We start from the raw sequence: 121896 nt of genomic DNA, 5'->3' as shown, positions 1-121896 counted from the left end.
CTTGGAAGCACTCTAAACTCAGAATAACTATATGAAGAACTAAAGTCTGGACTAAAGTGGTTAATGCATCCCAGGAAAATTAAAATAATAAGCACTGAAGAGTGCTTAGAGAGGATAAGCAAAGCTCAAAATAGGTTAAATAAGCAACAGAGCAGAGCTACCCTCTATATAGGAATTCGGATAATACTGAGTATCTTATAATACACTAAGTATTCTTGTGGTTTTCTTTTGTAGTTTGTTAGTACTTCTGCGTTTTGAGGCCCTCTTGAGTGATGTGGCATTTTGGTTCCCCTGAAGTCAGAATAACTCTGGTTGTGATTTATTATTGCAACAAGTTTTTAGTCTGTTTCCAATTGTCAAATGGAGAGAAAAATTGTTTCCAGTAAATCGTAAGAACTAATGAGGCAGTTTGTTGGATTGTGGCTGGCTTCGGTCTGTACTGGATTCAACCGGTTGTTTTGTTAGGGTTTTGTTTCGTATGTTTATTATTGGGTGATGGGATTCTTTGGAGCCAGCAGCTTTCACATGGGTTAAATAAGTAATCAGAAAGATGATTGCATCCTGAGCAATTAGCAGATTTGCACTGTGAGCAGGGGATGACATTTTCCGCCCACCATACCTAGATAGAGGGCTTTTTGCTTGCATTCGCTTGCCTACTGGAGGATGCCATCATTGTTCCCATTTTGCTGACTGTGACCAACAGCAATCTTCTGCCTCTCCAGCAGCTCCAGATAACTGTTTTGATGTATTGCTGGATGGACAGGATTTACACTGCCCTGCAGTCCTGCTGATACAAAAGTGCCTTTAAGATCCTGCCTTTCCCATCCTAATCTACATAGGAAACAGGAAAAGGAACTTAAACTCCCTGTACTCAGACAGCAATGAGACTGTTCCAGCTTGCTCCCATGCTGCAATTTCTTGCCTGTGACTTGTAAACAAGATTCAGTGTACTATGCAAGAGAAGAGTAACTGGTAAACCTCCTACCCCAGTCAAAGGATACTCCATGAGCAGCTGCAAGAACTGCATGGATGTATTTTGGAGAGCATGGACCCTTTAGCACATCTAGTTCTCTGTGGATTCAGCCTGATGATTTTAGGTAAGCCTTTGCTTTAACTTCTGCAGTCGACACGTCCTGCCTTTCTTGCTTCTCATGTGCAGACAAAATGTGTGATTCCCTGCTCCTTACTCTGTGACTTATCTTTGCGAAGTTAAATACTTGTGTTGGCTTCTATAAGACCACTTATTTTTCTGAAGCTCTCTTACAGTGAGCGAGGGGAGCAAGACTGTGACTAAATTATCAGGGAGAATTTATTTACATTTAGGACCTGCTGCTAACTCTTTGCAATTGTAGAAGCTGTTTATTAACAATAGGCACTTTGTAACAAGGTTTCTTTGCTGTCTTATTGGTATTAACTTTTCCATAAAGCTGATTACTTCAAAACCATCAGTCCCCCCCCACCCTGGCACCCCCCGACCCCTCACAATCTTTTCTGAATACAGATTAAATGTTGACTTTTTCTGTGCACTTCCTTCGTGAAATGGCCCGTGCAGTAGGAAACGCTAGCATTTCTAGTGTTGGTACTTCATACCTGATTTTAGACAAGCCCTTTACTGTGGAATCTAGATATAAGTCAGTGGACATAAAGATAGAATAATGCACATTGTATGCAGTCTATTCATAGCACTTCAAATACAACTGAAGAAAGTTTCAGTATTATCAGCAAATGTCATTAGTCTAGCAAGTCAGAAGCTAGTGTCAGTCACAACAGACAGAACTGCAGAAAGGTATATGATTAAGATTTTAATAATGCAGATATAGTTTACAGCATTCAGAGCATTAATGCTAGGGATGTTTTACTGAAGCTATCATAAGCTGAAGCATGTTCTCTTCCCACAGCATTCTCAGTTGCTCAGCCTTTAAGTATCGCTAGTATCACCCATATTGTGATTTTCTAGACTCTTTCTTCAGGGCAACATACAAAGCAAAGTCTGCAAAGGAGAACTACAACTCACACAATAACCTTAGACACTTACACAGTCCTAAACATTTCACTGAGAAATACTTAATTTGTTTCAGTCCACCAAAGACAAAATGTAACATGCCGTAAAACTGCGGATTGTGCTACAATGAAAAACTGAACCTAGCAAGAAAAGAAAGAGGTCTTCATTGTAGTGTAATATTTTCTTTATAATTTCCAGATCTTCAAGATTCACAAAATTAAAAGCTAAGTGCAATTACGAACAAATGAGTCAGATGTTTCTAATTTTTTTGATTACTTTTAGCATCTAGAAAAGGCTAGAGATTAATACAGAAAAATAATAAAAATAAAAATAAAATCTTATGAGTGTGTGTTTTTAAGTGTTCTTATCTAGTCATTGCTGTAGCAGGCTGCATATTGTTTACCAGTTCCTCTTTTGTGGCTTAAGCATCTTGGTTGTCTAGCTGCATTCATCCTATCTACAGCCTTTAGATCGTGTCCAGCTTTTCACTTTAGGGAACTATCTGGTGCTCTAAGCATAATGGACAGAGAGGAGAAGAAAGTGCAGATACTCCAACATTTTTTCCATGTGTTCCCTGTCTCTGTACATGATGAGATATCCAGAATTCCTACAGAAATCAAGTAATATTCACTAAGTCACGCGCACGGGAGAAACAAAAGCCAGCTATGCACAGGCAGCTCCGAACAGGGACAGTGCAGCAGCCCAGCCCTGAAGAGCTGCCGGCCACAGCCTCTTCCACAGTGGCCGACCAGTTAGGTGTGTATTGCAGTCACACCCATCTCAACAGATCTGTCCGCTTTCCCGCTTTTGTTTGAGCGTGATATCACGTTTCCTGGGCCAGCAGGGGAAGACAATGCGAGCCGGCTTTCGCCGAGGTTCAACAGGCGGCGTTCAGGAAAGCGGCGCTGACATCGCCTGAGCGGGAGCGGCGTTGAAGTCAACGCAGTCGGCAGACAGTGAACTGGATTAACCTCGTCCCCAGCGACAGCGGGCTTTTGAGGGTGTGTTGCTGGGTAGGCACAAAATCTGCTCCACCCTGTTCCAAAGTAAGACCTTGGGCTGGTCTCCTATTACAACAAATGTCCTTTAGTTTAGTTTATTTTTTTAATAACAGAACTCCATTGTTATCCAGAGATAAAGATTTGACTTTGAAAGGGATAGTGTTCAGTACATAACACAGTCCATACTCACTGTCACACTATATGTACAATCACTGCTTGCCACAGCCCATGTTCAGTTAAAGTGACAAAAAAAAATGAATTTAATGTCAGTGGAAGGCTTGGACAAAACAGAGCATCATCCCTTTTTTCTGTTGGTTCATTCTGCTCCAGTCAACATTTTGTAGAATGAAAATGATCCTGGTATTCATAAAAGCATAGATTCAAACTAAGGTTGCAGCTTGGTACAGCCTCTGTTAAGTCCTGAGAAAAGAAGTCTTCCATATTCACCTATTGCCTTAAAGGCTGGGGCCACAACAAGGGGTGACTGTCAATAACTTGCCTTTTGACTTTTAACAATATCCTCATATGGTCTGGAATTTCGTCTGCAGGCTCTCACAGTGGGCTGACACTCAGAAATGTTCATGTGCGAGCTTTATTTTAGCAAGATAGCCACCATCAGTTAGAGTTCTGTGGAAACCAGCAACAATTGAAACCAGTTTCAAGCACTTTTCATAGACTTTTTCTGGCAGGAAACATACATTATCACATGTCCCCATTCTCAAAGACAGACAGAATCTTCTGTGTTATAGCTTTGCACTGCACCATTGATGTTAGATCCAGTGGGTTTCTAAAAATACTGAAATTATATTTTTGGTGATTCTGCTGTTGCATCCATATATGGTTACATTAGCCTTTTAAGAAAGTATGACAGTAAAACAGTGCAGTAGAAATCAGTGATAACTATATATAATACCTGTAGATGGCTGAACTTTCTTTCGGATAAGGTGTTATCATGAGAAAAAGTTATAATCATATTATTATTATTATGTGATTCATTTACATATTTATAAAGCTAAAAACTTAAATCAAAATACATTGCCAGATGCACACAAATGCCACTACTATGTTATAGGCTCTTCAAAATTACAAAGAAGTGGTACTTTTTAGCTACATGCTGGAAAGTCCTAACAATTATGTTTCAAGACCTGTTTTTTTTTTCTCTTGCGGAGCTTGGTGTTCACGTAAAGAAAACCTACTTTCTGTGGTTAACACATGCCTATGACAGTGAATACGAATGCCATTCTTCCCATAATTCCAGGGAGTAGGACTGTGTGATTATCTTTAAATATGCTGTTGCCAGACTGAAATTGCACCTGAACTTCAGACTTGGTCTATCCAAGCTCTGGGTTTTTGAACCTTTGACAGCTAAAACAGCTAACAAAAACTGCGCTTGATCTTATGATAGCTATTTCAGAACTATTTTGATTAAACCTTATACTGGCACTGTACCCTTTGGACACCTACATTTTCATATAATTGCTAATTTGAATTGAAAGAGAAATTAAAAAGGGGGCTACAATTCTTATTCCTGAAGTGTATCATCTGATTTGTGAGATTCAGCAATTGCATCTGCCTGCCACACTTGGACCCAAGGAGCACTGTCCTGGTGTTTTCTTCATAAGCGTTAAGTTTACATGGAACTTAGACTCTTCTTTAGAAACAGCCTTCATCTAATCCAGAAATTACAGGCCTGCCACAGAAATCTCTGGTTGAATGTCTGTGACCTGCAGAATGCTAGTAATTTTGCTTAGTTCATTTGGATGATCATCGCTACAAAGCCAATGGATTTGGGGACAAAAGAGAGCTATTTTGTTTTAATTGCATTTCTGGCTATATGTTTGCAAAGAAAACAGTTCCAGCTGTGATCTGATTAATTGCTTTCTGACTCTACAGCTAGCAGTCAAAAACAACAGCTTCAGCTTCTGCAGGCAGCTCTGCGCACCTACCCTAAGTGGAGCTACAAAAGTGGCCTGATTCCCCCTCATTCCCTTTTTAGCCTTAGATTTTGCTTTTGATTTGCGCCTGGTTCAGCCCTTATGAAAGGTAGAGTAGCTCTGGGGAAGCCTGTATTCCCAAAGGCCACTCCAGCAGCTGGAAATAGTCAGAATGAAAAGGCATTACATCAGATCCAAAGAAATCAAATCTAAAAGGGCAAGATGAAATCACACTACATTCACAAGTGTTGACATATGCTATTGTTTTAGATACATATTATATATATTATATATATATAATTTTATATATATATATGCACGCACACATATATTAAATTGTTTGGCTGCTGCCTCATAATTAAATTGGTTGGATGGATTTATTTTTTGTTGAAATTTATTTCAGGGGAAAAAAATGAAGCTGAAACATTTTGCAGAGATGGTCTGACCACACAAAAGTATCATCTGGAAGTCTTTAGGTGGAGAGGAGGGAGCAGAAAAGTCAGAGAGACTGACTGCAGCTGAGCTTTAGTATATGGACTGACTGCAGCTTAAGTATGTGGGAGATGCAGAGTGGGTCCTTCATATGCCCACATGAAAATTACCTGTGGTGGAAGTCTGCTCTCAGTCAGTCACACAGACTTGAACCTGTTTGGCCCAGACTGGCTCCTAAACACGCACAAACCCTGTTCAGATTTCCAGGAAAGACTAAGAAGTCTTAAGGGGTGTGTAGTGGGAGGGAGGAAGGTGTAGGCACAGAGCAATATCAAAACATCTGCTGCTTCTGTGAGATATTTACCTTGTTCCACAGTCAGCCTGTCTAATGAAGCGGCTCGGTTAATTTCATCTTTGGAGTCTAACAAACAAATTTGTCTAGTCAATGCAGTTCCATCTGCATTTCTGACAATGCTGACAATTTTCTCTCGTGTTATTTTCTGGCTATTTATCCCAGCCCTGCCACTGGCCTGGGGACTCTTAGCCTCCTTAGTCGCAAAGTGTGTTTGGCACCAGCATCATCTGCTGGGTTCCTTTAGTCAGACCAAACAGTAAGCAGAAAAGTGAGGGTACATTGCTGTACAGGCACGAACGCAGCAGAGCATGTCAGTGCAGCAGCCAAAGCTCTCAGACACTTCCAGCCACTGCTTACCTTATACACATACGCTCAGATATATTCTATGGAGGCTAATTGTTTTCATAGGTTATTTTGTACACTTTAGTGCATACACACAAACAAGATATACACCAGTAGTTTCACAATGTAAATGGCAAGGAGCATCCATATTACAGACGTATTCTAGCTTGCAAGAAGTTTTTGACAGTAGGAGCCATATTTGGCTACCTGCAAATTCAGCTAGATTTAGCTGAACTGCAGCCCTCTTCTACTCAAGCCACATTCTTCATCCTTTCTCAGTATTACCTGGCACACTGGCTGCTTGTTACCCAGCAAGCAATTTCTGCAGATACTTCATTTTCCACTTTACTTGCTTGTGGTCAACCAAGCCCAAGGAGAAGACATGTGAAAGCATTTTTCTTCTTTCTATATTTTGATTACTCCTCACAAACACACATTTAGACAAGCTCACTGGGAAACCCCAAACCAAGTTCCCTTAATATTTCTTTTCTAGCTTTTTCAGTTTAAAAGATTGCTCTGAGAGACTGTGAAACAACTGAAATGTAGAGAAAACAATTTTACTCTATTTTCCTAGAAGGTAGTTGTATTTCCTTCACGACAGTTGCTCCTGATGTACTCAAGGGCCCATGAGAAAACATTAGCCCTAGTAGCTTTGACAGACTACTTCATTTTTAAAACTTGTGCTCTGGTCTTTCCACTACTACCAAGCAGCAGAATCATGTTCTGTCACTAATTTTTTTAATCTCTTGATAATTTAACAATGCCCTTCCACCTCATATAGTGTGTTGTTTCTAAGGGAAGAGTCTTCAGTACTCTCAAGTTACAGGCGGTCCCACAGCTGCTCAGGAGCATAATATGAGATCCATGTTTTGTACCGCAATGCAATATCTCCCTGATTCAGGAGAGTGAGTAAATGGCAAATGCAGAGAGAGATGAGACCTGCAGTTTGTTTTAGACTGCAAGCTCTAAAAGCAGTAAGATCCTTCTCGTAAGAGATTCCTGGAAAACCTGACAATTTTTTGTTCATATATCAGCTATTTATCAACAGTAGTTCTGTTTCTCACTTTCTCCCACCTGCTTCTGCTGCTGTGTGACAGAGAATCTGAATCTCTTTGGGCAATAACAATTTCTTGACAGTATTGTCAGGCAACATGGCAGCATTGTCGTCTGAAGACTGAGCTGTCAGAGGAGAGCTTGACTCACGGTGAGAAATTACCTGAACTATCGCTGACTTTACGTAACAGAAGTTAGGCACCAAGACACAGGACATCAAGAGACTATTGAGCCCATAAAATGAATACGTGATTTCAAAGCCCTCCCCCAAAAATTAATTCAACAAAAATTAACCAAGTTTCATACTGAGTGAAAAAAAAAAAGGAAAAAAAAGAAGAAAAAAAAAGAAAAAAAAAGTAAAAAAAAGGAAATAAGGATTGCTAAATTCTGAGGTGGTCAATATTCCACTCTCCCATCAAAAACATCCTGTAACAGCCAAAATACTGGGTCAGTTTTTAACTATCTTTAATACTAATTAAGGAATATTGTATTTTTTTCTTTTCTTCTAACCCCCCCCCCTCTTTTTTTTAAGGGAGAAGAGTTATGGGGATTGGGTCTCTAAATTGTTAAATTTTTTTGTATTTCAGTTGCATTGTTTCAGTGTTGATTACCTTTCAAACTGATTAATTAGTTAATAAATAAATTTCAGAGTAATTTATTCAGTACTTAGCTAAGAATTAATCAAATACTATACTTTCACAACACAATTACTGGAATGATTGCCACTTGTATTCCTAAATAGATTAATTTTATTCTTTTAATTTGATATGTGAATTTATAACAAAAAATATGATCAAGGAGGTAATTTGGTAACCTCTTTGGTAACTTGGTTACTTGGTACTAAACTTCTAAATACCAAAATAAGACACAATGATAAATTCTGAAGCACAGGAGCTTTAGCAAGTTGGTTTTGTTCTAAATCAAAACTTTATTTTTGCAAACAGAGGAAGTGCTTAACATTGTTTATAAGAGACTTGAAAGAGGACGGATGGGTGTCTTTGCAGTTGGGGATATACATTTCCATCAATCTCAAAATAATTATTAAATCTCGCAGTAAGTATCTAAAGGAAGTGTGCAAATGATAGTTTTACTCTTAACAGGCAATATAACAACAAACCTATGCTAAGCACCAATTCTATTATCCCTGCTTGTATAGTATGTATATGATTTATATTCATATTTCCAGGTAGTTACTAGTGGAAATAATTTATGTTCCAAGAAAGAAGCAATAAATATAAAACCCGCCTAATTATTTCAAATTTATATCACCTTTCGTTCCCATTGTTACATGTGATGAAAAAAGAGATGGAGTTTAACGGGTAAAAACTTCTCTCCTACCTCTTCTCTCATCTCCCAAAGCCTTCTCACACTGTTTTTGCCTTTCTGACTACTGCCTCAGCTATGAAGAGTGCCTCCTACAAACAGTTCAGTGCTCTGAAGTTGGGTGCAGTCCACGAACAAGCATTGCTCAGCAGAAAGCACTTCTGCTTTTTGAAGCAGAGCAAAGAATTTCCACTTATCCTGCTCTAAAAATGCACATAGAGGCAATGTCCTGTTTCTAGAAGAGATTTTTTCAAATAATAGTATCTGAACATAGATGTGATAGTGTTTTGCATTTGTTTGTTTGTTTGTTTGTTTGTTTTTAAACAGTTGCTGAAAATGTTTCTTAAGACTAGGAATTTTGCCCCTGACTTCTCTGGAGATGGATGTCAGGCCAAGGTGTCTGTAGACTCTCTGGTACCAGGTATCACCTGAACCTGGACAAATCTTTACATTTATGGTAGTTGTCTGAGCAGCGCAGGCTCTGCGTGTTTCTGCTAGATTATGCTCTGCTCCTATTTCCTTCCTCTGAGTGAAATTCTCTTCTGAGGATAAGAGTTAATTGCTGTTGAAGTCTGAAGAAGTCTTGTCTATTTATTTGCTGTTTACTGAACAAAGTATTCGGATAGCTCTTCCTATGAAAACAACATAGATCTCACTCAAAGGAGGGAAGAAGGGCCAGAAGAAACATGAAGATCCATGAAATACAGGGCACGTCTGGAATGCACCAAGCAAGGCAAATTGTAGGCCCCCAGCTAACTCTGTTAGTGCTCTGCTTTGTGACTATGCGCTTCTCTGCAAGGACAAACAAGTGAAAAAGCAAGGTCGGGGAAGGGGTTGGGGGAGGGAAGGTATGACTCACAGGGTTTAAGCAAAGCATGTGGAAAAGAGTTGTGCCTAGATATGTGAATGAATAAGTGTCAGGAATAACAGTTTACTCAAAACAGCAATGAAATTCCTGGTCCTTGGTTCCTGGCTGGGATGTGCTAAATACTCTTTCCATCTTAAAAGTATTAATCTTTCCACCCACTTTTTACTACAGGTCTTTTTTCTCTGTTATGCTCCAGATGCAAGAAAAAGGACTTCCAGCACACAGTCACATCAGGCAATTAGTAACAAAGCTTAAGAAATGTAAGGGAAACAAATATATCATTAGATTTCTAGCCCCATAAACTATTTCTTCATTAATTAAGAAATAGCTAAAACTCAGCACTTTTCATTCTCAGTACACTTTGAAAACATTGCCTAGTTATTAAATTTGTGTTTGGGGTGCAGTTATACTTTCTTTTGATGGAGCTCACTATTTTGACTGATCTCTATGATAGAGGAGTGTTAGCCATGCCACAACACTGAGCAGAGCTTTCCAGGTAACAGGCAACTTTGCAAAGGCCTCACATGAAGCAGAAATTGAATTGCACATTTCCTGGGACCCAGGCAAGGGTTAAGAGTGCAAATCTGAAAATATTTGGGTAGGGACTTCCAGGGATTAAGGAACAAATAATAACATTTTTCTATTCTTGTTATGCACATGTTGTACCTATTAATCTATGGTGTTGAGCTGTCTCAAATTGAGATTGCCTCATTGTTTTACTCCTGAGCTAGCGTCCAGTGCCAATTCTGATCTAAGGAAGTGATGTTTTACACTTTAAGACAGACCTTCTTGCTCTGCAAACTGACTTGTGTCTGGGATGTTTTCCAGGGAATTTCTCAGAGATGTTTCTTTAAGCTAATCCTGGCTGAGTTTTGCTGGAGCAACACAGCACAGAGAACATGGTAACTCTGTGCCTGTATGAATGTGGCATTTTGGTAGGGATTGAGAACACGCAGGGACTGCAGATGTCGCATGATATATACACACTCTTGTCCTCTGCCTGGCATGATTTTCCCACATGAATATGTACTAGAGAAGCCAGGAAGGAGCAAAGGCAAGATCATTCTGGTGGCGCTCAGGCCAATACTGCCAGGCACCAGCTAACAAGAGAGCATGCAATCCTGTAGGCGAGAACTGGAAAGAGCACCCTGTATTCACGTTGCTATATGGGTTATGGTGGGTGAAGGCAGAAAATGTTATTTAAACTTTAGATGCTTTAGATGATTCCAGTTTTCCTACTAGAAGGGCACAAAGCACTGGGCAACAATGAGTGTGTGTGTCATAAATATTGGGCAATGAATGATGTTTGCATGGCATCTCCCATTTTCAGTATTAGCCTTCTGCAAGCACTCTCTTCTCAAAATTTATTTGCACACACAGCAAACTGCTTTCCTGCTAAGGTCATTTCTTCAAGAACTGGGGCAGGAGTCAAAGGACGTTCTCAAGAAAACACAGAGGATTGTCGCTTTTACAGAGACAGGCTGTTTCCTGTCTATATTTGTTGTGCTTTTCTCAGAGAGCTAAATCCTGTTGTCTTTAATCAGTTCTTGCAAAGTCCTCATTATCATCAAGGACAGGATTTGCCTAAATTTTGCCAGACGAAGTAGTGCAAATTCCTTTTTAGCAAGCAAGTGGATTAGTCTAAGATGCTTTACCAGAAAGAAATGCCATAGGGAATCCCCTAGCATGCAGCAGAAGTACATTTTACACTTTTCTGCCTTTTTGCTTTTCATAATCTCAGGACAGTAACTTCCAGAGGAGACAAAGAAAGCCTTCTCCTCATTTCAGTGAGCATTAGAGTGACTTTAAAAGGCCAGTCCTGCTAGATTTTGAGTTGAAGGAACTGAGTGCCTTCAAGTATATGTGCTGCTAGAGTGATTTTTTTTTTAAAACACACCTTAGTTCAAAACTTTCACCTGGCCTATATTTTCATTTCTTCTTGCAATATATTCCAACTGTGAAACTTCAGCTACCAAATGACCCTTGGGGAATGATTTGGTGCTTATGCATAGATAGTTATTGCCTTTTAGACAGAGAAGGGCCTCCTGGTGTTTCTCCAGAAGGACATAGCATAGGCGGAATCTATGTTGCATCAGTCTCATGCAGATCTTTGTGCTACTCTGCAGCAGCTGATATGAAACAAAACACCTCTGTTTTTAGATAATCAGAAGACCATCCATGCACCAGTGTCTGGATTTTGACTCATCTTGGATAACAACCAGGGTAAATAAGCAATAGGCCTGATTTATAATTTTTTTACACCTTGATTTATGTGATTTATATCACTCCAAAGAAAGAAAAAACTATGTAGCAAATGCCCTGAATCTGATATGATATTGCTTTGCCATGTGTTGCATAGGTATCCAAGGCAACACAAAAGCTAGGCTTCAGAATTCAGACTTCTGCTACTACTTTTCATTGGCATATTAAAATGATGTTGAGATGTGGGGAGGGAGAGATATTATCTTCACTTTTAAATTTACTTTGGAAATCACAGGAACAGACAGTGCTAGGAACAGTGACAGGGAGCTGCAACCTTGAATAAGCATCTGTCTCCTGAAGGACCCCAGCAATTTGAGGCTACAGTTGTGTACTGGAACAACACTGGTAGTATCTCTGTGCCCTGTGGATGCTGGGCAGAAATGTCAAAATATTTTAATTCTGATCTGCAACACTCTGTCAGAATTAACGCCCTGTCAGAACTCACCACAGATAATCACACCAAGTCACAGAGTTTGATTCTGAGCTTCACCAAAGTTTGCAGCAACCAGAATCTTGCAATTTATGATTTTAAGAACATCTCCACTTGGCATGCAAGAGTATGGCTCACATCCTTGCCAATCTGAACTGGCCATTTTCTTTCAGTGTTGACTACTGTTGAATTACATTTGCCTTCAACTGATGTGTCACACCTGTAGTGAGAGCAAAAATGTTCCTCACATAAGTAATGACTTTAAAACTAGCCCCTATAAAATGAATGCACAAATCTTGCCTAATTTGTATCACGTAATTCTTTAACTTTATTCAGAGGATTCATTTTTTTGTAACATGCAGCAGGATGACTTGACTTCTCTGACCTGTACTTTTATGCAATATTTTCTTCAATAGCTATTGCATCCTTTCCAGAAGTTTTCCCTTCTTTATTATGTAACTTCGAATTATCTGGGTTGGCACATTAAAGGGTGGTAACTGCAGCAGACTGGCTGGGTGTGGTAAGCGTCAGTGTGCTGTCAAGATACTTCGGTCCCCAGAGTGGTTGCTGGCACTGAATGCAGAGAAGGACCTCCTCCCTTGGCCCAGGCATTAAATACACTCATGCAAAGTCTGCAGCAAGCACTAAGACCCTTTGACCTCTCTAGGACTATTCCCATTTCTTCCAACCAAAGAAACATTTGCAAGTTGAATGGCACTAAATATTAAGTTACTATATGTACATACAAAATATATTTGTATCCAAAGCAGGAAAATAAATGTGATACATGAAAGAAATCAACTATTCTTCCTGTTTTGGCTGGAAAGAATGTTTCTGTTTCCCTTCTCCTTACCCTGAACATCAGAAGTAAAGGGAAACGTCTGTTATTTGCAAAGAGTTGATTATAGGAGACCTTCTGCTTCCCTTCTGCTATGTGCATTTGAATCACTAAAATGTATAACAGTCTCTAAAAGAGACTGTTTTAAATAGGCTTATATCTATCATTTTCAGAGAAGTTTCACCTCCATGTATTTCTGGTGATTCTATTTATCAAAAGGAATCTTGTTGATTTATTAAAGCCTAACCTCATAAAATAGTGGCTCTACCACTGCCAATGACTTGTTATCTTCCTTTGGAAATGAATTTCTTTGTGCTGTGGTTCTTGCCCTTGTCTATTAGAGCAGTTAGTTGACTGACTTGTGAATGATCTTGAAACCCAAATTAATCAAAATTCATAAAATAGTTGAAAAAATACTTCAAATGTTCAACATATTTATTACTAATTCCTATAGCTAAAAAACATACCTGCTCTGTAATAATACATATATAAATGTACACTTGGTTTATGATCTCTTTTCAGGAAGCCTGTTAAACCCTTATAAAAGACATAATAAACACCACTATTAAACTGACAACCTTGTGATCGACCAACCCTGTTTATGGCAAAGCACCATGCTGTCAGGAATATATAACAACTGTTGAACTATCCAAGGAGCTATCCACTTCTGCAGACAAAGGTTTTCCTTGGGCTCCTGTATCAGCTCTTAGAAGAAGCTTCATAAGTTCAGGAGGCTTATTTTCTTTCTGAGAATAAGAAAGCTACAAAGAACCAACCCCATCTGTTCATGACAAACAGAATATATCCTAAAGACAGTATAACAGAATAGTTTATCTACAGTCTTTTTATTTTGCTCCAAAGCTGTGTAAGACATCAGCCAGGAAATGCTAAGTATTGGGTGAAAGAGCTTCTCTGGTGATTTGGATAACCACGTACTCAAACTCTGCAGAAAATTTTTTCACTTGCTGGTTTTCTTCCTAGGTAAAGTGGAAGCAGCCCTGGACCTGATACTGATCAATTCATTCCCTCTGGTGGGCAACTCAGAAACATCACTTATCTGTATCACTTCCAAATGGCGTTCCCGCGAGTCTATCACAATAGATCGAGACCAGGAGGATGTGACAAACCAGCACCGAGAGCCCCTGGAAGTTAATGAAGATTCAAGGAGAGCAACAGCCAAAACAGTGGTGTGGAAAAGGGAACAGGCCAGTGAAACTATTGGAGCATACTACTGTGAAGGGAAACTCAAGGATGAGGTGACAAGGATACATACTATGAAGATGCCGCTGGGAGGTACTGTGTGGTGGTCAGACCTAGAGACTGTGTGGTGGTCAGACCTGCCTCCCTGAGGTCTGGCAGTTATTCTTGGCTAGAAGGAGTGGGTGCAAAAGTGTCTCCAAAGTGGGCAAGGCAGTTTGGAGTCAATAAAAATAGACTTGACTCAAGTACATGTTTTTTCTAAAGTGCAGAGACAACTGGTTGATACTAGTAGCTAGTCATTTCCTTATGGAAGTTAGTCAGACATCTGTAGGTATTCTGCCTGTATCTGGCTATCACCAGGAACACAAAGGCAGGTGGTAGATAAGGTAAGCACAGCTGTTCTGGCCTCACTCATACCATGAAATAATACATATGGTAATTCCTCCACCGGATCCAAACATGACGGCTTTTCAAATCTTGACAGGTCTGTGAGGTAGGTAGCTAAACAATGAATCTATGTCTCAAAATAAGTGCCTTCTCAAAGGCTCAGTGAGGCTACAGATCAGCAACACTGGACCTGCACAGTATGTGTCAGTATGAGAAAAAAAAAACAGCACAGCACTTGAAAGAAATCCCCCAAAAGATTCTCTGAATCTAAGAAGGTTATCCATATTGATCCACTACAGATTTCACTACTGATTATTTTATTGATTGTTGGTTGTAAGACTATGCACAGTAGGAAAACAAAGCCAGCAGGGAGACAGTAAGATCAGAAGGTGGTATTTCCATATTAGACCTTATTAGACTTCCAGGCTGAGTTCCAAAGCAAAGAGATCACTGAAAACTCCAGAGGAGTGTAAGAAATTTGGGGTAATTTTCTGCAGTAAGTCAAATTTTCCAAACTTCAACTAATCTTTAGCAGAATTTGCTATAGTACTAATGTTTTACACCATGGCAGCTAATCCATGAGGACACTTTTTATCAGTCTCCCTATCTGTCTTTTTAAGCTTTTAGTATGAAAAACTTTTATTGTTGGTATCTCCTAAAATCATGCAGAAAGCTTAGAAAAAGAGGCTTTCTTTTGGTCTGAGCCATGGCTAGCGTGCATTTGTTTTCTTTAATATGGGAATGTTACAAGCAAGGTGGACAGGACAAAAGGATTTTTCTTTGGCTTGTGGTTTCTCCGACCAAATGTGGTCTTTGGAGGGTCGGTCCAGATACCAAGAGGGCTCTGTGTATGCGTTTCATTCTCAAGATTGACAACTCGATTGTTTCAAGAGAGGCTGCAGTGGGGAGGAGGAAGGACACTCACATAACAGGTCATTGAAAGCTGCAGAGGAGGCAGCTTCAATTTTACTCTGCCTCTGGCAGGGTACCAGTGAGCTGACACATCTCCAGGTCTCATGTAAAGCAATCCCCATGGGTGGAAGACGGTCTTCTGAATCAATCATGGCTTTTTTTGCCATCAGTATGTGTGGCCCTAGGAACAGAGAATTTAAAGTAATCAAACTTCCTATATGGCAAAAGTTGTCCTAAACAGAAACAACACAATATTCATGCCAGCAGTACGTAGATTTCTATGAATCATTTCTGGGTCCTGAATTTGTTTCTCAGCTTTTCTTTGAAAAAGCTTTGGATGATACAATTCGAGCTAGAAACTCATCAGTGAATGTGCATAAACTAATTGTGCTGGATGAGTGAGAAAGAGGCATGACAGAAATTCTCAAAGTTATTAAAGTCCACAGAAAGAGGAAGAAGAGGTCAGTGAAGGACTGTGAGGTTTGGCAAACCAACACAGTTGGAAAACAGGCCTTTTTCACCTTTACTGTTGTAGTCTGAACAATTTTTAAAGGCAGAGTGTGTTTTTCAAAACAAAAAATTGAGCAAGAGTTGAAATGTGCAGTTTCCCATTCAAGACACAAGAGACATAGGAAGGAGCAGCACTTCTGAAATTCTAGCCACAATTTTACGGCCTCAGGTTACTGAAGGTGACTACTACTAAGCTACTGAATTACTCAGAAGCATTAAGCATTTGGGTAGCCTCACTGGCTTTAGTGGGATTTGTCATCTGTCTAATTCTGTATTGATTATCAGATATGCAGATACAAGGAAGATTTTTTTCCATATAACATGGAAAGATAAGTGGTGCATTTTCCTGTTTGATTCTACACATGCACCATTCTGAAAGTAAGGTGCCCATTATCCCACATCTGTTATATTTTAGCATTGTGATTAGGCATATAATATTCATACATGCAATGAGAGAGAACAGACTATGCTTTAAATGTATATATTGGGAGTAACGACTATACTGTATAAAGCAAGCATATCTAGAATAGAATACTACATAGCCTGTTCTGCATCTAATCAAATCTAGTTTATTCAATTTTTCTATAAAATAGATGTATATTTTCATATATATATATGTATGAGTTTCCCTTACAGAAACTCTCTACAGCAGGCAAAAGGACAATAATGGAAACACTAATGAAACAGTTTTGGCACTTGGCCTGCAACTCAGTTCATTATGTCTCTATAAGGAATTGTCACACTCAAGATGTGAAAACATGAAATATAAGTTGCAATCTAAAAATACTTTGGAACCAAGCACACCAGGCAGTGTGGGTTCCTTTCCATTGCAACAATACTGTGAAGAAAGTCTTGTGGGTAAGCTAAACAAGATACAAAGAAAACAGAATGGGAAGACAAAAGTTATTATCTCGTCAAAAAGATTTAATAGTACCTCACTAAATCTGGACCAAAAACCACTGCAAGTAAAACTCTTAGGATCATTTGTAATTAACAATTGATTTTTGGGAAAGCTGTTCAATATTCATTTCCTTAAACAGACCATGATTTTTGCCATGAATTTATTATTCATAAATAACTATCAACTCAGGTATTGATGGTAAGCTGGGACTGCTTTCAGTTTTTGTTTGACTGCTTCCAATAAGAGCTTATTTCATTATTTCGTACTAGAACTCTCTATTTGTCTAGGATGCAAGGACAGATTTTGGCGCCTAGGTAAAGTGGCAGGTGGTCAGTAGACCCCCAGTGTTTAGCATCATGCAGGAAGAGTCTTGCTGAAACCAACTGGATAGCACTTACAAACAAAAGCATGAAACCACATACCAGAGGCTCAGAATACAAACACTAGAACTGCACAGAGGATGGAAATTCCAGTTTGCAAAGAATTTTGAGTTTTCAGTAGTTGTCTTATTTCCAGTTAGAAATGAAACCTTAAAATGTCAAAATTCTCCAAGAAAGAAAATATTGGTAGAAAGGTGGGTTTGGATTGATTGAAATATCTTGATTTTTTTCTCAAATTTTCCTTATTTAACATTACATCACAAAAAAATTTTGATATTTAACTGAAATGGTATTCAAAATAGAAATATTAAAATGTTCTTCCCTCCCATATTGTAATAATACTATACTTTTTCCCTCAGATTTTACAAAATAGTATTGTAGAAACACTAACACAGTTTCAGCTCCATATGTAGATGTTTCAACTTTCATGTAACATCTACCCACTTGTTTTTATAGCTTCACCAAATACCTAAAATAATGGAAATTTAGTTCATATTTTTTCCCTGCTTTCTGATCCTATTTCTATGAATTTCTTCAAAACCAAATTGCAGCCACAGACCCCCAAATTTGTTTTCTGAAAGCACTGGTATGAACCAAAGTACACATCCTTGCCGGTTTTCTGAAAATGAACCAAAAAATGAGGCATGACTATAGATCAGTTTAAAAAAATATGATTAAATTACACCACAATTCATACCAGTTTGTATATGTGTTCCTTAAACAAAATATACCCTGTAAAATAAATGTGACTTCTGTAAAAATGGAGCCTGAGCAAATGCAGAACCAGCTAGGAGCATGGACTTTTGAAAGATTTGTTCCAGCTGAGGTTCAGGTGGGACTTTCTATCTGAAAGTTCCCACTCATCTTGCTGGGGAGGAAGGTGGCAGCAGTGCTGGGGGGCTCCTGGGATCTGAACAAAAACAAGATGCAGGAGGGGCTCACCCAAGAGGAACTTGTGCAGGAGGAACGCTGAGGCTCAACACCCTCAAAAATGGAAAGGGGAAAGGATCTGGTAGAAATCAATGCTCCGCTTCTCTGGGTGATCTAAAAGAAAAAGTACAAAGATGTAAGAAGGGTGTTCTCTCTCAGATAAAGAGCTGAACAGTTCGGAGAATAAACATTACTTATTTTTGGAAGAGTTTTTTTTTTTTTTTTTTTTTTTTTTTTGCCACACTGCTTATCAGTTATAGTATGGCATAAAAACTCAGAGCTAAAACTGGTCAGAACGCCCTGAAATTTGTTCTCTCTCCCTAAAAAACAAACAAACAAACCCACCCTCACAACTTTCCCTTGCAATTTTCCAGTTAAATGAAAGGAATTGTCCTTAACTTCTTTTAACTTATTTTAAAGTGATGTGTTGCAATTAAAATTACCATTTCATTGACTCCAAAACAATACTGTTTTCTGAGATTTTTCTTCCCCTTCCCTGGTTGTTTTCTGATTCTTTTTTTCACTGGTAGTGATAGGGAAAATGCAAAAATTCTGTGAAAATCCCTCCATCTACTTCTTTCTCTTTTTTAAAAAATAAGAACTATAAATAAATGCATAAAAGTACTTTTCAATTTGAGCAGTAAAATTAATTTGAATTTTCCAGTTGGAAAATTGAAAAATATCTCTGATATAGACAGTTCTTCCCAGAATATTTTTATTTTAATTAAGCCACATTTTTAGACAAGAGTATTTTGGGGTAAAAATAACACTGGCTGTGAATATAGTTTGCTCTTTTCTTCTCAGTGCAGACTAACGCTCTCAGTATTTATAGAAGGTGTGGTGAACTAACACAAGCACAGGCCTACTCTATCTTAACTGCAACCCCCGCTGACCCTACACGACTGTGGTCTCCTGAATCGTCTTGACTGTTCTACATCGTAAAGCTTACGCTTTTTGCCAGTACTTTATCCAGCCTGCTTTTAAAAAGGTCTCAAGGGATGAAGGAATTTGGGAGGGTATTTCACAGCCAATTGGAGCTCCCAGTTAGGAAATGTTTCCAACTACTCAGCCAAATTTCTCCTAATTTTATGCCCCAAGTTCTAATTGCACTCTGTTGTTCCAGGGCATAGGTGACTCCTCCATTCCTGCCAAAACATAAGGTTGAAGTTGCTGGTGCTAAAAGGGTCAATGCATGCTATAAGGAAATTTAAACATCAGAAGCTATGAAGGAGGGTGTGCTGTAATCTCTCAGCTTTTGGGACAGGGATCACACAGAGATAAGAACTGTTGTTATTGATTCCATACTTCTCTTTCCTGTTTTGATTTCAGCTTCATTCCACCCAGTAGCCTTAACTGTTACAGCAAATAAGGGAGAGCATGTGAATATTTCCTTCATCAGAATGGCAGCAAAAGAGGAAGATGCAGTGATCTACAAAAACGGTAATTAATCTCTCCTGTCTTGTCTCTTCTCCTTTACCAGCTGTCATTCTCTTAGCCAACTGGCCGCATAACTGCATTAAAATCATTGCTGATGATGCCCATACTGTGAAAATGGAGGCGGCATAATTTCTTGTGCATTTAATGCTCCTTAGTGGAACCATTTGTCATACCCAAGTGTTGAAATGATCTATTTATTGGTTCTTCCTTCAGAATGCCAAATCCTCTTTTTGTGCCTTGATTTTGTTTCTCATTCTTCCTTTTCATTTCCTTCTCTATCCTCTCATATCTTTTGCTAGCACCTCTTATTGCTGTGCTGCTTGGAAGAAAACTTACTGCATCTTTCTTTGTGTTTCTACTGCTTTTCAGGTGCATACCTCTTGTGCCTCATATGGCTTTTAGAAGCCATTTAAATTTTATGATGCACTTCAGGGTAAGGAATTAGGCATTAGTAATCTGCTATTAAAAAGGCAAAACTGTCAAGAAAATTTAAACCTTATTTCATTCAACTATAAAAATTAGACTTAGGCTGCAAAAATTCAAGACATCAACTTTTCTATTTAACATAACACCTAAATCCCATGCAAATTACGGTCAATTGTCTGTTGCTACTGCTCAACACTTGGAAATAAGTACAGCTTACTATCTATCTCCTATAGAAATGTAGCAAAATATTGGTTAGTTAAATTCACAGTGCATTCATATTTAATCAGGATGTTAAACTTCAACACATTACAGCTGTGGGAAGTATGTGCAACATACCAGTTCACCTTTGTGTCCTAATAGCCTGGCTTAGAGTGAGCTACCAGGAAATAGGCTGGGACTGAACAGAGCAGGATGAGGTAAATAGGTGTCAGCACACTGCAAAAGAATGTAAGCTGTGGGCCAGTCCTAGCCCCAGTTTCTGAATAACTGGAGCACTTCTCTACAGGCTGGAGGAGAAAAATAACCACAAGGTGTCTTTTAAAAAGGTAATACGCAAAGCAGAGTTTCTTAAGGATCTGTATCTTCACTCTACAGAGATTCTGCTAGGACAGTGCACAGTGGAGAAGGTTTGCCGTTACTTGTCCTTTCAGGGCCCCAGAGGAAATTTTGTGACCTCCTGTCAGTATTTTCCCATACAAGAACCAGCTGATGCATTGGAGCAGTAGTGTTCACATCCTGGTCCTGCTTTAATTGGGCTTCCAGCTGGCAAAGAGCCCCAAACTAACCATGATTCTGGACAGCAGGTCAAATCCTCCACCTGAGACTACAGCTGAAATATCTTCTCTGAGAATTCCTGATACAGTACCTGGCAGGGATAAGAAAAAAAATATATCCTGAAATATTTAACTGCTGCTCTCTTTTACTTCAGCGTCTTATTCTTAAAATGTCAGTTCCTCCTTGCAGACCCTCAAAAAGTCTGTCTAGTAAACAAAACTGTTCTGCTAAACACGGTTGCTTTAAGCCACAGGCAAAACATGCTATCTTAGACAATGCGCCACAAAAACTGAACCTGAACCTCATTAGCAGACTTTGAGTGTAAGGTGATAGGCTTTCTAATACTTTGCTGCCAACTTTGCTGATTGTAACTCAAAGATTGGGCAAAAGCCCCACAATTCCAAACAAATCCTTTCTCATTCTTGGCTCTTTTCCTTTGGTTCCATTTTCTTGAAGAACTTTTATGTTACCCAAGACCTGTTTGCTGTTTTTACTGTGATCCTCAAGAAAGTTTTGAGTTTCTAGGCTGCCTGAAATACAGCCATTTGACTACCAGATGGTATGATCGCAGATAGTATAGATCCTGCCTGACGCTAGTTTCCTTAATTCCTATATGGTTTCAGCAAAGTGAAAAAAGTGACTCCTTACCTTGTTTCATTATTGTTGTAACTGTAAGGATATGTGGAAGGTAAGGGTACCTGGTTTGTGAACATATCATCTGGTTAATAGCCACTCAGCATTAAAGACTAAGACAGGATTCATGAGAAGGAATATAAACACTCAGACACATAAATGCTAAGGAGGAGAACGTAACAGAGATACCGCCAAAGGTGAGAGTTCTCTAATCTCTGATTGAAGGGCCATTGAGGGTACTATTCAAAGCCCTGAGGAGTTTCAGCCAGAGCTTTGTGACTGATAAAAAGGGCGAAACAGGATTATCATGTGGTTCCTGGGGAAAGAGCAAACCTATTATGCAATAATTGAAGGGGGGGGGCAGCTGTGAGAATATGTGAAATTATGGGATATTTAGAGATAGAGACAAGGGGGAAAAAGAGAGGGACCAAACTGAACCAGGGAGGAGCAGGCATGGGAAAATGAAGAGGAAGGGGGATTGAAGGTGCCACTTGTATATGTACAAGCTGCAGTTTGGTACACTTGTCTGGTCAAGACCTGCCCTGCAGGTTGTCCTATCTTGTTAAACTCCATTCCTAAATATTTTCCTTGGTGAGTATATTATCTCTCCTGTGTGCATGTGCATGATTCACTAGTGACCTTCATGCCAGACTAGCAGGAAGGTAGGACAACAGGTCTGAATCCCAGCAACTGGAGATACATGCTAGTGGTCAAGGGAGCCCCACCAGTGAAATTCAAGCCAGGCTAGCCAGCGAGTAGGGTGAGAGGTCCGAAAGCCGGCTATTGGAGAGACCACAGGTCCAGGCCAGCTACTGGAGAAACCCATTATCGGAGGTGTGAGTGTGTGAGATCTGCTAGCAGGCCTAGAGCCTGACTAGCTGGCAAGCGAGAACAGAATTAGGCAACCTGTGCTGCTCATGTGTATGTGAGTACTCTGTGTGTTTGTAACGCCTGAAAAGGAACAGTTCTCTTGTATGTGTTGCTCTGTTGGTGGCTGACTTTGCCTGTACAGTGAGTGTGTGTATGTACGCGCACATGTGTGTTTTGGTGATACCTGCTCAGCCTCACCGCTGGACCTGGCACCAGCCTTGCCCTAGCAGGCTGAGATGGGAAGACTCCCCTGGGTCCTGAAGTCCACTGGATTCAGTTTATCTTTGACAGCAAACAATGCTCAAATCTTGTTACTCAGTGATCTGGTGGGGTGGAGGACGACTGAATACTATTGCCTTACTTAGCAAGTACATATGACTGACTTCAGCAAAGCTAGAATAACACTGATAAGCTCCCTCGGTGAAAAAGTTTTAGAGACAGAAACATGTTAACGCTGGGAAGAAAAAATAAAGTCATACTGTGCTCTTCCTGCTTTGGTCTGCTTAGTAAATCCCTGTGCTACTGAGATTAAATAGGATATGGTTAGCATTTGTCATTTGATTCCATCCAGCCACACTAGAGTTCTTATAGAGTCAACCCTCACTTCCAGAAAGGCCAAGAAACAAAATTAATGCTTTTTGTCACTAGACTCTTAACAACACTCTTGCAAAGCAATGCTTAAATCAAAGTTATTTGCCCCTTTCATACACACAATCTCCTCAAGATCTAGCTTTGCTTTTACTTGCACCTCTCCAAACATCAAAAGCTCTAGTACGGCTAAGGAGCTGCCAGCAAATTCATAATCAATAAACATATTTTGCTACTCAGTTCATCCCCGCTGCCTTTCCTCAGTAACTGATTCACCTCCTCTGACCATAAGGGGTGAATGACCTGTCTGTTGTGCCCGTGTGATCTTTCCCCAGGTTCCTTCATTCACTCTGTGCCCAGGCATGAAGTGCCAGGTGAGCTGGAAGTGTCCTGTTCTCATGTTCAGCCACAGGATGCAGGGGTTTACTCTGCCAGATATATAGGAGGAAACCTCTTTACTTCTGCTTACACAAGGCTTATTGTAAGACGTAAGTTTCATTAATGCATGCTGATGGTTAATTATTTGAAGTTGTAACAAATCTAAGATGAAACGTCTACTGTTCTCAAATAAGGGCCAAATTCTTTCTTGGCATAAGCTGCCATCATATTATGTCAGAAGAAATTTTTGTGTGAGGGTCGTTGGTACAAGTTGATACTGATTTAAGCAGCTGGGAGGAAAAAAAATAACATCACATTTAGTAAAATCATCTTAGCTAGGACCAGGAGAAATAGCTATTTTCCCGGCATCTCAACTTTTCAAACATCAAATAAGTATGAACAAAGAAGGGATAGAAGCTTCCATAAATATCAGATGTGGATCTAAGCATAAAATAGGATTTTTTAATGTCTCCTTTCTCTATAATGGGCTGAATCCAAACCACACTTATCCTTAGACGATCATCTTCAGCTTGCATTGCTTTTCATTTCACAAAGCATCACAGTTCATGCTCTTATGCCTATTTTCATCAGACGTAAGCAAAATTGTATTCTCTTAACTTGAATAGATTTGTGAAACAAATAATATGAAAATAAATATCTCTTAAACTCTTATATTATGCAAATGTTTTTGACAGTAAAACATATTTTATTTGCTAACATCCACAGGATGTTTCCAGGAGTTGCAAATGAACCAGCGTAAGCCCAAAGTTTGGATTTTGAAGCTATTGGCATATTACTAGATAAAATGGTCTGAGTTCTGTTCTCTGCCCTAAGGCCAAGCTGTACAGCAGACGACATATCCATAAACTCTCCTCACCACACTCTGGAGCACAAAGGCCTTGTCCATCTCACCTACTGGGAACACTTCTCAGGCATAGTTTGGGAGAGTGCTACAGAGCATGCTAACAATAAACAGAATGGATGATTGCATGCTACTGCTCAAACACATGTCCTGGCTTTCTTTGATTTACTATTACAGATGTAGCCTGAGGTTTTTAGCACGGCTTTTTTCCTGAGTATCCACATTTAAGAGTTTCATTTGGGAGAAGGAGGAAAAGGAGCTCTAAATGCCATGTTGACTCATGGAATACACACCGAAATCTGAAAATGCTGTTCTAAGTCTGGATTACTCCAGTTTAAGTGATGCTGCCTCAGGACTTTCCAGTTTTTCACCTTCCCAGTCCTGGCTTTACATTAGAGGTATTAATGAGGATCACTTTTTATGATGTAAGAAAGACTGTTAGAAATCAAATACTGAAAATTACTGAGTCCTCTCAGCTCCCACTGACTTCAAAAGCAGATGAGAGAATTTTGCATTCTGCAGGGATAGATCAAGCATTTGCATGATGGGATAATATGTTCCTGTAATGAAGTTTAGAGCCTGAGCTTAGCTTCTATTAAAACAGTGTCAAAACTTGTACTGACAGGATTAATGCTAATAGTATAATTTTAAATTATAAAATGAGAAAGAAAATCATAACAGGCATTAGAACTGACATTTATACTGATTGTTCTGAGTCCCTTCTTCCAGAAACAGGTCACTAGTTGATTGACCCCTGGTATAAAGATCCAGTGAAGATTGGAAAGATACACCAGAGATGAAACTGACCTAGTGTACTTCAAAGAAAAATCTTGTTACAGAAAGTCATGGCTGGCCAGATGCTAGCACAATGCCTACAATGCCAAGCTCAGACCCGCTGGTGTAGTATTAGCACAGTCAGTTCTAGGTGAATGAGAGTGCAGTGCCCTGGAACACCTACAGGTGTCGGATCCGTGTTACAAGAACAAAAATACTAAACTTAACATCTTTGCCAACTTCCAAACTAATTTTTCCAAATTAAAAAAAAAATCTACTTCGAGTTTCAAAAAGGGAAGACTATTTCAGTTCCTTCCTTGAAGATGATGTATAAAGACTATTGAAGTTAGGTAATGTTACTGTGTACTATGAAACTGTTCTACTCCAGAAATGGGAGCACTTCCACAATGGAAAAAGTGACTCCTTACACCAGGTCATCTGGACAGGGCTTTGGGGATCCATACGGATCTTATTGTTTTTATTTTATTATTTGCCTTAATCAGAAAGAACTGTACTGGTTGACTAGTTATTGAACAAAACCCCAACAAATATGCCCTTATACTTTTGCATAAAAGGGTGTGAAGCTCAGAAGTGGGGCCCTTCCTGTAACTCCCACTGCCCTGATTGCATGAATAATGGTATATGTCATGAAGATACTGGAGAATGCATCTGTCCCCCTGGTTTTATGGGAAAAACATGTGAGAAAGGTAAGCAAACATTTTTTTACAAATTTCTTATTAATTTGTACACAGTAATGAAGGTTGGTAGAATACTGGGGGAAGTATCATATATGCTTGCCCTGTTTTATTCTTTGTAGATATGTATTTAGAGCCTTTGTTGGAGACAGGATAACGCTGGGTGAGATGAACCCTTGATCTGAACTAGTGTAGCTGTTCTTATGGCTCTGAATTAATTTCTCTCTCTCCTCTCCCAAAAGATATTATGTTGCCAGAGTGGATAAATGTTTCCAGTTCCCCCAAAATCAGTTTGCTTGAAGATACTGACTGATTCTTGAAAGCATGATAGGATACATCAGCACTGGGAAATGCAGTGTGTCTCTGTGTCAGAGATCCCCAGGCTACCTCTGAACAAGCTGGCACCTCCTTACAGGGTGATGTGTGTCCACAAGGGGACATTAATCATATATTTCTGTTAGTGCATATTTATGTCTGTGACAATTAGTTTTGATTCTGAAATAACTGGAACAGACACTACACTGCACTGATCTCTCCAAGCAGATTCTGAGTCTCGATGCTAAATACGTATCTTAATGCTTTGACTGAAGTGAAGTACTGCAAATACTAGAGCTAAGCTATTGGAATAGCTGACATTTGAACCACACTAATGTAGTACTGATCATACCAGAAAAGCAAAACCTTGAGCTGAGCAGTTTCACATGTGCTGACCTCTGAGAAGGCAAGTTGGTTTTCATGGCACTGTTCATTCACTCTATATTAAAATAGGTATAGAAAGAGGGCTTACTGCTGAAGCTCTGTCTCAAAATATCCAAAGCAATAGGTGCTTTGCTGATGGATCCTCCTATGAGAGAAAGCTATGTTTGTTTCTGCTGCCTGACTTACCCTTAGTGCAGCAGTGGCTTAACATTTTATGGATGTTAATAGACCTAATACTTGTATGTTAAAAATGCTATTTTTCATTTTTCTTCGTCTTTAGTATTGTCTACAGCTGAATCACTGGAAGCAATAGCTCTTTTCCAGACTTAATGCTGTTGGGACATTCTTCCTCTCTCTCCCTTCAACAGCTTGTGGAGCCAATACATTTGGCAGAACATGTGAAGAGAGCTGTAAAGAAAACTCTGGCTGCAGAAATTATATGTTCTGTCTACCAGATCCATATGGTTGTTCTTGTGCTGCAGGATGGATGGGACTGGAATGTGACAAAGGTATAGTCAAGAATATGGGGAAGGCTGAAGAGACCATAATGTGTTGGACTTAGAAAATACAGAAGGGAAGTAACAGGGGAGGGTCAGAGACAGGATTTCTCCCATTCTGTAAAAAAGGGATAATATTTACTTATCACACAGGAGCATTTCAGATGCTTATAGGAGGGATACAGTAAAGTTGCAAATTATTCAATTTATTCTGCAAAATGCATTGATGTTCTGCTGAGATATTAAATTTTTTTTAACAGCTACAGTCCTGATGTATTTCTACAAGTCATACTGAGTGATTTAGTGCCTATCATAGGTCCACTGCTGCACAATACTGAGCATAATCAGACTCATTCATTCTAATCAGATGGCAATCACTTTGGCACATGAATTAAATCCTTGTTTATGAGGATGTACCATCTTGCTCAATGGTGCTATAACTCAGATGAAGCCTTTGGACACTACCCCAGTGTGAATGAAACAACAAGTTTTGGGATTGAAGATGCTTCCACAGTGGCATCTATCCTAAAAAAGACAGGCACGGATACAAATATGTTCCATTTTTTTGATGCTAGTAGGTTCTCAGGATTTCCTGTAGATGATTTAGTGTTAATATGTGTAGTGTCAGCACAGCTGGGGGAAGTAAGCCCTGTTAGAGATTTGACACATGAGATGATAGACTGAAAACTAATGGAGGACATTTTTTAGTATCTTTATACTAACTGGGAATATACATACTTGCAGAGTGCAAAGCTGGCTTTTATGGGTCTGATTGCAAACTCAAATGTAATTGTCACAATCGAGGGACGTGCGACAGATTTAAGGGCTGCATCTGCTCCCTCGGCTGGCATGGTCTGCAATGTGAAAAAGAAGGTAAAGCAAGGTAACACGGTAGTAAATGGCTTTTCCCAGTGTGACTGAAACTGCTCTTCGTGCTGCTATAACATTTCCACTCCAGGCTGGTATCTGTGAACTGCCCATTACATTCCCAGGGCCCAGACACATCAAGATACCCTCATTGCAATGCAGTGTTTTTAAACCTTTGCACCATAAGGTGAATTTAGTAGGCTAGTATGCAACAGCTGCATCTGACATTGCTTTTGTTAGAGGTAGATTTGCAAACCCTAGGCTTTTACACTGACCTTAGCATCAATTACTGACACAAGTTGCACATCATGGTGGCAGTGATAACTTTTACATAGGCTCATGGTGCCTTACCATTGCCTACCTCTTGTTCAGCTGCATACACTCCTGGCATCTGTCTCATGGTGGTCTAAAACTGATGTCTGAAACAGCAGGTCAACGCCAGAGTTTAAAGCAGCTCTGTCTCTCTGAGACATAAGTTAGGCTTGCGGAGCTGAATGGGAGGCAATGCAATCAAGCGGTTGTTATCTCATATCATCCTTGGAATTCAGGCAAGGCTGAGTATTTTATAAAATACACTCATCATCTGTTATTTCTGCTTGATAAAGAAACTGACAAACCTACTGTTAATTTGTAAAAGCTTTAAGCACAAAAACAAGTAGAGAAATAAGACCATAATCCAACCAGACAATTCTATACTGTTGTGATTTCGCTGTGCTCTTATAAACCGAGGTAATGAAAAGCAGATCAATATTGCACATTCAGTACAAAATATGTGCATGATTTTACCGTAGCTAGACTGTATGTGCTTAGAATGACAGAAAGAACAAAAAAGAGGGGAGGGGAAGGGAAGGGAAAGCACACAGACCTTATGTTTCTTCTCACACCAGTTTTACACTGATGTAACGGTGCTGACTTTGGCAAACTTCATGCTTGTGTATGCCTATGTAAGTGAAGGGAGAGCCAAACACCTAAGGCGTCTATGCTGTCCAGAGTCCGTGTTCATTTTATGCCTACCTCTGTTTTGGTGCTGCCTTTGTCAAGTTCTGTCTGAAGGATGATACTATAATTACTATATACCTTCTGTAGGTTCAGCAGATCTTTCACCTCAGATAGAAAACTTACTAGATCCTGTGGAACTCAATTCTGGCGTAGAGTTCAAGCCTTTTTGTATAGCTACAGGCATGCCACTTCCTAAATCTGAAGAATTTAAACTGTTGAAACAAGATGGAACTGTCCTTAAGGTAGGTTCCTGATCAATTACTTCTTATTATTTCTGATATTTACTGACTCTGTTTGTAGTTAGTGTACACTATGCCTTTCAAGAAGAAAATGTGAAATTTCAGTATTCTGAGATGATCATATTGCTCATTATTTGCTGTTCTTTGTTTGTTGTATTCCTGCTAAAGAAGCTTAAAACATAGCAGGAAACCACATGACTTGAAGGGCCACCCACAAACCAAGCAAAATAATAATCAGTGGTTCATGAGCAACACATATGCTAAGTACTGTTCAGCCAGTAAGTCAGAGTATTGCAATATTCTCAAAAGTGAGAAGAGAAAGAAGTCTTGATTTTTGGATTTAATGGCAAAATGTCCATTGAAATATCTAGTGCTAGCTTCATTGTACAATATAGTGAACTAGTTAAAATGTAAGCTTTGCTATTAAATAGAGTGGAAACTAACTACTATCTGAAATACTCGGTGATTATTCAGTCAGCCTTGTGGATCAAAGTTACATCTGTTATACAAAGACTGAAAAAGTAATTGTAAAGCTGTTGATTTAAACAGAAGGAAATGATAAAACCTAGCAGTTGCCAGATGAGGTTCCTCACCTACAGTAGATGGACTTGTGAGTTGGAGCAAATAAAAAGCATATGGAATTGACATGGGTCCTCTCTGCTTACTTCATTAACCTCTGGATGCGTTCCTAATCTGTGAGAAAAGTGACATGAGGACTTTTTTAAATGATTGCATTTTTCAGGTCCTGTATGTTTTGTCATTTCAGCCTTCCCTAATTGTTACTAATAATCGCTCTGAAGCTATGTTTACTATTAATCGAATCCAGCCCCGCGATACAGGAACCTGGGTCTGCAGTGTGCAGACAGTGGCAGGAATGGCAGAAAAACCATTTCAAGTTACAGTTAAAGGTAAGAGTATGAATCTCTTCTCATGTCTTTGCCTCTGTTTTTAAAGGCAGCTTTATAATCTAACATGGCAGGGCTTCTATTCTCTGAACTGCAGAAGAATGTTTGAATAAATATCTACAGTCAGAATACGAACAGAAGCCTGTTATAAGCAGCATCCTAATTATGTGTATTTAAAAATAAGTGTGATGGCAAGAACTGAAAGAAAACATGGGTATTCTTGGAAAGATCTAAATCGTCAGCTTTAGGCTATAAACTCCTATTTTGTAAGGGTTCGGAAGAACCTCTCCCATTTTCCTGTAAATCTAGGAAGGTGCCAGGGTTTTACTGAGATAGGGAATTAAAAGACTGTTTTAATACTTGCATTCTTGCTCAGTTCCTCCTGTGCCGCAGTATGCTCCAAGACTGACAGACAGTGGACATAACTTTCTCATTATTGATATCAATGCTGAATTACATCTTGGAGATGGACCTGTTGTTTCAACAAAACTCCTATACAAGCCAGCAAAACATTATCAGTCCTGGATGTCTGTGGAAGGTAAGAGTCCTGTGCTTAATTCTATCAAAACCAAACTTTAGCTGCATGCTGAAACATATTTATAATGCGGTTCCTGCTCTTAATCTAGACTTAAAGACTCTACAGTCTATAAACATTTAATCTTTTATGACTGGACATGTAACTTTCCGTATATCATTATGGCATAATGTTAACGTGAATGTGGCACACCAATAGCAGTTAAATAAAAGGGTCTATTGAAGTGACAAAAAGGTTCTCCTCTCTGCCAAGTTAAATAGTCCTCAGTGTTGGGCTCAGCTGTTGAAAACTCCCCTGCACATAACAGGTTTTCAAAAACAGCGAGCAGCGTGGGACTGTCCTGGAACATTTACAGTCTTTCTTCTAATCTATCATGTCATCTATTTAGACAAATACCTTTTTATTTAGACTATATATATATATATATATATAAAATTCATCAGGAAAGGTACAAGTAAAATTGAACCTGCTTGTGACATAGATGACCTCTTCCAGCCCTGTTTTACTATGACTCCAGGGAAGACCGAAAATATTATAGAAAACATTACAGGAACTTTAACAAGTAACAAATAATTGTTACATTAACTCAAGATCATACAAAGTGTGCACAAATAAAACACACTACCTCAATCAGTCTTGTTCTGTCCTGAAGGAAGGGCAGATGGAAATATCCCTTCGACTGAGCCCAAGTGGCTATGACTGGCTTATGCCACATTCATTAATAATAAGTGTTCTATACTTTTAAATAGTTTGCCTTAATGCATGAGAGCACTAGAAGGGCATGAGTATCTTACCTTCTATTTTCTGTGATTCTGGAACATTTTCCAAACCTTTTCTTCTTTAGCATTTTTCATCATGGATTATGGCTTTTCTGTTCCTTTCTCCTTTTGTTCTCAGTGAAAGGCACAACCAAAAGACTGGACAATCTGGAACCAAAAACAGAGTATCAGTTCTGTGTTCAGTTGAGTCGGCAAGGCGAAGGTGGGGAAGGCCATCCTGGACCACAGGCCAGCTTCACAACGACTGCGCTTGGTATGTCACGAGCTCGGCTTTTTACGAAGGGGATACTTTGGCTGTTTTCTTCCATGGGTTGTTCCCTGACCTCTGCCAGAATATTTTCATTTGAGCAAAGAAGAGGCTTGACCGGAAGTCTATTTAGAGCCTTTTGAAGCAATCATCTCAGGCAAAGAAAAAAATAAGAGGTGAAGAAAAGCACCTTATATGGGAGACAAAGCTATTATTCTCCCTGATTCACAGGTGGGAAATTAGGGAATGGAAAGTTTGCGTATTTTGTCTGAGCATGCAGCAGAGTTGGCAATAGAAATCACTTCTTTTGTATGCCAGTCCTTCCTCTGGATCACTCCTTCCTATTAGATCAGCTTACTTTTAAAATTAAGATGTTTGAACACACTGAAAAGCTTCCAGACTATTGAGGATACATCCAAAATTGAATGCTGACATACAAAATAAATGAAGATTCCATCAGAAATTGTCTGACAAGATAACAAAAGACCTGGCTTCTTCTCATGTCTAGAAAGTGCATCACTAGCTCAGTGAAGAGAACCATTGGTTAACACGTACGCCGACAGCTGTTGATAAGATACCTTGTGCCTATCAACACCTCTGAGATATAATTACTGCCAAATTTACGGGGAGGGGGAGAGAATTACCCTTTGTCACTCTAGGCTATGGCCTGTGGTTGGGACTAGGGAATAACTGGTACCCCTATTCTAGCTTGCATACCAGACATGAAATGTTATTCCCTGTCTCACTGTGGCTCCTCCAAGGTCTTCCTCCACCAGAAGGCCTCACCCTCCTTCCAAAAAGTATGACATCGCTGAATTTGTCATGGCATCCTTTAACACTGAGGACAGAGGATGACATTCATGTTGAAGTGGAAAGGAAGAGTGTGAATGACAATGGTGACGAGAGCAGTGTTATCACCCAAGTGCCAGGAAATATGTCCACTCTGATCATTAAAGACCTTGAGCCTAGACAGCAATACATGTGCAGGGTACGGGTGAACACCAGGTCACAAGGAGAATGGAGCAACTATCTGTATGCATGGACTTTCAGTGACAGTAAGTAGCTGATTCACTTTCTTCTGTTTAATTCTTCCTCTTTTCCCCCAGTGATCAGAGCTTTATCATCAGCTAATGACTCCACTAAATGTAATCCTTTGTTCTGGTAATACTCAGTTCCTGATGACCACTTGTTGCTATTACTATTATTATGAAGATAAGCTCAGTGTCCAAAGAAATTCTTACTTTGGAAAATTTCACATACTGATAATTTTTCCAAAAATTGAATAAATAAATAAATAAATAAATAAAAACCTTGGGAGGCCATGTTTTCTGTTTCAGTGTGAATGATGCTTCTAACATATTTAGCATTTTTTTATCTGTATAATAATGAACTTACAAAGTTCCACAACCCAAGCTCTTTTGTTATTCCAAAAAATAAAACCACTCAGACTCTGCAATTCAGCTATGTCAATATTGAAAGAGTTAGCCTTTAAAGAAGAGAAGATGCAATGCAAGATAAATACCCTGAAAGCAGAGGGTTGTTAAGCATGTTGTGCTAAAGATCAATGAACGTGCTTGAATTCCTGAAGTGAATAGTATATTCCCTTTTTATAATGCCACAACAGATGCTTTATCTGAAGTATGCCTGGTTGATAAGCACCACTGCCCACACCATTCACTGGAAAGGCAAGCTTCTTAATCCATACAGTGAGGAGTCCTTCACTGAGATCCTATGTGTATTAACAGAAATATCAATGGCTGTCACCAGACACTCCAGTTTCCTGACCTCTGACACCAATATGCACTAAGAAAAACATGAGGGTACTGTGTTCCTGGAATAGGTACTTAGCTTATGAGCCATGGATGTGGACACAAGTCCAGGGTTCAGTCCTGCTCATAGCTTCCTGATGAAATTTGTGGAAGTGTTGGTATCAATTTCTGCTCATTCTAACAGCCTGTAGCCTAACAGGGGATTGCTCTCTGCAGCAGTGGAAAGCATGGGACCTAGCAATCACATAGAGATGACAAATTTGTATAGGAATAAACAAGCCCCTTCTGCATTAACATGAAGGCAATAACTTTGTCTTGCAGTACTGTCTGGAGCATTCACATCTTTTTCCAAGGATAGAGGCATGCTGAATGCCACTCTAAACTCTGCTGGAAGTGCTAAGAAGTACTGCAATATGGATGATAGCACATCAAGTGCAAAAACAATTGGATTCAGTTAGCATAGCTTGTCAACAAAATTCTGCTTGTTTAGCACAACAAGAACACTGAGGAAAGTATTTGCCCCACTCATGGAATGAGAAAGATGTGGATATACACAAGAACGTTTTGTTTGTGCTTGTGTTTGTTTGCAGGAATCCCTCCTGCACCCTACAACATCCGGTTTTCTAACACCACAGACACATCCTCTGTCATCTCTTGGACAACTGCTGAGGGTCATTCCATCTCCTCCATCATCATCAGCTACAAAATTTATGGCAAGGCTGAGTACAACCACATTGATATTATCATAAAGAACACCACCATTACTCAGTACCATCTCAAGGGGCTTGAGCCAAACACTGTATACCAGGTACAGATTAATGCTCAAAATAACATTGGCTTAAGCAACCCAAACACATCGTTTGAATTGAAGACTCTTCCAGAAACTAAAGGTTGGTCAGCATGCTGGATTTGCACAAACTAGGGCTGGTAGTATAGGCCAGTTAACTGTAGTAAAGCCTTAAAAATTAATTTATTACTTTGCTTTTGCTCTGATTTTTGACACTTGACACAGCAGCACCAGAGTTTGATTCTCAGCTCATTGCATGGCCTTAGCAAAATGGCAACATACAACACTGGTGTATATCCACTAGCAACAGCCCAACAGCTCATAAATTAAATGAGCTGAGTATAGGATTTTTACATCACTGAGTTTGACCTCTGACTTGTATTCTCTAGTGAATTCTATAGAGATTAGCCATGCTGCAGTGAAGTTGCATGTCTGCCCAAATTCAAGAGGAGCTGCGGCTTCTCAGACATCTAAAAATCAGAGCATCCAGTGTCTGTGACACTTTTGGAGAACAAAGAAATGTATTTCTATGTCTTTATACTGTTTGTCTACAAGATGAGAATATTTAGCTACGCATTGTCCATAGTTCTTTCAGAGTTAGCTGGAAGTAATGAAGACCTCTTTTTGTGCTTCATCAACAGCTCCATATGAATCAAAGGGAGGGAAAATGCTGCTTATTGCTATTCTTGGCTCAGCAGGGATGACCTGTGTAACAATTCTCCTGGCCTTTCTCATCATGCTACAGTTAAAGCGAGCCAACTTCCAGCGCAGAATGGCTCAGGCTTTCCAAAATGTGGTGGTGAGTTTCCAGTTTTCCTGAGACAGTGCAGTTATTCATTTTGGCCCCATCTTTTCCTATTTTTTCCATTTTCTTTTCTTCAGCCTTTCTAAATATAGTCTTCTTTTCATGTGTGCAATTAGCACTAATGTTGTAAAACTTACTTGCTAGTGATCCAGAGCTGAAGCAATCATATTTGTAGGCTAAGAGGTAGACAGCCTGACTTGAAAAAAGATGCACATGCTTTATACATCTCCCTTCTCTGTTTTGCTGCACTTGTGTATGAAAACTAGTGAGCTAGACAGAATAGAGGTGCACATCCTCCCTTTGTAAAGTTGTGCCCTATGCTGAAAACTGCAGGACTTTTTATTGTTGCTTTTGAGCATCAGCAACTGCTTTGCATGGCTTTTCAACCTGGGAACAGCAAACCAGGGATCAGCCAATGGCAGCATCATAGTCCTTGCTGTGAGGAGGACTGGAAATTGCTGAAGGCTGTAACATTGCGTAGAGACAGAGAAAGAGCTGCTGGGATTATCTGTGCTTCATCTGTGCTATATATGCCCTGCTGGAGTTTCTGCATCCCTCCGCCTTCTCACCTGTGAAGCAGAATGAAGCTGGGCTGAAGAGCTGCTATGACTGGATCTGTACGGGTTGTTTCATATAAAGGGGGCTGCAGGTGTGTTTGTCCAAGATGATGATCAGTCCCCAGGGCACACAGAACAGCTCATGATCTTTGTTCTGAACCTTTTTGCATAAAAGTGTTTTGTGGGCATGTGCAATTGAAGTGTCTCCTCAAGTACAAAGAATTATTTTCTCTTTTCTTTTCTTGTTTCTTCTTTCCTCAAATCTTCTTATTGAGCCTGACTGGTGCAGGATTTAATCAATCCTAATATGAGATAAATCTTACCCCAAGACTTAAAACTGGCTTTGAGAGCAATTTTACCAGACCATTTTTGCCCATCTCCTTCGGTCCTCAAGATGATTATAACAAAATTGTTCAGAAGGCCCAAGTGTACAAAGGTACTTGGGTATAAATAAGGACCCCAAATAATTTTGTGGATCTGGACACTAGTGTGTGGTGCTTGATGCAGTCAGTGTCTAAAGTAGGCATAATTTTTCTACTGTACTTGGTGTAAGCAAGAAATGGACCAGGCTCTGCATATGTACATGAGTGATCACACACTCAGGGAGTATAATCAGAGCATTGGAAGGTGTAAACCACAGTTGATGCCATTTGTTTAATTCTGTTTACAGAGGGAAGAGCCAGCTGTACAGTTTAACTCCAGTACTCTCACCCTGAGCAGGAAAGCCAAAAACAGCCCAGATCCCACTATTTATCCAGTTCTCGAGTGGAACGACATCAAATTTCAAGATGTGATTGGGGAAGGTAACTTTGGGCAAGTCCTGAAAGCACGAATTAAGAAGGATGGCTTACGCATGGATGCTGCAATTAAAAGAATGAAAGGTAGTAATGCTCAGAGACAAAGACTTCTGTCGGTTGGTTGTTCAAGTGTTGCCCACCATAAGACTGCCCACCATAAGACTGAATAGACCTCTCCAAGCCCCAAAATAAATTTAAATACTTAGTATTCAAAGTTACTAACGAAATCACATCAGCTGTCACCTGGCCAAGATTTGTGTCCCAGCAAAGACTGCATTTCTGCTCTGCCAAGTTGCAGCTCCATATTTATTTTTAATAGCTAATATTTACTGCTAATAATAATTGCTAATAGTATCATCTATTTTTCAATTCATAAACATGAGCTTCATGCTACACTATCTGCAAAATGGGAGTTATTTGGAGATGCATTTCATAGAGATAATAGCACAAACCTAACCTTGGGGCACAGCATTTGCTCACCTTGCCTTAACTCAGTAGTTCAGAGAGAACTGTATCTGTGTATCTTATATGTATTGTGAGTATCACTTAACTCTCTTTGTACTTACTGGGCTTGACTGCCACGTTTCAGAGAGACCTGTAATACTTAGAATATTGCAAGAACTTAGATATTTTCCTGTAATTCACTAGATCATCTTCTAGGGAAATTAGGAGACATTAAGTATGAAGATCAGTAAAAAAGAGCCAAGGTCTGTATGCAGGCTGAAATAATCAACAGCACAAAACAGGAAAGATCCCTAGGCAGTTAGATTCATACAATGTTACAACATTTTATATTCTCAAATAAATGACATATCTAGTATATTAAGATACTTTCTTTTTCTGCAAATGGCTGCTACATAACATTACATCTTTCTTTTTTTTTCTTTCAATTGAAAAATCCTACTTTTTTCAGTAAAAATGGGTATGTCTTAGAGTTTTTTCCTCTTTCTTTTGGGCATGAGGTAGTAGTGCCCCATGCAACCCAGAGTCATCCTAATTAACAATGATATGGTCATAAATTCAGTTGAAATGAAAATGTAAACATACATTGATTTGATTTTCAGAGTATGCCTCAAAAGATGATCACAGAGACTTTGCTGGAGAACTTGAAGTTCTTTGTAAGCTTGGTCATCATCCCAACATCATAAATCTTTTGGGAGCATGTGAACATCGGGGTAAGAGACTCTTGAGTACATGTATTTTAAGTTAGTTAAAAAAAAGAAACAGTATAGCCCATATAGTCCATAGAAACATCATTTCATGAGCAGGCCTTTCTGTGCAGCATTTCAATTGAAAAAAAAACAACAAAAAATCTGGTTTTGGAGCTACAAAACCACATAAATCTTCCAAAAATGATGATGCTTATCAGTAGCTCTAAAGCCTTTTCTGCACACAGAAATCACATTGTTCGGTATTTCCCATCTTGTCTGTTTTATTTTTTTGGTTTTTGTTTTTCTTATCCACAGTGGTATAAGTGCCCAAACACTATTATTAGCCATCTCTTACCTTGTGATGTGCTATCTGATTTTACATTAGGGTATCTTTATCTTGCAATTGAATATGCCCCCCATGGAAATTTACTGGACTTCCTTCGGAAAAGCAGAGTGCTAGAGACAGACCCAGCATTTGCTATTGCCAACAGTACTGCATCTACACTTTCCTCTCAGCAACTTCTGCATTTTGCAGCAGATGTCGCTAGAGGGATGGACTACTTAAGCCAGAAACAGGTTAGTCCTAAAACTCTCTACTCACTGAAAGCACAGCAGTTTCCTTTGGTTTTGGTTTTTATTCTGAATGCCCGCAATTTTCAATATAGCATTAAATAGTATGTGCAAAGCTCATAAATACCATGCTGATTTCTATTTTTCAAATTTTAGTTTATTCACCGAGATTTGGCAGCAAGAAACATCTTGGTTGGAGAAAATTATGTTGCAAAAATAGCTGACTTTGGCTTATCAAGAGGTCAAGAAGTTTATGTTAAGAAGACCATGGTAAGGATCAAAACAAATTGCTTCTATAGTCCGTTTCCTCATTTTTTATTTTCTTGTCTCTTTTCATGTGTTTTTATGTAAACAAAATCATACTCATACCTACTATTTAACTGTTTATATATTATGTATTAAAGTGAATAAATACTTATATAAAAAGTTTATAACTATACATACCTACCTTACTCGCAAAGCAATTCTGTACAATATTTATCATATACAATATAATTGAAAATGAATTATATGAATAATTGATAATAAAACTAAAATAACTCTAAAATAACTGATTTTGCAAGCTAGTTATCAGACTCAGTCAAATTTCATTAAATATATATAATATATATTTGATATACAAATAGGATATGTGCATGTGTGTACATCAGTACAGCTATGAAAATTAAATTTCCATATCAGAATTTCTTCAGCTGACAAGCTGGTCTAATTATACTGAATGAGGCCCAAGTTAAGAAGATGATAACCAAAGGCATGTGAGGATCTGGGCAGAAAAAGAAGCAGCTGTCCAGAGCTAATGCTTTGGGGGCTCTGGAAGAGGAAGATGCCTAATGAACCTCATTCACTCACAGACCATGAATAACATCTTATGGACAAAGGGACAGGAATGCTTAGAGGCATAGTAAGGCATCACTCAAGAATTATTTCCATTACCTCTTGACCCTGGTTTGATAAATTTTTGTTAGCCTTAGTGGGAACTGTACCTCTGGAAAATAAATGTACGACTCAAGTTGTGGAACGCTAGTAAGTCTATTTACTGTACTTGATAACACTGGCTTGCCTGATTTAATTTTTCATTAATGTAACTTTTGGAGGGAAAAAAAAAAAAGCATAAATTGCAGTATTGGTATTCCATCCACTAACAAACTGACTTTAATGAAAAATTTCCAGGGACGGCTTCCAGTGCGATGGATGGCAATTGAGTCTTTGAATTACAGTGTCTACACCACAAACAGTGATGTGTAAGTATGTTTTCCAAACTTTTTTAATACATATCCTTATAGGTATGAAATAAAGTTTGACAACTAAGATGAGACATCCACTCTTAACTCAGAAAAATCAGTAATTGTGTCAGCATAAGAGTGAGCAAATGGCAAGGGAAAAAAAAACAATAAAACCAAGAAATTATTTTTATTTCATCATCAATATCTGACATTCTTCTAAGTCCATAACGTAATTGAATTCGGGGCACTAATTTAGCTATATTTGTTATTTGAAACAGAATTCTGCTGAATCCTTCAAAGACCCAAAGGAACTCAGTATTTTAGTCAGGAAATTGGAGTTAGTATTTGGCAAAACAATTCTGCAATAGTGCTATTTTCTACGAGAGAACAGTCTAGTACAGGACAGACTTAAGAGAATAAATTTTACTGAGGATCTCACTCCATATACTCTGATTTTAAGAACCCCATCATTATGCAAAAACAGTAAGAAAAAATGAAAAGAATGAATCGCACTTCTCTGTTTTCTCAAAATGTTAGCAAAACTATCTATTTTGAAATATGACATCTTGTTGCATTCTTGTTGCACTCTGAATTATATCCCTCTGTTGCAGATGGTCATATGGTGTCCTGTTATGGGAAATTGTTAGTTTAGGTAAGTATCTGGATTTCACACTACAGAAATAAACAAATCCGGGCCAGTCTAGATCCATTCACTCAATCTATTAAAGCATGTCTTGCTTTCAACCATACTCCATCTTTTTCTTTCTATTTCACTAAATCTGACTTAGCTTCAATATAATTGGAAAAATGACTGTCCCATTTTCAATTCTGGTACCATTCTAAATAACAACAACAAAGCTACCATGTTTTCATTGTACTACAAAACATAAGCAATATCTAAATGTAAAAATCCAGCCTATCACATGATTTAGGGCCCTAATCCAACATGCTTGGAGGTTTATGCCTTGAGTTTTAAATCAAGACCTACATTTTAAGGATTTCTCTGCCAGACTTCTCTTCCTCCAGGTAGTGTAGAAGAAAGATTTTTAAAGATTCATCTTCAAATAAAACTTTGAGCTCAATTCTGCAAACACTACTATTCACGATACTTGCGGTACAGCCTCAAAACATTCAAAATGACTGTGTTACATACTCTTTATCACTAGTCTTGAAGTGTCTGCTGGCCAAGTGGTGTAAATTGATTCAGGTTCACATTGCATATGGAACTAATCCCAAACTCTTATTCTCTAATTTGTGCCCATTTTTCCTTGTTAAGAGAATGGGTTTGTGCTAGATATGGGTGTGAACTAACACACTGCAGTGTGGAGAATCATGGTTCTAGCATTTAAACAGCTGCAAAATGGGGAAAACTTCTTCACAGTAATAGCTACATACATCCACATCTGACCTTATTAATACCACATTAATGAAGGAATGACTTACCTATCAGCACTGAGGGTACTGCAAAATCATTTCAAATTAAATCAGATGCAGGTCCTTGGAACTGTAAAGAAATTTGGGCCAGCCCTGCAGATGATAAAAGTGTCTGTCTTTTTCTCTACACTGCTGTGCATTAATCAGTGTGGAAACATTAACAACAAAAGAGTAGCTGCAACAAACAACCTAAAGTTGGACTAATTTATCCGAGTCAATCATTCTTTTTCATTTCTGCTAAAATTAGATTTTCATTTACAAAAACCTATGAAGAAAGTGTTCATGACAATGACTAAACTCTGTTTTAGGTGGAACACCTTACTGTGGAATGACATGTGCAGAACTCTATGAAAAATTGCCTCAAGGGTACAGACTGGAAAAGCCTCTGAATTGTGATGATGAGGTGTAAGTAACTACCTCCGCAAACAAAACAAAACAACACAAAATAGCATCTGTTATACAAGACACATGATCTCTACAAGAGACTTTTCTTCTTCGCCAGGAAAATACACAAGTCACAATTTCTTTTAACTTTAAATAGGATGTGGAAGTGGAAATAATTATTTAAGGTCTTTTCTACCCAGCATGCACCCTTATTTGCCATGAACCCTTTCCCAGGCTCTCTGTTTCTGCCAAATATCCTGTTCTTTGCACAACATGGCTAGGCTTCAGCTCAAAGAGAACATTTTGATTATTCCAGGAAAAAAGAAATTTTTTTCCAGATAGCAAACAGCTGTGGGAAATGCAAATCCAGCTATGAAGTTTATTTGAAAAACAGAATGTCTAACACAATCTTTCAGTAAACATGAAATTGCAGCTTTAACTTATGTGTCTAAACCATCATGTGCTGGTGTTTGATTTTTAAAGGTATGACCTAATGAGACAGTGCTGGAGAGAGAAACCATATGAAAGACCATCGTTTGCTCAGATACTGGTGTCACTGAACAGGATGTTAGAAGAAAGAAAGGTAAGAATGAATTCCTAGACAAGAATTAGGCCATGAATAATCTCAGTATAGTTTAGGGTTCTTGAGGCAATGCAGCTTTTATGACACTTTCAAAAAATTTTCTCCCTAGACATATGTGAATACCACCCTATATGAGAAGTTTACCTACGCAGGCATTGATTGCTCCGCTGAAGAAGCTGCTTAAGACAGGAAAAATCTTCATTCTTCAATGATGTATTAAAGAAACCCAAAACTCAGTCTTCCAGAGCCCAAAATGTGATGTGACATGTAGAACTCTGTATAGCTCTAACTGTAAAATGTTGTTTAACTACAGATATCTATGTGTATTTCACACGGTAACCTCTGCCTCCACAGGCTTCACAAGTGTACATACTGTTCTGAGTAGGAATGGACTAAAGTCATGAAATCTGCTGTTTCATGTGTAGTTTTTTTCTAGACATGTAGATAAAGTGTACGTATACAGTTATAGTATTGTATTATGTGTTGCCCTGTTAGATATTTTTGACACTTTCCAAGAACTACTGATAGCAAAATCACTATCTTATAGCAAGTTATACATTTCATTGCAATCCAAACAGAAATGGTAAGCTCAATGTGAAAGTGCAAGTTACAAGCAGATGTCAATACAGTATCCTCATCGAGAATAATTATTAAGTAAGCCTCTCCTATTTGCATATGAAAGTATGCTAGTAGGAATAATTTGTTCAAAAATTCTGACACTTGTAAGATACAATGAATGTTATTGTTCTTTCATTGTGCAGTTTAACAACCAATTTCTATGCTAAATATCAAAGTTTGCCTAACTGGAAAAAATACACATATATATTGAAGTGTTTGAAGCTGAGACAGCCATATGGCAATTATCATGAAGCATGGGATTAAGGCAGATACTGCATATTGTAAAACATTTTTATAATTAGCCTGGATATACATGAAGTTTTTGCAATTTGTATTTCATTTAATAATTTCACTGCATGATTATAAATTACTACCTAATTATATAGAAGCAGGGTTTACTTGCTTTTGCTTATCTTATCCCTTAATGTAGGCTTTAGTATGGTATGACCTCTTAAAAATATTTAACTAAAATGCTCTAAAACAGTGATATTTGGCCTGCCAGAAATGTCTCCTAGTTCTCAGGTTAGACCATTAGAGGCAGGATTGTCCTGAGCTTCTGGCAACAAGCCAACCACTTGGGATCCTGCAAGACTTACCCTATTCAAACTTTACAAATAGTTTACCTTGAGCTTTGCACTCCTGTTCCCCTCATCACCAATGACTTACCAGCCCATAACTGGCTATCAGATCACAGTGACTCTAGATGTGTGAATTACTCCCTAGGACTTTGGGGCAGGAGGGGAAAGGGATGGAGAGAAGGGTTACCCTTCTGATGCTTGGTTTATGTATGGATATGCGGATGGGTACAAGGGAGGGATATCATACCAGAGTACAAAGTTACACTGCGAGCATACATCAGTTCTGACTCGAAAAGGAAAAGCACTAGAAGTCTTATTGAAAGGGCTGAAGAAGAATGTTGACATCACTTGTGCGGTTGTGAAATAGGCAGAGCTTGCACTGCAAGTCCAACTCTTACAATCTGAGTTTACAAAGAGTGAACAGACTGATTGTACCAATGCAATCTTAGTAAAATAACTCCAAATGAGAACAGAGAAAAAAACACTATAACTTTCATAAAAGACTACTTGGCAGGGCATTTCCTTGAAGCATGGAAATTGCATTCTGCTGTCTGAGCAGACTCCTACAGGTCAGCAAAGTGACCAGGAATGAACCCCTTCTTGGGCTGGCTAGGCTGCCAGACAAAGGTAGCTAACAACTTCTCCTGAAACTGTTCCACTTTCTATAAACAATTTCTCATGGGTCTAAAAATGGATCGTCTCATTCCCTAAAGAGCAGACAACGCTACTGACTATTCTGCTACTTTGATATGAGACTCTTCTTCTGTGGGAAACTTTTACTTTGATCAACAGGCCACAAAGGAAAAGAATCAGGGTCATTCAGCAGTCCAATAGGCCTTAATACAGTCTGCATTAAGTGCTTGAATCTCACTGTAAATTTAGCTGAAGGTCATTTAAATATGTCCTTGAAAATGTTCTTTATATCTCTAGTTAACATTGTGGCATGCATTAATTTTCTAATCTGTTGTGGTAAAATTTTAAGATCAGCTTTAATCACCATTTTAAAAATACACAGAATAATAATCCTAAACACCTCCAAATGTCTCTATTCAATTTATATATTGCAGAGCTACAGCTATTAAAAATTATTCACTAGTTGCATCACAATCTCAGTTAAATTACTTCTGTACTTGGAACATGTACTGGCTTTCTCAGGTTTGATAGCTAGATTTTGCTGTCTGCTGTCTAGCACAGGAAAGCATGATTCATGGGAATGAGTGGTCAGTAAAGGTTTTCAGCTTAATCACTAGTGGGTTGCATGCTCTCTTCCACAGCACAATACATCAGATTCCATATTCCCTCCTCCTCCAAGAGTCTTCTGTCTGTTTTTCTGCTTCCGAGAGCATAAGGGCTATCAGCTCCCAGCAGTTTTTCATTATCCTAAATTCTCCACACCCTAACATTCTTCATACACCTCTGCCTATCTACACCTACCTACTTCTATGCACAAGTTTACAGCGTCTGTCTACCCCATGCTCTCTTTGCTGATAGCACAGCCTTAATTTTCCTATATCCTCTCATACACAGCTATTGAACTCATGCTCAGGATCAGTATATGTTTAGGAGTGAGGACAGTGGTTTCAGACAAGTGGAGTTGGCCACACTTTCAGGAGTATGTGTTACAGAACAGGTAGGTAACCACTTACAGTCAAGTGTTAATAGCGTTTTAAAAACAAATGACAAGACCCCGATCAGAAAAGTGAAGTTTTTAAAAGGAAAAACCAAAGCCGCCCCCTCTCCCAAAAAAACAACTTCTTCCCCAAATCTTCTCCTTGCCCATCCTCAACTTTGTTCAAAAGTCAGAGCACAGTGAGATAAAACACAGATCCTTAACACTTCCAAGAATTAAAGTAAACCTCAGGAGCCAGAGGCACACATTATGCTTGGCAGGAAAGCTACGACATCAAATGAGAACAGACATCGCTTACTAGTGTAACACAAGGTCACTAGGCACCAGTTTGAGAGCAGTGGTAACAAAAGGTCAAACGAGCACCTTTACCCTCATGGACTGGCTGAAATGCAAGACAAACACCTTGGGGCAATTTGAATTCAACTAATCCACTTACTGCCTGCACTTCTCACACTCCCCAGTAACCCAAAAGGGAGCGTATACTTCATCTCAAATGGTGGACATATTCAATTTCTATATCTCTGTAGACCTTGTCTTAAAGTCAAACACAGCCCCTCTCAACCACCCAAAATATAATGGTCAGGCATTTGCTGAAACAAAAATATAAAATGCTGATCATTACCCATGTCTTTTCAAACTGCGTATAAATACCTGATGAAAGGGAATAAGAAAGATAGACCAGACAGTACCCTGTGACAGGACAAGAAGCAACGGGCACAAACTGAAGTACAGAAAATTCCATTTAAACATAAGAAAACCTTTTTTTCCTGTGAGGGTGGTTGAGTACTGCAACAGGTTGCCCAGAAAGGTTGAAGAGTCTCCATCCTTGGAGATGATCAAAACCTGACTAGACATGATCCTGGGCAACCTGCTTTAGCTCACCCTGCTCTGAGCAGGGGGTTGGACAAGATGATCTCCAGAGGTGCCTGCCAGCCTCAGCAATTTGATGATCCTGTGATCTCTGGAAGATGAGGTGTGGTGAAACAGAAAATAAGCAGAAGCCCAGGTAGAAAGCACAAGTAATCAAATTACAAGGGCATATTTCAACTGTGGTCAAACACAAGTTTTCCCTCTTGCTATTAACTCTCTTCCTATCTTGGTATACATGGCATTCCCTGCTCCCAGCTCCCCCATTTCTTTCCCCAAGCCACATATTAATCAGCCATTAGCATATGAAAGGCGACTGGCTCAACACAGAGGAATTCTGACTAAACAGCAGTTCCAACAAAGAAGCCAAGCTGCTCCAAGCTATAAGTGAAAGGCCTCAAATCAAGCAAACCTGCTATCATGTTTTCTGGTAACACCTCTGTGTTCTTTCCCTCCATTACCACTCTTCAAAAGTCTTTGAAGAATCAATGCAAAGTGTAATTTCATCTCAGAGCCTCTATTCCCTTCCCAGAAAAATAAGTGACCAAAAAAACAGACTTTTTAAATCCTTGACTTACTTCCCTTTCTGAAGGTAGCACATGCTTCAGCATATCCTTTGTGGGAGGCAGGGAATTATATCTTGGAGAATAGTCAAATTTAGTTGAAGCAGTGAGCACATTTTCTTCCTGAAAAATTGTACTTTGTGGGAGCCCTTATCTTTGATTACAGTGAACAAAGCCAGCAAAGCTCACTGCTTTTTCATTATTTAAAAACTTCCTGTAGGCATGAACTATTTAAAAGAGACCAGCTTATTCTGCTCTGGAAGAGGTCACACTAACGCTGTTAGGTCTTTTTGTATCAATCAGCATAGCAGTTTGTTAAAAGTGACAGAGTTCCTTCTCTCTCCTCTGGAAGCAGATCAAGGAGAGGTGGAGAGGAATGGGAAGGGAAAGGGAAAAAGAGAGCATTCATCTTAAACCCTACTTTCACATAGCAGAAACTAGAGCTCTTGAATTTTATTTCACAGATGCCGAACAAACCTGACACAAAACCAAAGTTATATCCAGAAGTTAAAATAATTAGTACTTTCACTTCTTGCAATTGCTAGTTTTCAGCTACACAGAGTAGTAAGGATGATTACAGAAACATTATTATTTTAACAAAACAGCACAGGCTTGCTATTTAACACAAGAATTTATTCAATGTAGCTTACTTGTATTTAGTGCATTCATATTTTCTCCTTCCTGTGCCTTTTAAGTTTTAGAAGTGGATATAATCAGATTTTCTCATTAAAGCATCCTTGGCCAACACTGGACATCAGAAAAATGATTGGTACTGAAGCATTAAAGAACAGTGAGCCAAAACAACATTGTTTTTCCCCTTCTGCTCCTCCAAAGCCATAATAGTCACCATTTTCTCCCTTTATCTTCCTTGACCTTCCAAAGCGTTAGTTCCATACAAGCAATTGCATCTTCACTGGAATTATGACCATCAACTAGGAAGAACAAAAAACATTAAGTGTTAGATTATATATTTCTTTATAAAAGAAATGCAGTGCTCTTCATTAAGAAGCTGAAGAACTGTTGCACATCTTAAGACAATACTTTGTATTCAGCCAGTTTTTGGTACAAATTCTTGCTACCAGGATTCAACATAATAGCACTATACTTCTAACGGTCCAATATTGTCTGGTAGTATTGTACTTTCCACTACATCCTGCTTCAATATACAGTCGAGCCTGGATTAGGCTAGCCAAAATAACTGGCTTTGGAAAGCCAACCTCTCATCCAAACTGTGCACTTTCAAATCAGAAGTTGGAAGAGTAACTAAAGAAAAACTGGTACTGCAACTAGACAATAAATTTCTAACTTTAGTTAAGGACAAAGATCTTCTGAAATACTCCACAAAATTCCAACAGAATGGAGTTAAAAGATTTAAATTATGTATGATATACATTTTTATAATAGGTTTAGCCAAAATTTAGTAAGTCAATGACTTGCAGTTACAAGTATACACATGCTTTATCCAATTCCTGTAATTACTGGATAAACAATGGAAAGATTTTCATGTATGTTTTCTGAAACACAACGGCAGTCATCCAAATAACAAATGCATACAGTTCTCATTAATTGGCAGTAAACGCAGGCATCAGGAGACCCTTCCTAACAGAAAGTCAAGCTCAGAAAGTGCTGGCTGACAGGAAAAACTACTGAAAGTTGAGCACTCCCTACTGAAAGCCATGGCTGCACAATGTGTCTCTCCTAGCAATTCTAGGATAGGTAGAGAACTGTCTTAATGTATTCAGTTGTCTCCTTCTACATGAAGAAGGATTTGTTTCACACTGACATATGTGAATTTGTACACCTCATTAAATTCTAAATGAGCTAATCAAAGGAAATTAAATCCTATATGGTTTAGTTTTTGTTCACTCAGATATCATTCTGAATGTAGGAGAAGTTTTAATAGAGGGACATCTCAGATGATCAGGTTTGGGACAGAGGCTAGTTACTCAGAAGCCAAGATAGCTGCAGAAGAAAAATCCAGTTCAGCATTTTCATCTGAAGGTGTCAAAATTCCCTCTCCATTTTATGTTTTTAACAAGTGGCTCAAAAAGCAAAAGGAAAGGCTTCCTAGCATTATAGGTCTGCATGTATTTCTCATCCAAAGAAAAAGTCACAACTGCTTCAGAGGAAAAACAAACAAACAAAAAGAACTACAATAACAACATGTAACACTAATTGATCATAGGGAAAAATAATTCTTATATTAGATTTAATTAAGATGTTTCATTCTCCAAAGAAGCAAAGAACCTAAGCACTATCACAACAGAAGTAAAAGCTTTCAGCTTTCTCTTGTAAAACTTAAATGTTAATGATTCAAAGGCATTTTTTTGTAGGTAGCATAGATTCAGAAGCAAAAGATCTTCAAATGTTTAAAGACAAGTAGGTGCAATTCAGGCTGGCACAGCACAAATGTATTACATGAATACCTTCACTGGTAGGCTTTGTAAAAACTGTTCCTGCAATAGAGGCTGTACCATACAGAATCTATTTAGACTGGACCAAAAAAAAAAACCCTCACCAAAAAACCACCCAAAAGGCAAAACAAAACAAAAAAAACCACCACTGTGAAAGTTAGCTGAGGAGTTCATAGCTTATGACTGAAGTGGAACAGTTCCTAAGTTCGCCTGTTTCCAGAATCAGAAGACAGCTGATAATGACCTTGCAGGTTCTAGTTTTGTCTAGCTTTGTCTCCTAAATGTAGTTTAAGAACTGTAATAGGACAGTTGACAAAAACCAGGTAGCAACTAGTTTACTTGTCATTAGGATAAAACAAAACAAAGACAATTCTGCCTTTCCCTTTTCACCTTCACTATCTTTCCTCAAAGAAGGCTGCAATTCTCACTCACTTCACCACATGTGAATAGTGCTCCACCTTGCCATTTAACCCTTTAGCTACCAGTTTTAACTGTGCAAGGAAGTATGACAGTCCCTGTATAAGTTAGGCTTTTCATGCAGTCAGCTGTTTGGCAAGGCTCAATTATTAAAACCTTAGTTTTCTAACTTTATGTGTTATTTGGTTTTTGATTCAAATCAACTACTTGATATACTGTAAATCAAAATATCTGAACAAGTGCAGCTCTTGTATCTTGGACTTCAAAAATCCTTGAGCTGAGACCCTTTAAAATCCCTTCCCAGTGATTCATTTTTGTTGCTTTCAGATAGTCAAGAAAAACCGGCAGTCAATTAAATTCAGAGCAAGTTAAATCACCACAAGCCTAACACTGTGACAGTGAAGGATGTTTCATTCTATTAACCGTAGGTTTATGAATAAAGCAAATCCAAACTTAAACGCTATTACCCTTCTCTTACGCAACACAAAGAAGCAGCACAAACCAATGTAAACCCAGGGAATGGAAGTCATGTGTCACATTCCCCCCCACCACTTTTTTTTTTTTTTTTTTTTTTTTAGACTGTAGAGCTGCGTAGCTGCCATTTCAAGTTGGGGATGTAGCTCATTAGTGGTCAAAGATTAAATCTGAACTAAACCAGAAAAGTTTACTAAAGGCAGAGCTTGTAGAAATATCTTTGACACTCCCTGCCCCCCTGCTCCCCACACTATGCTATGTATCAGATTGTCAGAGCAAGGGAAGTCAGAGGATATTATGAGCTTTGAAGTGCAGCACCCAGTTATTTCATTGGATATCAAATGCCATCCAGTTTTGCTCAACGCTGTGCAATGAAGTCTCATTAGCAAATAGATTGTCAGTGAAGCCTTCTGGAGAAAAATTAAGAACAAGTGTGCACCTGCCAGTTTATTAAAGTAAATTACACTGAGTATCTGAAATCAGAATAAAAACAGGTATTTAGAATGAAATGGTCAATCCAAAATACATCTGTTAAATGTACTGTTTAATTATGAAATGCACACTGTAGAACAGATTCATTGATTTGTCTTTGAGGGTGACTGAGCACTGGAATAGGTTGCCCAGAGAGGTTGTAGAGTCTCCATCCTTGGAGAGATTCAAAGGCCATCTGGACACAATCCTGGGCAACCTGCTCTAGGTGACCCTGCTTGAGCAGGGGGGTTGGACTAGATGATCTCCAGAGGTCCCTTCCAACCTCAACCATTCTGTGATTCTGTGAAAGCCAACCAAGAAATTTACTGTGATTTTACTATTGAAAACCAAGACTTGAACTGAAGAGCTCTTGTATCAGTACTAGCTAGCAAGTGAATCAGAAATAAAAATTAGCCTCGTCATACTATCTTTAGAATTTTGAGAATGCCCCTTCTACACAGGAAGGTAACTGGAACACTTTTAGATGGTGACCACTTTGACAAGTCAATCATCTTACTCTCACAGTATGTTCTCTACATTTACTATACTGTTGAAATAATGGTATCCAAGACAAAGACTTAAATATGAGCAAGTGTATTACCACATCTGCAGTTTCCTACATTATTCCTGTCTCCCATTTCATGATACAACATACTTATTGCTTAATAAGAACCTGGGCTCTTACCATCATCTTGACTAATTTTCCTGAGGTAGTCAGCCATTAGACTTTTAAGCGCTCTTTTATGAGGCAAACCTAGCCGATGAGGAAACATTACTGATGTGTCCACTATCGTGTCATGAATTAGCTGGAAAAGAGCAAAGACCGCATTAATGATTACACATCCAGTTATAGTCTTTCATCTGCTTCTATTTATTAGAGAAATCCCAGCCAGCATCTAAACCCTTTCCTTTCTGCGGAATATTCTCAAGTTTATCCCTGAGCCATACACACTATGCTATCTATCCTCTGTTCTTCTGTTCATTATAGAATGACAAACTCTTGGGCAAAAACTGTAGAAAAAATATGTTCTGTAGTGATTTCTGTACACTGCATTAATATTTATTCACTAGTTGTATATACAGAATGAACATTACTAACTATTTTCAGATAGGCAGCTAATACCATACTGTTTTTATGGAAGTTACAAAAGAAAAATTCATCCTGTTAAGGCTATCTGGCTATAAGCCTATTCATCCTGTTAAAGCTATAATAGGAATCTTGTTCAGGCTAAATTCCTGCTTCATCAGTAATAAGACTATGAGAAGTCTGCAGATGGTTATCTCCCTCATGGAATACTGCTGCCATTGATAGGTCGTTGCATAATTCACATTTCTGGGACTAAGGTGAATACTTCATTGGCAGCACAATTGTTTACATAGATTCTGAGAACATCAACATTACCTGAATCTTCACCAACTGAAACATTTGCGGTCATGAGTTCAGTGAGACCAAAAGGAACAGAGTTCTAGGCTTTTACCAAGCCAGTAATAAGGATAATATTATTCAATGGTGATGTACGGTTGCCTGGCTAGAAGCACAAAACAGCAAAGTAGAAAGCCCAAACCTCAAAGTCTTTACTGTACTGTGTTTACATATACATCTCTTCCTTACCTGAATTGAATAAGATATTACTTTTAACACAGCTACCGTTTAACAAGTCAACTATATTTTACATCTTCATCATTCCCTTTCAAGATTTGTTAGATGACAGTAATATTACAAGTAACTACCTCTTAGAATTTGCTTCAAACAATTAAAACCTGTATATTTTACCTTGAGAGCAAATAAATCATTTTCTAAGCTGTGTCCAATTAAAATTGTATCTGCACTGAACAAGTTCAGCAGTATTGCCTGTACATCCCGAAGAGATGTTGTGGTATTCTTCAGATCATCCTCTGTTACTCCAGAGAATCTAAGGACAGATTTTGAACAGTTTCACCAACTGAGAAGGGAAAGAAATACCTTGAAGAACAAGATCTATAGCAGTCATTTCCCCAATAGCTAAGCTGACCCTGGCCAGCTTTGAAATCACACAGTGTTGAAGTTAATCAGACCACAAGGCATATTTTTATTTTTTTCTTCTCCTAGATGATTTAAGATGAACTAAGTTAGGTGACCTTAAATTAACTTAGCTCTATCACTACAAGCAATTTAACTTGTCTTTGTAAGTGTGGACCAAAGAGAGAGCTCTAAGCAAACAAATCTCACTGAAGAAGCAGGCATGCATTATGCTGGTTTTCCTCTAACTTTTTACAGTGAGGCTCAAAAGCTGCATTTCATCTACAGGCAGTTGCAAGGCTTCAAGAACTGACAGAAGTATAAAATGTTTCTTCCAAATAACTGATCTCAGATAAAAACCAAGTAGGAATACTGTCCACAAGTGATCTGCACTAAATCCAGTCAAATCTTGTTAAACTGTACAGACAAAAAATTAAAAATCTGATGGTCTCAATGCATGGCTTATGACTATTCTGCTTTTCAGTGGGAGTACATTTACAGACAATATTTGCATTTGCTCTTACTTTTAGGAAATTTAGCAAGTTCTGGTAGGTTCAACTTGACTTTTTTCTGCTTTCTTTAAAAAAAATTTTTCAAATGTTGAAAAGATGAAATGTTTTGAAGAGAAAAATCCTTCTTAATTGCATTTATCAGAATGAAAGACTCATTCATGACTGAGGATCTCCACATTATGTTACTAGAAACAGACATTTTAGAGAAGTAGGTTCCTTTTTATATAGTTATCAGTTAATTTATCAAGTCTAATCTTGAAGTATTATAGACTGATTAATAATACACATACCTCATATTGTAGTCTATGACTTCACCATCAGGTTTAACAAATGAATCATAGACAACCTGCAGCTTAGAATCAACCACTGTCACTCTAGTAAGCTCCAAGCCTTGTGTTGTGTAACACTAGGAGAAAAAAGTAAACTTAACAAGTGTTTATACAGCAATGCTTTTTCCTTATGGTATAAGTTGTATAGAGAGCAGAATTGGCTGCCAACTCAAAAAATCCAAATAACTTTGCTCACTACAGACTCAGCACTGAAGTCTAGTCACTTAATGACTTGTCAGAGTTCTGCATGCCTCTCAGAGTCACGAGTGCCACAAACTGCAGCACCCAGGAAACCGTCTCATAAGCGGCAACATAGTTAACTGAATCAAACTAAGTTACTCATACCATCTCGCAGTCCAGAGCATATACACCATAGTTTCCATCAAAAGGAGGTGATTTAATAAATGTCTTCATGAAGCCTTCCAGGTTTTCCCTTCTCCCATCATGAACATGAAGCTGCAAAGTTTCCATTAGTATTAAAAAGCAAGTTTGCTAAATATATCTTACCCAAATTGCCAGACAATTTGTTTCTTTAACAGACTAAGGAGCATATATAGAATATTTCTTGATCAGTATTTGCCATGTAATTTACTAAGCCCTAGTAAGGAACCTAAAAGGATTTTACCCAACTGTTTGCAGAAAGCTGACTCAGCTCCAAGTCAAATGGACACAAAAAGCAAAACCAAAATATTGCATTAAGCCCTCAGAGCATTATCATACCTTTGCAACCTGACACCCAGCAGATCCAACTATTCCCTCACAACAGTTATAGCGTTTTTCCAAACCACCTGGAACTGCCAAAAAAGAGAAGTTGAAAAGTGAGCAGTTTTTGCAGGAACTGGCAATATGGAAAGCAAGTAGCAGCCTTGCTCCTTCTCTCAAGCTTCTTTTTCCACTTTCTCCTGAGAGTGCACTATGGAAAGAGGCAATTTGGAATACAGTTTGGTCCCAGCCATGACAAGACAAACTGTACATCATTCCCTCCCCAGATCAGGTTTCTTATCAAAGAATGGGAGATAGATCTGTAGTACATAGAAGGAGGTTCTCCTTATGTATCTATTTAGTGTAGCCTCCAAGTATTTGAGGAGTCTCTCAGAAAAGATGACAAAGCTCATTTAGAAGTTCATGCAAGACCACGTAGTGAATACTTTTCTACCTTCTTCCCACAGGGTTTCATTAATGCCAAGCTCCTCAAAGGTAAAGCATATGCAGAGAAAAATGACTTCATGGATAGCAATGTTCCCAAGAGAATAGCAAACTTATCTCAGTTGAGCCTTGTGCAAAAGAAGTTTCATACTCTGATCATGTTCACTTTTAATAACAGATGTTACGACTTATAATGGCTTCCACAAAGACTAAATACCAATGATACTTGCCTTTTTGTTCTAATACTCTACCAGAATGGTAATTGCATTCTTCTTTACGTGCATGTTTTCCTGATGAAGTAACTGTGTATACTTTGCCACACCTACAGCACACTCTTCTGAAAGCTGAAAAAAAGATAATGAAGTATATTTCCTAGCTGCCTTGTCAAAAAGTTCAAACATGCTGAACAGGTGAAATTATTTATTCCTTACAGGTGAAATAAAAGTTACATGTATAGCAATTTGCTAGAGTGGAGCAACGATATGTAAGTATAGTTTCCCAAGACTAGCCAAGCATGGGAAAAGATAAAGTTCCATTCTAGTGCAGTAAGAAAAATCAAGCTTATCTGAAGTTTCTTCCATCATTCTGTTATAACAACAATTAGTGAATAAAATACTTGTGAAACTTCATGGTTTAGTAATGAAAGCTTGAGAATTCACTTGCAGTCCAACAGCTAAATATAGAACACTACTGCAAGGTATATTTTGTTATCTGCATATTTTACTTTCCTGTGTAACCACTGAGTCAGGTTCAAGTTTGTTATAATCTAGTAGACAGTTTCACTTACCATCACATACAGCTTTTTTTATAATCCCATTAAATATAGCACTACCATTTTTTTCAGGATTTGGTCGAGGGAAGTTATTTTCATTCAGTTGTTCCTTAGTCAGCAGATAGTCTTTTAAAAGTTCGTACAGAGCAGCACCTGTAAGATCTAAATAAAGAAATTTCCATTCTTAATGAATATTAGACCAAATTTAAGCAACACTTAAATATCCTAGTACTTCCAAAATAAAATGAAACTGAAATCTTGATGTATACCATGGTTTACAAGCCAAAGTTGTAAGTTCATCTCTCAGCACAATTAGAAGTGATCAGAAGTGAAGCATTGCTCATAACTAAGAAACTGCACAATGTTGAATTCTCAGTCATTCCACAAAGGCTTCACACGTAATACTAAAAACTTGCTCTTTTCAAACAGAAGTTCAACATTTTTTCCCTAAGTTAGAAGAATGAATCTTCAGATATAAGCAGCAGATTGTGTTGCACCCTTCACTAATTACTTATGGCTAATACATAAAACTTTACCAAAAGCAGGGTAACATTTTCATGGTAAAATAAACCCAGTTATATGCTGAAGTGGAGAACTGACATCTTCCTTCTCCCTTACCATTCTTCTCCTCTGACTTCATGGATCCAGTTCCACTCATAGATTTGCCGTCACTAAGCTGACCTGAAAGCAGGAAAACATATTTTTACCATATCTTCTTACGTTCTGATTTCCTGTTGAAGTTCTAAGCAGATATATAGAATTAAAACATCAATATTTCTTTCAAGTGATAAATTCTTCTGCAGAAATGTAAATATGCAGAAGTATCTTTAGTGAAGTAAAACTAAGTAATTCTTATTAGACCATTCCTCCCTCATTCTGATTTCTGCACATGCAACTCATTTAAAAAACTTTATTGAAAGAAAGACTACCATGATCCCTCAGCTTTTTGAGGGTCTTCACAGCAATATTCAGGTACATGTTTTTACTGCCACAACGATCATAAATGGATTTTTCTTCTATCAGGGCCTATATTAAAAAAAAAAAGTTAGTGTAGTACTGTATGTTTTTATCAACCCCAACATTTAGAATCTCAGATTTTGAACCTAGAGGTGGAGACATGTTTAAGTAGTACCCCAAATCCAAAGTGCAACACAAGACACTAAGCAAGGTGAATGAGTCAGAGTCACCTAGAAAGACAATTTAAGCACCTATGAAGGAAAAGTCAGACTTGCATGGAAGATAAATGTGCCAATCAGAATTTAAATCCTACCCAGCATTATTACAGTACTTCCTGACCTAGAAATGTAACTTTCCTTTTGCAGAGTTGTAAGAGAGAGAGATGAAATGAAGTTCCACCAGCTGTGCAACTATGAAGAAAACCACCACACTGGAACTAAGGAATATAGTTTATTAATCTTTTGGGGGAAGGAGAAAAAAAAAGGCTCTTTCCTGGTTTTATTTCACTCTTTACTATCTATATAGTTAACAGATGATAAGCCCATTTCAGCTATAAACAGTGCCTTCTAACAGAATCACTACAGCAGCTACAATCTGCAAGTCCAAAGAGCAGAAGAAAAGAAGATGGAAAGCTGAGAGATAATATTGGGAAGTTACAGCAAAGATAAAAGAAACATTATTTTGTGGGAATGAAAAGGCAACCATACCAAGATATGCTGCATAATATAGGGAATGCAGAATAAATGGTAGAGCAGTAACATCTAATGTTTTAGAAGTTTTTTATTTCAGGTGTAATTAAACATACACACAGTCTTATCAGGACACCTTCATAAAACCTTTCAATTTCCAGCATGCAAGAAATTCAGATCATCTGAAGGTTATGTGCCAGCAGCCTGTATCTGTTGGTTATAAATTTGAGTACTGCTTGATGTTGTGTAAACAGTTAATACAAGATCAAAATGATTGAGAGTTTTATGGCTTTTCAAGAACATGTTTCTTCCTGCCCTGAACAGGTGATTACAGGCCTTGAAGTTATATTTACATTCCAGGAAACCTTCCATAGTCACATGAAGATTTTTATTTTCTACTTTCATACTTTAAAAGAAAGCTCTTCTGTTTTCCTACTTAAGGTTCATGTCATCTTAGAAGATAATCAGTAGCGCTAAAGACAAAAGTTTTTATTTTGGGAAAACTGGAAATCATTGATAAGAATGGAAAAAGCATTAGACCCAGTATATTTTAACTTCTGCTTGCTGAAAGGCTGAAATGTTTGCCTTTTTAAAAAAAAAATACCACCACCCTGTGCAAGATAAGACCTACTGACTTAATGAATTAAGAGGAGGAACTGTAAAGACCTATAACACTTCCAAACATTGCAAACCTTGTCAATAGCTTCATTCACTGTGCTACAAATTTTGAAGTATTCTTCAAGAAAGAAACTGAAATATCGCTGTCTTATGTCATGTGCTACTTTGGATCCTGATTCTGGAATGGAAGGCCTTTTTCCAGTAGAAACCTTAAAAAAAAAGTATCTAGTCAACATGCAGCAAAAAACAACCCTAAGAACTGAACAGTTTATACATGTCCTTGTGTACAAAGGGAAAGAGGGTGATGCTTATCATTGTCACAACCTAGTTTCAACTTTAATGGGGCATGTAGTAACCCATGCAGGAAACAAGAAGTCTCATATTTGAAATATAAAGCATGAAGTAATCCAGACTTCCTATTCTAGAAAAATGTACAATATCTATAATCAGAACTAAGCCATAACATCTCACAGTTTTAATTAGAAAGCAAATCTTGTAATTTATTCTACCCAAGAAATCTTCACTACCCTCTGCTTTATAAAAAAAGCCTCAAGTCATTTTTATGAGTAGAACCTATCTGATACTGCGCCACTCAAAAAAAACAGTGCAAAGTTTGTGTTAACAAACCAAAACAAACTACACTGACTTTTTGAAAAAAGTTCCTTGAAAATGATTTATAAGGATATTTCTTTTAAAGCCAAATAAAACCTTTCATCCAAACATTATCTGCTGCTGTTTAAGGCACAGTAACCAACATGCAAGTAGGAGTTGTTTGGAAAAAAGGTGTACTTAATTCTCCCATCACAACCACCTGGATTAACAATTTATCTACAAAGTTGCTTATATCTGTAGCTACTAGAGGCAGGAAAACAAAAGTATAATTTTAATGGCAACTTGATTTAGTCAGAGAGAAAAGCAATGCCATTAGCTGCCATTAGAATGATGAGAATCCCCTAATACAGTAATAAAAAATTACAGAATTAATAGGATTTTCTTCCCCTGTCCCTCCCTCCAAATGCAGAGGATAACACAAATGCACTCTCTCACTACGGCAAGTTATGCCATCTTCCTGATTATGTTACTTCTCCTTTTTCTTTCTGATACGTAAGTGTTGATTGGCCTGAGGCTGTTTGATCCGGGTATAAGTTCTTTTGAGGAAACTGCTGCAAACAAAAACACTTACTTTTTGATGAGATGCCTGGAAGTAGGGGTCCTGACAAGGAGTGACAGCACAATGTTCAGTCACTGAGAAACACTGCATAAAACAAAGTTAGAAGAGTTTTAAGTGATTTCTCATGAATTACAAAACTGAAAAATCATTTCTGTCATAAAAAAATGCATCAGCTGTTAGTAAATGGGCAACAATTATGGAGAAGAACAGGTAGAAGCCCCTAGCTGAAGTTCTACCAATAGATCAATAAAGCTTTGAATATTACTGCATGACTTGCTACAAAACCATACAAGTAGCTTTGACTTGAAAATAACGCTTAATACACACAGTAAATAGGTATTTTTAAAAAGTTATATTGGTATATCACACTATTGAAGTCCTTACTATCTAATACTGTCTTAAATTAATAGTAGTTTCTCACTTCTACTCCCATCTATATGCCATCTACATCTACAAATTCTGCAGCAGTAACTCAACAGTACCTTACATGGCACAGGAACAATCCTTTTAAACGAACTATTAGAAAGTCTGCACGGCACTGCTGTTGTAGTATTTCCTTCCAGTAGTACACATAGTTGACTACTGCTGGTTTCAACAGGCTGAACTTCAAGCAAATTTAAACAGTCTGAAACAAACAAGAGATACAGATTAAACCTAATCCCTAGCAGTAAACTTTATCATTCAAATTCCATTAATCTGGAATTTGAATACTTCAGAGCTACTTTGGTAAAGCAGGGAAAAGTAAACTAAACTGTGGAAGCAAACCTTGAACTTAAGAAACACATTAAGATTTCACTTCTGGCAAATGATTTTCTGCAAAATGTCCTCCAATGTTTTGGAGATTATATAACAGCTCAAAGACATTAGAATAAGCAGCTGTGCAAGTCAAGTTAAAGACCATCTTTAAGTTGTAATGGCTATGATTTTTAAGCAATTATTTGTCCATCCTCCCCGCCCCCCCCCCAAAAGCATGCTAGCAAAGGGGAAAAAATCATGAAAAACACCTTTTTAATTTCACCTTCCAATTCAATCAGTAAGTGCTTTAAAGCATTGTTTAACTTTTGAAAGTCAGGAAAACTACAGACCTCAGAAAGAAACTGTCATAAGATTCTAGAGCCAGGGTATCAGCACTTGACTTGCATTCATTGCACTTAATCATACTTGCACCAGCATCTATCATACAGCAAGACTGCTACACTGCAGGAGATACATTAGTCCATTTTAACTTTTATTCATAAAGAATGCATACAGAGGCAGAATGACTCAATTTAATGTGAAAATGGTTTTACAGCATCTGTATAAAAACACAAATAAAACTACATGGTAGTATTTACAGGAGTTTAGTTACTAGATAAATTACTGCCATTATAAATGCAAGCTAAAAAAGTAGAACAGTTAGAGGGGAATGACTGTTTAACTAATGTTAGATAGAGAAAATAACTTCTATTCTAAGATTTTTCACATATGAAAGAATTTAAAGAGAAAAGAACACAGTTTTCAAGAGACAATGGACACATTGTTTCAGTCAGCCTGAACACCTGAGACTAAACCTAACAGTTGATACCCATGCTAAAAGCAAAAAGTCTCAATTTTGTTTTTCCATCCTTTCCATTCATGTATCAAAGACTTTCAAGATAACAAGTATTTTTCAGGATTTTGGCACAAACTGTACACGTTCAAAGATTTTAACACAAAGTACCTGTCCCCAATCCACTAGGGCTTCCAAATACTTCAAAGATAACCTTGTATTTGGATATGACGGCTATCTGCACAAGCTAACTGCCTACCATCATTCGACTCACAGCTAACATTCACCATAAAAGTGAAGGAAATGCATTCAAGAGACACCTGACACAAACAAACTTTAGTTTGTCAAACCTATGGATCATGTTGTCATACCCGTTGGTCCTATGCTTTGAACTTCAGTAGTAGACAACTCAGACATAGTTTTCTTCTGTCCAGAAGTTGTAGCAAAAAAAGCTTGTTCATTTTTACCAGCAGCTGTGAACTCCACTGTTTCTTGTTGGATTCTTGCGTTATCACCCTGTTGTGGAAGAGATGCTCTGAAAGGCACAATTTCTTTTTTGTTATGTACCTGAAATGCATACACACAAAAATAGATGAATTAATATTCAAGCAGTTCTATCTCACAGCAAGATGGTGTTAAAGTTAACACTACGTCTTAAAACTGAATCTGCTATCAGCTCAGCATGCCGCCTTGAGAAGGAAAGGACAAAGCTGCAAGAGCACTGGAAAGGGTAAGAGGCTTAAAGAAATATGCCTGTTATTAATATGGCCACCTAAAGTAGTCTAAGAAAAGAGCAAGAAACACTTTTGCTTTGCTCATACTATCAGTCTGCACTCCAAACTGACTTTTCAAGGCTCTCTTCATTAGTTTCAGCAGCTCAAGGCAGCTGCTTACTTCACCTATGCCAGGAACCAATTCTAAGTACTACAGGATCACATATTTGCAACAACTTTTAACAGAAGCAGTTATGAGGAATTTGTTTTCATTCATTTCAAAATATTTTTACAATTAGATTACAAGACAGAACCTCAGCCAACCTGAAATCAACACGAGTCTACTGATACTAAATAGAGCTATGTCAAACCTCAGCCTATTACAAGATTATAACTCACATCAAATTTTGCAGTGTGTGCAATTCTTTTCTTTTGTCCAGGAACATTTACTTTAGTTTCTAATAAATCTAGATCCACGTTTCCTCCAAGGGCCTATTAAAAATAAGAATAGGCTATTTAGACCAACCATTATTTAAGTTCTAGATTTTAGTAATATTTTCATGACCAAATCACTCCAGCATGTCAGGACATTCACAGTCAAAAAACTCACCAGGAAAATTATAGTTCTGTTGTACCTGACAGTTATTCTACACTCAGAACAGTTCAGCCATAGAGCTCTGAATATCACTGCCTAAGCTTCAAAGTTCATAAATTTGTTTGAGAGGAATAGGGAACAGGGAACTACTAAATGTGCAACCACCTCTAAGATTTTGCTTATCATAAGACTAAGAATGCTAACCCCAAAGCAGTGAGCAATTCAGGGCAGTTCCCTACTTCAGTAAACATGTAGATCTTCCATTATCATGCTAGTCTAAAAAGATAAACAGTTCCTTTTAACTTTCTCTGCTAGTACTACAGGCTCAAATCCTTAACACTTACTAACACATACTTTGGAAAGTGTACCTGAACTTGGCTATACATTGTTTCCTTTCCTCATATGCTTACAAAAAAGCAAGCAGAAAAAAGAAAACAAAATACCTGCTTATCACCTTTCTTTTGTGCTTCTCTTTCAAATTCATAGAAAATTCTCCGACACTCTTCTATAGGATCATCTGATTCCGAGAGCTCTGTATCCCCCTCACTAGATTCCACTTCCTCAGAAGATGAATTAAATACAGTCATTTCACTTTCTTTGTTCGCACATGCAGTTTCAACAAAACTTTTTTTATTACCCTTTTTGTTCAGACCTGTATTATGGCAAGCCTCCTTGCCCACATTTAAGTAATCAGTCAGATGAGGGTTCATATCTTCTAGAATATCATTACCTTTATTTTCTTCTATGCTCTGAATTTTCTCTGTATTTACTGTTGTTTCCTCATGATCTCCTCCTAATACAGTTTCATCTTTTGATGAGTAGCCAGCGTTCAAGACAAACTGTGCTGCTCTTTTGCTAGTCAGACAGTTTTCATTAGTGCTATGTCCCTGAACAGATGCTTCAACCAGCATATTAATTTCTGTATTCTCTTGTTTCAGAATGTCCTTCTGCATATCTGCTTCAAAACAAATAGCTGAAGACGTATGTTTTTCCTTGGAATAAGCAAGGGCATTTCTTTTCTCCCTAAGATTATCTGAAACCTTTGGTATTTCGATGTTCATATCAGGCAAATATATCTTATTAGTTTCTGGAAAAACATCATCTAGTTTTTTAGACGTATTTAAATCTCCGCCATTCTTTTGTAAAGTGACTATTTCCTCTGATTTTTCTACTGTACACTTCGGAATGTTTGCTGTATCACTAGCATGCAGTTTTTCTGCACATATTACAGCAGCCAGTTTTTCTTCCTTATTACAGTTTTTACAGTTCCCAGTTATTCTTGGCTTTTTATTAACACTGAGTGGAGGCACGTCAATGACAAGATCATATTCATCATCAGATTCTTGAAGTTTTATTTCAAGTTTCACAGTGGAAGAGTTTCTTGACCTCTTTGTGGATCCACATCTACTCCTAAATGGTGACATCTTTGAACTCCCCTCCTGATATTCACATTGAAATACTTCCTCTGCCTTACATGTCTGCTTAGCATTTTCATCCTCTTTCTTTATTGAAGAAACAAGGAGACCTGCAAAATAATTCACTAGAAAGTTATATTCAAGAAAGTTGTTGGACATCCATGACAATGTATTTTTCAAGTTAAAAAAAAAGCCAATATTATTCCAGTACTTAGAAACTGAATCTACATGACATTTGTATGCTAAAAACCATACAATGACTTAATTAGGAGAAAGTGTCTTATTTTTCTTAAGACCATTTTTACAGGTCAAAGTGTTTTTAATCATTTCATCTCAAGGACTGTACTATGAGAGTTCCTTCTGTTCTTCAACTTCAATCTTAACCAAATCTAATGCTATTTTATTACTAGTTTTGCAAATCATATGCCTCTGTAAATGAAAGAAGTACAACCTTAAAAAGTTCAGTCATACTAAATTGCAGTCTGCCCACAGATTTAAGCTGAGAAAAAAATAAATTATGAATTATATTAACAACTACAAATCTCATTGCCACAAATACCTAAAACATTTCAAGCCAGGTATATTTACATGTTCTTCAAATCCAGTTCAGAAGCAGTTTTTTGTTTTTTTTTTTTGGGGGGGGGGATGACGACGACGACTAACTTAGGCTGTTAGTGTTACTAAGTTTTATGGTTCCCATTTTAAAGACATTTTAGTACTCTGCCCCCTCATCAAGCTGTTTCTTCCTCATTAATTGGGCCTAGCTTACAGTTGCCTGAAAACACAAGTCATACAAGAAATAACAAAAGAAACACCAGAAAAGTCAGTTACCAATCTCATTACTCATACTCCTAAGAGGGAAGTAAGAGCACCATGACAGAGGCATGCTAAACAAAGTTTCAGTAGAAAATACCAGTTACTCGGTGACATGTAAGCAGGCTCTTTGCAGACAGCTATTCCTGTAAGGAATTTTATAGCGTCTTACAAAGATTAAGAGCAACCTGTAATACACAACTTCCGTCACAGATCAGGATGGTAAAGGCAACGTACTCCTACCAAAAACAGTAAGGAGCCAGTAGCTCACGCTGTTCTATCGCTAAGGGGCTTAAATAACCCCGCAGAGCGCAGCTTCCCGCGGCCTCACCCCAGCCGCAAACAGCAGCTTACAGGTCAAGCGTTTTCGCTACGCCGTTTGCCAAGCCGGGGGGCTTTTCCAAGAGCGCGGCGGAAGGCTGCGGCGACCTCACGCCTCGCTGCGCCACTCTCTGGGCCTCGCGCGCAGCCCTACAGCTCTTCATTTCAACCACGGGAAACCCCATCCCAAAGGGCACGAAGGACGCCGCCGCCCGCGGAGCCCGCCGCGCGGGGCGGCCCCGCCAGCCGCCTCCCCGCGCCCAGCCCCCTCGGCGCGGCAGCCCCCGCCCACCGCCACGCAGAAGCCGGCGGGGCCGGGAGAGGACGGGCCGGCCTCCCCGCCGCCCTCACCCGCGGCAGGGGCCTCGGCGAGCGGCGGCGGGGCAGCCGGCGGCTCCAGCCTGCGCGCCTCCCTGTGCCGGTACTGGCAGTGCGGCCGCCGGCAGCCGCCCGCGGCGCCGTCGAAGGGGCAGGGGAAGGTCCGGAAGTAGCCGGCGGGGCGGAGCATCCCCCCTGCCGCGGGCCGCCGAGCGCGCGAGGGAAGCGAGAGCCAACGGCGACGCCGCGCCCCTCCTCGCACGCGGGCCACCGGCCGCCGGCGCCAGCGCTATTGCAGGGCGCGCGCGGCCCCGCCCCCCCGCCGGCCAATGGGAGAGCAGGGGGCGGGGCCCCGCGCCGCACCTGCCGGGGGGTGGGGCGGCGGGTGGCGGTTGGCGCGGGGAGCTGTGTGGCGCTGAGGAGGCAAAGGCCGGGGGGGAGGGGTCCTGCTGCGGAGTTGTTCGTGCCCGTCTCGTGGTGATGGTGGCACGAGGCATCTGTGGTATGAACGAGGGAATGCGGAGGGGCACGCAGCCCCTCCCTCAGCCCTTGCAGCGGGGACCCGAGCCGTGGGGAGGCAGCTTAGAGAAGGGGATGAGGCTTTCCAGTCGCTTCGCTATAATGCAGGGAGATGTGGGGTTTGGGTGTTTGCATCTGCACGGCACTCTCCGAGGGAAAAGGAGGAAACTCCTCATTTTCTCGTGACCCATTGCTTAGAATTTAAAGTCGAGTCTCTGCTTCTGACTCTGTGGCCTCAGTGCACTTTTCTTCCCTGTTTCAGAGTAGAGTCAACTGCAGAATAGTTGCTTCTTCTATCTGGGAGAGGCAAAGACAGGAATGATATTAGGGTGGGGAGGAATGAAAACAGAGAAAATAGAAAAATCGTCTGTTGAAAAAAATCTACCAAACGTACAATATAACAAAACAAGCAAAAGTCCACATGAAACAAGGGTGACAACTAGGGGAGGAATCAGGGTATTTAGTATGTCTGTTGCAGTGGGAGAGATTCCCATCAACTGTGTCTGGATTTTCTGGACATATTCTAATATGTATTTGATTTCTTTGGTATTGTGGTGGACAGTAATTAAAGTTTACTGTGTCTGATCTTTTGCGTTCCTTAATAGCTGTTTTAAGTTCATATGTTGTAACAGATGTTCAGTCAATGATCAGTTCATACCAATAGGGGTAGGGCTGATGGAGAATGTAACTGGTAGGCAATAACTGATGAGTAACAACTGGGGCTGTATAGCTAAAATCACATTCAGATAGTGTAGTAGGGTTACAAATACACAGATTAGTATTTGTAGGTAAGGTATAATTAATCAAGTCAATATATACAAAAGGACACAAAGATAATAAACATATGCAGCCACCTCCAGTATAAACAAGCACAGTCTCGCTGTTGCACGTGACCCCGCTCCTTGTTCAGGGATGCAGGCTTCGATATCTATGGATCACCACTCTTTGACTTCCCACTAAGGCCATTGTCGGTGATCCACAGGATAGACCACAGATGTGGCTTGGCGTAAGCCCAGGAATACAATGGGGTAGATTCACTCAGTGGTATCATCTGGTACAGTTAGTACGTAAGTGACAGCTAAATCCATATCTAAATCAAAGTTCACCGTGTGCCACCAGGGTTCTAATTGTCATTCTGTAGTGGCTTTATCCCAAACGATTTTATGAATTTCAGTGGGTAGAACCCTGCTCTTGCCTTCCCTTAAGATTCCAGCTACAGCTCCTTGAGCCTGTATCTAGGCCTGGTGGCAGCTCAATGCTAAGGAGACATTCCTTTGGGTTGTCCCTAAGGTATTTAGTAATAGAATGTGGTTGTCATTATTCAGATGTTCCCATAAAGGGAGGGTGTTGGTGGTTAACCACTGTCCCATTCCAAACTTAGTATGACCATAAGGGAGTGTGAAGGTTTTGCAGCGTGGTAGTCATTGTGTCTAGTTTATTAGCTAGGACTTCTGCTTCAACACTGTTAAGTAACCATCCCCAAATAGCCTGTAAGATCTCTACATGTGCGTGAGTTCTGTTGGCATATAATACAGCTATGGAGTCAAGCTAATCACCCTTCATTAGTGATGGCTGAAAAGGGGGCACACTCTGGGTTTAGTATTGATATGCTGGTCAACAGTGTCAACTCTATCCATTTTAGGGACCAGTTGGGATCTGGGAGCAATCTGTCACATATGATTTTTCCAGATCACATAGAAACCTACTTCTGTGATGATGGGGAATAAGTTGGGTGTGAGTTGGGAAAGGTAGTTGAAGAAGGAAGAGACACAGCCATTGTGGTTGTAGGAGGGAAAGTGAGAGATGGACTTGGAAGTAAGGGGTTGATTTTAAACTTGAAGGAGAGGCCTACTGGGTCTTTTGCCCAAAGGCAGACAATTTCAACAGGGTGGGAAAGGGTGAAAATTACACTACGAAGGGTTTGGCCTAGACAGATGGCATGCTGACAAGTGGTCCTCTGCTGGGCTGGTCTTTTGATTGATATGTGGCTGTTCCCCATTAAATCACTGCCAATCTTGCAACTTACAATGATGTTTTGTTCTTGGGGTATTGAGATATATTATTATTATTATCTTAAAGAAGGATCCCATACTGGGGTACTATGGAGTTCACCTTCTACCTGTATTAGTGTGGTGAGATTCCAGGTACAAGGGGTTCCCATTTGTCCCGTAAATTTATTAAACCAGGAGTCACCAGGGGTATGGATTTCCCAGCAGAAGCATGGATGAAGGTTTTGGGGATGCATGCCTTGGTAAGGGATTAGTTTACCCACTGGTCCTGGAGTCGAGGGCCAGGAGACTTTAGAGATGTATTTGAGGACTCACTGATCTTTCAAAGTGTGATGTCTCCTGTCTCCATCCATGTACACTAGGGATTTATGGGTTTGCAAAACAGGAATGTGAGTGTGAGTGCAGCCCATGAACAGATAATGACAACATATGAAGGAACATACGGTTAGTGGAAGGGTTGGTTGGTGGTTGGTCCTGCAGTGATAAATACGTAACAGGCACAAATATCATCCCAATACAATTCTTCAGAATAACAAGGCTGTAGAGGAGACGATCTGTATAAGAGAAAATAAAGTGCATTCCGTCTAGGCTACAAGCCAAGCATCAGGCAAAGTTATCTGAGGTCCTTCCTTTAAGATTCTGTCTTACAAATTCAGTCCTAACATGCCTGTAATTTGAATTGTGTGTCAAAACAACAACAAACACAGCTATCCCAAAACAGTGAGGTTGGGTCAATACCTGGGTGCACAAGTACTTACAGAACCACAGATATGAGGCAAACTTGCAGGAACCAGAGCATGGTTTCTTCAGGCGAGCTACTCGGACCAGGCAATGGGCTTGGGAAATTCCAGATTCCCCAGTTGGATCAGTCCATTTTATTCACCAAGTTGTCAAAGCACTCTCTGGATTCACCAGCTCATTGCCACCTTGTTATATCCTTCGAGGTGCTTTTCCCTCCTGGGGTTTTGAAACTCTTTGTGCATATGGACCTTTGTCACATTTTGTTATCAGGAGCATGCATATTTTGGTGATTGGGGGTGGGGAGTCCTAAATGCGTGATGACGGCATAAGGCAATGGTAGACTAGAGTTGCATTACACAGATCAAGATTGTATCACCTAGCCCTTGATTCTGAAGTAGTTAATGTTTGCCTGCAAACATTTGTTTGTGATGGAAACTTATTTTTGAGCCTCTTTCCCATCAAAATGTAAAGCTCATTCTGTTCCTTCAAGAAATTTCAAGTTACATGTTTTCAGTGAATCACAAACACTATTTTTAAAAACGTAGTTGCTCATGTTTTATACCAGCAGCATCTGAGTTTGAGATCTCAGCAATCTTTGCCACAGTCAGTGAGTTTGTATTTAATTTTGGTCTGCATTTAAGGCTTTATATGAAGGAGTACTACTATGAGTTGATTCAGCAGAAATGGATGATACATCATCCATGGAATTTTGTTGGGGCCCTTGCGGTGCTTCAGAACAATAATCTATATGAGATATAGAGCATGGAACTAACACTGTTTAGGATTAATTGCTTAGCACAACTTGCTTAGCATTAGTAGCTAAATATGCTGAAGCCTTAGGCCTCAGGCTATAGCCACTGCTTCGTGCTTTGAAGTAGTTTTACCAAGGACACTGGTGCAGCTGAGAATGATACATCCTGAGAAAGTACAGATAAGCTAGCAGAAGCCAGTGGGAACCAAGGTTAAGGGCTAGACAGCTTTGCTAAACAAGCAGCAAGGTACAAGGCATGACCGCTGCGTGCGTGATCGGTGCAATGATTGGCTACCTGTGACATAATCTGTATGAACCACAAATCAAGGGCCAGAGCGCCGAATACCTGTACTTATAAAATGGGCAAATTGCTGAATAAAGATGGAATTGAACCTGCATTCTGTGAATGCGTATGATTCATTCCCGTCACTCCCGCGGACCGTGACAGAATTTATGAAGGGTAAAGTTTTTGATTTTAAGTTGTCCGAATGTGGGCCGCTCCATACATCTGATGATGTTGTCTCACCCATTACGCTGCTTTCTGCTGCTCTAGGAACTGAAGAATTAGAAGCTCCCTTCAGATGGTGAAAGAAAGATGGACAAGCTATTCCCTGTTGTTCAGGCGAGCATCTGAGTGTATTAGAAAAATGCCTAAAACACAGAACAAAAATCATGTTATTCTAACCAGGGGAATCCCACATAATCTTAGTGGTTATCATCAGAGATGCATACAAAGTTACTACATTTTAATTTTTCAAGATTTGAACTGACAAATAGGAGTATTCATTTTATAAGGAAATTTTTTGTGTATCGACTCTTGGAAATAGTATTTTGTGTCTTTTAATAATTTCTCCCTTCAATTTCTTTTGGCGGGGGGAAGACAAGCAAATTCACTATATGTGTATGCAGCCTTTTCAAGCTTTTATCACATTTTTGCAAAGTTTTTATACTATGTGTGGCATAGCAATCTTCCTTTATTACCCCAAAACCTAAAGTCCTCTTAACATTTATTATTTGTAGGGAGGTTTTTTTACTAGCAAGAAACACACAAAATAGTAACTAATAGACGTGTATAGTACCTGAGGCCTATTGTTGTGTCTGTCTTCAGTTCATGGAGAGCTCAAAGGTGCACTAAAGGGATCTGAATACCATGGACATGGCACATGATCGGAAAACTTACCATTTTTGTGTTCTGTACTTGTAGAAAGCCACAGCACAGCATATAAGTACTAAGGAAAAGACGAGAGTTATAGATGACACAGCAAGTGTGATATTTACTTTAAAATCTTCTTGGCTTGTTTCTTGAGCTGTGTTCCTTTTAAGCAAATCAGCCTTGTCTGACACTACAACAATAAAGCACACCATGTCAGCTGTAGTCAAATAGTTAATCTCTCATGGACATACACAGAAAAGTATTATACCTATGCAATTCGCCAATCCAAATTAGCACTTCCTGATAAAAGGACTAGTTTTGCCAAAACAGGAATTCACTTATTTGTCCTTAAATTAATACAAAGCAAGGCTCTTCCAGCCTTTCTATACATGATTTGTATCTATCATAAGGGTAATTCTGACAGAAGTTTAGCAGGCTTCATGGACTGTAGAGACCTGTTACTATTTTCAGTTTCATTAGAGTACATTTTTTTCCCTAGGAGAGGATGTGGTGGTCTTCAGTATCCTTGGAAACATCAATGCTACATATTTCTGTTTTACTGTGTGTAAAACACATCCAGGTTAATGTATTGTATTCTTCCTTGGTGTTTCTCGGAAAAGTACATCACTTGGATGATAACTGGGGTCATGGAAATCAGGAACCTCATCATGTACTCTTGTTTGATGATAAGAATATTTTTTATGCAATTCAAAAAGTCCACCTCTTTCTCCACATGCTGTTTGTGGCTAATTCTTTTCCTTCAGCAAAAACAATTGGGACTATAATGTGTAAGCAGTGGACTGTACTGGAGGGATTTAAAATAATTTGTCTGCAACTGCTCTAACAGCTACACTTGATTGCATTATTTTGTTGCTTCTAATGCCTGTAAAAAGGAATGAAACTCTGAGCTGTCTTCAGTGAGTTCATTATTTCTGTCTTTTAATTCTTTAACATTTTTTTCTGCTTTTTACAGCTATGTTTCTTAGTTTGGTATGATTTGTATAGATGTAAAAAACCCTCAGTTCCTCTTGCTTTGTGTTCATTCTCTTGAGTGCATTTTGTTCTAGTAAGCAGTACCAATCAGATGAAGATTTTTTGCTAGCTGTTAGCTAGCCATTACTTTCAGAGACATTCTGTAATGAATATTCATATGTTTGGCTCTTGAACCTGAAAAAGTGTAATAAGAAATAGTAATACTCCAATATTATACAAGGAAAACCCTACATATAAGCAGTAATACCTTCTGTGATCCTATATATAGATTCACAACAAACAAAGAAACCACTTGGGATAATTTCTTTCCTTACAGTTTGCTTTGTATAAATATCTTTGGTTATTAGCCCTTTGTTAGAAAATGAAATGAGATTGGTATATTTTTCTAACTGCTCAGAAATAGAAGCAAGATAAATTATTTTGCCAGAGATTCAAAAAGCATATACGGTTGTTTCACTCATGAATCAATACAGATCAAGAACATGCCGAATTCTACCAGTGCTCCCATTTAGGTCAGTGGAACTTAACTTCATCTATATGTTTGTGAGTGAAGTTAACATCTTCCCCTGGTTGCAATAGTACTAAAAGGTAACTGGAGGTGAAAAAATATCAGATAAAGAAACTTCAGAAGGTTCCAAGGTTTTGGGATAGATGCATGTCTCCAGGCTTAAAAGTACAGATTTTCATGACTTTCTATAGCATGCTATATGGCCTTGGGTATGCTTCATCCTCTTTGGGCTTCCATTTGTCTATCTGCTAATAAGTATATGTTTCAAAAACAGGGCTTGCCTATTGATTTTCCCTTGTTCTATGATTCTTAGGTGAAAATATGACAAACTCTCTTGACTTCAAGTTTATTTTTCATTTCGTTTTTGCCCACCAAATATAGAACTGATATTGGTCTGCTTATACTACTGAGTTTGAAAAATTAAAGTTGTATTTAATTTTCTGCTGATTTCTCTATACCATACCGTCCAGAGACTGTTCTTCACTGAGAATGTTAAGATAATGGGGTCCAAATCTTGATTCTGTGAAAAAAAGAAAAAAGAAGAGCTACAAAGATTGCTTCTCAGATAGAGCAGTGAAAGAAAAATTATAAAGTTCAACATGTGAGACGAAAGGAGAGGACAGGAAGTGTGCATAGGAAGTATGCTTCACTGCTGTCAAAAGTTGAAGAGCCAGAAACATTAGAAATCAGTGAAGTTTCCTGGAAGACATGATTGGAAAATGCTAAGAGCACTTTCTGTAGAACAAAAAAAAAAGAAAAAAATGTATTTTATTCTCTTGAACTTAGCACTTCTACAGTGATTAAAAAAATGAGAACTTGAAATAGTTGTATTATGAACTTAGGAACAGCAAATGGATACCTCGTCTTGAGCTCAGTGAAACTGGGAAAATCATGCCAGATTAGCATTTCAAAACACTTCTTTTTTTTTTTGTGGGGGGGGGGATGACAGTATAGTACTAGAAACCACAATGAAAAACATGAGTTAGCTCTTACCTACTTCCTGCTGTTCCTGAGACCTCTCCTCTTCAGCTCTCTGGATGGAGAGGAATTTCACTATGAGTGGTAATAGACAAACCAGTTGAAGTTAGGCAGGGGGAATCTATTGGGGACAGAAAGTAACTACCTGTGCAGATCCCAATCTCTACATATGGATTTTAGGCAGAACTATTTTTTCAGAAGCCTTTTCTAAATTCACATTTGAATTTTGATGGCCACCTGAAGAAGGCGATGTGTCATTTGCCTGCAGGTATACTGGATGGACTGATACAGTTTTTACTTGAGGTCACTTTTTATGCTTCTCAGTAGAGAAGCTGATGAGTGTAAGGGCCAGCACAAATACATCACTTCTGGTATGCAGTAACTCACTCAGCAAAAATTACTACATAACTGTTGGAATCAATTCTCACTATCCTTAGTTGTTAAGTTTAAATTATAACAAAGATATCTTAATGGAATGATTCAGGCAGACCTGGAAACCAGCTGTAACAGTATGTACAGAATGCCTTGTTGGTTGGCAGGTACCTCTGTGTCAGCTTCACTTATTTTCCACGATGAATTCAGAGGTGGACTCTCTTTAAACAGGGACTGTAAGCCATAGCGGTGATCACAGTGGTCACCAGCGAGCACTCTGTTAAATCTAGTTGGTGAAACAACGTGGGAACCTGTGGGATCTGATTTCTCATACAAGTCAAATTATCTCTATAAATTTATTTTGTTAGAAAGCAGGAGGGCAGAAGAACCGTCATTGCCCTCTCTCATCTGTCATTCTGTTATTTTGTTTCTTAGTTTGGGACTAATTTAGAATTTCTTGGCCTAACCTCTTATCTGTGTGTTTGATTCTTACAATGGTTTTATCAGTAGCAAATGAATATGACAGGTTATAATCTGAGATGCACAACTGATGTGTACAGTCGGGCTCTTCATTCTGTCCTTTACAACTTCTTAAGCAGCTGCAAATAGCTTCTTACTGTTTAGATGGTATGTTCTGCTACTTACAATACTCCTGCAAATGCTGTGCAGTCTTCTTTAACAGGTCCTCTGCATCATAAAGTTTGTGTGCAGGTGGACTTGCAGAAACTTCTAAATGAATACATGTTAAGTTAAATTCTTACCTTTGACATACAAGTCTGGTATTTTCCAAGGACAGCAAATAGAAATTGTTAAAAAAAAACATTCACACCCAAGCAAGAGTGCTGGTTTTCCAGCTACCTAGTTGTGCTCTAACTAATTTGTGGTTCATTAAATGCAGTCATTTTTACAGACACCAACCATTCTCTTCTTTGAAAATTTGGATTGCACTATTCTGTAACTACCTAAAATATAATCGAAATATGTGTTCTGAAGGTCAGACATAATGCATTTCTTCCTTTATTTTTCAATTAATAACTGCTTTATTTCCAGTCTATAACATGCTTATAAATGAATAGCACAAATTTGGAATGTATTCAGCTCAAGGACCTTTAAGAGCAGCACAATTCCTCTCTCTTCCTCCCCCACACCTCCATCCACCCAACACATGACAGGAAGAACCATTTAGCAGAAATCTGTTCCTTACAGGGGTACTTCATAATTCCATTCTTTACCATTGCAATGCTCTGGTATAACAAATTAGTGTATTCCCAGTGGCGCCAGAAATAGAGCCAAGCTGACTCTGTCTTGGAGACGTGGTCTATTCCATTCTTTCCTGTGTCTTCTAGCAGACAGACCTTTCGTTCCTGTCCTGTCTGTAAGCACTACATGTGTTATACCATGACAGAAGAACAGGGTTCTGTTTCAAGAACATGACTAATAAGATCCCATACACATTTTCAAAGCCTTGTTCCTACAAACTCCTGGATTTGTGTTACCGTGTAAGCCATTCAACTGGCTTGTGTGGAGACAGCAACTCTGTGAGAGAATATTATGGGGGTGAATTGTGAATATCAAGTTCATGTTATATAAAAAGGGAGAATTCCATTTCACAGAACATTTGCCTGCTTGACTCTGCACTGACAGAATATCTATACTGTGGAACTTAATTTCATTTTACCGGTTTCTATAATTATCTCCTTACCTGGACTTTGTTCAACATTACTGTTTTCTTCAGCATCATCTTCTTCTTCCTCCTCCTCCAAGTGACTTTCAGGTAAAGCTGTGTTGGGTAATCCACAGAATGGAACAACTCTTTTGTAAAATGCAACATTTTTGAGAACTATATTTGCTGATGATTTGACAGGATGCAAAATGTGTTTGCTGCAACAAGCAACTCTAAAAACAGTGTTATAAATGTTACAACAGTGTTCACTTTTCTGAGGTGCTGTTACTCATTGTTTAAAGAAGATCTGAATAGTCACAGGAGACCATATTTCCAAACATGGCCTGCTTCTACCAGCTGTGTACATACATTGACATTCATTAACTGTCTCCTGCATCAGCTTCCACTTCCCTCTTATCCTCAGCCTTCAGGGTATAGCATGCCAATCACAGTATTTGTCATCATTCTTGCCAAGAAATGATATGTACTAAGAAAACCTGAGAAAACTCAGGTTTTGGAGTGTGCCACACTGGCTGCAATGGCCAGAAAGTTGACTTTCTTTTGTTTACCTTGTGAAACAAAGTTTTGTTGCCTTCCCTTTGTGACACCCTGAATCTGAGCCAGCCAGAGAAACAATACAGTGTATTTCAGTATTACTGCTTTGTAGTTCTTGTGGACCGAACTTGATCATGTAGCTGCAGGAATGAAGAAGAACCACCACTAAAAAGGTCAGGGGCAAACCTTGTATAATTCTCAATTCAACTTATTGCTCCGGTCACAGAGCTCAGAGTAGACTCTATTTTCTCCGGTTTGCTGAGCTCTAATGGTTATGTTCTGCCTGGATGTAGCATGGTTGCTGGGAATGCTGGAGAAGCCCTATGCACTTTCGCCTCCTATTCAATTTTGCACCTCCACACAGACAGAACAAGCAGTGTAGTATGTGTTTTCAAACCAACAATTCTACTAGTTCCATAGGAGGGAATGGTCTTATTAAGCTTTCTGGGGAAAAATAATTATAATTTAATTACAAAAATAACAGGAGGAAAAAATGCCTTCTGTCTCTTTCTATAACTGAACAAAAGCTCTGTAATTATTTTTACCAGCAACAGGTTTTAATTAGGACATACCTTCAGAAAGTGAAACATGCTTTCTGGGAGTCCCTGCAGAAGTTAGCAGAGATAAAAAGATAAGCCACGTTGGGTTCATAGCAAAAATGGTGCTGCTTCTGCAGACCCTGTCCCAGGTCTACATTGCTGCTTTTCTTGCTAGTGTCACATTCTGGAGTACTGTGACATCACCGTTGTATTTAGAGCTGTAGTGAGTGAGTCAGAGAAGAACATAAACTTTGCTTTGTGCAAAGACACCACAAATAATCCTGGAAGTAAAGATGACACATATTTAACATAACATAGTTATTCTTTAATCTTGCAAATGGAGCTGCAGAAGGCCATATGAATGTACAAGAAGGACTGAGAATCTCCTCTTTCCTGTAATTTCCTCAATGTTTAACTGTGCTATGGGTTGTTTTGTGGGTGAGGGTTTTTTTTTTGTCTATTTTTTAGTTTTTAATAGGTCCCATAAAAAAAAGTCCTCCCCTGCTGAAAATTCATACTGCAGCATACATCCTGTGTCAATCTACAACCATACAATTCAACACAACTTTCAGTTCTTGCCTGTTATTTTTGTTTGACTATAAGCAGTATCACTATAACCAGTTTGAACACATCTTTCTGATGGCAAGGTTTTTGTCCAAGATTTTTAAAGACTTCGTTGCTTCTAAATGCAGTATCTTTGTTTAGATAATACCAATTGCAGACTTAGAGTAACATTTGGTGTGGCTATTTTTAAATGAAAACCCTAGGAAAGATACCCTACTCCTGAATTATAGCAGTCTGTGAAACTACCTATGTGATTGTCACTGTGCCAGGGCCTCTGAAAGAGATTTCAAGGAGTGAGAATCTTCTTAGTTTATGTGGACTAAAACACAGGTGAAAAAAGATAATTAAAATCACAGAACCCTAAGTCTCTTTGGCTGGCTTTGGTGGTTTCCTCATGTGACTAACCTCTCTGGCCTGTACTACCATAACTCTAGTCCTGCATGCAACACACAGAGCCGTGCTGCCACAGAGACAAAACATGAGATCGCTCCCTCTGCTGACTACAGAAAGCAAAAAACAGTCATTCAGCTTTTCAAAAGGTAAATGAGTAAATATGTGCTGAAAAGAAAGAAAGCACTTTGCAGAATATCAGTATGAAGCAAAACCAAAGGCTGCCACTTTAATGAATACATGTTGCTACAAAATAAAAGTTCTGCAAGGGAGAAGTGGAGAGGCCAGGGAGGAACGCGAGGCGCCCTGGCAAACCTGGGCCTGCACACAGCAGTCGTTCTTGCACAGAGCGCTTAACAGAAGCGTCCCCTGGGCTTGTGTGCTGGCCCTGTTCGCCTTCCCCTTCCCTGAGAGGCAGCTCAGCGAGCAGTGGGCAGCAAGCTGACCCAGCCCCTTGCCACTGCGCAGGCAGGGGCTGTTGGCGGGGGCTGCTTAGGCCCTGCTCACCAAGGCGCCAAGCTGCCCCCACCAGCTCTCGGGGGCCAGAATGCCAGGGCCAAGCACAGGGCTGTGGCTGGGGCCATGCACACCCTGGTCCCATAGCAGAGCAGGCGCTGCCTGCTGGTGTGCGTCTGTGCAGGTTTGTAGTGGGGCTTTGGCATCGCAAGAGCCACCCCCAAAGCACCCCCCAAAGCCGTTAGGACGGCTCCTAAGACAGGGATAATTTTCTAGTAAAGCAGGAAATATGGCTTTGACTTGTTCAAAAAAGAAGTCTTGTTGGGAAATGTCATAAGCTCTGTTGGGACTGTTTTTACATAAAATCTTTCTAAATTAATGCCAAAGGATGGTCCTTATCTTCAGAAGAACACACGGGCCACAAAGCTCCTGGAAGGCTTTCTTATATTTCAGTTAGTGATCGAAAGAACCAAGGTGCGCTTGGTGCACAGCCGGTATAGGTCTCATTGGGCCAGGGTGTCAGCCCAGGAAAGCCTGGCCACATACTCGCTTTAGTGGCCCCAGCGGGTGAGCAGTTTAGGCTGCAACATGTCACAGACTTGACACTGGCTATTGACTGTTTTTGAGTGCTTGTAGACTGAGAAGGCACTGAGGTGCACTTGATGCGCAGCTGGACTGGGCATGCCAGGGTCTGCTGAGAGGCTCCAGAGAACTTCACTGAGGCTGTGAGCATTCATCAGTGGTTGTGGTGGATGAGCGTTGTGGTCTGCGGTGCATCTCAGCCGTAAATCTGATCCCGGCTTTGGTGTCCCTTGTGGTCTCCAAAAGGAAGTGCAGACGTGCCCTTTAGGTGGTAGTGGACTAGGTATGCCAGGGCTAGAGAAGGGGCCCAGGAGGATGTGACTGTGAGCACTTGTTAAGGGTTGCCATGGGTGTTGGATTTTGCCCATGCTGCGTTTGAGTGCAAAATCTGACATTTGGCCTAGTGTCTTCTTGGGTAGAGTGAAGAATCGCTGAGGTGTGCTTTGTGTGAAGCTTGATGAAGTACTGCAGGACCATTGCAGAGTCCCAAGAGAACTTGTCTGTGAGCCCTTCCTGGTTGTTGTGTTGAGTGAATGGCTTTGTCAGAACTTTCCAGCTGCAAAGCTATCAGAGAGGGAGCGCAGAGGTGCATGTGCTGTGAGGCTGGACTTGACACCTGAGAGCCAGTGCCAGGACCTAAGGGAACTTGGCTGTGAGGACTACTTAGTGGCCATGGTGAGTAAAAGCCTTCTGTCTGGAAACACTGTGGCTGTGCGGCTACCTACCAGTATGCTTAGTTACTCTTTGGCTAGAGAGAGGCAACACAGTGGTGTATTTAGTGTGGATCTGGCATAGGAATTGCTGGCCTAGATCGTCATCCCACGAGAACTTTCTGCCAACTCCTTTAAGTGTCTGTGGTAGGTGAGCAATTTGGTCTGTAGTTCATCTGAGCTTTGAATCTGATGGTTGTTGTGATGTCTGTTTTTGTAGACAGAAGCACCAAATATTCACTGGGTGTAGGTCTGATATCAGCCTGCCAGAGCCAGTGCAGGGGCCCGAGAAAACTTGGCTGTGAGTACTTCCTAGTGATTGTGGTGAGTGAATGGCTTTGCCAGAAGAATGTTTTGGTCTAAGGCCGCTGCAGTAAATCTGGTTAGCCTTTGGCTAGAGAGAGGCATCACAAAGGTGTATTTGGAGCGTGTGTCTAGAATAAGCATTGCAGGGCCAGAGTAACAGCCCCAGAGATCTTTAGGGCTAGCTCTTTTTAGTGTCTTTTTTGAGTGAGCAAGTTTGCCTGTAGTGTGTTTCAGCTCCTAATCTGACTGCTGGCAAATCTGCAGTCCCTAAAAGGCACAGGTTAGCGTATCTGCACTGTAACACTCCAGAGAACCCTCATCTCGCTATAAGCCTAATTCATACCAACCTTCACATCATTCAACTTTGTTTCCGCGCTCTCTTCAGCAACAGACCAAATATACCTCTAACAATGTAAGATGACAAGTGACAGGGAGTCCCATGGTGTGCTATACTCCAGAAGTGACAGTTGTGCTCTGACTAGGTCCATAAATGTACCACAGTGGATCCAATATTGCTTTGACAAAGGTTTCTCAGCTCATCGGCAGAAATAAAATTTCACTTGCCAGTATGTGAGGCTGCTGGTACGTGTTTGTCTCAGATGACACAGTATGATTCTCCACTCATCTCAGAGCCCATAAGGCCATTTTTAATGCTTATACTCATAACAGTGCAGAACTTCCATGTTCTGACTGGCGTGTGCTTTCTGGAACAGAAGTGGAGAAGAGTGCATGCATGTGTGATTTGGCCAGTGATTTTCCAGCAACAAGAGTGTCATTTGCGGTTTTAGATATATCTGCTACTGATTTTTCTGGAATGACCACACCCTTGCTCTGCCAGCTAAGTCATTCTGACTTCTTGTGCAGAGATATGACTAAAATCCATATTGCTTTTGCACTGCTTCTCTGCCTTTCTCTGGGCCAGAGTTAATTCATGCACTACCAGGCATGCAAGTTATGTTTACAGAAAGCTTCTGTTTTCTTGAAAGTGTTGCTATCAAAGAGACAAAAGCTTCATAGCTAAGAAATTGGAAGCTTTTGACTGTAAACTTTCAGCTGCTGAGAAAGGAAGAAGAAAATCTCCGTGGTTTTTCAGATGAACCTTTTCTATTAAAAATTCTGGTGGCATTTGCTTTTCCTATTTTTTGGTGAAAACTTTGTGCACAAAATTGAGGCCATTTTAAAACTTAATTACTGAGGCCTCCTCTGAGCTGGGCTGAGGGGTCTTGAAATCTTGATATTCTTGTTCTATTTATAGCCAGCAATTTTGCAAGAAGCAACCCACTCCAGAATCTCAAGTGATTATTTCTGACATTGTCAGTGTCTTTTAGGAGCCTTCAGGGAAGAAGGTGTGAGAAGAGTCTGTGAAAGCTTTGACCTTACTGGATTTTAAGAATGAATCAATACTATCTTAGGTGACTGAGGAAATAGAAGAAAGGTAATGAGATACTTAATACTCTGCAGATGTTATACAAATCCAAGAATGCACATCTGCTTTAAAATGTCTGCATCTGGAAACCTCTAAGTATGTTCACTAGTAGTATGCTCTTTGGTCCCAAAATCCATGTTCAGGTTCAAAAGCACAGGATGTTTAATCAAGCACATGTTTTAAGATAAACTCCCCTTTCCAGTTCAATGATTTGTACAGTTCTCTAAAATTCTGAGAGTCTGAATGTCAATCCTGTCATCATTCATGTTTTGCTGTGGAAATGGTGATAGATCCTTACCTACAGCTGCAGTAGCTATCATTAACTATGAAGTTTTAGCCTTAAGGTAAAATTGGATGCACAAACCCAAAATATAATATTTCATGGATTTCCTCACCTTTCTTTCTTTATGTGCTTTATTCACTGTGCAAAGTTTTTAAGGCTTTTCCTGTTACTTTTCCTGTCACTTGTTTAATTAAGCAAGGTGAAATCTATTGGAAGAAAAAACAGCAAACGTTAACAGAAATGCCATTCTTTTGTGTTGGTTTCTCTGCAGCTAGGTGCAACCTTACCTCAGTCCAGTAGAGGGGAATATTGTTTCAGGTATATGAAACTCACTTTAGAAAACAGTGTAAGATTTATGGTAAAGCTGAAAATGGGCTTACTTAATAATAATAATAAAAGAGTAGGCACAAAACCTGAGTTATTTAGAGATCTTAACAAACAGGATATAAACAAAAGATGGGAACAGAAGAAATTCCATATATATTTGCTTTTAGTGTATTCTGCCATTGATGATTTAGATATAAACTGTAGATAAACTGAATATCTTTTATCATAAAACAAGGATTCCTGAAATCATGCTTGTTTTCTGGCATGTGAAATAAACTACGTTAACTGACTTTGACAAGATACCTAGTTTTAGTCTGATGCTCTATTCAATGCCTGTGCATTTCTGGGGACAGAAAAATGCACTTTTAACAAATGAATCCCTCCATTTGTAGCTTTCTGCAGAAGCCATTGTCTAGAATTAGAAAATAAGAGTGTTATACTTCTCACAAAAATTCCTTTATATGAACACTCAGGGATTCAGAACTTTGGCCTCAGTTTCTTTAAGAATTGCTTTCCAGGAAAGCAGCTGTATAATAGTATTTTTTATTATTTTTCAGTTTGTGTAAGTATATACTGTGAGGATTTAAAAGTCATTGCTTCTGTAGCTGATACTTGTTTTTCTTATGCCTGCTCAGTGATAATGTCATGTCTCCGTTAGTAGCTCTGTTACTTTTAACCTATATGCCCAACATTAAATGAGGTATTTGTATCCTGACGTATTTTCCATGTTCCTGGCATCCTCATTTCTCTTTCAAATTTAATCACAGAATCCCAGAATACCAGAATGGTTGAAGATGGAAGGGACCTCTGGAGATCATCTAGTCCAAACACCCTACACCTACAGCATGTTGCACAGGATTGTGTCCAGGTGGCTTTTGAGCCACCTTCCTTTTTCCAGGGAAGGAGACTACACAAACTCTCTGGGCAACCTGTTCCTTTGCTCAGTCACCCTCACAGTAAAGAAGTTTTTCCTCATGTTCAGATGGAGCTTTCTGGGGTTCAGTTTGTGCCTGTTGCCTCTTGTCCTGTCGCTGGGCACCACTGAAAAGAGTCTGGCCCCATCTTCTCTACTCTCTCCCTTCAGATATTTATACACATTAATAAGATCCCCCTTCAGCAGCGGGGGATAATATGAACCATCCCAATGAACAGGAAGTCAAACAAACGTGGCAGGAGACCTGCATGGATGAACAAGGAGCTCCTGGCAAAACTCAGACATAAAAAGGAAGTATACAGAAGTTGGAAGCAGGGACTGGTAACCTGTGAGGAATACAGGGACATTGTTGGCCATGCTGACTACTCCTGATCACCTTCTTGTCCTTCATATGCTTGGAAATGGTATCCAGGTTGAGCTTCTCCATCGCTTTTCCAGGGATGGAGGTGAGACTGAGTGGCCTGTAGTTTCCTGGGTCCTCCTTCTTGCCCTCTTTGGAGACCGGAGTGACATTTCCTTTCTTCCAGTCCTCAGGGACCTCTCCTGATCACCATGTCCTTTTAAAGACGATTGAGAGTGGCCTAGCAATGACATCTTCCAGCTCCTTCAGCACTCATGGGTGTATCCCATCAGAGCCCATGGACTTGTGTATGTCCAGTTTGCTTAAGTATTCCCTAACCTGATCCTCCTCCACCAAGGTAAATTATTCCTTTCTCTAGATATCCCTGCTGGTCTCCAGGGCCTGGGATTCCTAAGAATTGCCAGTCTTACCAGCAAAGACTGAGGTAAAGAAGGCACTCAATATCTCTTCCTTTCCCATGTCCTTTGTCACCATGGCCCCTGCCCCATTCAGCAGCAGGCCCACATTTCCCCTAGTTTTGCTTTTGCTGCTGTTGAACTTATAGAGGCCCTTTTTGTTGTCCTTGACATCCCTCACCAGATTCAACTGCAGATGGCCTTTGGCCTTCCTAGCCCCATCCCTGCATACTTGGACAATGTCCCTATGCTTGATCAGGTGATGAATCTATACAAATATATGCATATACACATATGTATATATCTATTTGTGCATGCACACACAGTAACATGCAGTGCTACTAATGCATATATAGGCATGCGAGTATTAGACTGACTGTGGGTATTTAGTGTAGAGCTGAGCATGCTTACATTGTTTCTGAAGCAGGCAACCACAGAGTATTTTGTACTTTGTTCTTTCAAAAAAGCCTGGATGATGCATTTTTATTTATTTTCTAAGCAAAATGACACCTGACTGTGTAGATTCCAGCTGCCCTTTCCTCCTCACCACTGCTCTGACCTCTGTTAGATCAGTTTCCCCAAAGCAGCAAGGGGAATATAGTGACATATCTATTGGGTTGATTGCTCAGCCTATTGCTGACCATTGGCTTATCTTTCAGTCTCCCAGCTCAAACAAATGACTACAGCATACCCTTTAACAGTATATAAGTAAGGAAGAACAAGGCAACCTAAACCATCAAGGGAGGGTTTTCTAAACCACTGCCCTTTGGGTCAAGTGAGCAAACTTTTTGCACAGAAAAGCAGAACATAGCTGAGGGAAAGGTGGATGTATTTCACTCTTAGAAACTCCTTTAAGAAAACTTAGAAACTCTTTTTAAGCACCCTTTGGTGAGTGAGTGAGAACTGAACACCTTTGTTGAGAAAAGAGAGAGGGAAATACATGTCATTGTGTACTATATATAATACACAATATAGTATCCTAACCAGTTAAGCACTGTGCCCCAAAGGGTGGAAGCTCTCAGAGAACTATTGGACACTTTTACAAAGAACTCTAATGGGCCAGCAGAGTAATGAGAAATACCCTCATAAAAATGCTAGAAGAGATTATCCTGTTGGTGTTTTAATTCAGAACCTGCCACACAAGATGGTGGTGGATTCCAGACTAATGCTGGAAAAGGTAGTGCAGGTAGCATAGCAATGCAAGCCTATGAAAATGCAAGTGGCCTGGCAGGTAAATTCATGAAAGAAAAGGCAAAGAAAAATGTTAGAGTGTAAAAAGAAAATATACAAAAAATGTTCTTTTAATTGCATAGACTTCCCAACAGAAACGTGGACAAATTGCCAAGGGAGGAGGCCGGGCAGAGGACAAAGACAGCCCCTGTCATTGCTCCAATGGAATGTTGGGGTAGGGGATGTGCCAGCACTAGTCAGAGCCAGGGCAGCAGTGAGAGGACTCAAGGAAGGGCTGCTAATGTGTGTTCCTTATGACCTGTAAAAAAAGACAGCCTACAAACAAGCTGAGTCTTGCTCAGACATGGTAATGGTGCTCGTGCTTTCAACTGCCTTGAGGTGATGATACCATAGGCTTGAAACAGAAAGAATGCAAGCTCTCTGCAGGCCAGTACTGCTTGCCACTGCAATGGCTGGGTAATATTTGTAGGGGAAGTGTAAGACAGCACAATCAAAAAGTTACTGGAGTGTTGAATATGTTGGTGCCTGGAAAGTTAATTAAATGTTTCTCAGATAAATCTTTGTCTTCTATCAGAGAAGGGGATGGGGGGCGGATGGTGAAGAAACCTTGCATGACTCCACTTTGGGTTTTGTTCTGGAGCATTGGTAGGATGTTTCCTGGGGAGGAATAGCGGCAAATAGGCAAGCAGGATCATACCATATCACTTCTCTCTACTTTGCTACCCCCATGGGTATGTGACCTTGGGTCAACCTCTTGGATTTTATCCCATTCAACTTCAGGCTTCTGGGAGAATAGGCAGTGTGTCTTCCACCTGCTTGCTAGGATCATGGACAGGAGTACTAAAGTAAACTGAATCAAATGACAATGATCCCAGCCTGAACAGAGCAGCTGTCATATTCAGACAGACTAAGTTTTTGTTTTTTTGAGATCTACTTGGTAACAGATCATATCCCTCCAAAGGTCAGAAAAAGTTGATTGTGGGAGATCATTACAGTGGAGTTGAGGGACCTGAAGTTTCCCATTGAGTTCCAAGGAATATGCAATGAACAAGCAATATATAATAATAATCTGTAGCCGGAATTATATTACCAAATATTACAGTTTTGTATCTCAATCTATATATAAGCAGAAACAATAAACACATGCTTACCGTGTTTGCCTGAATAAAATAACTTTCAACAAAGATTCAAGGACCATGCAGAAAGTTATTTGATGAGGTTTTTTTACAAAAATCTATTCATACAAACAGGAAATTCTGCAACATTTCAGCCACACTGGTCAGTTAATCAGCATATCAATATGTGACTCAAATACCAAAAAATTAAATACATGTACCCATTTATGTCATAAGCTAATATGTAAGTGTGCAAGGGCACAGATCATTTTTTTCACTGCGAAGAGCATGGAAATGGTCATTGTGGATTGGATCGAAGCTCTGTCTAAGGCAATATTCTCTCTTCAGTGGTAGCCAAAACCAGATGTGTAGAGGAGAATAAGAACATGGTGAATATAGATGAAACTTCTCCCAGTCTTCCCGCAGTGTTCACTTATTTCTAGCTCAGGAACTCTCTTATTTTGAATTGGGATTCACTGTTCTGGGTTATTACCTAACTTACAAACAGATATTCCAGCAACAAGTGTAGGAAAGAAGAGTGGGTGACAAGCTAATAATATTAAGCCTATACTACTGTGAAGATGATACTTTCTCAAATCACATAACCAAGCACTATAATGGTGAGTGACTTTAAAAGTCTAGGTATATATATTCTTTTTGGTTAATGTGGTTTATAGTGAAAGATGTGATTAATGGCTAAAATATTTAAAATATAGTTTCACAGAATCACAGAATAGGTGGTGTTGAAAGGGACCTTTGGAGATCATCTTGTCCGACCCAGCTGTTCAAGCAGAATCACACAAGGCAGGTTGCCCAGGGCCATGTCTAGTCAGGTTTTAAATAGCTCCAAGGATGGAGACCGCACCACCTCTCTGTGCAACTGGTTCCAGTGTCCTGAGCCTTCTCTTCACCAGGCTAAACAATCCCAGCTCTCTCAGCCTCTTCTCATATGATAGATGCTCCAGTTCCTTCATCATCTTTGTGACCTTTTGCTGGACTTGCTCCAGTAGCTCCTTGTTTGTGTTGTACTGGGGAGCCCAGCACTGGACAGAACACTCCAGATGTGGCCTCACCAGTGCTGAGTAGAGGGGAAGGATCAACTCCCTTCACCGCAGTGCTCTTCTTCATGCAGCCCAGGATACTGTTGGCCTTCTTTGCAAAGAGGATGCATTGGTGGCTCTCATTCAGCTTGTCCACCAGGACCCCCAGGTCCTTTTCTGCAGAGCAGATCCTTTCCAGCAGGTCAGCTTCCGGCATGTGCTGGTACATGGGGTTGTTCCTCCCTACATGCAGGACTCTGCACTTCACTTTGTTGAACCTGATGAGGTTCCTGTATGCCCATTTCTCCAGCCTGTTGAGGTCTCTCTGAATAGCAGCACAGCCCTCTGGTGTATCAGCCACTCCTCTGCGGTTTGTATCATTTGAAAACTTGCTGAGAGTATATTTGGTCCCATCATCCAGATCGTTGATGAAGATGTTAAACAATATTAGACCCAGTATCAACCACTGGGGGACACCACTAGTCACTGGTTTCCTCTAGATCTTGTGCCACTGATCACAACCCTATGAGTCCAGCAGTTCAACCATTTTTCAGTCCACCTCACTGTCCTCTTATCTTGCCTATACTCAACCTGTCTATGAGGATGTTATGGCAGAGAGTGTCAAAAAACTTACTAGAGTCAAGATAAACAACCTCCACTGCTTTTTGCTCATCCAGCAAGCAATTCCTCTCATCAAAGGCTATCAGGTTGGTTAAGCACAATTTCCCCTTCATAAATTCATGCTGACTACTCCCAATAACCTTCCTGTGCTTCAAATGTCTGGAAAAAAGTATCTAGGATTATCTGCTCCATAACATTCCCAGAAATCAAGATGAGCCTTACTAGCCTGTGTTCTCTGGATCCTCCTTCTTGTCCTTCTTGAAGATAGGGATGACATTTGCTTTCTTCCAGTCCTCAGAAACCTCTCCCAATTGCCATAACCTTTCAAAGGTAATCCAGAGTGGCTTTGTAACGGTTAAAATGGCTGCATTAGTGATCTCTGAACCTCTTCGTATGTAGCCGAACAGGACTGCTCCAAGCACTTAAGTCTATGTTCTTATCTATGTGCCACTCCCCGTACTTCTAATCATAAAGTGTCTACTCTAAGAAAAATCCCCATCAAGTTCAAGTTAAAAAAAAGCAACTGGGAAAGTGATGGTTGCCCTGGAGCACCTTGGGAGAGGAGTGTTGTAAATACTGATGATGATGAGGTCAATATATTGTTCGAGAAAGTTGTAGCTAGTGACCTCATTCATCATAGTAACAACAATACTGACAGTTCTCTGGGGTGATTCATCTGTGAAATGATAGGTCAGCAATGATGGCTAGCTGGCAGGAGATGCTTGAAATGTCCAGAACTTTCAAAGTGAGTCTTCTCTGTCATGTTTTATTCATGCTGCTTGATGGACGAACACAGGTTGTGTATTGAATTGCAGGTTTGGAGGAGGACTTAGTAGGCCTTGAGATTCTGACCAGTGATAATTTGACTAAATCTGCACGGACTGTGGCGGAGGCACGGAAGGCAGGGGAAAGGTGAGAACTCTTCAGGTAGGCCATGCTGTTCAAAGCTGTTCAAAGTTAGTTCATATGCAGACACACTGAGGAGTTATCTAGGATGGAGGGAAAGGGTGGATTTCTTTGTGATGTACTTTTGGAATAAAATTGGCCTAGGTGCTGGTGACCAGAAATGATTTTAAAGCTATAAGTCAACCTATCTGCTGTATGCATGGAGCAAATTAATACTGAAAAAGATCTAATAGCTTGTGTAGCTCAAAAAACGATGGAAGTTATAATGACAGCAACAAATGTATTGAGCAGATGTGAAATAAACTTTCAAATTTGGCAAAGATAGGTTGAAAAAAATATTATGTGCAGAACATGAATGAAATGCTCCCATGATCCTATATGGGGTGGGCCCCCGCTCTAGACAGCTGGACTGCCCCCAGAACCACCACCCAGTGAGAAGAGGATGCCCACACCATGATTCCTCCATGACTGATGGGACATCGAGGGATCAGAATCCGTAAGACAGCAACTCTGTTGTAGAATTTTATTGACAGAGTGACAGAGCACTGGAACGGGTTGCCCAGAGAGGTTGTGGAGTCTCCTTCTTTGCAGATATTCAAAACCTGCTTGAATGCGATCCTGTGCAATGTGCTCTAGGTGACCCTGCTTGAGCAGGGGGTTTGGACTAGATGATCTGCAGAGGTCCCTTCCAACCTCAACCTGTGATTCTGTGTTTTTAGTGCTTGGCTATAGCGAATTAGGCTGAAAAATTGCAATGTAGGAGTGAGCAATAAATAAGTATAATTGACAGCTGCGATGCACCTGGAGTCCTTGCACTTTTATGGTTCCCCTTAAGTCAATGAACATCTGAAAGAATCACGAATGCAGTGCCATCTTTGGCTCAATGCCACAGGAATGCAGGTCAGGGGTGGGCCCAACCCTGTTATTGTGGGATAGTGGGGATGTGCCACAAAGAAGGGCAGCCAGCACTGCAGCAGTGCAGATGGGAAAGTAAGCAAGTCCCAGCTCTGCACAGCTTGCAGGCCCTTTTCTGCTCTCCACATCATCCCCATGGAGGACTGGGGAGTCAGCAAGACTCACAATGTTATGCTGGGGAACCACAAATCACTGATTCCTTGTGAAACAGTGAGCACTGGGGTTTAATGCAGATACTGAAGTCCCTGGCGACTCTTTGGTAAATCCATATCTGTTCCAGCAAACTCCAGTGCAGGGACACTTCTCAGATCTCCTGTGGAGAATTCTACTGTGCACACATGAAGAGGCAGTGCCACTCATACTGTGCTTTTGAGGAAAACTGTAGTGTAGTGACTGGCATACACGGGTAGGGAAACAACTTTTGAAAAGACAGAACTAGTGAAAAAATGCTTTAACGTATATGCCTGTGCATTTGCCGCTGAAGTATTTACAAAGACCCCACACAGAGAAAGTTATTTTGGTACCTAAGTATATATATATTTTTGCATTTTTGCATGCTGTACTCCTGGATGCCAGTTAGCATATTTACAATAAAATGAAATTTCATTTAAGAACACTATTTCATGGTAAGGGAAGGAGGGAAAAAAGGCCAGAAGTTATTGCCTCTCTTCAGCATTATAGTAAGAGTGCAAATATGAAATACAGGAAACATGCATTTATGTCCCTCTTATATCTCATTCAGGGGTATCTGACTAGAAGAAATTCAGGTAGAGTACAGTCCTCAGTTTGGGATTTTTCCAAGCTTGGCTCATGCCCCAGTCAAAGACATGCAAACTTGAATCAGAAAAGAACTAAGAATCTGGTTTAAAAATATTGCCTTTTTGATACATTACTGTGTTTGTAAGAAGATTCTGAGGATTTGGTCTTTTTTCAAGCAGGAAATCAAAATCCCATTTCAAAATTGCAGTTGCCATAAGATGGAATTGTGATCTGGTAGTCAGTTCTATGCAATACTTTTATTTCATTTTGGGATGATTTTCAATTTCAATAGGCTAAAGCCCTTGGGACATGAAGTTATAATTGAAACAGTAAATAAAGACAGCGTGAAAGCAACATACTTAATAAATTCTGGACAGTAAGTTATACGACCCAAAAGGTCTGTCCAAGAAGACAGTATCCAAGCATGACTATTCAAAAAGTGAATCACATTGTGTTTCCGTAGAATAGGTCAAACCGTGGACTGGGACTCCAGTATATATTCAAGAGATTTTGGCTCAGTTTGCCAGATTTCTATGTCAGTTCTGTCTCCATGAGTTTGGACAACAGGTATCATCTATAAGATTGTATGCCTTCTAGATCACCGATGCTTGAAGTTGGGGAAGACCCCTCTATGCTTCTGTAATGGCAGCCATAAGGAACTAAGTGCTGCTATGCTCTGTATTGGAGGATGTTATTTATGCAGCTCCATTTCAACCTTTTAGAGCTGTTCATCATAACACAGAGCCTTGCCACATGGACACCTTGGCTCACAATAGAAACTACAAGGAATGCAGTGAAATATTTCACCATCCCTAAAATAGTTGTACTTTCTACTACTTTAAATTAGAAGCTTCTGTGGCTGCACATTTCAGAGATACAGAAAACTGGTTGTGTTCTCAATATTTCATATAGTGTTAGGTGACTCAGGATAAGATAAGATTGTAAACATTTAGGGTATAACTTGAATTTACAATGTTGACAGCTCTGTTTAGGCACAATGCCAAAAAGTTCTTGGTACATTTAAACAATGATAGGATTAAGTGATTTTACCTCCTAAGGGACAACAGGAAACAAGTTATCTTTTCAAAAATGTTACATAGATGTGCTTTCCTAGGAATATCAAGTCTAAATATGGCAATCTCATGGTAAAATATGTCCAGGGAACTCACTGTAAAGAAAGTTCTGATATGATAAAACTGCTGGATGGAATCAAAATAAGGAATAAGAACAGGAGTGGAAAAGAAGATTCAGATTCTATAGATCTTAAAATTGAAGATATATTGTCTCCATAAGGATTCTTTGTTCATTAAATAATGATTTGAAAGGACGCTTGTACAGTAGCTGTTCCATGGTTTAAGTGCATGATGGACTCTTACTGTAATCTTAAATTTGGTATTGTCAAGTAATACAAATGAATTTATTGTTCTTGTTTTTTGTTGCAATGAATTCTGTTCCCTCCTAGGCAAAATGAAGACCTGAATCCAATCTTGTAACACAACCTGCTACATTAACAGGATTAAACAAGGAAAGATTAAACAGGGAAAATGTGGGCTGAATAGGGTGGGTGATTTAATTGAAACGGGGCACAGATAAGGCTGGGATGCTCAATGAAGTCTTTGCCTTAGTCTTCACTGAAAGGCTGCCCAGAGACAGGACTCAAGGATGAAGAGAATGACCAGCACCCGAGGCTGCTGAATGAGCTGATCAATGTCCTCACAAGGCCACTCTAGCATCTTTGAAAGGTTGTGGAGATTAGGGGAGATTCCCGACAACTGGAGAAAGGCAAATGTTACGCACTTCTTCACAAAGGACAAGAAAGATGATCTGGGGAACAACAAGCCAGTCAGTCCCACTTTGGTCCTTGAGTGAGTGAGTCCTCTCAGGGCACATTTCTGGGCATGTGAGGGAGAAGAAGGTGACTGGGAACAGTCATCAAGGACTTATTATGGGTAAATAGTGCCTGACCAGATTGGTTGCCTTCTGTTGTAAAATGGATGTGTAGATGAGAGGGAAGTAGTGGATGTCATTTACCTCAAATTTAGCAAAGCTTTTGACACTTTATCCCAGAATGTTCTTGTATCCAAGTTGGGATGCTATGGTCTGGGTGCGTGGACGATCAGGATAAATGCCTGGTTGGGTGGTCAGAGGGTGGTAGTTAATGGATCATTTCTGCTTGGAAGCTGGTGCCAGGTGGGGTCCCACAGGGTCTGTCCTGGAACCTGTCCTGTTTAATATCTCTGTCAGTGACCTGGAGGAGGTGATGAAGTTCACTCTCATTAAGGTTGCAGATGAGACCAAATTGGGGGGGGGGGGGGGGCAGTTGATAGGTGCAAGAGCAGCGCTGCCATCCAAAGGGCTCTGGGCAGGTGGGAGGAAGGTGCCAACAGGAATCCTGTGACATTCAGCACAGAACAAAAGCCCACCCTGTCCTGGGAAGGCAGATCCCCAGAAGCAATACCAGCTGGGGCTGAGCAGGGCTGGGAGCAGCTCTGTGGGGAAGCCCGGGGCCCCTGGAGGGCAGCGAGCCATGCACCTGGGCAGTAATGAATACAAAGTCCTGGACTGTGTGAGCAGGGCAAGGCCCAGGGAGTGAGGGCAGGACTTTGCCTCTGGGCTCAGCACTCATCACATGCCATCTGGATACTGTCTCTGGTTTGGGATCTCAGTACAGGAAAGACTTTGACAAACTGGAGTGGGTTCAGAGGAGGCCACCAAGATGCCAGGACTGGAGCCATTGCACTACGAGGAGACGCTGCAGGACCGGGATGGTTCAGCCTGGAACAGAGATGACTTCAGCACGCCTACCAGCAGCCCCCCAGACCTATGGGGAGATGATCAAGGAGACAGGCCCAGGCTCCTCACATTAGTGCCTGGCAGGTAGGTGAGAGACAGCTGTCATAAGCTGAAACTAGAGAGGTTCCAGTGAAGTATAAGAAAACCCTAATTCTTGCTGAGGGTAACAGTTAAGACCTGGAGGAGTTGCCCTGAGGGGCTGTGGTATCTCCATCCCCAGAGGTTTCAAACCCTGAGCTGAACTTGATGCTAGCCATGCTCTGTGCATGGAGTTGGTTCAGATGCCTCCTGGGGTCCATGCCTCCCACAGCAACTCAGTGATTTTGAGAAGCCAGGAACCATAGAACATTGTTTTTTAAAGTGTGATTGAAGGTTTAACATAAGCCCAATTCTAATTAAGCAGTAGAAAGAATTTTCACACAAAATTTGCTTTATTATGATATTTTATTATTTTAAGCAATAAATAAATAGGATGAATCAAATCTGCAGGAGAAAAGACAGTGGGCAGCCTCTTAGCTAACTAGGATCTGCACATCAGGTGCCATGGCCTTTGCTTAGACTCATTTACACCTCTGCAAAGTGGCTGTGAAAATGTTACCATTCTGATTGCTTAATACTTTAAATCCATTTTGTGTGAGTGGCAATCACTACTTAAAAACTGGAGTTCCACTTTGTTCTTGGGCAACTGTGAAGTTTTAGAAAATTCTAGAAAAAGCCTGTTGACGATTTTTTTCTTGCCTGACTTTCAGACTGAAAGAGGTTTGGTGGATGACCCTTTAAACGTCTTTCTGAAATTAGCCCCTCCATTCCTTTCAAACTTTACCAAGAATGCCACTGCTGTTACCCTGACTTCTGAGTTATTTCCATAGCATTATTTTTGCCATCATATTAGTTTTGCTTCTGAGTTATCATTATTGACATATATTATTATTCAGCCTTATCTAGACAGATACTTTTCTATGCTACAAGGTGTATACATTTTATGTACCTGGGAGATTTTAAAGTAGTAGCTATCATACTAAGGAGCAAACAGAGGTCAGCAGATTGATTTCCAATGGCAACAGAAAGGAACCTGATACCAATGGGCCTTACCAAAGGCCCATTCTTCACCCAGCTGGCTTCCAAACACTGCCCTGTTATTTCATTTTTTTGTCTTAGAATAATTTAATAAATGACCTCTTGGCTTGCTTTACAGTTTCTCTTTGTGCTATTTTTTTGTTGCCATTGTGTTCCCAAGAGTATTTTATCATTACTTCCACAAAACATAACCCAGCAGGTTGGGTATACATTCGTGTTTGAAAAAGCATACTCCGTCAGTATCAAACTTTTGAAGAGGTTTTCCATATATACCTAACATGGGGGTGGGAAGGGTCAGAGGGAGCTTGCTGACTTAATGAAGAGATGTAGAAGGAGGTAGTGAAAGAAAATGGAGAGAAAACTGAGTATTCTGCAAGCACTTATAGGCAATATAAAACATGCATACACACACACACACATACACACACACATACCTTTTTTTTTTCTTTCTCCCTGTGGGTATTGAAATAGGCATATTATGTTATGTCTTTACAAACATTTAGGAAAGACACTGCCTATTCATAGACTTCATTGACCATGAGCAAAGTGAAAGAGACTATGGAAAGAAATTAGCAGTCTGTTGGAATCAACGTACAGTTCATCGAAGCCAGCTCAAAGCATTGTAAGCTGCATGACAGAGTAGTTCTTCTAGAGTGAATGAAATACTGCTAGAATAAGGATCTCCATGACGTCTGGGCTGTACCAGACCAAGAGAGGTCACCTGTGTGTACTTCTTATGCTGTAGTAACTGACTGGTCCTGAACTATTCCTGGGTGTAACCTTTTCTAAGCTTGAACAGCCCTTATGTGGTTTGGGAGATGAATATTGAAGTACATTACCAAGAAACAAGTTGATGTGAGCTCAGCCTTATGCTTTTCAAAATATTCAATTTCTCTGTAGTCTGTGTAGCCTATGGCTAGCCATGTGTTCTGCAGATATAAACTGGCTGGCTCATGGAAGAGCAAGCTAGATATAAATTGGGAAGAAAGGGTAGAGAATTTGATAAGGGTTAGTAAAAAGGAAGAATTCGAGCTTCTTTTGGACAGAAAAATTGACAGCTATAGGTCAGTGTGGTTGTTGTGGATAGTTGCTGGTTTAGAACAGTAGCCTAAAGGAGTATATTGGTAATTTGCATTGCAAGGGTGAAAGAATGTTGCTCAACAACATAAGCTTCAGTTCTTTTTAAAGGCAGGAGTTTTCTTCTTAGTTGGGATGAGTCCTAATTCTTCCCAGGCCTGTTGTCAACATCCTTTTCCTATTCTTAGCTTGTTACACATTTCTTTCAGGTTAGAGAAACCCACTGCACCTGGACCTTAATCTGCCATTCCCTCTGTCAAGCCTACGGAGTGTCCATCAGGCTTTCTCAGCTTATAAAATAGCCACAGGAAGACCTCTACCTTGTATTAATTCAAAAAGGTACACGTAACCTTTCGCCTGCCTGTGCTTGAAAACCAGTCAAACCATGTACAGCTGTGTCTACAGAACAGCCTCTCCTGCCATCAAAACAAGTAAGTTAAAGATAGCAAAAAATTATTAGGCCAACCCATACAGAAGTCAGCAGAGGGACATGAATGCCACTTCTAGAAATACTTCATCTTTCTGCTAACTATCTTGCCAATTTCCTTCCTGCAAATACCAGTTGTAGGCACATGACATTTTAGATGGCTTTGTTAGGCTTGAGTGGCATTGGAAGGCAAAGTTTTCTAATGCAATTTGTGACCTGCTTGTAGCTAAAAGACCAAGGCTTTTCCTCCCAGGTTTGCTTTACATATGAACAAGAAATGTTTGTCCCTGCTTCCCTTTGTGGTGTACCTGACCTCAGCTCAGGTGAGAAGACTACAGGCTCTGTACTGGTACATAGCTATTTATCTTCCTGTGGGATCCTTCAATTTAAGACCAAATATGTAAGGAAGAAAAAATCTCAACAAAGAACAGAGGACAAATAGTCATCACTCTTGAAACTACTCATTTTCTCCTCACAGTCTCCCATATGTAGGGCAATGCGGTTCTGGGCACCTCACTGTCAGACACTCCAGGCTTAACAAAAGAGACACTGAGGTCTTGGCTTGGCTGAAGTGAGTGTTATAGGCTTATTAAAATAACTGGAGGGAGGGAAACCCTGGGTGGAATGAGTAACAAAAGAACAGATGAAAGACACTGAAATGCCTTTTTTTAATTTACTATACAAAAAAAGTGGGATAAATCCATAACTGGTGTAAACTGATATAATGCCATTTGAAGCCAACAGATTTCCAAGAATTTATGTACCCTGGAAGTTTGGATCAAATGAGGGCTCTTATGCAATAGAGAGATTTCACAAAATACTTCTGTTCCTGCAGTACCCCTCATGATTAATGAAAAATTCCTCATAGGTAGGCCCACAACAACATACTACATATAAATGGACAAAAGAAAGCTACCTTCTCTACTGGTTTTTGTAGAGTATTTTCTTATATCAACCAGATAATATCAAAGCACACCCCGATGCACTTATTATATATTATTATTTTAAATATGTTATGTATATAATATACATTATGAATATATTACAAATATAAATAAATATAATATATAAATTATTAATTTTCCCCAATTTTGAGATGTTGTTTCTGATGTCCATGCTATAAATAGAATGTTTTACTAATACTATAGAAGTCTAGTATTTATACTCCCATCATATGTCCAGCCCTTTATTTAATGCACCTTGGAAATACAAGCAAAAAATGTATTTAACAGGTAGAGGCAAAATCCACTCCCATGTCCCTGATTATAATGGTTTAGCTCACTTTTCTTTACATCACTTGCGCTTTTCGTCTAAGATGCATTATTTCATTTGTAGCATATCAGCAGGAAGAATATTTTGAAGCTTTACAGAAGTGTAGCAGAGCACCTGGGATCTGTAACTTCTGCACAAGGAAAGAGTAGAAATTTGTTGCCACATCCATAGCAGGCCCATTTGTGGGTTAGATATAGATAAGAGCAGATTCTTGTATCCACTCTTCAAGATCAAACCTGGGTCCAGAAAGTAATTTCTGGTGTATGTGCAGAACGGTGGAAACTACTATCTGCCAAAAGAAGCCAGACCCTCAAATGGGTTGTAACAGTGCATTCCCCAGGATAAATACTGTGATTTACAGTGTGTGTTTTATATTGTCTCTTGGACAGAATTCATGACTGGTAGCGTTAAATGGAGAATCACAAAGGATGGAAAAATTGTTTCTAAAGCTCAGCTTCATAACCCTTGTTAGAACCTACATCTAAACAACAAAAAAACTGTTGACTCACATGCTGTCCAGTTAGTCTGGTGGATTTTTATTACTTCTGTTTTTCAAACTCATGGGACCAATTTGGTGCCAGTCTCTCTCTCTAATCAGTTGCAGAGCTGGTCTTGAAGTCAGCGTGGCCTTTAACAACATGTTCAGGGCTGGCATTCAAAGAGATAGCTCAGTATAAATCAGGCGTTATCTGTGTTTTTTGCATAAGTTATGCTGAAATTCACTGTCTTGCAGGGCAACAGTTCTTTGTCTCACTAGCGATTTCAGGACCGTTGGAGAGGGTATAAAAGAACCCATCCTTACCTGCATCTCCTGGGGCAGCATGACTTGAAATATTGTGTCAATCCTCTTTAGTGCTTGCTCTCTGAGACTGTGCTGTGATGAATGAGGCTAATCTAGGGATGCTGCAATGTTAAAAAGAGGGGTACTTTCCTTGCTCTTCTGTCTCCCAGGTGGTGTGTGGGAAGCTGGAAATAAGCTGGAGTAGTTCACAGAGTGTCTAAGAAGGAAATACAATGAAAGACTGCAGCTGTCCGTCAGAAGGAGGAGGCAAAGAAGACTTAGTAGAAATAAGGCAGGAAAAGGTGCAAGCATTTTTAATGTTCGTGTTTCCCTTTTCCCCCTAAAAGAGGATCTGGATATATAGGCTGTCCCAAGGACTTGGAGGCAATATATTTAAAGTGACCAGAAAGACATAATTTCTTTTTGAAGCATAACTCTAAATTAGAACTTGGAAATTCATTATCACAATGTTCTTGGAAAGCTTAGACTTTTTTAAGTTTGTGTGACCTTGACAGATCATTGGCAGCTACTTTGTAGATTTTCTTGAAGTGCTTGGGGGTGGGTTAAATTTTAACTTGATGGGTTCGAAAAAGACTTCCTTTGACGACAAATTATTCTATCACAGTATATGTTAGAGGTTTGTTTTTTAACATTCGTCTGAAGTGTATAGTAGTGAGCAGGATACTGGTCTAAACACACCCGAGGTCAGAGCTAGGATAACAACTTCTATAAAACTGTCCTTTTGACAAGTTTGCTTGTTCTGAGACTGCAAGATGAACATTTTCTCTTTTAACTGTCTGGTTTTAATTTCCGCGTAAAAGAGGCACTTTAGAAACTCACATATCCAGCCAAATGAAACACATTTTTCTTGTGACTATTCCCCCACTCTTATGAAGGAACAGGACTAAGCAATTCTGCAGTGGAGAAATACTGATGAAAATTCAGTTCTCAGAGGGAAGTCCTGCATTTCTCAAACCATTATAGAAATATATAACAATAACACAGTGTCAACAAAGCCTTCGTGTTTGATGTTTGGTTAGGCCAATATCACTGCTATTTCTACAGTGCTAATAGCTACTTTTATTAGCAAAGAATAAATAAAACAGTAAGGCAGACGCACAGGTTACAAATGCTGTGTAGCATAAAGATTCCAACAAAAATGTAACAGGTTAACAAGGCCTCCCATGCTTCTGTCTTCTCCAGATTTCCAGCAACATTAAATATGCCAGATAGCAGATGTTGTTTTGGGCTTTGGCTATAAATTAGCCACTGTACAAACAGCAGCTGAGGAGCAACCTGTACCTTTGAACTAAAAGATGTTTCAGAATTGTAATCTCTTTTTTTCTCCACTTTCAAGTTGCCTTTTGTTCTGGGACCTGTCTGGAATAAATATGATACCTCTCTTGAGTTCTCTGAACTGGCAGGAGGGAAAGAGTTTAACAGCCTCGAGGAGATGATTATGGCTGAGTCTCTTCTAAGGCTACTTTGTCCAGCTTTGGGACAGCCTTGTTTCCCTGAACTTAAACCTGACTAAAATGGTTAAGCTTCAGCCCTAAAAAATAGTCTGTCCCTTCTCTCTCCTAGACTGCCCCACATATGAACATCCACCCCTCCCAGCCCAGTGGTGTGGAGTGGGGGCGCTCTTCTCACAGCTTTGTCTCTCAAAACGTTTATAGGAAAACAAACAAGCAAACCCAAACATGAAAGTCCCAATATGTAGAAGCCAAGCTGTTCTGTTGGAAAAAGCATATGAACACAGTAGGAGGGAAAAGAGAGACTTTATGCAGCTTGATTGATCTCTTCTTCTCTGAGTTGCATTTATTTAATGTCTTTAATGATAGACATGTTTTGCAGAACACTAACAGGTTCAGACAATAATTCAAAATTGGTTCGCTGTGTGCTGTTCTGTACAGTGTGTCTACTTAAATTTTAGGGACACATGCTCGAACTTAAGTGAGCGGTTGGAGAAGGAATGGAAGAATCAGGTGAGTGTAAGAGTTGAACTCAATGAACCTGTCATACCTGGGAGATTCAACTCTATAGTTGAACTATATGAAAATACTCTTGCAAATCCTGTGGAAAGCCCACTGAAATGGAGGGAAGTTTGAAAGAAGAAATCATATCCCACAGGTGATTCTTGTAAACACATTCAGCAGAGTGGTGCATCCCCATGAATTTCAGCTGATTCTCTTCCATCTGTGAAACTTGTTCCTGAACCCAGCTCTTCAGAAGGGATCCATGGGACTCTGTGGGAAAGGTTCAGGGGATTTACTGTTTTCCTTTCATAGCATCCCAGTAGTATATAATCACTAATCCTTTCTGCCTATTTTCAAAGCCCACTCAAGATGACAGAAAGACACCTGTCCACATTGTATGGGACTTCTGACCAAGGCATCACTTCAGCAGTCACTGATATGTAGCCATTTTAATCTAAGGGCTGTGAAAAGACACTCTGTGCACAGAAGACACTCTGTTTATTTCTTCTGAAATGGTTTGTGCTTTAGAAGGGGAAGTGGAAGGGATAAAGAGGAAGGAAATGGAAAGGAACAAAATTAGAATACCAATGAGACTATGCAAGAAGGGAGCCTTCCCAAGAGTGGTAAGTTACTTGAAAAGACTGCTGTTCCCACTGTTCCTGAAGAAACAACAAGGCAGAACACAGAAAATAAAATTGTTATAGTTCCATAGCTATATCTTTCACAACTTTGGTTTCTCACTGAGTCCTTCTGGACAGCAAGTCCAGCAACAGACGTCTTGAACCATGTTGACATAATGTGTGGGAAGACCCACGACAGAAGTGTAATTTTGTAGTAGGCAAGTGAAATAATTTTTTTTGCACTTGTTTTGTGCAATCCAGGGGACTGTATTTTGGAAACATAGAGCTGCTTTGATAGCTGTAATGCAAACAATTATGAAAGAAAGTTGGTGCTAGGCTGCAGCATTCTGTGTCCATGACCTGTACAGAGGATCTTGGAGGGAGGAACTGTTGATCAGCTGGCCTAGGAGGCAAAAGGATTTCTGCAAATAACTCTTTCCTACTATTCTTTTCATTTGGATTGTGAATTTTCTTCTGATGAGTTTTCCAGAGTCTTCATAGAAAGGTATACAGATGATAGACAATTATTATTTCTTTTTACTGATTAGTACTGCAGTAACACCTGAGAGCCCTGTGAGGCTTTAACAGAACGTTTATAATTCATCATCATCAGGTACAGATATCACAGCTACAGTGTGCATACCCACTGTGTGCTTTATGGTAGTAGGCACTCAGTTTACAAGGTCATCACAGAGCCTGTGTAATCAGGTGGGCATTGCTACACTGAATTGCATAGTTTTGCTCCTACTAGTACCTCAGTTGCATAGCTCAGGTTTGCCGAGCCATGCGGTAGATACACCAAGATGGCAAGACAGAAATCCTGTTCCTTTGCATTAACAAGTTTGTCTTCTGTCTAAGAGAGCAGACTAAGCAATGAAGAGTAGCTTGGCAGTGGTCACAGACCTGCGTAAGCTGTCCTGTCTCTGAAAAACACAGGTCTGCCTTTGGTTGCACGTTCCCTCTCCCTTTCTTCATGGCAATGAAAGCAATTGCATGGTTGGTTGGTGAACCTCCCCAGTGAACTGATCCAGATTAAAAACCACCTTCTTTTTGTCCATTAGTTTTATCCCAGATTTGCTTTACTCTGTGCCACAAAATGTTTATGCCAACACAAGGAGGTGGAGGGCTGAAATGCTACAGAACCAAGCAGCCATGGTCCAGGAAAGTGCAGATGCATGGCTGTTTGTGCTAGTAGTAGACATAGCCCACTTAAAATGATAGTGAAATTATGGTCGGTTCATTCTTCAGTTCTACTGGAGGCTGAGTTACCTTGGAACAATTGCTTCCGTGACATGGGCCTGGTAACACTTTCCCCTTTTCACTCTTTTTTTCAGTCTTTTTTATCACTCTGTGTTTACAGTTTAGGTTTTGGGCTTCTGAGAGTAGAGACTGTCTCCTGGAAGATGTTTGTACATGATCCTCCACAGCAGAGTCCTGATCATTGGACAATTGCAGGCTCCTATAGTGCAAAGATTATCTGCTAATAAAAAAAAAAGGAGGACAGGGACGGGAAGGAGAGGAGGAAAGCTATGGTAGATAGTACAGTTATCTGCACTGCATGAATGCTGGGAAGATCTGTGGAAAAATATTTTGAAAAAATGTGTTTTTGCCTTGGGAAATGAACCTCACCCATTACCAGAGGTGTGACATATGATCTGTGTGTCTAAAGGAAACAGCAAGAACTCTTCCAAACAAGAAGTGTTCAAGGAGAAATGATGTATCAAAACACTTCGTACACAGAGTGGTTGCAAGAGCACAGCCACGAGCTCACAAACTGCTTACAAGCAGACAGAATGCCTACATTTCTTGAATTAATGGGCCACCGTTAATTAGCTGTTCATTTCCAACATAGGATTATGGTCCCCAAAAGCTCCTGTGTGTACTATGCATAAGATTCAGTCTGCCTGCTTCTGTAAGGACAGAGTAACCATTTTCTTTAATACAGGCAATAAATAATTTTCTCTGAGTCCTGTACTGTTTTCTTTTCCACTCTGGAAAAATATTTAATATCACATCAGGTCTAGTAAGCTCATAAATCTGTTGCTTATAAATGCCTACATTCATAAAGTAATGAAAACAGCAGGAAGGAACAGTCAGTGATGAAAAAGAGGAGCCTTTGGTGGGCATTTTTAAAAAAATATAAAAAATATATAATAGATCAGCCCACAAATTTAGGGCTACAAAGATGATGAGGGGAGTGGAGCATCTCTCTTATGAGGAAAGGCTGAGAGAGCTGGGCCTGTTTAGCCTGGAGAAGAGAAGGCTGAGAGGAGATCTTATCAACGTGTACAAATATCTGAAGGGAGGGTGCCAAGAGGATGGAGCCAGACTCTTTTCAGTGGTGCCCAGCGACAGGACGCGAGGCAACGGGCACAAACTGAAACACAGGAAGTTCCATCTGAACATGAGGAAATACTTTTTCACCGTGAGGGTGACAGAGCACTGGCACAGGTTGCCCGGAGAGGTTGTGGAGTCTCCTTCTTCTGGAGATATTCAAAACGCGCCTGGACGCGATCCTGTGCAACATGGTCTAGGTGACCCTGCTTGAGCAGGGGGGTTAGACTAGATGATCTCCAGAGGTCCCTTCCAACCTCAGCGATTCTGTGATTCTGTGATTCTGTGATTCTGTGAAATAAGAGAAAGCAAAATTAAATTTATCTGCATTGCTATTGGTGCATAAATAATAACATAATACTTAAGAAAATTTTAGACCTGAATGGAAGAAAGATACAGAAAAAGAAAAAGAGAGGGAGAGTCTTGAAATGTGATACACAGAGAGAGACTGAAAAAAATCTTAAATAAGATTGACATTTAATTATTTTTAAGTGAAAAAAGAAAAATGACATTAATGCCATTTTAAAAGGAAAAAAGAAAGAATGTTGGTTTACCCAGAGCAATCTCATCAGCTGGGAATTTTATGTGCTAAAAGCTGGAGATTTGAACTGGTAATTGTTGTGTCTTTCAGCAAGAGTCTTATTCTGAAAAAGTTAAATGAATGTTTCTTCTCAGTTTTTAATTCGATTTTACTGCTGGTGAACTGACAAAGTGTACATATTGCTCTGTTACGGGGTTCTGCAAAATGGAGAATTGTAAGATGACCAATAAATATTGAACATCTACTTGGAGGTGGACAAGAATCCCTCTTCTTGAGAGTCAAGTCTTACGCAAGCTCATATGCAGAGGACTCTGGGGTTAATTAATTCACTTACAGCCTCCACTTTTCGTATGGATGCACAGATGGAGCACTGGAGCGTGTAGGAACCACTGAGGTGGGGAGCAGACAGCGCAGTGGAGGAGACTGTGGAGTCCTGCCTTTGATGTGTCTGTGCTAATCTCCCTATGGGTGCTTCATAAGCTAACTGATAAGGGGTGGGACAAAGGCAACAGTCACCAAGTGTGTGATCATCGTGTCTGCGTGTATTCTCACCGCATTCCCAGGCAGCTGAGAAGGGAATGAGGCGCTGAGAGTCCATTTAAAATTCAGAGAAGCAGGAAACTGAACATAGGTTTCACAAGCCTCAGGCTAGTATTTGACTCCTGGCACTAGCTTTCGTACAATTTGCAATAGGTACCTGAAGAGGCAGGTGCACTGTGCCTCTCACTGAGGAGGCCTACAGTCAGGTTCTGAATTTGCTGCAGATACCCTGTGTGACCTTGGGTGTCATGTATTCCTGCCTGCCAAGCGTGTTGTGTAGGTAAATGCATTGAAGCCTAAGGACTTATTGATTCCTGAGACAGGTACTTCCCATGAGGTATTTTAGAGAATGAATGGGACAAAACCCATCCCGTTCTTTAACAGAGGATGTCCTGGTGAGAATATTAGAGCAAATGCATAGTGCTGTCTTCAGAAAGGAAGTAATGCCTCCAATCACCTCTGCTTACCTCCAAGCATGGCTATCATGAACACAGAGACAAGTACAGACTTTTAGTTTGAAGTCTGTTTGCTTTTCACTGTGATAAATAATTTGCCCTTTACAAGGGAAGAATCCATGCTTACAGCAGGCCAGTGACACAAAAATGCTTCTATTTATGTCAGTCATAAATTGAAATGAATGGAGTATAAAGGCAACCTTTTGTCGTTATTATACTCATCTCACCATGTAACTCACATCCTCAGATACGCTGGCAGACAAACCTTACTGTTTATAACAGCACTCAGCAGGCCACACAAATAGGAAGGCAGCCATCTCCATTTCAGTGTCCTTTCTCTTGATCTGTTCTGTGAGATGGTGATACTGATAGAAACATTCTCAGGGTAGCCAGAGAATGTGAAAAGAAAAAATCCAGGAATGCTCTGGCTCTCAACTGGCCCTTCTTGCTCCCTTGCTAGATGCATTTTATGGAGTTGGATGTTAGCAGGACATCACAGAGTTGGCAGTGGCTGAGTGAAGGCTGGTAAGGGGGTAAATAAGATGGGAAAATATTCCTGAGAGGCAGGTTATAAAAGTCATGCAATGACATCCACACAGTAAAAGCTGTAGCCTCCAAAGACAGAATTTGAGGGTCTACCAAATTAGAAACCTGAGTCTCTGAAGCCTAAACTGAAGAAACAAGCCCTGTGGATCGAGTCAGATTTGAATCTTCTATGGACTGTAAGGGAAGAAGGAAGGGACTATGTGACAGAGAAGTTAAATGAGCAATGGCTGCAAGTACCAATGGGGTGTTACTATGTGATCAAACTAACGCTCTATCTCACAGGGGAATTGTCTGAGGGAAGCTGGCTTCAACAGACTCTCTTTTTGTACAAGCATGTACAGCATATAGATATATGAGACTTGAAATATATTTTAGCTTCTGCTGTGTAAGGCTAATAGATACAGCCCATAATAATAAGCTACATGCCAGCACAAAAATTCTCAACAAAAGGAATTATATCTCATGAAGACAGAGTTCTGCCCACTTAATCTCAGAAACTAGAAATTTTTCCTCAGCAAGTACCGGTAAGAAACAATTACTCATTCTGAGCTGACCTTTGAGTTATGGATGTGCAGTCCCTTCACTGCTCTTCCCTCCATCCCTTGCTTGCTTTTTCGTGTCTGCTCTTGGCAAGGAGTCAGAAGCACATGACACCAGTGATTTCCCCTTTAGCCTAGATTATAGCCCCAGGCAGCTCACACAGGGGCAGATGGAGGAACTGTCAGAAGGGTGAGTACTCTAAATAAGTCTGAGATGAAAGTCTCTCTGGATGCAGTGTTGCAAGCTCTCTTGCATATCATTTTCAATACAGTTGTGTTCTGAAAAGTGCCACTGATAATGTTAGAGAGCTGAAGCCATCAACAGCCTAATGATGTGATGATAAGAGAATTCAGGTTGCGCAGGAATTTCAGAGGACCCAAATGTCCAGGCAAGAGCTTACAACAGAGCAGAGCAAACTTCTCTTTTGTTTTCACTTTTGCATTGCTACTTGTTTTATTACATAAGGTGAGTCATGAGAAACAGAAGAAGACTATATTTTGACTGACACAAATAGAGATGTGGTCTACAGTTCTGTTTTGTGAGTGGAAATCAGAAAGGATTGATTTTCACAGGAAAGCATTTCATCTTCATTTCGTCTTCTTCATTTCATTGCAGTTAGAAGACAATCCAGGACAACTGGATTGTACAAGCATCTCCAGAAATCTTTTTCCTCCTCCTGAAAGAGGAAGTCTCTTCTGGTCAGGTTACTGGCTTTCTTCACTGATTGAATTACTATTACATACCCTGAAGCCGCCTGTGATGTTCAATTTCAAATGGTAGCACTGGTGCACAGAGGACAGAGTTAATAAGACATGATACTGTTAGATGCTGGATTCTCTAAAAAAACTGTTTTCTCTCTCTTAATCACACACATACACTTCCCTCACTTCAGTTCTATCTCCCAGCATCAGTCTTAAAACCTGATGATAGTAATCAAGTACAGACAGCACCACTCCATAACTAAGCAAGGACTACCATCCTAGAAAGGCTGAACAAGGTATCACGCACAGAATGGTTGAGGTTGGAAGGGACCTCGGGAGATCATCTAGTCCAAACACCCTACTCAAGCAGGGTCACCTACAGCACGTTGCACAGGTACATGTCCGGACAGCTTTTGAGTATCTCCAAGGATGGAGACTCCACAACCTCTCTGGGCAACCTGTTCCTGTGCTCCGTCACCCTCACAGTAAAGAAGGTTTTCCTCATGTTCAGACAGAGCTTTCTGGGGTTCAGTTTGTGCCCATTGCCTCGTGTCCTGTCGCTGGGCACCACTGAGAAGAGTCTGGCCACATCCTCTTGACACCCTCCCTTTAGACATTTGGACACAGTGATAAGATGCCCCCTCAGGCTTCTCTTCTCCAGGCTGAACAGCCCCAGCTCTCTCAGCCTTTCCTCATAAGAGAGATGCTCCAGTCCTTTCATCGTCTTAGCAGCCCTTTGCTGCACTTGCTCCAGTAGCTCCATGTCTCTCTTGTACTGGGGAGCCCAGAACTGGACACAGTCCTCCAGATGTGGCCTCCCCAGGGCTGAGGAGAGGGGGAGGATCACCTCCCTCAACCTGCTGGCAATGCTCTCCCTAATGCAACCCAGGGAATACCATTGGCCTCCTTTGCCACAAGGGCACACTGCTGACCCATGGTCAACTTGTTGTGCACCAGCACTCCCAGCTCCTTCTCCGCAGAGCTGCTCTCCAGCTGGTCAGCCCCCAGCCAGTTCTGGTGCATGGGGTTGTTCCTCCCTGGGTGCAGGACCCGGCACTTCCCCTTGTTGACCTTCAGGAGGTTCCCCTCTGCCCTTCTCTCTAGCCGGTTGAGGTCCCTCTCAATGGCAGCACAGCTCTCTGGTGTAACAGCCACTCCTCCCCATTTTGGATCCTCAGCAAACTTGCTGAGGGTGCACTCTGTCCCTTCATCCACGCCATGGATGAATAAATTGAACAGGATTGGAGCCACTATTGACCCCTGGGGGACACTGCTAGCTACTGGCCTTAAATATAGCAAAATTAAGTTACTAGACCAAGGCAAGGAAGGCATTCAATCTCTCTTCCTTTCCCATGTCCTTTGTCACCATGGCCCCTGCCCCATTCAGCAGCAGGCACACATTTCCCCTAGTTTTGCTTTTGCTGCTAATGAACTTGCACATCTTCTTGTTGCCCTTGACATCCCTCACCAGATTCAACTGCAGATGGCCTTTGGCCTTCCTAGCCCCATCCCTGCATACTTGGACAGTGTCCATCTATCCTTCCCAGGTTACCTGTCCCTGCTTCCACCTTCCGTATACTTCCTTCTTATGTTTGAGTTTTGCCAGGAGCTCCTTGTTCCTCCAGGAATGTCTCCTGCCACCTTTGCTCAACTTCCTGCTCATTGGGATGGACTCTTCCTGAGCTTGGAGGAGGTGATCCTTGAATATGAAGCAGCTATCCATGTCTTCTTTTTTCTCTTTAGGGTCTTTAGGGCCCTATCCCATAGGATCCTTTCAAGTAGGTCCCTGAAGAGGCCAAAGTTTGCTCTCCTGCAGTCCAGGGCTGTGATCCTGCTTTTTGCCTTATTCCCTCCTCTCAGAATCCTGAACTCCACCAGCTCATGCTCACTGCAGGCAAAGTTGCCTCCAACCTTCACATCTCTAGCTAGTCCTTCCCTGTTTGTAAGTACGAGGTCCAGCAGCGCACCTGTTCTCCTTGGCTGCTCTATCACCTGTGTCAGGAGGCTGGCATCAGTGCTCTCCAGGAACATCCTGCATTGTCTTATTGCTTGTGCCCTTCTGTGTGGTCCCTCCAGCAGATATCAGGGTAGCTAAATTCCCCCATGAGGACCAGAGTCTGTGAATATGAGGCTACTTCTAACTCTCTGTAGAAGGCCTCATCTACTTCTTCTTCTTCTTGATCAGGTGGCCTATAACAAACGCTCACAACAATGTCATCCAGGCTAATCTACCCCTTAATCCTTACCCATAAGCTCTCATTTGGCTCATTGCCCACCCCTAGGCAGAGCTCCATACATTTCAGCTGCTCTCTCAGCAGCATCCCCCTTCCCCGCTCTTGCCTTCCTGGCCGTTCCAGTCATGCAAGCTATCCCACCACATCTCCATGATCTCAATGAAATTATAGCCCTGCAACTGCAGCAGATCTCTAATTCCTCCTTTTTATTGCCCATGCAGCATGCATTAGTGTACAGGCACTTTAGAGAGGCACCCAAGTGTGCTGATTTCCTAGAAAGTGTTTGAGATTTCTCAATAGTGTTGTCTTGTGGGAACTTCCTTGACTACATGCAAATGCTTGAGGTGCCCCCGCTTAAGCCCTGTTTTGTTGATTAAGCATTTCCTTTTGTTCACATCACACTGGGGCCTTTGCTTGTCAACCCTGTCCATATCTCCTCACATGGCTGCTGGTAGCTCTCTCCCTCCTCCCATCATTCCTAGTTTAAAGTCCTGTTTACTAGGTCAGTCAGACTGTTAACAAAGATACATTTGCCCCATATAGTGAGGTAGAATCCTTTGCTCCCAAGCATACATTGATCCTAGAACAGGGTCCCAGGGTCATAAAAAGCAAAACTCTGTTACTGACACCAGTTGTGCAATCAATTGTTGACACACAGTATCACTTCACTCCTGCTCACACTCTTCCTCCTGGCAGGATTGAGGAGAAAACCATCTGGCCTCCATACCTCTCACTGTTGTCCCCAGAGCTAGGTAGTCATGTTTCATATTTCCCAAGTTTCCCCAGCAGTATTGTTGGTGCCCACATGGAAGAGCAGCGGTGGGTAACAGAGGGCTGGACAAGCCTCTCTCCACAACATCCCAGATCTGTGTACCTAGCAAGCAGCAAACCTCTGTAGATGACAGGTCAGGCTGGCAGATGAGTGCCTCCATCTCCCACAGCAGTGGAGACCACTCTTGCTTGCTTCATGGAGCTGAAGAATGTTAGGAATTGCTTCTCCTCCATGCTCACCCGCTACTATAACTCGCCAATTCCTTCAGGTGCTTCTACATGGCTCAGGGTCTGTCAATCTAGATGCTTTGCTTGAAAGCACTCCCAGCTCCTCCTCTTGAAGGCAGTGAACCTGTTACATAGCTGAAAGTCTTTAGGAGAAGCAGGAGCCTTCCTCCTAGTGCCAGAAGTCACCAGCTTCCAGCCTTCACCTTCCTCAGAGTTTCCAGTTACCATTCCGCTAGGCTCAGACTCTGCCTGTGTCTCCACTGCAGTCAGGACTTGTGGCTCTTGAAGCTGTAGGGTCCCTAAGAAGATCCTCTCTATCTCTCTCTCATCCGTTCTGATGCTGCACAGCCTGTTGACTTCCTCCCATAACTCCTTGACTTGGCAACACAGCTCTTCAACAATGGCACACCTTCTGCAGGAAAGCAGCCAGGAAAGAAACTGGGTCTGCCCCAGCGTCAGGAAGAGGACTCAGACATTCACTTCAGCCTGAAACTTGCACAGATGCATCCTGCATCTGAAGCTCCATTTGGGTCAAAGCCTTCGACATGGCAGGGGAAGCTGTTCCAACAGCCACAGGGGAACATGCCCTGTGCCATGTCACCCCTGTTCCTGAGGAAATGTATGTTGGTCTGAACTGAGATGAGGACCCCTTCTTTCCACCCTTCTGTACAAACTGCTGCACAAACCATTGTGTCTGTTGGCCACTTCTGTTAGCTGCACCTTCAGTGGCTTTCCTTTAATTTCACAGAATTTTGACTCAGTGTATCCATGGTCCTCCGTGAAGCCTAACCCCTCCAACCCCCCAGTTCTGTAAGAATGCAATAGAAAATCAGAAGATAATAACAACTCAAATGGTCCCTGATAGTTCTTAAGCCTTTTAAAACATCTTGTCTTTATCACAGATAATGAGGGACAAACTTAGCTTGCAGTTATAAGATTAAAACTCCAGTCAACCTTGTTATGTAATAAGTTGTTATATATGTCCATGTAAATTCTGGGAAGTCATACTACTAAATATTATTTGCCTGTTCCTTCTAAGTATTACGGTTCTGGGGGAAATCAGTCAGCAGGAAAACTACAGTGAAGATATTCCTGGTTCTAGGGTACTACATATTTTCCCACAGAGAGCTAATCCTGGTAAGTTCACAGCTGGAACTGTGAGCACTGATGATCTACTCATGGGTGAGGGAAGGAGCTAGGCGGGGAGCTGAGGGACCTAAATTCACCACCAAACTCTCCTGACAAGGAGACAAAAGTGGGGTGGATCAACAGAGCCAAAAAATGCAATAGAGTGCAACTGAAAAGCCTACAAGTTTGAAGTTCAGATGTTCAGAAATGGCCCACAGATCCAGATAACTGTTCTGAGACAACACCTGCATTTCCTGTGTGGTGCACACCAACTTTTCTTGTTCACCCTATCCACCACTCTTGCTTGCTTCATAGAGCTGAACAATGTTAGGAATTGCTTCTCCTCCATGCTAGAGAGTTAGAAAAGAAAACGTGCTATACCAACACTTTCTATTGCTATTACTGAATGCAACTATTTTACATGGTGCACTAACATACAGAAGATTTTGTTTGCTGTTTTGACAACTGCTGCAGCACAAAGTATCTGTTACTCCTTGCACTAGTGGAATTGTCATATACTGTCTACATTAGTGCTTGGCCCCTGACTGTTACCAGTTCTACCTGCTCCAAAGGGAAGCATTTGAAATCACGTGGAACACAAAAATGAGAGGAATAACCCATATGACATTTCTTTCCTGTCTCCTTCACACAGTAATATTTCTGTGTCCAGAAATATTCAGGGCAAGCACCCTATAACCACCCTGAGTTGCGTATTGCAACGTATCCTTTTGGACTTAAACACCTTTACTAGGAGAAGGGTTGCAGCATTTGATTCAGAGATATCAGTTTTGGACTGCTCCCCCCATCCCCTCTCCCCCAGCCATGCTGATGGGGTAGTGTTGGCAGCAGTTTAAAAAAGGAGGAAGAAAATAGTTCTTTAATACAAATGCTTGCCAGGGAATTAAATAAATTAAGCAAACATATGCACAGATACACTGAGGAGCAGATCTGCAAGACTTTCTTAAATATGTCTACATTTGCGTCACATCATAATTCACCCTCTGTGTTTGACTGCAATACGAATGAGTAATAGTAGTGATCATAAGTGGTCTTTAATTTAGAGACTTGGAAGCAGATTCTAGATGCTATAGATTTCTGCAACTCTATTAACTGGACAGTTTTAGAGATGCACATGGCTGCTGCACTAAAGGAGAAATGGAGGAAGGATGGCATCATCTTGTGTCCTCTTGCTTTTCCTCTGTCATGTCCTTCTGTTTTTAACAAGGAGCGGATGGTCATACAATTTCGGAGGAACTGAGCACACAGTTAGCTCCTGCTAGAATAAAAAGAAATCAATCAGTGTGTATTGCTTCAGTCAGTAACCTTTAAGTGTAATGAGGGTGATGTAATGAGGAAGCAGACGGAAATGGAGAGTGCTTGGTACTTCATAGTGCCACTGTATCAGGAGTTTCTTCTTCCTCATTAAAATGTCATTTTCTTCAGCAGAAGCAGAATCTCACTTCAAAAGCACAAATGTCTTTCTTCAGATCAGAAATTAAGAATAAGGTTTCACATTCCAGCAGTCTAGTAAAAGCCCCTTTGCTTCCTGTTCCCATTTCTTCCTGGTGATGTGAGGAGGAAAAGGGTAAGTAAACTTATCTTCATTTTATTTTATTTTTTAACAGAGAAAAGAAATAGCTTCCTGAATTCAAAACTGATTTTTGGCTTGCTTTGGGAGCAGATCTTGGTATCTTAACATCACTTTAATAGCAAATTGTGCACGGCTGCAAGGGAAACCTTGGGAAACTAAGGGAAAGGGAAGCTGGGGAGGACCCCTTGATAAGTATATTTTATCTGCTCTTTTTACAGAATAAACCCAGCAAATATAAGATGGATATATTCCTTGGCAGTTCCATAACCTAGATTTTTCAAGCAGCTGCTTCAAGAAACTAGGTCTATCAAATTGAAATCCATATTGAGTAACAGTCTTTCTTTCTTTCTCTCTTTCTTTTTTCTTTATCTGTCTTCTCCCTTTCCCTTTCCCTTCCCTTTCCCCTTCCCTTCCCTTCCCTTTCCCCTTCACCTTTCCTTTTATGTCTGGTAGATTACAAAGAACCCTTATGAAGGGCTAATTCAAGGGTAAAGCAATGGTGGTTATATTTATCCCATATTTGGTCACAAGCGATTCTGTTTCACTTCATTTGATATCATAAAACATAGTTAGCTTATACACCATAAATAATGTTAGCTTTCAAGAATATATGAGAGACGGCAGAGTGTCTTTGCTGAGGGCAATTTAAAATCTCTTGTGTGAGTTGATCAAATTAAATAAAGCTTCTGTGCTGGCAAGGTTCAAAATCTACCGGTGTGTCAACGTTCATTATTCAGCTCTGTATTTAGCTTTCCAGGCAGACAAGGTTAGCTGTATCTGATTGATCCAGCATCTATCTAGTAGAAAGACAAGCTGGTTGTTTCTGTAAGAAAGAGGGTGTTTCCCCCCACTCTCTGTTTTTCTCCCAGATTGGAGCAACTGGTATGGTCTTACTCCACCAGATGGCATTCTTTACCCAGGTAAAAACTCACAAATTTTTGGCACTGTCATTACCTTGGGAAAGGAAGGGATGGAGCTTGGTTCTTTGGTTATTTTTGTTTTGTTTTGCTTTGGTTTTGTAGAGATGTTTTTTACTACAGTATCCAGCTCACATGCAGGCTCAAATCCATCTTCTGGCACAATTTGTAATGATTAGAAAAATAAATCAATAAAAAAACACCTGCTGTCAACTACTGAGCAACTGACAGGTGTCATGAAGGGAAGGAAAAATGGGTTACAATATATCCTCTCCCCTACCTTTGAAGAAAGGCAGGCTCAGTGCTCCGAAACAAACAAATACTCTGCTGGCTCCAGTCAGAAGTGAGAAGATGCTTCCAAGCTGCCAGTGCTGCAAAACTGAGCCTGAGTTCTGCCTATCCAAAAATTGTTTCTGAGTTTTAGGAAGGGACCTGTCTGTCATGCATTTCTGCCATCAGAACCTTCCAGCAGTGTGTGGATGACGCCCAAAGCAGAGGAGAACTGCACTTGTTCTATCCAAACTAAATTATTTCTTCAGTCCAGAGCAGTCTAGATTTTCAGAGATCCTGGCAGTTAAGCTAAATTCTGCTGATCCTAAACAAACAAAAAAACACCCCTCCCCTGACAGGTCCTCCTCCACCCCCCAATCAAAAAAAAAAAAAAAGAGGCTATTTTGATTCAGATTTGAAGGCTTCCCCCATCACTATAAAAATAGTTGTAATAGTATTTTCCCCAGTGCAAAGTGAATCACAACCCCCATTCACAGCCAGATGTTTTGGGATATTTCATATTAACCACCCTTCTCAAAGGAAACATCTGCCTCCCCAGAAGGTGCAGCAGTCTGGAGGGAAGGGACAGCTGTACCAGTGCCACCAGGGACCATTTGAAAAATCATATGTGAATGGTCAAATGTCCAGCAAATTAATTCATCTACTCTTGGCAAAGCCTTGCATCACTACAGTCCCACATACCTTTCTATCTGGGACAGAGTCCTGCAGCAGTTGCCCAGCAGGGAGCCTAAGGAAAGACTCTGGGTCAGCTAACTCTTTCCATTTGCCTTTCCTTATGAACCTCTCCCCTACCTTGTGCTTTATTTCTCCTTACACCACAGACTTATTTGCTTGTCCCTTCTGTTCTTCACAGGCCCCTTGGCTGGTAGCACATACTGTTAGAGGGTTATTTCCAGGCCCTGTCTCTCCAAGACCCCAGCCCTGTGCTGCAGCATCAGCTCCTGTCCACACACTCCCATTTCTGTCTTCATCTGGGATGCGTTTTAATGGGTGGGACTGGGAAACCATCCACTTCTTGGAGCCCTGCCCACCTTGGGCTCTTCAGGGCTCTGTCGCCCTTAGACGCAGGTAGGTTCCACTGCTGGAAGTGTGTCTAGACCAACTGCTTTCTCTGTGGGAACAGGTACCTGTCTCAAAATTCAGCTAACTAGATTGGGTAAGATAAGCATTGGCAGTGCTGGTGGTAGGGCCCCAGGTCCCGATGCTTTACAGTCCATGGCTGCAATGTGAAAAAAATGAGGAAAACAGCATAGCTTCTGGATGGTGATTTTCGCTCATATTTCTTCCTACAGACTAGTTACCGCAGCTTTACAGATGAAGAAATTGTGGCATCAAGAGGTTATCTAAACTGGCAAAGGTAACCCAGCAATTCAGCATCAGAGCAATGTTTAAAAAGCAAGTCTCCTGAATCTGAAATCTGAACTCAGTGATCTGTCATGGGGTTGTCTGGAGATATCTGAACTATTTCCAGTAGGAGGAGAGAAATGCTGTGGGGAGACTGCAAACATATGGTTAAAAAGTCTTGGACTCAAGTGTCCATCTTCCAGTTCCTTTACTTCTTTTGGTGGTTTTGCTTGGGATTTCCTTGCTCTTGGGACCACCAATCAATCTCCATTTTGTACCTGTATTCTAGCATGGAATAGCTGAGTTACACTGTGGGAGCCTGTAGAGCTCTGAGGGTAGTTATGCACATCCCTGCAAAGGAGACAAATGATACCCAGTTGCTCAGGAGGGGAACAGAAGGAGGCTGACTAACATCACTTAAGGCATGAAGGGCACAGAGGGGGATCAAAACAATGTCATCTCCCTTCCAGTCTTTCATCCTATGTATTTTCACTTTTTTTTCCTGTTTTAGCTGCTGAGACTTCAAATGGTGAGATTTAAATAGCTGCCAAATGTCAAACTTTGATGAATACCAGATTTGCTCACATAATAACTGGAGACAGGCAGTTATATTTTTTTTTCTGCAGTTTGTTTTTAAACAACCCATTACTCTTCCTTTATAAACACCTTTACAAGTTTGAAAATAACTTTACCTCTTTCTTCACCTCTGTTTTTCACATCTCTAAAGAATAGACTTTCTAAAAACTAAATCAAAGTCTTAGATTTTTATGGAATTATGCCAGATTAGCCTAAGGGAAGTCTGTACAACAAACATGATCATATGGCAGATGGTAAATATTAAAAAATCAGAAGTCAAGCCCCAGTTCTGAGGCTGAAAAATAAATACATACTTGTCAATGCTTTTTACCTTTCCTGGTTCACGCTTTTAATTTTTTCTCAGCATTGAGAAAGGTTAGAAACCTTTGTTTTTCCACGAACGGAGTCTTTCTGCTGTTATAACATGACTCTGATAACAGAGGCTTTACAAAAAGCTCCTGAGTAATAATACTATAAAGTCTGAAGAGCTGCAGCAGTGCATATGGTAATGATGCAGAGCAGCTCAGTAATACAGATGACAGTCTGTGGGTGCCTGCCTGTATAATCATGCCTTGAGCACTTACCTCATGCTTCATTTCTTTCAGTAAGAGGATTATGAGCTTTGGAGTTTTGTACTGTGCTTGGAGTTCATTTTTGCAGATAAAACACTGCAAAATTCTGTAGTGTTTCTCGGGGCTGCGCCTGGAGAAGTGATGAGGGCCCTCAAATGCCACTGACTGCAGCATTCTTGTCTCACTTCCTCACCCTGGAAATACTCAGTAGCCCTCCAAAACCATGCAGTTTTGACTGACAGCAAGACTCACCTCTGCTTAGCCAGCTGCATCTCATCTTAACATGCATGTATGAGTCTGAATTAAGGGCACTTTGGAAAGCATCTGTTCAAGATGAATGACAGGTACTGTCAATGCAATTGGGCCGGGACTGTTTGGTGCTCCCTAAAGCAATCTGTCTTCAAAGCACACTGGAGCCCTGTGCCCTACCCAGACCATTTGCATCAGGGGACTATTCTGTTTGGTTGACATAGCTGTCAGGAACAGGACAGTTAGGTTAATTTTACTTTGAGCCTCATTTCTCTGCTGCTACTTAGGAAGGCCTGCAGTGGTACAGAGAGTCATTGGGAGATTTTTTTCTTTCTACTTTTGGAGTGGAATCCTTTTTTGTAGCTTTTGCTTTGATAAATTGCTTTCCCACGTCAAAATTAATTTAGAGTTCATTTGGCTTTGTGTTAGAACCCAAGAGATCAGACCAATCTGCTGGTTTTGATGCAAGACCACTAAAACCAGGACAGATTTTCTCAGGTAAAGATTTTTTTTTATTATTTCTCTCTTTTGCTTTGCCCTCTTTATTTCTCTCTTTTGCTTTGTAAATTCATACTGGAATAAAATGGAAACCCAGGTGAACTTTGAATATATTCATATCTTTTAATTAATATTACATAGCTTTAATTTTACTATTAGTCTCACATGGGAAAGTCTGCTGTCTCTGAATATCTGTTCTTGTTTATAGTTCAGTTGTTGATGCACAAACCAAAATAAAATCTGATCCCCTTTTCAATATGCCAGCTTCCATTACCACTTTTTAGTAGTGAGAAAAGTAGATCATAATAAAAAATATATATGTAAAACTACTTTTTGCTGCTAAGTAAGTTATGTAACAAAATTCCAACTATAGGTAAAGGATTTCACATTCATGTAATAACTTTTAAAGGGTAGAAATAGATTTTGAAGTCATGAAGCTCAGAAAAAAAGCTTTCTGTTTATCTCTGAACATTGTTTTTCTCTATGGTGTTTTACAGTATGTAGGTTTTGTTTAAGCACTGATCTGTCAAATGTGGAGAGCTGAAATCACTGATATAAATGATTTCTTGAAAGGAGAAAGAGACAATCCTCCCACTTTAAATAAATAATAACTTGCACCAAATGAACTGTTTGCATCAGAGGTCCTGGTTTTGCAGGTGGTTGAAGCCAGATGTGCTATCTGGGTTTGAATGTATGGAAAACATTAGGCATGCAGAGATGTAAGTTGTATCCACGTCGGGCTTAGAAAGCTTGCTAAACTGCAAATAGAGATATGGGAGAGTTTTTGAGTGGAGTACTATGTCTGCTTGCCTTGTCCTCGTTCTTCCCTTGGCATCTGCTTGCAGCCATGCTGGAGGCAGAATCCTGAACTAGATCAACCTTTGGTTTGAACTGTATGGATGTTCTGTTACATGCAAATCTTTTCTACATTGTTTCTATTGGCAATATTTAAACTCTCTTTTTACATGTTTTAAGAGAAAAATATTTTCCTAACAATATAACCTTCTAGTGAATCCTTCTAAAAAAATGTTTTGTTGTTACTCCCTCTCTCTGGCACAGCTAAAATTCTCCTCCTCCTCTCCTCTCCTCTCCTCTCCTCTCCTCTCCTCTCCTCTCCTCTCCTCTCCTCTCCTCTCCTCTCCTCTCCTCTCCTCTCCTCTCCTCTCCTCTCCTCTCCTCTCCTCTCCTCTCCTCTCCTCTCCAACGTTCCTTATTGGCCCCATCTTTGTATTTTTCTCATTGACACCTTTCTGGGATAAGAGCAGCCTCACTGGTACATGCTAATACTGCATGCGAGAGATTGACTTACTGGCCCATGCCTAGAGCTCTTAGCTGTGGCGTGTTACAATGCTGTGTCTGAACTGATCTGCTGGAGATTCAGACATGCTCAGCTGAATCATGCTCAAGTGTCTGCAGCAGTGTAAACAAATACACTTGAAATCAGTGTGGCTGGGCTAGAAAAACAGTTCTGGTATAGATCAAGGCCTCCTTGAACTGGATTCATTGTCAGATTTTTGTGCAGATAAAAGCAAAATCCTTCCTGCTCAAATCTTTGTTCAGCACCTCAAAGTATCTGCATTTTAGCCATTGTACTTAAATTTGAAAGCAGAATGTGGCATTTCTTGCTGCCGTTTTGGGCTTATCCAAAATGTTAATTGGTCCTTCATGCTGTAAAGTGTTTCACCTGCCAGAAACTTCCTAGAAAATCTACAAGCTTTTTGTATCTATCTCTTGGATTTGTGCTTTGAAAGTGTCTGAAATGGCTCATGGCTGCCCAGCTACATTTGGTATTGGTTCCTGTCTTTGAAAAACCTCAGGCAACAGGACTGTGGTGAGGAAACACTATCTAGCTGATCAGCATTGCTGTGTGCAAAAGAACAGCCCCCTTGCACATGCTTAGTGTGTCTTCATTAGTGTGGTAAATTGGCACATTCTAGAAACATCAGGCTTCCTGGGCACATGCAAATATACCCTACCTGAAACAATCTCTGTATGGTGCTCGCTTGAGCGAGCGTACCATCCATACCACAGGTCTGTGAGTGCTCCACTGCCACTTTCCTGGGATTTCAAGGCACAGGACTGACGAATAAGACTACCATAAGCATTTGTAGGGCCACGTACATTACGCTATACTTCCCAGACCAAATCAGTAGACCTGTAATAACTGGCTGGAGGAGCAATCTCAGTGCTGGAAAGCTGATAAGCCCATGATGATGCTAGACTGACTATATCCAGGTCCTGAGAGCATCTGCCCAACCCCGCTGTGTCACAGGACACATGAGCTCTCTGCAGCCTGCCAAGGGGTTGCCTGTGCTGGGGTTCATACCACATGTTCTCCACACAGTCCTCAGAACACAACAGAAGTGGGCAGGTGTTTGTCTCTTTAGCCTCTGGACCTGCACTGAGCTCAAACCAAGAAGCAGAGCAAGTCTTTAATCTTGCAGTCAACAGCTGTATCCTATAGAGTAGCAGTGGCTGCTTGAGTTAACAAGACTAATGTGACTCCATGAAGTTTCCTGCAGTTAGTAGGTCCTAATGCTGGTCCTAATGAATGAAGCACAGGAGAGAGAATTGGTAAGCTAAAGGCAGCAACTGTTTTCTTTTTTGTAGTTACAATGCTAGTGATTAAAACGTAACTCTGTGGCACGCAGCTAGCTCTCAAGATTATTCTTCAATAGAAATCACAGGTCTGTAAAGTGTTAGCTTCAAATATCATGGAAATCATTGTTTGAGATTCTTCTGAGTCAATGTTCATTCTGTTATTAATTCAGATCTTGAGAGCTATGGCTATATTTCCCACCTGTCCCCTATGCAGCTTTAACTAGGAGTTTGTTCCATGGCTCAGAAACAGAAAGGTTCAACAAAAGTACTATAAAATAATCATCCGCCCCCTCCCTTCAGTGATGCTTATAACCTTGGCTGTGATTCCCTGAAAGCTCTTCTCTGGCTTAGAGGACTTTATTCCCTCCTGTGATGAAATAAAATGATGAAACAAACCATTGTCAAAATAATTCAGAGCACTTTATGTCTTCAGGCAGGTGGAACAACTCTGCAGCCTGCTTTGCCTTTTAACTCCTCAAACTGCTAAAAAAAAAAAACTTGTGCAGGAAAAAATGATAGTATGGCTAGTATTATTTTGCTAAAACAAAGTGCTATGTTTGCTCTATCAGTAATACAATTCATAGTATGCAGTACTGCCTTCTGTCCTGGCAAGTCCCACAAGTTAATATAATAAATCAAAATCTGTGGATACCTATAAGCTGTTTGCATGCAGATGAGCTCAGTTATGAATATGCATGAATATCATATACAAAGACACACAAAACTTAGCGCCTATGAAGAAAGGGCCTTTGGTCCTTGTTCAGTCACACTATTAGCCTGGAGATGCTGCTGGTTAAATCAACGAAGAATGAAATGCAGGTATCAACCTGCTCCTCTGATCTAAAAGTGGAAAGAGCTTGTGGGTAATTTTTTGGACATGGTGTCAATTGTTGTCCTTAGCTTCTTGGGAGGCAAAAACAGCAGTGTCTCATAACACACCTAGATATAGCAGGAAAGCTAAGTAGCCAGGGTCTTTGATTAAAGCTTAAGATGATAACAACTTTATGTTGCTAAGTTTGACAGTGAATGGTCCTGTGTTGGAAAATCAGTCTCTGATGGGAAAGAATGGAAAATAAATTGGGATGATAGCCTAACTTCTTTACATTGTGAGTTTGCATATATATATTTACCTTCATTACTAAACCTTTCGTTCTCTGTTCTGATCTGGTGATCATTTGCTGCACTCTTTGACTTTTCTGCTGCCCAGAAAAGCAGGAGTTTCTACAGGAATTAGGATTCTCTATAAGAAGGAAATCCAACAATCTGTAAGCTGGTGAAGTGTGCATGATGTGGATGTGTAAGATCAGTAAAACTTCTTTTTTTTTTTTTTGGCACGTCAAAGGCCTCTTCATTGTAGCTGCTCACAGACCTCTTAGCAGCTACTTTCTCTTTCCTTTTCCCCCCAAAATCTGAAAGTTCATATTTGAAAATGTGTGAAAAAATTCTCATTTCAATTTAAGTTTCCCAAAAGGGAAAGACTCTAATGACCATGAGTATGCTTGGTGCTTCAGAAAAAGAGAAAATCTTATTAACCTTGCTCTCCTGGGCAGCACTTCCTGCCTGCACATCCTGCCTTGTATTTACAGCGATTTTTTTTCCTCCATTATCTTTGTTATGGTAATTAAGTCCAAACTTCTGCTTGCTCTCTTTCCTTCTCCACCAGGTAATTAACATGGTGGATGTTGTCATTTGTCTCATGTTTGCAATGAACAAGGATCCTGTGAAAACTTTTTTTGAAAAACTTTTTAATTGAAGTGGCATGAATTCAGAGATTGTCAGCCAGTTCTAGTCATTTTGTCACATGAATTTTCTTTGGAGAGTCTTTCCCCTTACTTAGAAAAAATAGCTTTTTGTTTAGGCAGCCAACTGCTATGCAAAGGAAAATAAAAAAATGTGGGACATTTAAGGAAATATATTTTCTAAATTTTCTCAGTTGCACTTAAGAAGTTCAGCTCGAGTCATACTAGGTTCTAATAATCATCCTCACTCTAAAGTAGAAAATAAGCCTCAAATCCAGAATTTGTCTCTAAAGATGTGATTCTAGATTCCTGTGCATGGTGTATTTAAGATGGTTTCTATATTATCATTTCACCATGTGATTAAGTCCTCCTCAGCATGTGGGGTTTGGATCTTTGGTTCCTGTAGACCAAAGTTATTTCCTAATTACTACAGTGAAGATACTCTCTCTGGGGTCAGCGCCATCTCCAGTCCCATTGAAGCTGTGTCATTCTCCTACTTGGGAAGGCGAACCATGCATTTGAACAGACTGCAAGGAAATGACAACCTGAATGTAGTGCAGAGATTGGCTGACTCAGCTAGCAGGAGACAAACACTGATAGCTTTTTTTGCTTCTTTACATACTTTGCTGTATCTAAAGACAGTCTGATGTAAAGAGGACAAGTACCCTGCTTCTCTCCCTCCCTTTCCATTCCATCTTTTTTTCTCCTGCATCTTCTGTGTTGTGCATTTGACTTCTCAAAAAGCAACTCAGTGTTCCCTGGCTTCTACATGGCCAGAAGGGAGAGGTAGGCTTGTTTAATCTCTCCAGCATTCTCTGAAATCTAAGGTGGTCAGTTATTCACAAATAAAATAATAGATTACAATCTCCTTTGCCACAGGGCTGCTGGAGAGAAGAGTCTAATCTTGGAGGTTGTAGCAACAGAGCTAGATGCTTAGAGCAAGAGGTCTGAATATGGCATATATGCAAGAGGATGTGGTACTGGACCACCTTCTCCATCCCTTCCTTCTTCAGCTGAGTCTATCTCCCCAGAAGTGGGAGACCAATTTCTTTGGAAGCTATAGTGGGACACAGTTCCTGTTTTGTCACTGTATATATACAGAGCCAACTGGAAGCAAAGCATTATGGCTGCTATCTGAGTAACTGTGCTTCCTGTCTCAGCTGTTTTTTGCAGGAATTAATCTATTTCATGGATCTGCCTGTTTCTCTGAACCTGATATTACTTCCTCATAAGCTCATAAATTTATCTGGTACTTTTCTGTTGTTCCAGAGATTTCTACATATGAATGTTTTACATGCTGTATTGCTAGGCAGCTGTGGGACATGATGTACATTAAGAGCATAGATGCCACTTCACAGTGTTTACTAACACTTGTCAGAGAGTAATGTATTTAAATCACTAGGGATCAAAGATAAATCCAAGCAAACGGAAATAGGATGTCCAACAACAGCATATAGTAGGTGCTTCTCTGGTGAATGTGATTTGATTTTTTCCAGCACTCAGAAAACCCTCTTAAAGTCATTTGGGGACTAGGCATCTTCTTCTGCACTTGTATCTGTCAGAGTGTATTCCGCAGAGCAGGGTACCACTGAACAAACATCAGAAGAGGAAACACAAAGGTGTGTTTATCCTGCTTAATCTGTAAGAACCGCTGTGTGCCAGCCTTGGGAGAGGTCCAGGGTGAACCTCCTCAAACTGAATTGCAGGCTATAATTAGTGTTTTACAGACACTAAAGAGTCTGTTTGCAGGTGATGAAGTACAGTGATACTAAATGCACAAACAACAGCCTCATTTCCAGGTTCCAGAACTTGTACTGGCAATTCATAGAGGCTCTAAGCAGACTGCTTAGGGTGCAAGGCATCTGATTTGCCACTGCCTTGGACCTTGCACTGTCTTTTGTCCCAATACAAAATTGACCAACTGACTAATATTTATAAACCTGCTGAGACCTGGTGCAAATACCTATAAAATACAGTAAAAATATAGAATAATACTAGATCATGGCCTTATTCCGTTCTTCATTAACACAGTCACTCCCATTCTTAAGATGTGTAGCATCACAGATATCTATAATAATTTTTCCACATAAAACCACAGTATTTTTCCACTGTAGGGATCCTTTTTAGTTATTCTAATATTTACTTCAGAGACTTGTTTTTAGTACAGACATGCACATGTGATTCGATTTGACTCATTAATAGTTATAAAGTAGAAAGTATAAAAGGCCAGTTATAAAGTAGAAGGTATTTAATTACAGTGCCTGCAGCTTGTGGGTCCTGATTCAAAGCCCACCAATGATTTAAAGCTGTCTGAAAAGAGGAACCTAGAATAAGCTGTTGAAAGGTGAGTAAAGATTTGCTTTCACCTAGACACCTTCCAAAACAAGAAAAATTCTGTATAAACAATGATTAAGGATTGGAACAGTGCTTCTAATCCATTCAATTTTATTAGCCTTTTTCCTCAACATTGTTTTCCTATTATGATATTTGTTCTTTTGATCTAATATGATAGAACCCTTTATTTATTAATAGCTAGAGTGAGCATAAATATTCTGCAGTGAGTATTGATAGATTTCTTGCACATCTGAATTAAAAATAAGTTGATTTTAGTGATATAAAATGTAATTTTGTAAATATTCTGATTGAGGTATGTTGGCTCAGCGATGGAATACAATGCATGTTCACGTTTTCCCTTATTGTAAATTCTGTTCATGTTTTATGCCTTATTTTGGTTAAGATATACATTTATAATATTTAAATAATGCAGTACAACAGTACAGCAGATTAAAATGTGTCACACGACTTTGTGCTTTCTTCTTTTGAACACTAGTTCAGGATCTTGGCTAACATATTTCAGCATAACCCCAGAGAACTCGGTGGGAGACTAGCATTTTATAGAAACTGAACATTTGATTCAGAACTATGAGATGTGGTAAAACCAGACTTGATTCTCTGTGGTCCTCTGCCTTCTGTAAGCATTTAAACTAGTGCAAAGTGAATGCAGAATTTGTGCAGGCTGCTGCTCTTTGACTGATAACATATTTGTTTCCTCTTTAACTCCCATTTATGAGACTGTACCAATGGAAGGTGACATAAAATAGACCACCTTGACAATAAAGCTCTGTAATCTCCATTTTGGACCATAAGAAAACAGGGTGATAATGCCTAAAATACGTACCTTATGAGTGTGAGAAGTCTCACTTCTTTTGTTTGCACTTGGAGCAGGCAACCACAGCTAGAAAAAGCAGCTGTGTGGGGAGTTGGGCAGTATAGCAGTGTAGCAGTGTATAGTGTATATATATATATGTATACACATACATACATACATACATACATATATAGACAGCAGTGTATAATATAGTAGACCAGTTTTCCAGAGATTAGTTTGATTCCCCAAAATGCTACATCAACTCCCTATTGAGCATTTTTTACCAAAAATGAGACTGATCTGTTTTGCATTTTCCCACTGAAGGAGTCAAGAGAAGAAATCTCTTCATGGTTTTCCCCATTAGTTGTCTCTCCAGTTTTTTCCTTAGAGGGAAACATAGCTTGGCTTTCTAGGCAAGAGGTCTCTGGTGATTCCCTGACTCATGTGAGTTCTTCAGCATCTGGGTGACCTCTTGAAATATGACTGGACACCAGGTCTAATCAATACAAAGACCTTTATACTAAGTTCAGCTGCCTCTTTCCCTAATCCCAAATCTGATAATCTGGCCATGTGGGTACCAGCACTGTGAAATCAGATTTCACCTGTTGATTGAGAACATTCTGAATGCCAGCAACTGCGTTAGGATAAATGACTTCTCCGACACTGGGAGGAAAGGGATGTAGCATGGATCTCAATTATTTAAAAGCTACTGATATTTTCCAATGTTCATTTCTCTGACTTACAGAAAAGACTGCCAATAAAGAAGAAACATTTAAAAATAGACATTAGCCTCAATGCAATGAACATCTAACTGAGAACTGCAGAAGCAGTGTTAGACTGTAACATCCTGCCTATTATCTACTACAAGAGGTATGTGAAATGGTACGGCTAGGGCTACAGTGCAGTGCAGCTTGGCACAGACATTGAGATATTCCTCTTCTTACACAATTTGAATGAAATTGTACAGATTAATGTATCTTCAGCTGTACTTAACCAAAGCTCGGATGTTGGTTTA

At 40.1% G+C, this 121896-nt stretch overlaps 2 protein-coding genes across 6 annotated transcripts; one reads left to right on the top strand and one right to left on the bottom strand.

Moving 5' to 3' along the window:
* The first annotated feature begins 891 nt into the window (after window positions 1-891).
* Window positions 892-41735, top strand: TEK (TEK receptor tyrosine kinase). Of its 5 annotated transcripts, XM_013946691.2 has the most exons (23): window positions 892-1097; window positions 13822-14133; window positions 19390-19500; window positions 23124-23276; window positions 25378-25509; window positions 26565-26705; window positions 27438-27566; window positions 28647-28801; window positions 29565-29706; window positions 30080-30241; window positions 31136-31270; window positions 32026-32319; window positions 33624-33923; window positions 34462-34619; window positions 35853-36063; window positions 37044-37154; window positions 37516-37706; window positions 37857-37970; window positions 38871-38941; window positions 39535-39575; window positions 40666-40762; window positions 41225-41324; window positions 41434-41735. In XM_013946691.2, the coding sequence occupies exons 1-23, from the start codon at window positions 1046-1048 to the stop codon at window positions 41506-41508; spliced, it is 3387 nt and encodes a 1128-aa protein (XP_013802145.1). In that variant the 5' UTR covers window positions 892-1045; the 3' UTR covers window positions 41509-41735. The 5 variants fall into 5 exon arrangements, with proteins under 5 accessions (XP_013802145.1, XP_067171647.1, XP_067171649.1 ...); XM_067315546.1 differs by lacking the exon at window positions 27438-27566; XM_067315548.1 differs by lacking the exon at window positions 32026-32319.
* Window positions 41736-46036: 4301 nt separating this feature from the next.
* Window positions 46037-61809, bottom strand: LOC106487882 (RNA exonuclease 1 homolog). The gene is made up of 16 exons (XM_067315944.1): window positions 60829-61809; window positions 60190-60282; window positions 59449-59644; window positions 58032-58174; window positions 57562-57633; window positions 56453-56587; window positions 55044-55140; window positions 54733-54795; window positions 54130-54276; window positions 53573-53686; window positions 52917-52990; window positions 52542-52652; window positions 52158-52273; window positions 51131-51269; window positions 50042-50162; window positions 46037-46512 (listed from the first exon to the last, which is right to left on the bottom strand). The coding sequence occupies exons 1-16, from the start codon at window positions 61807-61809 to the stop codon at window positions 46424-46426; spliced, it is 2691 nt and encodes an 896-aa protein (XP_067172045.1). The 3' UTR covers window positions 46037-46423.
* Between the last annotated feature and the right edge of the window lie 60087 nt (window positions 61810-121896).

This window comes from Apteryx mantelli, chromosome Z (genome assembly GCF_036417845.1).
Source record: "Apteryx mantelli isolate bAptMan1 chromosome Z, bAptMan1.hap1, whole genome shotgun sequence".
Lineage (NCBI taxonomy): Eukaryota > Metazoa > Chordata > Aves > Apterygiformes > Apterygidae > Apteryx > Apteryx mantelli.
This window is presented reverse-complemented; position numbering and strand designations above follow the sequence as displayed.

What these genes read in the sequence shown, in the direction of transcription:
- TEK (XM_013946691.2), top strand. Translation starts at nt 1,046, where the DNA reads ATGGACCCTTTAGCACATCTAGTTCTCTGTGGATTCAGCCTGATGATT. An exon ending in TGCAGTGATCTACAAAAACG is followed by an intron (nt 19,501 to 23,123) that starts GTAATTAATCTC and finishes ATCTTTCCCCAG; the next exon opens with GTTCCTTCATTCACTCTGTG. An exon ending in GTCCTGGATGTCTGTGGAAG is followed by an intron (nt 30,242 to 31,135) that starts GTAAGAGTCCTG and finishes TTTTGTTCTCAG; the next exon opens with TGAAAGGCACAACCAAAAGA.
- LOC106487882 (XM_067315944.1), bottom strand. Translation starts at nt 61,809, where the DNA reads ATGTCACCATTTAGGAGTAGATGTGGATCCACAAAGAGGTCAAGAAAC. An exon ending in TTGTTCCTGTGCCATGTAAG is followed by an intron (nt 57,634 to 58,031) that starts GTACTGTTGAGT and finishes TGTTTTATGCAG; the next exon opens with TGTTTCTCAGTGACTGAACA. An exon ending in ATGCTCTGGACTGCGAGATG is followed by an intron (nt 52,274 to 52,541) that starts GTATGAGTAACT and finishes TTTTTCTCCTAG; the next exon opens with TGTTACACAACACAAGGCTT.